Source organism: Schistocerca cancellata, chromosome 6 (assembly GCF_023864275.1).
Source record: "Schistocerca cancellata isolate TAMUIC-IGC-003103 chromosome 6, iqSchCanc2.1, whole genome shotgun sequence".
Taxonomy (NCBI): Eukaryota; Metazoa; Arthropoda; class Insecta; order Orthoptera; family Acrididae; genus Schistocerca; species Schistocerca cancellata.
In genome coordinates, this window is record NC_064631.1 from 86178254 (window position 1) to 86322432 (window position 144179).

Sequence of the window (144179 nt, forward strand, 5' to 3'; positions counted from 1 at the left end):
TTACTGTTTTAAAGGACAGTGTCACTACATGGTTGCCTTAGCGGAGGATTGTAGTTTTTCTGTCGTTATACTGTATACTAATCTACTGTAGTTAGTATAATGTATAACGATAAAAAATGCAACTATGATCAGACAAGTTACTTTTAAACGTGTACCGGGTGATCAAAAAGTCAGTATAAATTTGAAAACTTAATAAACCACGGAATAATGTAAATAGAGGTAAAAATTGACACACGTGCTTAGAATGACATGGGGTTTTATTAGAACAAAAAAAACGAAGTTCGCAAAGTTTCCGACGGATGGCGCTGGACAGCAAAACGCCAGTGACAGCGCATGACAATCGTGTATAAAAGAAGCTATAATGAGACAGAGAATCAGATGCGCCAGCAGTCGCAGCATGTTGACGGTACCTGAAAAGGCGCTTTTAGTGAAGCTGTATTATCAGAATGGGAAATGTGCCAGTTCAGCGTTACGATCCTACCGCCATAGGAAGGGGATTAGAACCGGTAAAGGTCCGCTGACAAATGCAGCTGTGGCGAGAATGATTTCGAAGCTCGAAGCCACTGGTTGTTTAGACGATAGACCCCGTAGTGGCCGACCGAGCACAAGGCGTAATGCTGCTGAGACAGTTTAGGAAGAAATGGAGACTGTAGTGGGTTCGTTGATGCACGGGAAGTCAGCGCTTGTGCAGTCGCATGTCGCACCAGCATTCCATACACTACTGTTTGGTTGGTACTGAGGCGTACCCTCCGATGCTATCCGTACAAAATCCATCGGCATCATGAAATGTTACCTGGCGATTTAGTGAAGCGGAGGACATTTGCAGCGTGGGCGCTTCAAAAGATGGCGGAAGATGATTGGTTGAGTAACGTGTTGTGGACCGACGAAGCTCATTTCACGCTCCGAGGGTCTGTCAACGCCAACAACTGCAGCATTTGGGCTACCGAAACTCCTAGAACTGTCGTGGAAACTCCATTGCATGACGAGAAAGTCATGGTATGGGTTGGATTTACCACATCTACCGTTATCGGGCCTTTTTTCTTCGAGGAAATGCGTGATTCTGGTTTTGTAACTGCTACCGTGAGGGGTGAGAGGTACGCCGATATGTTACAGAATCGCATCATCCCCAGCCTGGCTGATAAACACGTGCTGGAACGTACGATGTTTATGCAGGATGGCGCTCCACCCCATATTGCTAGACGCGTGAAAGATCTCTCCCGCGCGTCGATTGGTGATGATCGTGTGCTCAGCCGCCACTTTCGTCATGCTTGGCCTCCCAGGTCCCCAGACCTCAGTCCGTGTGGTTATTGGCTTTCGGGTTACCTGAAGTAGCAAGTGTATCGTGATCGACATCTCTAGGGATACTGAAAGACAACATCCGACGCCAATGCTTCACCATAACTCCGGACATGCTTTACAGTGCTCTTAACAACATTATTCCTCAATTAGAGCTACTGTTGAGGAATGATGGACATATTGAGCATTTCCTGTAAAGAACATCATCTTTGCTTTGTCTTACTTTGTTATGCTAAATATTGCTATCCTGATCAGATGAAGCACCATCTGCCGGACATTTTTTAAATTTTGTATTTATTTGGTTCTAATGAAACCCATGCCATTCCAAGCATGTGTGTCGATTTGTACCTCTCTATTTACATTATTTCCTGGAACCGCGAGACCGCTACGGTCGCAGGTTCGAATCCTGCCTCGGGCATGGATGTGTGTTATGTCCTTAGGTTAGGTAGGTTTAACTAGTTCTAAGTTCTAGGGGACTAATGACCTCAGAAGTTGAGTCCCATAGTGCTCAGAGCCATTTGAACCATTTTTGAACATTATTTCGTGATTTATTCAGTTTTCAAATTTATACTGACTTTTTGATCACCCGGTACTTTAATTCACAGCAGGCACAGGATAGCAACGGTAGGAAAAGCACTGTATTTAAAGTAAACTAAAAAAAATACAAGGAGTAGTACTGCGCGAGGTTCCAGATAGCTGACTCAGTGCCCACTGCCGCCCTACTGCCTTGCGTATGTACAGGGCTATTACAAATGATTGAAGCGATTTCATAAATTCACTGTAGCTCCATTCATTGACATATGGTCACGACACACTACAGATACATAGAAAAACTCATAAAGTTTTGTTCGGCTGAAGGCGCACTTCAGGTTTCTGCTGCCAGAGCGCTCGAGAGCGTAGTGAGACAAAACGGCGACAGGAGCCGAGAAAGCGTATGTCGTGCTTGAAATGCACTCACATCAGTCAGTCATAACAGTGCAACGACACTTCAGGACGAAGTTCAACAAAGATCCACCAACTGCTAACTCCATTCGACGATGATATGCACAGTTTAAAGCATCAACGATGCTTTCGAACTCATTGATGGGGACATGCTGCGCCGAGTGTGCGAGGAACTTGATTATTGGCTTGATGTCTGCCGAATCACTAAAGGGGTACATATCGAACATTTGTGAATGCCTAAAAAGACTTTTTGAGTTTTTGTATGTGTGTGCAAAGTATTGTGAAAATATCTCAAATAATAAAGTTATTGTAGAGCTGTGAAATCGCTTCAATCATTTGTAATAACCCTGTATATTGTTAACAGCGTCCAGCCTCAGGGAACCACCATCACCACACATCACCCACCAATGCCTGAAGCCATTATTTCCTCATTTTACACAACTTCGACACCAGCAAAAGGCAGCAGCATGTGACACAACTAGAAAGAGAGAAATGACTATATCTTTGTCACACATCTGTATGCTTATCCGATATGGATAATGTCCGTAACATCTGACGCATGTAAACTGAGAGAAAGCGAGTGAAAAGGAGAATGTTGCACAAGCCACAAACCCTCAATAATTCGCCCACAGTGGACAGCGACCTGCAGTAGCTCTCAGGGTCACACCAGTCACGAGGCAGCCAACACTGGAGAATATGATCCAGCATTGATAAGCTGCAAGTCTCCAGAATATATTTAGTGTTAACCACTGCCATATTTTATTACTGCATCAGTCTCTGAAGCCCTTCAATGTAGTCACTAATGGATGATTATTGAAATCATAATATCACATGGGCGAAACCGTCAGACAGATTCCACAACTACGAAATTGGTGGGTTCTTATTATGAGCGTTGCCCAGAAGGTAATGCACCAAATTTTTTTCTTCAACAGTTCTTTATTGAACATAATGAGAATCACACACACGAAAGAATGGTGTCTTATCTACAGACACTATTTCTTCACGTTATCTCCATCCTGTTCTACGACCTTCCTCCAGGGCAAAACAAGGGCGTGTATACCCTGTCTGTACCAATCCATGTCCCGGTGGTTGAGCCAGTGCTTCACTGTGTGAATCACCTCATCGTCCTCAAAATGTCTTCCATGAAAGGCATTCTTTAATATCCTCGCGAATGACATCAGATCGCTGCAACATGTCAGGTGTGACAGCCGTTGATGATCTCCCCGACCGTTGCAAATCGTGGAGCTCCGCCGAACCGCATTCTGAAGACCTCGCCCTCCGTGCCCAGCTACTAACTGTACTCCTGTCGACAGCAGATGCTCCGTAGACTTTGCAGAAGCGTTTACGTATACTCCCCATAGTTTCTTTCTCTGCAGTGAGAAACTGAATGACGACACGTTCCTTGTAACGAACAGTGCCTAAGACGCCATTTCGAAAATGTCCTGCAGCTACGGTAGTGACGGAAACTTGGCGTGCTCAATCTGGAGACTTCAAATAATACATACGTAACGTTTTGTATTCGTAGCATTGTTTTCGGCTGAGAAAAAAAATGCGATGCATTACTTTCTGGGCAACCCTCGTAATTCTGCATCAATTTGACAAAGGATGTAGCACATTATGCGTACTTAGGGGGAGAAGACTTCCTGTACTGTTCATGTACGGTATCGCAGGTGTCAGTCTGTGAGAAACGTAAATCATCCACGAAAGAAGTCAATTACAAAACTCCTACAGGACTTGACGTCTTTTTTCTAGTACTTTCTCATTATCCTGTGGCCCTTAACATACTGTATTCTTAAAATAGCTGGGGTTTTTGTAGTCAGATCAAGAGAATATTGTGGAGGCAGTCATCAACAACAATTACCTTCTATGGCAGATGCTGCGGGAGAGAATATGTTCTATTGGGTGCTGGATCCGCCAGAGATGGGTGCTGAGGAATAGGTGAGGCTTAGACAGAAAGCAGAAATGATCATAAGCACAAATAATCTGTGTGATACCGGTGTTTACTTGATACAGAAAGTCCAAGAGGATCCACTAAACAGTGGATGATCGTCATAAAGGATCACGATACAGAAACACTACTATAAACTCCTGAAACTTCGGACGACTGCGCTCATAAACTGCCGGTAGACCTAGCTCTCTTCGCTGCCGGCGCTTCTTACCATGGATCGAGTGGTGGGGCCATCGCATGATTTATTGCCAACGTCGGGACGTGTTCTGCCTGGTGTGGTAGCGATACTGTATGACACCACATTGTAGAAACAAAATCCAGGAGAGTTTGTTGCAGATGATGGGTTACTTTCTCTCGCACACTCTACAGAAATGACAGTAATGTGGAAATACATATCTTTACCAACAACTGTTCTGTTTGTGCAAATAGTTGGATGATTGTTACAGTATTCTCTATCATACACCTGGCATGCACTGTTACGAATCTGACTTTCTCGGTACGGTCACCCATATGGACCCTAGGATCATCTTGGAAAGATTTATTTCGAATGCTGCTTAAGATTCCAAAATGTTGATGATGATAGACAGCGTTCACAGTGCACAGTCAGGTGTATAAAGAAGGTGGTGATGTTGATGATGATGATGATGATGTTTGGTTTGTGGTGCGCTCAACTACGCTGTCATTAGCGCCTGCACAAAGTTCCAATTTTTACACAGTCCAATTTTTTTCGCAGACCAATATAGCCACTATCACGGATGATGATGATGATATGATGATGATGATGATATGATGATGATGATGATATGATGATGATGATGATATGATAATGATGATGATATGATGATGATGATGATATGATGACGATGATGATATGACGATGATGATATGACGATGATGATATGATGATGATGATATGACGATGATGATATGATGATTATGATGATGATGATATGATGATGATATGATGATGATGATATGATTATGATGGTGATATGATTATGATGATGATATGATTATGATGATGATATGATTATGATATGATGATTATGATATGATGATTATGATATGATGATGATGATATGATGATGATGATATGATGATGATGATATGATGATGATGATATGATGATGATGATGATATGATAACACATAACACATAAACCTAGTCCCTGATATATGAGGTGAGTTCACGTAACGCCTAGGTGTGTGGGCAGACGTGGCCAGGGGGTGGACTAGTCGAAATCTGATATCCACACTCCTGGAAATGGAAAAAAGAACACATTGACACCGGTGTGTCAGACCCACCATACTTGCTCCGGACACTGTGAGAGGGCTGTACAAGCAATGATCACACGCACGGCACAGCGGACACACCAGGAACCGCGGTGTTGGCCGTCGAATGGCGCTAGCTGCACAGCATTTGTGCACCGCCGCCGTCAGTGTCAGCCAGTTTGCCGTGGCATACGGAGCTCCATCGCAGTCTTTAACACTGGTAGCATGCCGCGACAGCGTGGACGTGAACCGTGTGTGCAGTTGACGGACTTTGAGTGAGGGCGTATAGTGGGCATGCGGGAGGCCGGGTGGACGTACCGCCGAATTGCTCAACACGTGGGGCGTGAGGTCTCCACAGTACATCGATGTTGTCGCCAGTGGTCGGCGGAAGGTGCACGTGCCCGTCGACCTGGGACCGGACCACAGCGACGCACCGATGCACGCCAAGACCGTAGGATCCTACGCAGTGCCGTAGGGGACTGCACCGCCACTTCCCAGCAAATTAGGGACACTGTTGCTCCTGGGGTATCGGCGAGGACCATTCGCAACCGTCTCCATGAAGCTGGGCTACGGTCCCGCACACCGTTAGGCCGTCTTCCGCTCACGCCCCAACATCGTGCAGCCCGCCTCCAGTGGTGTCGCGACAGGCGTGAATGGAGGGACGAATGGAGACGTGTCGTCTTCAGCGATGAGAGTCGCTTCTGCCTTGGTGCCAATGATGGTCGTATGCGTGTTTGGCGCCGTGCAGGTGAGCGCCACAATCAGGACTGCATACGACCGAGGCACACAGGGCCAACACTCGGCATCATGGTGTGGGGAGCGATCTCCTACACTGGCCGTACACCACTGGTGATCGTCGAGGGGACACTGAATAGTGCACGGTACATCCAAACCGTCATCGAACCCATCGTTCTACCATTCCTAGACCGGCAAGGGAACTTGCTGTTCCAACAGGACAATGCACGTCCGCATGTATCCCGTGCCACCAAACGTGCTCTAGAAGGTGTAAGTCAACTACCCTGGCCAGCAAGATCTCCGGATCTGTCCCCCATTGAGCATGTTTGGGACTGGATGAAGCGTCGTCTCACGCGGTCTGCACGTCCAGCACGAACGCTAGTCCAACTGAGGCGCCAGGTGGAAATGGCATGGCAAGCCGTTCCACAGGACTACATCCAGCATCTCTACGATCGTCTCCATGGGAGAATAGCAGCCTGCATTGCTGCGAAAGGTGGATATACACTGTACTAGTGCCGACATTGTGCATGCTCTGTTGCGTGTGTCTATGTGCCTGTGGTTCTGTCAGTGTGATCATGTGATGTATCTGACCCCAGGAATGTGTCAATAACGTTTCCCCTTCCTGGGACAATGAATTCCCGGTGTTCTTATTTCAATTTCCAGGAGTGTATTTACTGTAATAGGCACAGTACAATTTAGAAATAATAGAACCACCAGATTTTTCGGACCCCTAAGACTGCCACTGAGACTCTAGTGTCCCATCTAAAGTCGGTATGTTTACAGGTTGTTCTTAGCAATTTATAGTTAAGGGGATGAGTTTTTCTGGATCAGATAGTCACTCTAATGGTCGGTTATTCGTTTTTCATTCTAAACATTAAGTGAAGTCATGCTAGGCACTTAAGTTTGCCACCAGGACGAAGATATGGGAATCCATTCAACACATGTTGAGAAAGTTTATCGACAGGATTCCCGAATTTACACCCATATTTTTTGGGTTCTGAGACAATGAAACGAGCTGTGCGATATCTAATCTTATATTCAAACATTGCTCCTTGATATCTGTCTGTGGATCAGGAATGCTTTCACAGTTTGACTTTCTCCCGCACGCCTAAAATGAGAGCAGACTTGTCATTTGTTCATAACTCTGACTGTATCGACCTCAATTTAAGAAGCAACATGATTTCCCTGAAGCGTTTACTTGAAATGAGACTTGTAAAAATGTAGAGCCTGACACGCGGAATACTAGGTAATGCATAAGCCTCTTCTAATGGTAGTGTCCATTCCTCACCTTCCAACTCTCTACGCGCCTCAGTTTCATTGCAGTTTTGCATATGTTTGAGAACAAATTCGTCAGTAAACGAGCGCCAAACATTCGACGGAAAATGACACATGTCAAATCTTAATGCTTATGAAGTAGGATCAGAATTCTACTGATGAAAATACTGTGTTGCACGTCTTCTTGGACTCCCAATATTAGTAAGAACTTCTTCCCTCTTTGGTCCATCAGGAGCTACAATCTATGTACCGCAGTATAGTTAATATGGAAGTGTTCAAAAAATGGTTCAAATGGCTCTGAGCACTATGGGACTTAACATCTATGGTCATCAGTCCCCTAGAACTTAGAACTACTTAAACCTAACTAACCTAAGGACAGCACACAACACCCAGCCATCACGAGGCAGAGAAAATCCCTGACCCCGCCGGGAATCGAACCCGGGAACCCGGGCGTGGGAAGCGAGAACGCTACCGCACGACCACGAGATGCGGGCGGAAGTGTTCTATTCCCGAATTATGACGCCTTTTATCACGTGTATTGCTCAGTTTTGCATCATTTAGCTGTAGCTGCACTCTGTCTTGAAAAATGCCAACGGTAACAGCTGTGGCAAAACTCTTAAACGAGGAAAAAGTATATGGTCTCAGAAACGTTTCATTTTTTACCGTTTCCAATAATAATGTGTATATACACTAGCTTAGAGCCTGATGCTTCGCCTGTGTAGACTGTATCTGGTCAGCAGAAATTTTGTTTTCCTTTTTCTTAGTTGGAATCTTATGGTGTTCGTAAAGTGCAACATCATCTAAAATTTCCACGCTAGTTAAGGCCAAAGAACCGTGGTCCTTCGCGAATGTACTTCTGACCAAAAAAGCGACTACGGCAGCTGGAGTCAAAGGTCTTTTTAATCTCCATTTTCATTTCTTTTGGTAATATTTCCATACGAACTTTCAGACCCTAACAGATAATTCTTTAGAAGTGAATTAGCAGTTTGAGACAGGTAGTCCGCGACCGGCCCAGCCAACATGATACACCAGACTCGACTGACAAGCGCAGACAGGCGACTGCTCGCTAGCAACAACTTACTGCTACTGCTACACAGTTCGTACTGCAGTCAACACTGATCTTTGGTCTCAGATTCTCTTATAGCTTACATATCGCAGGCAGCACATACCTCTTACAACATTGTATATTGATTTAAAGATAGCCTTCGCTGAAGTCAGCCATCGACCTGTAGAATAACAGTAACAGTTTCACGGTGTATTTTTTTCTTGATCTATGGAGTAGCAAGATCCATGTTTAGATGGCTACAACCTAGTAGTGTTGCACCCCTGCTACAGAGTGACCTAAAGAAAGCTAAACGTATTGTCGCAGAAAATGCTGAGTAGCACAGTCACTGTGATGCACTGATTATGATACTAGACTGTTGCCTGGAGGGTCGTGAGTTCAAAACTCACCTGAATTATATGATTTTAATCTCTATATTCGGTTCACGTTCATTCTAGAAGTATCCAAAAAGTCAAGAATCATTCTACTGTAACTGTATATACACCGTATGTCTTCTGGCTGGAGGCAATTCGCTCTGCGCTCTTGTATGTGCAAGTCGCGAATAAACCTTCGTTAAGTGAAGTTAGTGTTCGACATTCATCTAATTACACTTTCTTCTTCGTTCCGTAAGTAACTGTGTATCGTAGCAGTCTTATGCATTTACATTTTACTCCATTCAACGCAAACATCTATTAAAAATGTATTGTCCATACGCCTCTGTAACTACCATAATCGTCTTTGTATGATGACTAGGGGAGATTTAATGTTTTCTAAAGGTGAGAATACAGGCGGGGGTAGGTTCTTGTATATTTCCACTGCAACTATGAAGGTATCATTGCTACTACACCTTTAATTGTACTCTGCTTAGTATGGTAACGACTTCACTTCAGATTTCGAGTACATTAGAGTATATCTAATCCCTTCCCCCTCTGCCATTATACTGCGTGAACTCATCCCCTTTGTTTACCTGATTCTGCACTGCATCATCTGTATATGTTTTTCTACGAATTTAAACAGCATTCAGAATTTAACCACTTTCTGAGAGAGCTTTCCCAGGGTCCGTACACAGACTGAGTCGAGAAAATCATATTCGTAACAAGCTACTTATAGAATGAGGTAGAGTGTACGATACGGTACATCCAGCTCTACTAGCATGGAAAGTACAGCAGTTGGTTAACATCCGTATTTTTCTGTTGTGTTCGTTTCGCTAGTGCGTATGCGAGAAATTAAAATATCGCCTGCAGTATACGTCGCTGGACTTTTTTCTCAACAGTTGATGTCTCCCATAACGCATAACGCCTCTCTCCTAGCAACTACCAGAGCATACCGCTGTGATTGTTGACTATTCCGATAATATTTTTGTGATCCGACGACTAAAAGCTCATATCTTTTACTAGTCCAACCTGGTGAGGTACTCACGCTGATGAGTAAATACAAAGTAAGATGGGTCTAATATGTGTTTTGTAGCTGACTTCTTTCGTGGATGATTACATTTCTCACCAGACTGACATCTACTTCCAATTTTTAGATGGGTTACTCCTAGCTATTTTATGGTAACTACTGTTTTGCAGCGATCATATAGAAAAAGACTACTGGATTTCTTGCTCTCCTTTGTGTGCATGGTACATTATACGCATTAGCAACTCAGTGCAAAAATCATAGGAACCCATCAATTTCTTGGCTGTGGAAGCAGTTTCTAGAAAAAGAATTTAGCAATAGCATACCAATACACGACTGCGCCCTTATGGCGTGATGATTTCAATGACGACTTGTTACTGACAACATTCTTGGGACTGTTGCAAAAAAAAGGAGTGATAAAATAGAATGGTTAATACAATGTGCATTTTGGGCAGTTGCAGCTTGCTGGCGCTGGGTCTCGTGTGGGCTGTGTCTCGTTATCAGTGTGGCTCTTCAGGCTGCCTCCTATTATCCGCTGTGTATCGTATGTGAGCGAATGATTGACGGTTGGTGACTTATGTGACAGAGACAGAGGACAGTCTATTTCTTACTCGCGCTCCCGCCAGTGTGTGCATTGGATACCGTGGGCGTTACTCATATAGGTGAGCCACGAGGAGTGTGTCAAAGATAGTCATTTTTTCCTGTCTTTCTCTCCAGATATTTGGGATACTGCTTTCTATTGCTGGTGGCCAAAGTGCGTGATAGCTGCAAGTTACAGTGTGCTGGCTTTGATTGTGGGCAGGCGGTGTGTGACAGCGCGTCACCAAGGGGGTAGACATACGACATGTTCAATAAAATTCTGGGTTTGAGGCTGCATTCATCATCATCATCATCATCTTGGACAGTTTCCAGCCACTGGCTGGGTCTGTCGGAACACAAGCCTCTCCATCGTGTTCTGTCTTTCCACCATTCCCCCTCTTCCACCTTCGTCTAGTTCTCTCCTCTTCTCGTCACACATTCCTTCACTCCCTTCACCCATCTATCTCTTGGTCTTCCTCTGGGCCTCTTCCCCTCCAGTTGCAGATCAAACATCCTCTTTGGAATTCTTCCCTCATCCATTCTCTTCATGTGTCCATACCACTGCAGTCTTGATTTTTCTATCCTGTCCTGTACTGGTTCCTCCTTTAGTCTTTCCCTAACATACACATTTTGCAATCTGTCTCGTCTTGTTACACCCAACCTGCTCCTCTGGAACTTCATTTCGCTAGCCTGTATTCTACTTTTGTCGCTTTTGTGCATTACCCATGTCTCACTTCCGTATGCCAATATGGGGACAAAGTAGGTTCGGTATATAATTCCCTTGGATTTCTGTGGCACCTCCTTGCTCCAAATAAGCCCCCTAATGCATTTGTAGAACTGCCCTGCTTTTCTGCACCTTTCATTTATTTCCATTGCGTTTCCCCCCTTACTTTCAATCACGCTTCCCAGGTACTTGAAGTTCTCTACCACTTGTAGTTTTTCCCCTCCACAAGTTATATCCACATTTGGCCTATTCGTCTTCCTTGTTGTGACAATTATTTCACTTTTCTTTGCAGAGAAATGCATTCCATATTGTGCTGCCGTTGCCTCCCATGCATCTAACTCCTCTTGCACCTCCTTCTCGCAATTTCCCCATAACATCAGGTCATCGGCAAAAAGCACTGCTTTCATTTTATGATCTCCAATTGCATCTGACACTTGCTGTAGGATTTCATCCATAACAATAATAAACAATAAAGGCGAAAGTGCACTTCCCTGTCGCAGCCCATTTTCCAGCTTGAACCATGCAGTACATTCCCTCCCCACTTTCACACAACTCTCACTTCCCTCATACATTTTTCTGACTTTTCGTGTTATCTCTTCATCTATCCCTTTTGCGTTCAGCACATCCCAGAGCTTGTCCCTACAGATACTGTCATACGCCTTCTCAATATCTAAAAAGGCCATGATTAAGTCCTTCCCGTACTCATAGTGCCTTTCCTGCAGTTGCCTTACCGCAAATATGAGGTCCGTTGTTGATCTTCCCGGTCTGAAACCATACTGCTCCTCTTGCAGTCTACTTTCAATACTGCTTCTTATTCTCTTCTCCAGGATCTTTTCATAGATTTTTCCACAGTGGCATAGCAGGGTGATTCCTCTGTAGTTCTCACATCTCCTTTTATCCCCTTTCTTGAAGATCGGGACTATAATTCCTTTCTTCCAATCCTCAGGAATTCTGTTCTCCTTCCACACCACCCTCAGCACTCTGTATAGCCACTGGGTTCCTACTTCTCCTGCTGCTCGTATCATATCCACTGTTACTTCGTCCCAACCTGGTGCCTTGCCCCCATAAGTCCAACCCCTCGTCCAAGTCGTGGGAGATGGGCAACGGCACAAAGTAGGGGACTGCCTATAGGGGCGATGTACAGCGGGGACTTCGTGTGCCCCAGGACCGCTACGGTAGCTGAGAAGGCTCTATGGGAACCCTGAAACGTGACGGCTAACGGGGCTCTGGTGAAGCTGCGATAGGCCTAGCAAGCCAGTAGTGGATAAATCAACTGCTTTTAAAAAGGGAGGCTGCATTGTCATCTGTAAAATTCCGACGTTTCGGCGACTGTTGCAAGTCGCCTTCGTCAGGTTGTTAGCAATACACTCTGTGGAACGCGCCTTGGAACAGTCGCTGAAACGTCGGAATTTTACAGATGACAATGCAGCGTCAAACCCAGAAGAATTTAGTGACTGTGACAACGGCCGCGGAAGCCTACGTTTACATACAACATGTTATCCGAGCCGTCATTGTAACGGGTCTGTAGGGCAACTTTTTCAGTGTGTTTGCGGCAACAAGCTAAAGGAGTGATGAGACGAAGTTTCATTAGCCTTATATGAAAACAGTTCCAAAAAATGGTTGAGATTACGCCCTCCTGCTCGAATGCATCCAGTACAACGACGCTGGAGTGACTGTCGCACTCTTTCAAACAATCCTGGAAAAGTGGAAATTGCATCGGAGGCTACTGTAAGGCGTGCTATAAGCTCTTCATCAATGTCAAGGCAGGAGATTTCAGGTGGTGCAGGCCATGCCACCGGCGTACCGCCCCTGGCCAATTCTTACCAAAGGTTTCATCTGAATGCATTCGCGCAGGATGTGTGTTCAGTCGCCGGGTAAAGTGTACGGACCTACCACATTATCGCCATGCGGGCCCAAATGTTGACAGCGAAGCGATCTTTGTGACCACGAACAAAGACGGTGCGCGGATTCTCCCGCGCCCACAAGTACCGATTGCTGCTGTTGAAGAATTCCCTCTCGTGCAAAGGACGCCTCATCCGTAAAAACTGCACTATTCGGAAAGTGCGGTTGACAGGCACACCTTTGCAAAAATCATTGGTAGAGGTCAATTCGACGTGGAAAATCGTATGGGTTAAGTGCGTGGATCTTCCGAAGGCGGTCTGGGTGCAAATGGTGCCACACACGTCAAATTGCGCGATGGCTTACACCCATTTGCCGTGCAACACGCCGCAAGCTTGTCGAAGTGCTAACTCCCCCTCTTCAAGACCTGGCGTACGCAATGTGCGTTGACGACCGCGTCCGTCAGGAATTCGCACCTGCAACACAAAATGAAATACACTGGGTTTCGTCCTGTCTCTCGTAGTAATCTGTGAATTGCAGTAAACGTGCGTGGATCTGCCACTCGACGTTTCGGCAACCGTCGAACGTTGGGCAGCGTGTGAATTTCCATCCTCCGCCCCGTAAGCACAGTGCATGTCTGCCCTTTCATTCAAAAAATGGGGCTCCATTTCCTATCCGCTCCACACAGTAACAAACAGAAAAGTTTCCCCGTTGAGATGAAAAACTGGCGCAGGCCGAACTAGACACGCCAGTGCGCACAAGTGCTGCCGTCTATGCAACACCTTTTAAACAGGCATTTGCGCAGATTAAAGCGACCCATTCACGTCCAAGTAAAAGGCGGAAGATCCCTAGTGTTGTCCCGGCTGGAGTATCCACAACTATGGCAAGTACTAACAAAGGTCATAAAACTTCAGTATGACGCCTCTTTTACGTTGTCATAAATTCATTGCAGTCAATGCCCTGCAGACCTGCTACTATGATGGCTCGGGTGCTTACCCTGTTGCTGGTGAATTGCCACTCACCTACCGCCGCGATATACTGCTTTGTCGGTATGCCTGTCGGCTACTGTCAATGCCCGACCACCAATTTTATCGTTACTTTTTTGACGACTCGCTCGACCGTCAATACGGGTTGTATGTCTCTGCCCTGCTACCCCCTGGAATTCGCTTTCGTCGCCTCCTTCAACACCTTAATTTTTCACTCCCTGCAATCTTTCGAGTGGGCGAGAGCCACACGCCACCTTGCCTCCAGGCTCCGGTTCGCGCTCACCTTGACCTCAGCTCGCTCCCAAAGGAGGTTACCCCCGGTTCGGTCTACCACTCCCGTTTTGTCGAACTTCGAACGAAGTTCATTAATATGACCTTCATTTATACAGATGGCTCTAAGACCAATGACGGGGTCGGGTGTTCTTTTATTGTCGGGGCACAAAGTTTCAAATACCGGCTCCATGGCCATTGTTCGGTCTTCACAGCTGAGCTCTTTGCCCTCTACCAGGCTGTTCTTTACATCTGCCGCCACCGACATTCTGCTTATGTCATCTGCTCCGATTCCCTGAGCGCCATCCAGAGCCTCAGTGATCCGTATCCGGTTCACCCTTTCGTGCACCGGATCCAACGCTCTCTTCAGCAGCTGGTGGACGTCGGTTCTCCGGTTAGCTTTATGTGGGTTCCTGGCCATGTCGGTATCTCTGGGAACGAAGCTGCAGATGCAGCGGCCAAGGCTGCGGTCCTCCAGCCTCGGACAGCTTCTTGTTGTGTCCCTTCGTCAGATTGTAGCAGGGTCATTTGTCGGCGCATTTTATCGCTGTGGCATGCCGATTGGGCTGCACTTACAGACAACAAGCTTCGGGCCTTGAAACCTCTTCCCGTGGCTTGGACGTCCTTCTCCCGCCCTTCTCGGCGGGAGAAGGTCGTTTTGGCCCGGTTACGAATTGGACACTGCCGCTTCAGCCATCACCATCTGCTGACGGCTGCGCCGGCGCCGTTCTGCCCATGTGGGCAATTGCTGACAGTCCGCCACATTTTAACGTCCTGCCCGGATTTTAACACACTGCGTCTTGATCTTGGCCTGCCCTGTAGTCTAGATGCCATTTTAGCGGATGACCCACGAGCAGCTGCTCGCGTTCTTCATTTTATCAACTTGACCAACCTCTCTAAGGACATTTGATTATGCTGTTCTTTTTAATCCTATGCCTGTCAGTCTGTCTTTTATCATGTTTTCCCTTTTAGTTGCTGTTTTAAACTTGTGCCTGGCGGTGCATTCCTAACGTAGTCTGGGCGCTAATGACCATTGAAGTTTTGCGCCCTAAAACCACAAAAAAAAAACGGTACACATTCTCCTTTAACGTACCCAACAGAAAGAAGTCCAGAGGTGTAAGATCAGGAGAGTGGGCTGGCCAATTTATGCGTTCTCCATGTCCTATGAACCCCCAGGGGGTCCACAACTCTTTTGTGGATACGTGCGTAGCGAGCACGGGACCCCGAGCTAATATAGCCTTCCTTCCTTTCCGGGCTGCATACGTCCCTTTCCGCATCCTTCCCCATCCCCCATCTTCGCCCCTCCTCCCCTCACCACTGGCTCTTTCCTTCCCTTTCTCCCCCTCTGGGAGTATGGTTTGTGCCTACGTCCGGAGACGGACGCTCTAAACTATTACAAATTCCTTGCTTTCTATACTTGCAAGTCTTCGTCCTTCCTCTGTCCTTCTCTTTTCCTTCCCGCTTCTCTCTGCACTTTTCTCCGCTGCGGCGTTTGAGACCCTTCTTCTTTCCTTTCCCTTTCTCTTTTTTCCTCCCTGTGCGTGTCTGAAGGCCGACCCACGCACTTCCATGCGTAGCCGGTGACGGGGTAACGCGTAATTCCCCGCCCCGGGTACACAGGACAGGTACGTACACCCTGGTAATGGCCAGGCCCAGGGAGGGGTGATTACCTGAGCTGATACCTTCCGAACGTGCCGATTGGTCCCTCCGTCCGTTTGTCGGGAGGTGTGACCTGAGGTGTGAACAATCACCTAAGGCGGGAGTGCCCTCGGTGAGGGCCCCCACAAGGGAGGAGCGCGCCATCGGAGACGCTGGTAATCATGGGGGATTCTTCTGCAATGGTTTCCTCACCTTCCACTATGTCTGCTCACAAGCGTAAGTATACTGAGTCTCAGCCACAGACAGTTCTTCCATCGTTGCCACAGTTCCTTGTTGTTTCTCGGTCTGACGAAGGTCACGACTTCTCCGCGGTCAACCCTTTCATAATTCAGAAAGGTGTCGACGCAATTGCAGGTCCTGTAAAGTCTTGTTCCAGATTACGGAATGGCACCCTGTTGTTAGAAACAGTCAGTGCCCTCCAGGCACAAAAATTGCTGCGTACTTCTCTGCTCCACACCTTCCCTGTCCGGGTGGAACCGCACCGTACCTTAAATGCCTCGCGTGGAGTCGTTTATACACGCTCCCTCGATGGTTTGTCTGACGAAGAAATTCAGCACTACCTGTCTGACCAGGGCGTAACGGCTGTTCATAGAGTTATGAAAAGGGTTGACACGAACATCATTCCAACCCGCACTGTCTTCTTGACATTTGACAAAGTTCAACTCCCATCGAAAATCAAAGCAGGCTATGAGATAATTTGCGTTCGCCCTTATGTCCCAAACCCTACGCGTTGTTATCGGTGTCAGCGGTTCAATCACACCAGTCAGTCCTGTTCCAATCCGGCCAAATGTGTTACGTGTGGCAAGGATGCCCATGAGGCTGCTTGTCCACCTCCATCCCCTCGCTGCATCAACTGTATGGGTGACCACGCTGCTTCCTCCCGAGATTGCCCCGTTTTTAAGGACGAAAAGCTCATCCAGGAAATAAGAGTGAAGGAAAAGGTGTCGACCTTTGCTGCTCGAAAATTATTCGCCAGTCGCAAGCCCACCGTGCCTCAGACAGCTATTCAGTCACTTCCCTTCACCGATCTACGGAGCGGTTTATGTCGCAAAGTTGCTCATTTATGGCATGCGCATTGGTCAACACTTCCCCGTAATAAATTGCGGGAAGTGAAAGCCCTTCCTTGCGCTTGGACATCTTCCTCCCGAACGCGTCGTCGGGAGGAGGTAATTTTAGCTAGACTCCGGATAGGGCACTGTCTTTTTAGCCATCGACATCTTTTAAGCGGTGATCCTCCCCCACTCTGTCCCCACTTCTCTCAGCTGTGGACGGTAAGACACCTTTTAATTGAATGCCCCTATTTTAATCCGTTACGCTACCGTCTACAGCTATCGCTTGATCTATCGTCGATTTTAGCAGATGACATGCGCTCAGCCGACCGCGTTCTCCAGTTTATTAGTGACAGTGCAATGACGTCAGTCATTTGAAGCTTTTTTTGGGGACAACCACCCCCTTTCTGTAGTGGCTTTTTAAGCACTCCTTCTACACTCCTGGAAATTGAAATAAGAACACCGTGAATTCATTGTCCCAGGAAGGGGAAACTTTATTGACACATTCCTGGGGTCAGATACATCACATGATCACACTGACAGAACCACAGGCACATAGACACAGGCAACAGAGCATGCACAATGTCGGCACTAGTACAGTGTATATCCACCTTTCGCAGCAATGCAGGCTGCTATTCTCCCATGGCGACGATCGTAGAGATGCTGGATGTAGTCCTGTGGAACGGCTTGCCATGCCATTTCCACCTGGCGCCTCAGTTGGACCAGCGTTCGTGCTGGACGTGCAGACTGCGTGAGACGACGCTTCATCCAGTCCCAAACATGCTCAATGGGGGACAGATCCGGAGATCTTGCTGGCCAGGGTAGTTGACTTACACCTTCTAGAGCACGTTGGGTGGCACGGGATACATGCGGACGTGCATTGTCCTGTTGGAACAGCAAGTTCCCTTGCCGGTCTAGGAATGGTAGAACGATGGGTTTGATGACGGTTTGGATGTACCGTGCACTATTCAGTGTCCCCTCGACGATCACCAGTGGTGTACGGCCAGTGTAGGAGATCGCTTCCCACACCATGATGCCGGGTGTTGGCCCTGTGTGCCTCGGTCGTATGCAGTCCTGATTGTGGCGCTCACCTGCACGGCGCCAAACACGCATACGACCATCATTGGCACCAAGGCAGAAGCGACTCTCATCGCTGAAGACGACACGTCTCCATTCGTCCCTCCATTCACGCCTGTCGCGACACCACTGGAGGCGGGCTGCACGATGTTGGGGCGTGAGCGGAAGACGGCCTAACGGTGTGCGGGACCGTAGCCCAGCTTCATGGAGACGGTTGCGAATGGTCCTCGCCGATACCCCAGGAGCAACAGTGTCCCTAATTTGCTGGGAAGTGGCGGTGCGGTCCCCTACGGCACTGCGTAGGATCCTACGGTCTTGGCGTGCACCCGTGCGTCGCTGCGGTCCGGTCCCAGGTCGACGGGCACGTGCGCCTTCCGCCGACCACTGGCGACAACATCGATGTACTGTGGAGACCTCACGCCCCACGTGTTGAGCAATTCGGCGGTACGTCCACCTGGCCTCCCGCATGCCCACTATACGCCCTCGCTCAAAGTCCGTCAACTGCACATACGGTTCACGTCCACGCTGTCGCGGCATGCTACCAGTGTTAAAGACTGCGATGGAGCTCCGTATGCCGCGGCAAACTGGCTGACACTGACGGCGGCGGTGCACAAATGCTGCGCAGCTAGCGCCATTCGACGGCCAACACCGCGGTTCCTGGTGTGTCCGCTGTGCCGTGCGTGTGATCATTGCTTGTACAGCCCTCTCGCAGTGTCCGGAGCAAGTATGGTGGGTCTGACACACCGGTGTCAATGTGTTCTTTTTTCCATTTCCAGGAGTGTACTTTTAGTTTCTCCAACTTTATGACTTTGTTCCCATTGCTGCTGGTTTTCAACTTCGGTTTTTTACTGTCTTAAGTCACGGGCTGGGCGCCCTAAAACCACAAAAAAAAAAAAAAAAAAAATCGGCCAGCACAGAGATCGCCCATTCAACCTCACCACTTTCGCCTGCCCACTCTATGGCTCACCCTTCATCGGGTTCTGCTAAATCTCGAGCCCCAAAGTCAGACACCAAGACTTCGAAAAAAGAGCATACTCGAGAAGATTTTTTACGTACCCCATCGGTTCCTCCTTCATCTAAACATCATGTTTCCAAGAAGGCTAGTAAGAAACCCAGTTCCTCTCCTTCTCCGCCAAGGCGTGTCCCATCTACAGCACCACCTGGCGGAAATCGCTCTCGGCCCTCTTCAGTGTCGCCGAGGCGCACTGCTGGCGGCCGATCAACTGGCCGATCGCTGGTGGCAGGAGCTGCTCCTGAACACCGTATGGATCAGGATCTTCTGCCTTCAGCTGAATGCCATTCCATGCTGTTGGTCGCAAGCTCTGAGCAGTCACTGAGTTGACAGCAAACTTGGTCACATTGCTCCATTTTCTGTGCATCCTATGTCCATTATCCACTGGAATATCCGCGGCTTTCAAGCCAATCGGGATGAATTGTCGATCCTATTACGATCCTACTCGCCGGTCAGCTTCTGTCTTCAGGAAACAAAGCTGTGTCCCCATGACCGCTTTGTTCTCCCCCATTTTCAGTCTGTCCGATTTGATCTCCCCTCTGTTAAAGGCACTCCAGCACATGGAGGACTCGTGATTCTTCTCCATGATACTCTCCATTATCACCCAATCCCCTTAAACACTTCCTTCCAATACCTGAGCTGCACCCTCCCCACGTCGGACAAGGAGTAGATGCCCGTCTCCTTGGGCATCAGGACTCCCAGCAACGGTCATCCTGCCAGGTGGCCCTTGCTGAGGCTGTGTGGCGCCTGTGGGGAGAGCCCGTGGCCCGAGTGGGTGGTATCGGGGCGGACGTTTTGCAGATGAAACGTCAACATGTATCAGGCCGCTCTGCGGCGGAGTCTTTTAAAAAGAAAGGTACTGTCTCTGGTTCTGGTTCTCCTGCCCTTTCCCCTTGGCCACTCCCTGGGAGGAAGGACAGGCCCACCGGCTTGGGGCGAAGTACTTCCCCCGCTATTTAGTCTGTTCTCGGACCAATGGGGGGACGTTCGCCACCTCCAAGCCCATGTTCTTTGTCCAGCACATCGAGGACATCTTCGGGGTAATCGAGGCTCTCAGTAAAATGCGTTCGGGCTCCGTTCTTATAAAGACCACCTCTGCCACACAGTTGGCGGCGCTCCAGGCGTGCGACCAACTAGGGGAAATCGCTGTGTCCATTGTCCCGCATCTGGCACTGAATAGGATGCAGGGGGTTATTTTTCATCGGGACCTCCTGCTGCAATCTGATGAGGAGCTCAGGGCCAACCTGGAGCGCCGAGGCGTGCATTTCGTCCGGCGAGTCTAGCGCGGCCCCAAAGACCGTCGCATCGACACCAGGGCCTTTATCCTCGCCTTCGAGGGGGACGTTCTCCCGGAGAAGGTAAAGGTGATGTGCTACCGGTGCGACGTGCGACCTTACGTCCCGCCTTCTATGCGCTGCTTTCGGTGTTTGCGCTTTGGGCACATGTCATCACGGTGTGAGGCTGAGCCCCTTTGTGGCGATTGTGGCCGTCCTCTTCGTGAGGAACATACATGCACACCACCCCCTTGGTGCGTCAATTGTCCTGGCATCCACTCGCCTAGATCTTTAGACTGCCCCGCGTATCAGATGGAGAAGAAGATTCAAGAACTAAAAACTTTGGATTGTCTCTCTTATTCTGATGCCAGGAAGAAGTATGACCGCCTCCATCCCGTGATGTTGACAACTTCGTTTGCCTCAGTCGTGTCCACTCCTTCCACAGTACCCTCACCCCTATCCTGTCCCCCCTCCACCTCCTCACCCCATCCGAGGTCTATGCCTCCGCCTCCCAAATCCCTCCCTTCCAAATCCTCCTCCCTCGCGACCCCTGTCCCCTCTGCCCCAGGGGCCACCCTTCCTCCTCCTCCCCCTCCACCACCTGAGAAGCGATCCTCTTCTCAGGCGTCCATCGGGGAAACGATCTGCACCCCAGCTTCCGAGGTCTGGCGTTCCAAAACGAACCCCGCGCGTGAGAGCCTTCTTCAGGTCCAGACCACCATCCCCGTTCCTCATCGGACTTCCAAGAAGAAGTCTTTATCCCCGTCTCCACCCCGGCGCGTTTCGTCTGATGCTCCATCCGCGAGTCGCTGCTCCTGGCCATCCTCAGTTTCGCCGGGACACTCTGCTGTCAGGCGCTCAGCTGGCCTCTCGTCGGCGAATGATGCTGCCCCTCCTACGCAACCCGGGAAAGTGGCCGCAGCTGGCGACGACTCGATGGAACAGGATTCGCCTTCCGCCGGTTGTAGCGTTGTTCCCTCGACATCTGGCCCTCCGTGGCCGTCGAGGTGACCAGCTCTTCACCCGTTTCGTCTACCCTTTTTTACGACTACCGATGGCTTTGTTACATTGGAACATAAGAGGTATTCGATCTAATCGGGAGGAATTACAACTGCTCCTCCGCCTGCACTGTCCGCTCGTCCTTGGTCTCCAGGAAACCAAGTTGCGCCCAACTGACTGTATTGATTTTACCCACTATACCTCGGAGCGGTCTGACCTCACCCCTGTGGACGGTATTCCAGCTCATGGTGGGGTCATGTTGCTCGTTCGGGACGATGTCTATTACCATCCGATCCCATTGACCACCCCACTTCAAGCAATAGCTGTCTGTATTACTCTTTCTGCCTTTACTTTTTCTCTTTGTACTGTCTACACTCCATCATCATCTGCAGTTAGTCGGGCTGACGTGATGCACCTGATTGTTCAGCTTCCTCCGCCGTTTTTATTGTTTGGCGACTTCAATGCCCATCATCCCCTTTGGAGCTCTCCAGCATCCTGTCAGAGAGGCTCCCTCTTGGCGGATGTCTTCAACCATCTCAATCTTGTCTGCCTCAATACTGGCGCCCCGACTTTCCTCTCGGACTCTACTCATACCTACTCCCACTTGGACCTCTCGATCTGTTCTACCACTCTTGCCCGTCGGTTCGAGTGGTATGTCCTTCCTGACACCTATTCGAGCGACCACTTCCCCTGTGTCGTTTGTCTCCTGCACCACACCCCACCCCTACGTCCTTCGAGCTGGAACATACCGAAAGCTGACTGGGGACTTTACTCCTCCCTGGCGACCTTTCCGGACCACGATTTTCTCAGTTGTGACAGTCAGGTCGAATACCTCACGGCTGTTATCATCAATGCTGCCGAACGTTCCACTCCTCGTACTACCTTTTCTTTACGTCGCGTTTCCGTCCCCTGGTGGAATGAGGCTTGTAGAGACGCTATCTCTAATTTTTTGAGTTTCGTTCCCATTGCTGCTGCTTTCCATTTTCGTTTTTTACCGTTTCCTAAGTCACGAGCCGGACGCTAATGATCATAGCAGTTTTGCGCCCTAAAACCAAAACAAAACAAAAACACCTTCAGAAAAGGTTTCCTAATACTTAAATCTATATTCAATGTTAACAAATTTATCTTCTACAGAAATGCTTCTCTTGCCACTGTCAGTCTACATTTCACACTTAAGTACCAAAGAAATTGGTATAGACATACGTATTCAAATACAGAGATATCTAAACCATCAGAAGTCGGCGCTGCCATCGGCAACGACTATATAAGGCAACAAGTGCCTGGCGCAGTTGTTAGATCGGTTACCGCTGTTTCAATGGTAAGTCATCAAGATTTAAGTGAGCCTGAACGTGGTGTTACAGTAGGCACACGAGCGAAGTGACACATCTCCGAGGTAGCGATGAAGTGGGGATTTTCCCATACGACCACTTCACGGGTGGACCGCGAATGTCAATAATACAGTAAAAAATCAAATCTCCCACATCGCTGAGTCCGGAAAAACGTCCTACAAGACCGTGAGCAACGACGACTAAAGAGGATCGTTCAACGTGACAGAAGTGCATCCCTTCCGTAAATTGCTGCAACTTCTAGTGCTGGGCCGTCAACAAGTGTCAGCATGAGAACTATTCAAAGGAACATCATCGATATGGGCTTTTGGAGCCGAAGGCCCATTCGTGTACCCTTGATAACTGCACCACACAAAGATTTACGCGTCGCCTGGGCCAGTCAAAACCGACATTGGACTGTTGATCACTGGAAATGTGTTGCCTGTACGGTCGAGTCTCGTTTCAGAATATATCTAGCTGACGGAAGTATACGGGTGTGGAGACTACCTCATGAATCCATGGACACTTCATGTCAGCGGGGGACTGTTGAAGCTGGTGGAGGCTGTGTAATGGAGTGGGGCATGTGCAGTTGGAATGAAATGGGACCCATTATACGTCTAGATACGACTCTGATAGCTGACACGTACGTGATCATCCTGTCCGATCACCTGCATTCGTTAATGTCCATTGTGCATTCCGACGGATTTGGGAAATTCTTGCAGGACAATTCGACACCCTACATCTCCAGGATTTCTAAAGAGTGGCTCCAGGAACACTCTTCTGAGTTTAAACACTTTCGCTGGCCACCAAACTCCCCAAGACATGAACGTTAATGAGCATATCTGGAACGCCTTGCAACATCTTGTTAAGAAGAGATCTCCACACCCCTCATACGCTTACGGATTTATCGATAGCCCTCAGGATTCATGGTATCAGTTCCCTCCTCTATTGCTTCATACATTAGTTGAGTCCATGACATATCATGTTGCAGCACTACTGCGTGCTCGCAGGGACCCTACACGTATTTGGCAGGTGTACTTGTTTCTTTGGCTCTTCAGTGTATATCCTTCCTACTTCGCCATCGTCAGTTATTTTGCTGTCCAAATAACGAAACTCACCTACTCCTTTTAGTGTATCGTTTCCTAATCTGATTCCCTTAGCATCACCTATTTTAATCTGGCTACATTCCATTATCCTTGTTTTCCTTTGGTGATAAGGCGGCTAGAGAAGTGGGGAGGAGGAGATGGGATGAAAGAGTAGGAAATGGATACAGATAGGGAGAGGAGGGCATGGACAGAGAGATTTGGATGTCGAGATTGACCAAGAGAGGGGAGAAGGAGATGGACAAAAAGAGAGGGAAGGAGGAAATGGATGCAGATTGGGAGAGGAAGACCTGGACAGTGTGAGGTGGATGTGGAGATAGATCAAGAGAGGAAAGAGGAACAGATGAAAAAACAGAAAAGTGAGCTAGTGATGGGCATAGAGGGGAAAGAGGAGATGGGCAGATGGGGGAGGAGCAGACATACAGTAACAGAGTGGAGAGCTGGTGGATGGAGAAAAGGTCAGCAGTGGATGAGCAGAGGGACAGACAGGAGGAGTTGGACAGTGAGTTGGGGTGAAGGACGTTCACAGGTAGAGATGGTGGGGAGTTGGATTGAAGAGGTGAGGAGCGTTTGGACTGAAAGAGGGGTGGAGGAAATGGACAGTGAAAGGAATGATGAGGATATGGACATAGAGAGGGGAGAGGAGGAGCTGAAAAGAAAAAGGAAAGAGAAGATTGACAGAGTGGAGGGAGGAGATGATAAACAACGAGAGGGGGGAGGAGATGAACAGTGCGAGAGGGAAGGACGGGATGGACAGGAAGAGGGGAGTGGAGGAGATGGAAAGAGAGGAGGTGAGTAGATGAGCAGAGCGTGGGGTGAAGAGGAGATGGATAGAGAGAGTGTGGGAGATATGAGGGAGAAGGAGCAAATGGACATATTGGGTAGGAGGAGATGAGCACAAAAAGGGGAAGGCTAAGATGGACAGGGAGAGGGGCAGGAAGAGATGGGCAGAAAGAAGGGCAGGTGGAGATGGACAGCGAATGCGGGCTGAAGGTGGTGGACAGAGAGAGGGGGTGGAGGAGTTCGACAAAGAGAGGGAAGAGCAGGAGATGGGCTAATAGCAGATTGGAAGAAATATGCACTCTGGCAATGCCGGGTTTCTTAGGTTTGAAATTCTGCTTATTATCCAATATCATGTAGCGAAGACGGGAATACCACGTAACTACATTTGCACATACATGTTGCATCACCTGAAAGATGCAATGGTCATTCCCTCTGGAGCTTTTATCTACTCGCATATTACATCATCTACGTTTAGGTTGATTCTTTCATTACTCCATTGCTTTCACATGGTAGTTTTAACGCGTATCCCGCAGGGGTAGAACCTTTACTACACGCATTTGTGTCATACATATTGTTTGTGGTTTTTAGTTATCATAACAACGTGCGAGAAGCGGCATTTTTCTGTAACAGCTCTCTTGGAACTTAGCTTTAGCACCTGATTCTGATTTTGTTGCACGTCCATTTCAAGATAATTTCTAGCCTTTACAGCCATGTTGTTACTTGTCCATGTATAGTGCTTTGTTTTCTTTGTGTGATTTAATGGCTTCAAATGGCTCTGAGCACTATGGGACTTAACTTCTGAGGTCATCAGTCCCCTAGAACATAGAACTACTTAAACCTAACTAACCTAAGGACATCACACACATCCATGCCCGAGGCAGGATTCGAACCTGCGACCGTAGCGTTCGCGTGGTTCCAGACTGTAGCGCCTAGAACCGCTCGGCTACACAGGCCGGCTGTGATTTAATAAAATTACTGATATTTTCATGTTGACCATTATTTCTGAGTATTCTGAGACCTAGGTTTCTGTCTGTAAAAAGAAAGAATAACGTTTAGAGTCATAATTTTTTTCTTTTGTTAATCTCTAATGTCCCAATGTTTACAGTGTTACCTTCACTTTTGCTATAACTACAACATTCTCTGAATTTCTAATTTTATTTCCTTTGTTTTCATAGTTTATTTCTGTGGCTAAACATGTTCTCAGCCTGAAGGTTGGTTTTAGTGTCACTCTTGTCTACTTGGCACGGTTTAGCAGGACATGGCATGCCATTGCCTCCATCCGACTTTTGAGCAGACCTACCAATCCTTTTCTAGGAGACTTCTGATTTAATGTGGATTCCAGAGCACAGTCAAGCTTCACAATGACACAAAAACGTACCGCACAGTTTGTGTTTCATGACATTAGAACCTTTCACTGAGCTGACCAACATCTTACCTTCATTTACTTTTGACTTTTACATTGAGTCATTGGCAGACATAACATTAGGATAACGACAGAGGTGTCAAATGTCACATTGCAATTATGCGCTCTACTAATCTATGTTGAGAGGATGATTTTACGATCAGTCATCATTCACATGATATTCTAGCGGTCACTTGACGAAATAGAAGTTTTTGTACAGTCTGAACCAGAATCCTGAGTTTACGCTAAATGAACAAACTGTGTAGTGAAATCTCCAATTCAACATTGTATGCCTTAGAAATTTCTAACTTAATGCATTTGTGCTCCACTGGTTGTTGAATGTTAATTCCCGAAAATAATGTATCAACATTTTTAAGATATTTGCTTTTCTATTCGTTTATCACTAAAATTTAGCATTATTTTTGTCTATGATTTGTTATTATGCTACTTTTATCTGAAATTTTACTGACTTAATAGATTTCTGCCTATAAGACCACAAAATTTAAACGCAAAATTATATTTGTGGAGGATTTGTAAATTCTCGGTGCTTTCTCATAACTAACGAATGTTGAATCATGTTTTTCGCACAGTTACTCAGTAACACTGTTTTGCTCACACAAAAGTAACTTTTAACAGCCTCCTGGTAGGAGAATAGTTGTCTGCAGAGACCAAAGGATTTTCTGAGCGCGTTTCCTGTTACGTGTGATAATTTTTGTTCAAGCATGTCGTAAACACTCTTTCCATTTTCACTGGGTTACTAAGTACACTCCTTTGTAGGTGATTGGGAGAAAATGTCAGAAATTATGATAAATAAGCGGTTACTTTGCGTTTTTCCAAACTTCAACAAATTTTAATGCAATAACATGGGAGTTTTCAACTATCCCCATCCACCCTAGGAATATTTTATCAAATTTTGGAACTGAGAACTGTCACCTGGAAACATCCTAGGAAGCTGAGAACTCAATAGTAAGTAACAAACTTTTGGCGTAACATTTAGGAAAGCTTTTTATGCTCTGTTGGGACTTTCCTGCAGCAAGCTTATTTTCAAGTTCTTTCCTTTTTTCAGTTGATGCTCTACATTCTCGGAATATGTTTGTGAGTTATACAGGGTATTTCACAATTCATGTTACAAAAAAAAATGGTTCAAACGGTTCTGAGCACTATGGGACTTAACTTATGAGGTCATCAGTCCCCTAGAACTTAGAACTACTTAAACCTAACTAACCTAAGAACATCACACACACCCATGGTCGAGGCAGGATTCGAACCTGCGACCGTAGCTGTCGCGCGGTTCCAGACTGTAGCGCCTAGAACCGCTCGGCCACCCCGGTCGGCATTCATGTCACAATCTTCTACAGATTCTAGAGGGCACGTAGTGGATCAAGTTATATATGGTAACCTTGCCGAAAACTTCATCCAACGATACTATAGAACGTCAAAGGTATAGGCGCCGGCGGCTGTAAATGTATGTATATACAGGGTGATTTCATGATGATGTTACAGACGTTCTAGGATGATGGAGAACGATAAATGTGTCAATTTGAGGCAAATTTGCCTCTACCTGAAATGAAAGAGCCTGAAGTTATCAACGAAAGCCATTGTGATATTTCCGACAATGGAATACATGCCTGGGTACAGTTGTTGCTAAGGCTGTAATGTAGGCAACTTGCATAGGTATTAGTAGGGACGAAGACAAAGAAAAATTGTATAGTAAAAAGGGGCGTCTGCGATACTGTGGAACACATCTCTTCACCGAAGAGTCAAGCAGTATATTGCTCCCTCCTACGTATATCTCGCGAAGAGACCATGAGGATAAAATCAGAGATTAGAGCCCAAATAGAGGCATACCGACAGTCCTTCTTCCCACGAACAATTGGAGTAGAAGGGAGAACCGATAGAGGTACTCAGGGTACCCTCCGCCACAGTGTATGGAGTAATATTGCTTGCGGAGTATGGATGTAGATGTAGATCTAGATATTGAACAAGTGCTCATAGCTCCTTATATATTTATTTTGGAGACCATGTTTACTGAACTTTTTTCTTTGTTTTCGTCCACACTATCACCTCTGAAAGCTGCCTACCCTGCAACTTCAGTAACAACGGTACCAGTACATCTTATCCATTGTCGGAGCTCTCAAAACGGTTTTCGCTTATAACAACCGCCTTGTTCAAGTACCGGGACTGTTACATCAGATTGATAAATTTATCCTTCCCTATCATCCTAGAAAGTCCGTAACATCTCGGAATCACCATGCATATAGGGTGATTTTTTTCCCACCGTGCACAAACTCTAGGGGTTGATCGATGACAGGATACGGAACAACAAAGATCTAATGAACTTATGTCTGGAAACGCAAGGTTTCCATACAACAGACCATTGTTCAGTCATAGTTTGTTACGGATACTGCGGTCTAATACGAGCTGTACCATGCAGCAACAGTTACTGTACGCAGAGGACGGTACTGATCCTCATACGTCACGCCAAAGCGCCCACTGTTGCAGGTAATTGGTAATGTTATGTCCGATTCATTTCTCTTGTTGACTCACCTTGTAGTGGATTTGATACAGCGTTGTACACAATGGTTCAGTATTCGAATCGAGAGCTTGCCACACAGTGTTTACTTACGGAAAGGCTCATGGCAACGTGCGGTGGGCAGCAAGGTTGTATCAGGAGACCTGTCCTCGCCGACAACAACCACAGCATTCAATGTTTGCAACAGTGTTTCGTTGTTTGTCTGAGACAGGGTCGTTTCAGGAAGCGGGAAATCACGAAGAACGTAACCGAGATATTCGGACACCAGACTTGGGGGAAAATCTGGTTAACACTGTGAAAGGAGACCTCCGTGTCAGTACCAGGCAGTTGGCCCACCAGTACAGGATAAGCCAGACGACTGTGTGGAACACTCTCCGTGACAATTGTTACTAACCTTCTCACTTACAGCGAGTGTAAGCCTACTAGCGATAGACTTTCCACATCGGGAGCAGGCTTGTCACTGGTTTCTTCACCAGGTATCACGATCCTGGGATTTGTGTCATCCATCCTATCCACAGATGAGGCGGCCTTTGCGCAGAGTATTATCATCAACTTTCGTTACAAATGGTTCAAATGGCTCTGAGCACTATGGGATTTAACATCTGAGGTCATCAGTCCCCTGGACTTAGTGCGACCGTAGCAGCAGCGCGGTTCCGAACTTTCGTTACAGTTACCTGTGGGACAGTGTGCAGAACCTCCGTTGTATGCTGACAGTGAATCATCAGCACCGGTGAAGCCGCAATGTGTGGGCCGGGATAACTGGCGCACGCATTTATCGACCAGTCTTCCTTCCACGTCGCGTAACAGGCCGCAACTACCAGAGCTTCTTGCTGGTGACTTTTCCTTCACTGCCGGAAGAAGTGCCATTGATAATTTGAAGGGTTCTGTGTCTGGTACATGATGGTGCTCCGGCCCGCTTCGCCGTTTACGTCCGGACTCATCTCAATCGTCTTCCCTGGTCGGTGGATTGGACTAGAGGGTCCAGTTGCATGGCCTGCCGTTCAACGGACCTCAACCCGTGTGATTTCTGGTTATGGAGCCATCTCAGAAGTATCGTGTATGCAGACCCCGTTGCAAGTGTGGAAACAATGGAGCAGCGTATTCATGCTTCCTTTTATACTGTTTGGGTGCAGCCTGACTGATGTGAACGTGTGTGACAGAACATGCTACGGCACTTACATACATGCGTTGGTACATGGATACCATTTTCAACACACACTGTGATAGTGGTTGCGTAGTATAGCACGTAATGGCTGCTGTCTCTGTAACTGTGGTGTCACCGCCAGACACCACACTTGCTAGGTGGTAGCCTTTAAATGGGCCGCGGTCCGTTAGTATACGTCGGACCCGCGTGTCGCCACTATCAGTGATTGCAGACCGAGCGCCGCCACACGGCACGTCTAGTCCAGAGAGACTCCCTAGCACTCGCCCCAGTTGTACAGCCGACTTTACTAGCGATGGTTCACTGTCTACATACGCTCTCATTTGCAGAGATGACAGTTTAGCATAGCCTTGAGCTACGTCATTTGCTACGACCTAGCAAGGCGCCATATTCAGTTACTATGTATCCTGAACAGATAATACTGTGAATCATGTACCGTCAAGAGCGACGTTCATCATTAATGGATTAAAGTTAAGTATCAAACTAATTACGTCCGCTTTCTGAATTCTAATTCCTTGTCATGTTCCAGACCTCACGTCAGTATAGTTCTTCCCTCCTCATGCCAGCCTGCGTGAGCTAAAACGCGTGCATTTCGGCCTCCAGTTGTAAGACGGTGTTGGCTCTTCTGCCAACACGACAGTAACAATGTGTGATTGGATAAAAACTGACTAGTATTGAAGCCATGGATTTCGAAACGTAAGTTCATTAGGCCTTTTTTGCTCTGTATCCTCTCATCGATCAGTTTCTAGAGTTCGTAGATGGTGGAAAAAGTCACCCTGGGCATGCACATTTACAGGTGCAGGCGCCTATAATTTTGACGCTTTGCGGCGTCGTTGGATGGCGTTTCCGGACATTGGTTCGTATGTAAAAATTGATCTACTAGAGCCACTCCACAACAAGTTTGTAACATGAATTGTGAAACACCCTGCAGATCTAAGACATGATTCAACTCTCGCATCTTTTGCTAGAACTTCAGCTCGATTTAGCAATACTCACTTGGTGAAACGGTTCGAAACCTTAAAGTTCTATTTGCTTCCACAGCTCTGCGGACACCTGTTCACGTGCACGCGCCAGCGAAAGTACACATGCACCGGACAATGGAAATGCACGTGCACAAGCCAGTGGGAACAGTGGTGGGCGTGCCCCAAGCAGTGCACGTGCACAAGCCAGTGGGAACAGTGGTGGGCGTGCCCCAAGCAGTGCACGTGCACAAGCCAGTGGGAACAGTGGTGCGCATGCCCCAAGCAGTGCACGTGCACAAGCCAGTGGAAACAGAGGTGCGCGTGCCCCAAGCAGTGCACTTGCACAAGGCAGTGGAAACAGTGGTGCGCGTGCCCCAAGCAGTGCACGTGCACAAGCCAGTGGAAACAGTGGTGCGCGTGCCCCAAGCAGTGCACGTGCACAAGCCAGTGGGAACAGTGGTGGGCGTGCCCCAAGCAGTGCACGTGCACAAGCCAGTGGGAACAGTGGTGGGCGTGCCCCGAGCAGTGCACGTGCACAAGCCAGTGGGATCAGTGGTGCGCGTACCCCAAGCAGTGCACGTGCATAGTGCCAGCAAGATGGTGCCCCACCAGCACTTGGTGCGAGTACGTCCGGTTGGGCACAGCCACAGCCACGGCCGCGTGGTGCCCGTGGTGGGGTAGGGTGCGTCGTCTGCACCTGTGCTGCCTCGTAACTCTCCGGCGGAGGAAGCCCGGCATAACGCCAGCAGCAGGACTGCACACCGTCTCAGCTGATATATTGTGGTTCAAAATTTCACGTGAAACTGTTGTCCAAATGTACAGATTACATTCCACAGTAAGGACGAAATAAATAGTCGGCATAAAAATAATTAATACAAAAACATATAACTGTGTTCAGTTCTTTATAACCCCATATCCTCCATATCCATCGCTGTTTCGTTTATGCTTATCTTCGTGTTGCTACAACAATGGACTACTAAGTTAACTGCACAAACTGTTAACTACCCCGCTAAAAGGTAACACTGTTTAATTTGTAGCACTGTAGACGTTGTGTAACTGCTAGCAGACATTGAATGACCCTACTGCACTAATGGAATTGTTTGTAGTATGGCTAGTGCGTTCGATATGGAATCAGTGCAATAACATAAGTTGACGCGGAGACCTGCCAGAATGTCAGAAAGACGCTACAGTATGAGATTTTCACTCTGCAGCGGAGTGTGCGCTGATATGAAACTTCCTGGCAGATTGGGTAGCTCACTTGGTTGAGCACTTGCCCGCGAAAGGCAAAGGTCCCGAGTTCGAGTCTCGGACCGGCATACAGTTTTAATCTGCCAGGAAGTTTCAGACGCTACAGTGTTTGACTGTAGAGAGCTATTGACTATGTCTACTTATATACGGGATGGTCTCATGAAACTTTCGCTAGTAGTTTTCGTTACACATGGGCTGCAGAAGCGCAGTACACGCCATAATATGACGGGTGATGCAGAAATTATTGCTATTGTCAAAAGTGATTTAGTATATTCCCGGATTGGTGTATTGAGATTTCGGCCTTCCCTACATGTAGTTTTCTTACGAGATTGTTATTAGTACAGAAGACCAGTTGAATATGCTTTTTCTCGAACAGAATGAATGTCCTTGTTCTTGTTTGAAATTTGTTCCAGGTAAATTGTAAGTACGTGACAATCGCAATAATTTCTATAACGGCCAAACACGACTTTATTTTACTATCAGATTAAAAAAATTGCACCACAAACAGCGACAGTAATAAATTTAGCTTCTCCTTACATCCAAAAAAATCAACAGAACACAGCTGAAAAAACGGAAATTACGTTAGATACCACACAGAATCCGAAAGGACTCACAATGAACATACTAGCAGAGATGGAGATAGATAAACATACAGATGTCTAACCGGACAAAACATCCAGACGAAATATTAAACTAACACACACTATTTAAACATAAATATTGTCGGTAAAACTTTATTGACATACTGGAAAATGAAAAGGGATAGTACATATGGACAAGAAAAGTTACTCAGACCGAAAATATAATGCACAGAAAAATTTAATGAGTGAAGTATAAAATGGCCTAGCAAATTATACTTTGTAAACTTATAGCGTCAGAGTGAAGGAACTATCAAATAAATGTCAAATCGTACTTAATGGCAAGGAAACGATCACATTAATGAAAAAACGCATACCATACATTTACAGTTACTGCATGTCACGTAAAAACTGTGAACTAGACTATGACAGTTTACTATAAATGCTATATGGACGCAAAATCAAACTACACATAAGTACCAAAATACTACTGCAGTGTACAATTATTCACATGGATAACCACCATGTCTGTAGATAGTTTCATCAGTGTTGTATTCGAAGGTTAAGGCCACTTGAGAATGGCAATAAAGCCGAACACCTGTCGTAATAAAGAATATTAAACTTATTGCAGCTAGTGGGGACACTTCCTAAAGAAGAAGAAAAAATAGAAAAAGATGGAGAAAGAAATAAACCACCTGAGAGAGGGCACCTTGGAATGAGTGGTTCCCCGATAATGAATCCCTGTAGAACATGTGTAAGGATATGGAGAAGGGAAAGAACAAGTTAACCACTGGAGGTGTGATATGACCACTATTATTCCCTATATACACAAATTATTTGGCGGACAGTGTGCGCATCAACCTGCATCGTTTCCTGATGATGCTTTGGTGTACGGTAACGTGTCGAAAGTGGGTGACTGTATGGGATATAGGATAACTTACACAAAATTTATAGTTGGTGAGATGAATGGGAGCTAGCTCGAAATATAAAAAATTTAAGTCAAACTGGATGAGTAGGAAAAACAAACCTGTAACTGCTTGACACAGTCACATCGTTTAAATATACGGGCGTAACATTGGAAAGCAATAAAAATGGAACGAATCTGTGAGGAGTGGTAGGGAAGGCGAATAATCGACTTCGGTTTATTGGAATAATTCTAGGAAAGTGTGGTTCATGTGTAAAGGAGACCGCACATAGGACGGCTGGTGCGACCTATGTTTGAGTACTGCTCGAGTGTTTGGGATCCGCACCAGGGCTGATTAAAGGAAAATCTCGAAGAAATTCAGAGGTGGATTGCTAGATTTCTTACTGGGAACAACACGCAGGCGTTACGAAGATGCTTCAGGAACTCAGATGGGAACCCCTAAAGCTAAGGCGACATTCTTTTCGAAGAACCCCATTGAGGAAATTTAGAGAACCAGAATTTGAAGCTGACTGCAGAACGATTCTGTTAACTCCAACATACATCGCGCATAACGACTACGGAGACAAGATAGGATAAATTAGGCGAATAGGGAGAGATACGGACAGTAGTTCTCACCCCGCTCTGTTTGCGAGTGGAACCGGACAGGAAATTACTGGTAGTGGTACGGGTTGCCCTCCGTCACGCAACGTACAGTAAATTGCGGAGTGTCCATGCAGGTACAGAAAAACACGTTTTGATTTCCACAAGAGAGGGTAACATAAATTCGTAAATTGTTAATTACTTGTCAAGTTTACGTTCCAGGTTACAAATGTTGCTCAGTGAGACTACCATTTGTATCCATGACAACCTGGAACCGCGCTAGTAATTGCCCTATTGCTGCCCGAAACGTATCAGGTGGGATGCTGGTTATCTCCATCGCTATACTGACCATTAACCTACAACGTGTGTTAGTGTCCTGTTGACAGTGGCTGTCCTTCAACCAACCCCACATCTATAAATCACTTGCGCTCAATTATTGTGACCTTGCTGGTCATGGAGTTTGGAAAGATTCGCCAACGATTCGGTTTTCTCCAAACATGTTACAGACAACTGAGTGACAGCAAAAGGTAAATAAGATGGAGCACAATCGTACATGAAAACCTTTTAATTTAAAGTACTCTCTCCTGCAGAGCAGAAATCACATGTTGGCGAAGGAGATCTTTGTAATACTTCCCCAGTCGCTCGTCTACTTAGATATCTGCGTGTAATGATTTTATACCTCTCTGCACTGCAGTTTCGAGATGTGCAAAGTAAGCATATCTTGCCCGCCCGGTTGGCCGTGCGGTCTAACGCACGGCTTTCCGGGCGGGAAGGAGCGCCTGGTCCCCGGCACGAATCCGCCCGGCGGATTTGTGGCGAGGTCCGGTGAACCGGCCGGTGTGTGGATGGTTTTTAGGCAGTTTTCCATATGCCTCGGCGAATGCGGACTGGTTTCCCTTATTCCGCCTCAGTTACACTACGTCGGCGATTGGGGCGCAAACAAATTCTCCACGTACGCGTACACCACCATTACTCTACCACGCAAACATAGGGGTTACACTCGTCTGGTGTGAGACGTTCCCTGGGGGCTTACACCGGGGGCCGAACCGCACAATAACGCTGGGTTCGGTGTGGGGCGCCGGAGGGGTGAAGTACACTGCGATATTCGTCGTGGGGTTTGCGGACCACTGTGGCTGCGGCGGGGACGGAGCCTCTCCGTCGTTTCTAGGTCCCCGGTTAAAATACAATACAATACAATACAATACAAGCATATCTTGCAGTGTATTTATTATGCAATGCAATTTTTAAAAGACTACCTTAAAAGGTATACCTGTCGCTTATACAGGGTGTTTCAAAAATGACCGGTATATTTGAAACGGCAATAAAAACTAAACGAGCAGCGATAGAAATACACTTTTTGTTGCAATATGCTTGGGACAACAGTACATTTTCAGGCGGACAAACTTTCGAAATTACAGTAGTTATAATTTTCAACAACAGATGGCGCTGCAAGTGATGTGAAAGATATAGAAGACAACGCAGTCTGTGGGTGCGCCATTCTGTACGTCGTCTTTCTGCTGTAAGTGTGTGCTGTTCACAACTTGCAAGTGTGCTATAGACAACATGGTTTATTCCTTACAACAGAGGATTTTTCTGGTGTTGGAATTCCACCGCCTAGAACACAGTGTTGTTGCAACAAGACGAAGTTTTCAACGGAGGTTTAATGTAACCCAAGGACCGAAAAGCTATACAATAAAGGATCTGTTTGAAAAATTTCAACGGACTGGGAACGTGACGGATGAACGTGCTGGAAACGTAGGGCGACCGCGTACGGCAACCACAGAGGGCAACGCGCAGCTAGTGCAGCAGGTGATCCAACAGCGGCCTCGGGTTTCCGTTCGCCGTGTTGCAGCTGTGGTCCAAATGACGCCAACGTCCACGTATCGTCTCATGCGCCAGAGTTTACACCTCTATCCATACAAAATTCAAACGCGGCAACCCCTCAGCGCCGCTACCATTGCTGCACAAGAGACATTCGCTAACGATATAGTGCACAAGATTGATGACGGCGATATGCATGTGGGCAGCATTTGGTTTACTGACGAAGCTTATTTTTACCTGGACGGCTTCGTCAATAAACAGAACTGGCGCATATGGGGAACCGGAAAGCCCCATGTTGCAGTCCCATCGTCCCTGCATCCTCAAAAAGTACTGGTCTGGGCCGCCATTTCTTCCAAAGGAATCATTGGCCCATTTTTCAGATCCGAAACGATTACTGCATCACGCTATCTGGACATACTTCGTGAATTTGTGGCGGTACAAACTGCCTTAGACGACACTGCGAACACCTCGTGGTTTATGCAAGATGGTGCCCGGCCACATCGCACGGTCGACGTCTTTAATTTACTGAATGAATATTTCGATGATCGTGTGATTGCTTTGGGCTATCTGAAACATACAGGAGGCGGCGTGGATCGGCCTCCCTATTCGTCAGACATGAACCCCTGTGACTTCTTTCTGTGGGGACACTTGAAAGACCAGGTGTACCGCCAGAATCCAGAAACAATTAAACAGCTGAAGCAGTACATCTCATCTGCATGTGAAGCCATTCCGCCTGACACGTTGTCAAAGGTTTCGGGTAATTTCATTCAGAGACTACGCCATATTATTGCTACGCATGGTGGATATGTGGAAAATATCGTACTATAGAGTTTCCCAGACCGCAGCGCCATCTGTTGTTCAAAATTGTAACTACTGTAATTTCGAAAGTTTGTCTGCCTGAAAATGTACTGTTGTCCCAAGCATATTGCAACAAACGGTGTATTTCTATCGCTGCTCGTTTAGTTTTTATTGCCGTTTCAAATATACCGATCATTTTTGAAACACCCTGTAAGAAGCCCCTCACTCCATCGAGGAGATATTTAGAGCACAAATTACGAAAAACAACAACTCTTGCCCATAAGAGCACCCTGCAAGAGAATTTATCCAGCGGACTGTCCAATCCTTGTGGCGTTAGTCTCTTGCCTTGCTGACACATACCAAATACTTCCTAAAATCGATGTCTAGTATATACACAACATATGAACAAATTGCGTGACGGAGGGTGAGCTATGCTTCCACTGAAATGATAAATTGTGGGACAAAACAATTTATTTGTGGTGAAACCCATCTGATGAACATAAACAATAAATAAGTTACCAAATATCCAGTGGACACACAAAACCATGAAGTGAAGTGACTGCCGTAAACTAATAATTCACTCTGTACAACCCAATTCTGCCCAACTGTGAAATAACGCTGTCTGTGATTCTCCACACGGAATGAGTGGTATCGCTTCCGGACTGAAACCCGGAAAGAATCTACTCCAGTCAATTTGAAATGAAATCTCAGAGGAGAAACTCTTACAAGTGATCCCAGCAGTTTAAACTATCTGCCCTGAACGCTGGAGCGTGCATCTCAGAAAGCATGCTGGAGTCGTACAGTGACAACTCTCGAAATACCGTCAGCTGCGAACAAGTTTGCAGCCCCGCGATGTTTATACTGCTGAAACCTTAATCCTCATACAGAAGCCTGCTATCGAGAAACTGCTGAGTCCAAGCTCTGTCAAAGTTGCTTCACTGCCAACAATCAGTGAAATGAACTTACAGCCAGAGAGGCAAATTTCAGAACTGCCTTAACCGTAAGTGAATAACAGAGAAAAAGCTCTCCAGAAAACTGTATGCCAGATGCAAGATGAGAACTCGAGAGACTGAAGGGCACTTCCACTTTTGATACAGTGCTGCTTAATGTTCTTAGGGAAGATGATCTTTATTGTTTGGTTGCTATATTTGATACAATCTGACTTCATTCATATGATGAAATGGTTGGCAGTAGTTAACGCTCTTGCTCGTGTGCTCTAGTGAAGGCATAGTGGTAGGCTTTACCTGCATTCAGAGGAAGAGGTTGCCGAGTTAATTGACTGCAGTAAAAGTATACGGATGCTGAGAGCCAAGGGAAGCGTTTGTCTGCGTAACCTGGGTGAAAACGTTTGCAGACAGTCAAGTCCCCCGATCTCATTTTGCAGACACTTTGGGTGGCACCGGTCGGTCGGCAGCCGTATCCAGATAGGTTGACTAGGGCCGATGGCTGGCAATAAAGCAGAGTTTGGGCCCTTGTTAAATAGAAAGCTGATGAGATGTCTGATAGTTTCTGCGAATTCCGTGGGATAGGGCAGTGGCGCCAAGGTGTCCAGACTCAGCAGCAAAACATATTTGTGAAGGCACGAGGCTTTTAGCGAGTTTATGGGCATTCACGTGTTCCACGTGGAACACGTGAGGCAATACTGACCTTACGACTTATCTTATAAGAAATATTAAGGAAAGGCAAACCTACGTTTCTAGTATTTGTAGAATTAGAGAAAGCTTTGGACAATGTTGACTGGAAAACTCTGTTTGAAATTCTGAAGGTGGCAGGGGTAAAATACAGGGAGCGAAAGGCTGTTTACAATTTGTGCAGAAACCAGATGGCAGTTATAAGAGTCGAGGGACATGAAAGGGAAGCAGTGGTTGGGAAGGGAGTGAGACAGGGTTGTGGCGTCTCCCCGATGTTATTCAATCTGTATATTGAGCGAGCAGTAAAGGAAACAAAAGAAAAATTCGGTGTAGGTATTAAAACCCACGGAGAAGAAATAAAAACTTTGAGGTTCGCCGATGACATTGTAATTCTGTGAGAGACAGCAAAGGACTTGGAAGAGCAGTTGAACGGAATGGATGGTGTCTTGAAAGGAGGATATAAGACGAACATCAACAAAAGCAAAACGAGGATAATGGAATGTAGTCGAATTAAGTCGGGTGCTGCTGAGGGAATTAGATTAGGAAATGAGACACTTAAAGTAGTAAAGGAGTTTTGCTATTTGGGGAGCAAAATAACTGATGATGGTCGAAGTAGAGGAGATATAAAATGTAGACTGGCAATGGCAAGGAAAGCGTTTCTGAACAGAAATTTGTTAACATCGAGTATAGATTTAAATGTCAGGAAGTCGTTTCTGAAAGTCTTTGTATGGAATGTAGCCATGTATGGAAGTGAAACGTGGACGATAAATTGTTTGGACGAGAAGAGAATAGAAGCTTTCGAAATGTGGTGCTACAGAAGAATGCTGAAGATTAGATGGGTAGATCACATAACTAATGAGGAGGTATTGAATAGAATTGGGGAGAAGAGGAGTTTATGGCACAGCTTGACAAGAAGAAGGGACCGGTTGGTAGGACATGTTCTGAGGCATCAAGGGATCACAAATTTATCATTGGAGGGCAGCGTGGAGGGTAATAATTGTAGAAGGAGACCAAGGGATGAATACACTAAGCAGATTCAGAAGGATGTAGGTTTCAGTAGGTACTGGGAGATGAAGAAGCTTGCACAGGATAGAGTAACATGGAGAGCTGCATCAAACCAGTCTCAGGACTGAAGACCACAACAACAACATGGGCATTCATTGGAAAGTTCGAAATGTATGCAACAGGGGACATAAAATCCTTTTATGGAGAGCTGTGGTTCCATCCAAGGCATGCTTTTAGCAAAGATACGACTTGAAGGTGTGGGAAAGAGTGCGCAAAGCTGAATCTTTTTTCCTTTTCTCCCAATTAATTTTTGAAGTCGCTGGTTGGCCAAATCTGTCTATGCAGAGTAGGGGGGCGGTCGCCCAGCTTCGAATGCGAAGCTCCACCTCTTAATTGGCTAGTGCTAATGTGGATGTAGCCAAAGCCTGTAAATCTGTTATACTACCGAGCTGTGGACGAAAGCTGTAGACAAAGAGAAGAACTTACTCTTGTACTGGTGCTTCGCTAGTAAAGAATGGCAGGTCTTTATCTAAATGGTGAGATTCGTGTCCTTTGCTAGCGAGCCACATAGGGCCTGTGCCAGTCACCATCTGAACCACCAGAGTTACTGCTTCTTGCATCACGCACACAAGAAGTTCTGCATGCGTGTAAGTATTTGTTTTGAGTCGGCCATCTAACGTTTGACACATTCTGTCACAGCTAGCCATGTGACGGGGTCAAATTGGTTTGGCAGGCCAGCAAATGAGTCTACCTGCACATTGGAATACACCAGGGTTCCAGAAGCTCATAGGGAAGTATCTGCATTTCAAATCACCCTAACGCGAGACAGCGTACTTGAATATTTCCGGGTGCGCGCCATTAATAACCGATTGTTGCTGTCCGCGATTGCAGTCGGCGTGCGTCGTGCTGTGACGCTCTGACCCGCAGAAGGTTGAAGTTATAGCTGCTGGGGCGTAGGGCTCCAACACATGCTTCTCAGCATCCTGTTCTCTGGAACCATATTGTTTCGTTATGGAAAAGTAGAGAACAGATGCTTGATAGTAGCATAGTTTTTGGGCCATATCACGTATTCACATTTATGTAGTCAGATGAAGCGATTAGTTCTAGTTACTGTAGTGTGTTGATCCTCAGCTGATCACTTTGTTAACCATAGACCGCATGTTATTGAAAGCGTTTCTTTAGCCATCGTTAAGCATGTGATGTTAAGAACGAATAGATCTATTGTTATTTAGACACAACTCCTGCCAGTGCTCTGGTTAACAATACCTTTGCCATGTTATTAAAGTCCTAATTGAAATTGAAAGAGTCGGAAGTTTGGAATTGGCGAACCGCTGCCAGGATCTACGTCCTTGACACTTCTGTGATGCTGCCATATAGCGTCCTTGACATACAGGTCCACATTATGATGAAATGAAAAAATAAAAATATGGTTCATTAGTTTGTTGTAGATACTTATTTCTCTGATTGTGTTGTTTATGTACTGATTTGTTTTACTTACAGTGCATTTGTGTCAGTGACCTTTGTGTCACTTGTTGACCATTCTACCGTGGTTGCCAACAGCGTTGGTGTATTATTTTTGTGGTGTTTGCTTTTGTATTTGTTTCGTATTTGGTTGTTTTTGATTCTGGATCTCGTGTACTGTTGTAGTAGTCTAAGACTGCAAACTACTTTGCTAATTTTTTTCGACGACATTGTAGTCTACTGCGTGTATCTTGTGAGTTAGGTAATACGGCTGTCCATGTGGTGTACGGATAATTAAAGTTTGCTGTTGATAGATAATTTGAATGAAAACGAGAAGTAGGGCACGGAGACAAGTGGACTAGAAGCGGGAAAATGAACCGTACGTCATGGAGGAAGAGTGCAATGAAACGGTGAAGGCACAGCTTGAAAGTAGGGAGGCGTTGCTGTTGAACGGTGTTCGTAACAACGATTTCATGCTGCAAGAAAAATCAGGGAGACGAAAGCGATATGGTCTATCTTGAGGGTCAGTGTCAGATCACGTGTGATAGAATATGTGAGCGTACTACAACATATCGGAGCAGAGGTGCTTATTAAAAATCCGGACAGAGATGAAAGGGAGGTATTAGAACCCAATGATGCGGAAACAACACGGCAGAAATCAAGTATGTGTTCTGTCGATCACTATACTTAAGGAAAGGAACAGGACTTTGATCTGGTGGCATTTTTAATGGGAATGAAGAAGAAAATTTTTGGACTAAAGGGAATGGAGGCGAGACTAAAAGGAAGGGAGTAGGAGATTAATATATTAAAAGGAATGGAGAAGAAAATTAATGAGTTAGTACGAGATAATAACGAGACAAGGACGGACATCAAAAATATCGCTCAGGGAGATCAGATGAGAAAGGAACACAAGTCGTTAGCAAATAAACTCCAGGAAAACGTACGTAAAACAAACACCAAAGCAATCAAAAGTTTAAAGATTACACATGCTGCTAAGAAGAAGGCATAGAGCACCAGGGTGGTAGCAACTTCCGCGAGGCTGAAGCACTGAAAACGAGCAAACGCACAGCACTGCAAGGACGAGAGGCAGTGATCGATTTGAACAAGAAGGTCGAAATCCTGGGAAAGCGGCAAAATTACCCGGAGAAGCGCATCGACACGAAAATACGTGAAGCCACGGGTCTTCATTCGACAACGACCATGGGCAAATTAGAATCCAAGCTGCGCAAACTAGAGACTGGTTCCGAAGTGTCAACTGCAACTCCAGTGAGCGAGACTGAAGATTTCTCGATTATTCTTTCGTTCAAGTCTCAAGACGAAGTTATTAACACACGTATGGAGAAGAAATTGGAGGTGGCGCTGAGGAAACAATTTCAAATACGGCCAAGAGTAAACGTAACAGGACAGGTAACAACTTCGGACGAGACGAATAACTGCATACCGTTAGCAGCGAGTAGAGAACATGGTGAGATGAACTTTGCATTTTCTCGAAGCCGTGGAGGCAGCACAAATGAGGGGAGGTCGAACAAGGACATCCAAAGCACTAGTATTTTCCGAAGGACGGAAGTTGCCGACGAAACGCCATTTAATTTTCAACACTTCTTACATGCCCGAAAACTCGAAATTTTCCGAGATCCGCGGAATTTCACTCACCCACGCACTTAGATATAGCAATTTGACCTCTCTTTACCTCCAAATTTGCCTTTAAAATACAAATTAGACTCCATTTGGCGATAATTACAAGGGTGAGTTGCGGAGAAATTGCGCGGAATATCAGCGACGTGTAGGAGTTACCATAAGTTTAAGGACAGCTTCCTAAATATCTACTGGTCCAAGGAGACGCAAGAGCGTATAAAGTACGATATAATTGTTGTCAAAGATTTCGAGACTTCAAGCTACAAAAGCCCAGTCAAGTTGCTAAGTTCCTTGATGCAACGATTGACAAGAACCATTATCTTGAAGTACCACACTCTACCGTCGAAATCATACGTCACTGTTACACCAAACGTCCGTCATCATATCAACAAGTATTAAGTGGCAGGGGTAAAGTCGAGCTCAGTACTTTCCGTAACACTCTTTATGAATTAGAAAATGCCGGACATGTGGGCGAGCGGTTCTACGCGCTTCAGTCCGGAATCACGCTGCTGCTACGGTCGCAGGTTCGAATCTTGCATCTTGCATCTGGCATGAATGTGTGTGTTGTCCTTGGGTTATTTAGGTCTAAGTAGTTCTAAGTATATGGGACTGATGACCTCAGATGTTAAGTAAGTTATAATAATGGGACCGGAAATGTACGAAATGGAACGCCTTACAGAAACCATTCACGGTCGGGAAATTTAGGGAGTAGTGAAGTGGAACAACGAAGAGACTGAAATGAAAACGGCAGTAGTTATTTACTATGGAACAGAGTCTGGAATGGAAGGAGGAATAAAGGCTACGGACCACAAAACAAACGGATGGCGAAACCATGGATCTGGTTTCAATGACATTAGAAGATATGCGCGAATGAACAACGGAGGAAACGGAAGTGGAGGTGAGGCCGAGGAAACTGAGATTTGGGTTCAAATGGTTCAAGTGGTATCTGAGCACTATAGGACTTGACATCTGAGGTCATCAGCCCCCTAGAACTTAGAACTACTTAAACCTAACTAACGTAGGGACATTACACACATCCATGCCCGAGGCAGGATTCGAACCTGCAACCGTAGCGGAAGCGCGGTTGGAGACTGAAGCGCCTAGAACCGCTCGGCCACCACGGACTGCCGGAGATTTGGCGACCGAACCCAGGACGAAGGGCGCTAGGAAATGACAACTGACGCCAGTAACTAGTTGAAAATGCAGAAAAGGCACAAAACGCATCTGCAACTGAGCTCGGACATGGCCTCATCAAAGTCATTAGATACGACCACCTTGAAGAAACGTTGCTGGAAGATTCCTATTCCGAACAAGCCACAGATAGTTTCATGGTAGGTGACAGCCGAACATAAACATAATAGAATAAGTTTTGTTTAGTTATAATAGTGTTAAAGACAACAATCATTTCTTTAGATTTGTAATTCACTTTGGTAATTAGCATAGTAACTTCTCCCATTACTGCTAGTAGTAAGAGTTAGGCGTTGTTAGAATTTCACTGTACAAGTATTTCTTCGTAACATGTATCAAGTTTATAGGCGTCCAGATGGTCATCCCAGAGCTGACTAATTACAATTGTTGAGAGTAGAAATGCGTCGATTTCACGAAGAAAACTTCGTTGTTTATTTGAGTCCTATTTCGTGGGAGTTAATATGTTCTCATAGCACTTTTGCAGTTTGCACGGAACGACAGAATAATGTGTCACAACAACGACGGAATTTTATGTCTTACAGTCCGAAAAAAGTGCATGAGTATTGGGGACGGAATTCTTCTTGCAACAACTTGGAGTTCAGCTACAATCAAATTTCTTCTGTTTATTGAGTATGCATCGCAGCAAACGCCCTTGTATGGTCCGTTATTCAATTCGTAGCATAGTGTGTGAGAAGGAGGTCGTTGAGGTTAATTTGCGAGACCCAAGGAGGTATTTTGCAGGATGGTCGTGTATTGTCCACTTGAGAGGCGTGTTGACTTTCTTGTGTGCTATCGCCATGGTTTGTGACTATTGGAGGGTGCAGTGTGTCGTCGCTGTGGGCTGGTTATTTTCATCGGCAGTGGTGCGATGCATTTATGGTGTGTTTTTCGTCAAGCGATGTCATCTTTAGTGCGATATTTCTACCGAATGGGACGTTTTATTCGAGTGTGGTTACACAGACGAGCTATCGCGTCTTATGCGAGTGTTGTTCACTGTGCTTATTCGCTTGTGGTTTTCGCATTTCCGCACTATCGTGCGATGATGTGGGGTCTTCCGCGAGTGGTTCGCGAGCGTCTGAGTGGTAGGTCTTGTGCGATAGTTTGTACTAAGTGGCGTGAGAACGGAATGTGCGAGTCACTTTGGTATATTTTTGTAGAGTGAGCGACGCACACCATCAATTTGTGTGATAGAGAAAACGGAAGAAATTCTAATATTTCTGGCTTAGTCAGCCATCATATTAGGCTCCAAGAAGCTGTTCCCAGAGCAGTGGGGATGCGAGAAGTATATAGGTGACGAAATGTGGTGTGAGGTACCTGTGACAGATGTTAGATTTCGTACCATTCCCGTGAGAAAGACCGCCTGCATAATGCTACTGCTCCGTGATTGGTTGCTGTGTTCGGAGCAAGGGCGCCAAAACGTTAAAGAATAGTTATTATTATTAGTTAAACTACTCATTGGAATGACTTCACTTTTTAATCCAAACAGCTGATTATCAATCAGTCATTTTAGAATTATTAAAAACAATTTAAATCAAAAACAAAAGACTGACGAAATTGCAGACGAATCACTTCGGAAGCGTTGGGGCACGCCTTTTCTGGTATGGCGCGCGAAGTGTTTCGGGCTGTTGGTCACTCTGGATTAGGCAGTCGAGAAGAACAGACATGTTGTATGTCGCAGTAAGTGTTTCCAATTTTTAATTAAGTTCCTGTTCGTCACTCTGGATTAGGTAGTCGAGATGTACAGACATGTTGTCTGTGGCAGGATGTGTTTGCCACTATTCAGTATTAAACGATTCACTCCGATAGTCATGAGGCACAGACACGTGCCACAAATAGTGTAAAGATAAATTTTCGTAAACATTGTGTTTGATCATTTACTTAGCTGTATCAGAAGGTTTTGCGTTAAGATCATGTAGTATTCTCGTGTGGCTATATTAAAATACGCGAGTGGCATCCCAAACAAGTGATACATTATTTCAGAACAGAACATCGCTAAAAGTCAGTTTCAGCCTCAAGATACAGAAACTACGACCTGCGTGTTGTTTTCTGCGCTGGGGACATCAACTTGAAGACAGGAGATCAGTGAACTATAGCAGAACCTTCGTATTCCACACAGTGGAGTGGAAACAACTAGGCGCCTCATGTGTACTGCATGCACAGAGAAAATGTGCTCTGTGACACGTCATCTGCAGTAATGCAGAGCAGGTAAAGGAGGATGATCGTTATTAAGACCAACAGTCAATTCATTCTTCCTTTCTTGCGTAAAATATAGCTTTGCAGTCAAATGTCGATAATACCTTGTGCTTTTTTATGTTTGTTTCAGCAGTTGGAGTGGAAAATTTGTACACCAATCTGAGAAATTTTGTGTCAGTTTCAGCAAAACGAGAATTTCACAGCCGAATTGTTTTGCCCACAAAGCACAGAGAACAGACTGGTGACGTTGGCACACATCGAGATTCACGCCATACACTAGCGTTAGTGCGACCATAACGACTTAGTAATGGCGAAATAGTCTCTAGTACCTACAGTAGTTCGTACACCTTTTATAATAGTTGCGTTGCATGAATAAGTAGTAGACATTGACAGTGTGGGGGTGACTGAAGTGAATGTGTAGTCTAAGCCAGCTTGGTACTTTGATTTTCATGAAAGGTTGTCAGAAATTAACACTATACTACCACACATTACAACATCATGACCTCACCACTACTAAAGATCATAAAGATTTAGACACAGAAAATTAATAATTTAAAATTATTGCTGAAATACAATCCAAGAATAATTGTAGAATAGAATCAGATTCTATTTTTTTGTCAATAGAGCTCTTTAAACCATTTTTTTATTTTTCTTGGAGTAATCATGTAAAACAATACTTTACAATTTCGTTATAATTTTTTCTGTATTTATGCCATAAACATATTTGTTGAAACACGGCGCTAAGCCCACAAGTAAGCATCGTGCAGACTTCGGTAATTGGATGGATTGTTACATATCAGGCAGTTGGAGAGATTGCTGACACTGGGGCGGCCATAGCAGCCGAGCAGACTGGAGCCAAGGACTGGGATAGTAGTTAAGGTAGTATGCGAGCCCTTTGAGATGCAGGGTGCACAGTTCCACATAGCAACAATAGGGCGCTGGTCGACATTAAGTCATTGGGCTAGGTGAATGGAGGCAGGTACGGACAAGCCTATACATTCCACGAGCTGTCAAAGGGCTGGTCCCCTGCTGGGAGGAGATTACTTTCGACGCCGCTTCCGGCTTCCCAGGTCCCGTGGGACGTACTGCTGAATGGGAGGGCGAGCACGTGCAACAGGGTCGAAGATTCAGATCGCTGAATGGAGGTACTTACGTCTCAGGGGACACGGGTGGACGCAGACGGCGATGGCAGCAGGGGGTGATTCACCCCAAACCAGTGTCCATATGCTGTCTGGCTCATCCCATGAACGTATTCAATGACGGCAATGCATTGCCGTCTACCACGTGATCCAAGATGGTCAGTAATTGAGATACCACTGATTGCTGTCCACAGACAAGAAGGAGGTCTCGCCACACCAAGGCTGCTGCCTGTACTGCACATGCCAAGGAAAAGGGGTAACCGATCTTGGCAAACTCATCCCGCATAGCTTCCACATCGTACTTGTTACATGATATGTGTAGTTCTGTGTTTATTCATGTGACAATTGTAAATTTAAAATATTGGACTCCCTAAACACCTTTGGGAAGGGAGCTGAAGGAGATATTTGATGTTCTTCATTGCTTTGCTTTACATGTGCCTTGATGTTTTCATTTTTACAATTACAAGTATTTTCTGTGTTTCCTTACCAAGTTTTATTTTTCGATGATTGTAGAGATTCACTTGTTTTATGTCACTTATATGTTGTTTGTTGTGTTGACACATCTTTGTACTGATATAGCCAGACTAAACTAAAATGAAGAAATACTAATAGGACATAAAACTAACAAATTAATAGAGAAACAGCTTAACAATAATCCGGAAAAGGAAGCTAAAGAAGAGAACCTGAGATACCCTGCTAAGCCCGCACGACAGGAGAGGTAGTTGAAGTTGTGGAAAGGAGCAAAATTAGCGGCCGTCAGCTACACTCGAACATACAACCTTATATTTGATCAAACATTAAGGAGCCAATAAAATTTAAAAGAAAAAGAAAACACAGCTTTAGTTTTGGAACTTAATTAGTGCCTGAATGCGCCGCATAATCTCATACCTTAAGGGCAAGACCACTTTTCTTTAAAAACGGCTGAAAGCCAATAACTTAAAACTCAACAAAAATGAAAAATTTAAAAGGCAAAACCTTATCTTAAAACAGTTCCTTAATTAGGCTGAAGGCCCAAAGAATCAAACACTTTAAGAGTAAAACTACTTACTTTCAAAATCGGCTGTAAGCTCAACACTTAAGACTCAATAACATTAATTTTAAAAATGCCAAAGTCTTCACGTAAGACAGTTCTTAAATTTGGCTGAAGGCCCAAACCATCAGACGCGTTAAGGGCAAAACAACATTAATCCAAAAATCGGCTACAACCCATACAAGCACATACTACAGGAACAAACAAGAAAAGCCAGTACACCCAATGGCGCTCAGAAGTTTGGTGGGTCGGCATGGAATTAAAACACGAATGCTTGCTTAGGTGAGATATGCAGTCGGCCCAACCACTGTCGATCCATCCGACAGACAGTAGAGAGTCAACGGACCCTTCAAGATAACATGACAAGATAACATGAAAACACACGTTGTTGGTCATGGGAATATCCCAACATCCGACAACGAACTTCAAACGACACAATGTGAACAGTCGTTACTTGTTGGTAGATTAAGTCAAAACCCAACCTTCATGTCCAGGATCGATGAGGCACGAACCTCGTAGCAATGCGAATAGCGCCACATACTGCGCCACCACATAGAGGCCTCCAGCGGACTGGCCAAACCACGCTCCGTGGGGAATTCCTCGCTGCTCCACACCGATCGACCTACTGTCCAGGCGTGGAAACAGTGGAAGGACCAAGAATACGTCGGCCGATGAGACGACCAACCGAACGACCAACCAACGGTCGTCAGACTCCAATCTCCCTCCGTCGGACAGTTCATGTACACTCCTGGAAATGGAAAAAAGAACACATTGACACCGGTGTGTCAGACCCACCATACTTGCTCCAGACACTGCGAGAGGGCTGTACAAGCAATGATCACACGCACGGCACAGCGGACACATCAGGAACCGCGGTGTTGGCCGTCGAATGGCGCTAGCTGCGCAGCATTTGTGCACCGCCGCCGTCAGTGTCAGCCAGTTTGCCGTGGCATACGGAGCTCCATCGCAGTCCTTAACACTGGTAGCATGCCGCGACAGCGTGGACGTGAACCGTATGTGCAGTTGACGGACTTTGAGCGAGGGCGTATAGTGGGCATGCGGGAGGCCGGGTGGACGTACCGCCGAATTGCTCAACACGTGGGGCGTGAGGTCTCCACAGTACATCGATGTTGTCGCCAGTGGTCGGCGGAAGGTGCACGTGCCCGTCGACCTGGGACCGGACCGCAGCGACGCACGGATGCACGCCAAGACCGTAGGATCCTACGCAGTGCCGTAGGGGACCGCACCGCCACTTCCCAGTAAATTAGGGACACTGTTGCTCCTGGGGTATCGGCGAGGACCATTCGCAACCGTCTCCATGAAGCTGGGCTACGGTCCCGCACACCGTTAGGCCGTCTTCCGCTCACGCCCCAACATCGTGCAGCCCGCCTCCAGTGGTGTCGCGACAGGCGTGAATGGAGGGACGAATGGAGGCGTGTCGTCTTCAGCGATGAGAGTCGCTTCTGCCTTGGTGCCAATGATGGTCGTATGCGTGTTTGGCGCCGTGCACGTGAGCGCCACAATCAGGGCTGCATACGACCGAGGCACACAGGGCCAACACCCGGCATCATGGTGTGGGGAGCGATCTCCTACACTGGCCGTACACCACTGGTGATCGTCGAGGGGACACTGAATAGTGCACGGTACATCCAAACCGTCATCGAACCCATCGTTCTACCATTCCTAGACCGGCAAGGGAACTTGCTGTTCCAACAGGACAATGCACGTCCGCATGTATCCCGTGCCACCCAATGTGCTCTAGAAGGTGTAAGTCAACTACCCTGGCCAGCAAGATCTCCGGATCTGTCCCCCATTGAGCATGTTTAGGACTGGATGAAGCGTCGTCTCACGCGGTCTGCACGTCAGGCACGAACGCTGGTCCAACTGAGGCGCCAGGTGGAAATGGCATCGCAAGCCGTTCCACAGGACTACATCCAGCATCTCTACGATCGTCTCCATGGGAGAATAGCAGCCTGCATTGCTGCGAAAGGTGGATATACACTGTACTAGTGCCGACTTTGTGCATGCTCTGTTGCCTGTGTCTATGTGCCTGTGGTTCTGTCAGTGTGATCATGTGATGTATCTGACCCCAGGAATGTGTCAATCAAGTTTCCCCTTCCTGGGACAATGAATTCACGGTGTTCTTATTTCAATTTCCAGGAGTGTATGTCGCCAGCGGTCGGAGAGCACTGGCTGTCGGCGCCTCACCGGCGCTCCGTCCCCCGACTTCACTGCTGCTGCTTCCCGATTGCACTCCTAGTGCGTCCCGGATTGACTGCCAGACACACGACGACCCAGAAATACTACCGGCCGCTCCAGAGATGATACGATAGTGCACTTATCGATACGCGCTGCTGCTGCCGCTCATGGGCAAGTAAGGCAGGAAGTTAGTGACGCCAATGAATGCAATAAGAAAACGAGGTGGCAGTACCGTAGTAGAAAATAACAATAAATGGGATGAACGCGAGCCATGCACGGCTCGAACGTGGTACTTAAAAACATCAACAAGAATTTTATTGAGGGCACTGCCCTAGTAGTAAAATCTGACAAAGGCAAATGCAGTAGTTATCATGGAAAAACATGATGTATAAATAAAACACTTGAGTTCTTTCAGAATAATCAAATGCAAGAAATCTCTCAAGACCCCACACAGAAATTCAACAGTAAACTAAAGAAACAGTTGAATAAAATACGCTTCTTCTTAAGAAGGGAAGAAACACAGCGATTCATAATTATGAACCCAACAGCCCCAAAGTTAAGAGCCCAGCCAAAGATCCATAAACCTAATATCCCTATTAGACCAATTCACAATTCTATAACTTATCCAAGCTACAAAGTTATGTATAAGCTGCATTCAATTTTACAAAAACAATACAGATTTAAAACTTCTTATTCAGTGAAAAAAACTACTAAGACATACGAAGTATTAAAGACCTTGATATCCCATCCAATGCAAAGCTCATCCCCCTTGACATAGTAAACTTCTATAGCTGCATCCTATCAAAGTGTCCATCGATATAACCAAATATAATTTGTTATAAGATCAGACTATATCCACACCTGAAGCAGTTGAATTAATAGAATTGGTAGAGCTTGTCCTTTCACACAGTTATTTGACATTTAATTGCAAAATGTACAAACAAGATGTAGGCCTATCAATGGGAGTTCCTCGAAGTAGAATCACTGCAGAAATTTTCATTAACCACTTGAAAATAAACTTCTCAACAAACAAAGACATAATAAGCCAGAAAATTGTACACTACTGCAGATATGTTAATGACACATTCATTGTATACAATGAAAAAGGTGAAGAAATAGAAGAAATTCAATAATTTACACAATAATATCCAGTTAATTATAGAACATGAGAAAGATAACAAAATTAATTTTCTAGACATGACAATAACAAACATAGACGAAACCCTAAACATCAATGTATACAGAGAACCAACGTACACAGAAAAAGTCGTTAATAAGTCTTCCACACATCAGAACTCACACAAACAAGCTGCATTCAGATCCTTCTTAAACAGAGCACAGAAATTCCCACTTAATGCTCCGACTATGAGACAGAAATGAACACTATCAGATACATTGCACATAATGACTATCACAACATGAAATAGACACACTTTCACAACGCACAACTAAAAATGACAACAAACAACGTGAAATAGCTTTTGTAGTGACATATAGCCTGATGATGAGTTATACCATGGATAAATAAATAATACATCTGTTAACAAATTTTGTGACTGGTAGCGGTAGTTAAAAACTACATATTTTTTGAGACACTCACAGTCTAAAAATAGTCAAAATTGCTTCAAAGTCCACGTATGTTGCTATCGAAATTTCCTACGTTCACGAACTCCTGCAGAAGTCCAACAGGTCCCTACAGTTGTCACCTGAAAAATTTAGGTTTAATCGTGACTGATACGTCGCGATTATTACTCTGGAGCAACCATCTGGCCTAGGACAATATTACCGCACCATTATGCAGCGTCGATCTCTTGTTGCCAAAACCGACAAAATTATACATCCTGTACACAACACCATTTATACTCCACATCTGAACACTTAACAGGATTTGAGCATATTGACTGTTTATTTTAAGATTATAGAAAGGCCAATTTTCAGTAAAATTAATGCAGTTTCTTCAATTGGTTGCACTTGAACGTTATGATGAATGAAAATTTGATTACATTTTTCGCTATTGTATGTGTTACACGTGAGTCAGGATTAGAATTTGACTATCTCTTCCCTGGTGGCATTACTTTTTGTAGCGGCGGTTAGTATCTCAGTTATCTGCATCTTAGCGAAATGGTAAAAATTAGCACTATATTATTTTAACCATTTTCAACTCAATGAGATTGTGATAGTAGGCTATTATCGAATATTACCGCTACACACGATGTTTCAAATTTATTCTGCACTTAAAAAAACTATTTAGACCTCGAGATCAACATTGCAGATAGTATTGCTTTGACAGAACTCCTGAACAGATTTTCGATAGTATTGAGACAGGTCTATCACTTGACACTCTGTCCGTTTCACTAACGGTGTGCGAAAGTAAAAAACATTTCAACACAATCTTCCAGTATCAATATATAAAGTTCTATACACTTACAGGGTAGATGTTTCGATGTGCTTCCTCATCCAATTTTTACTTTTTATGTGGTACCACTGCCTATTATATGTCTTTGCTAGTAAGGATTTTAGTTATACTCCAACTGTGAAATAATATGCGACTTTTCAGCGTTCGCCAAGCTACAATGCTTCAGTCACATTTTAGGCTATTGGTGAACCATCGACATACACCTACAGCTGAAGTAGGTAACTTTCCCGATAATCAGTTCGCTTCCTGTAGTATCAAATGAATCTAATTACAGGTGCTATGCAACAGGTAACTTAATTACTTTAATTTATTAATACGTGAAACTTCCATGGGTGAAGTAGCTATTGGGATGATAACCAAACTAATGAAGGAAGCAATGATGACTGGAAAACCGTATTTATTACAATTTAATGCAGACTTCATGTTAAACACATGGACACAGGGACACGAAATTACCACGTTCATTGGATATTAATAAAAGTTTACAATGTAATTAAAGTAAAAACGCCTTGGCGAAAACTCAGGCGATGAGATGAAGGTGAATACGAAACAGCAAACACAAAAGGAGGTGGGGATCATTTGGTTTGCAGAAATCACACAGTGATTGCCGAACGTTAATCAGAAAGCATAGAAATAGCCACATGGGGAATCATGCATCTTTATAGGTTTCGATATTACTACCGACTCTAGTGAATTAGAAATGAAATATCCCTAACTGCAGTTGTAGAAGTGCACATATGGTACAACCCATCTCCTTAGTCGCTTTGTTTGGAAACGCCGCAGCAGCTCAGCATACTTAGTGTTACCGATGCCTGAGAGAAAGCATTTGTGGTGGTTGAAAATCCCGAGTCATCTATTCTGCGCCGACGGCTGCTCTTCCTCTAAATCTAAGTCCCCATCTCAGCTGAAGAGTCATTTGGTGAGTATCGGAAGAAAGTATTCCCAAGGAGCGCTCCCAGCAAGGAGCAGACTTTATACAACCCATCTCCTTAGTCGCTTTGTTTGGAAACGCCACAGCGGCTCAGCATACTTAGTGTTACCGATGCCTGAGAGAAAGCATTTGTGGTGGTTGAAAATCCCGAGTCATCTATTCTGCGCCGACGGCTGCTCTTCCTCTAAATCTAAGTCCCCATCTCAGCTGAAGAGTCATTTGGTGAGTATCGGAAGAAAGTATTCCCAAGGAGCGCTCCCAGCAAGGAGCAGACTTTATACTTGTACATGATTTTGAGCGCCAATGACAGTGATTCTTCCAAGTGCCGACCAATCTCGTCATTTGTGATATTGCAATAATTTCCCTTCCATAGTCACTTTAAACGTAACTGACCATTGATACAAATTTTTGGTGTTGGAGTGAAGAAACAAAGCTCCTGACACCCGCAATCCGTCGTACCTCTTTTTTGTAGCCAACTGGGTATCTCATCCATGCAGACAGCAGTTCATTTTCTCCTACTCTATAATTAATTCGTATTATTGAATGGCAGCAATTCTTACTATTTTGCAACATTGTCAAAAAGAAAGCAATTAACTTGGCGCCAGCCACACAGCTGAGGGTCCCGCGTTTCTGGACACAAAAGTACCAGTTCATCTCAAGTCTCATTCCCCTTCAGACGTTTCTATCTTCGTATTGTTGTGAACTAGTTTTTCCCAGAATGCTGAATTCCTGGTAAAGGCAGAGCGCAGTAAGTCTTTGACCTGTCGTTGTCTGCTCGTGCCATGTCCCTTAAGGGCCAAACGCTACCCCACGTTAAAAACACAATACAATGGCTTCTGTTGTGAAGGCCACAACACAAATGCTGCCTCTTTGGCGCGGTTTAGGCCTAGCACAATATGCTGTTCCAACACTATACCTGCTCTTCTCATTGCCCTGGCTGCATTTGCCCTTCGAAAAAGCCAGCGGCCAATCTAATGCGCAGAAGCAGTGTTGTTTCCCCTTGCTGTGGTTGCGTTTGCCCCACCTGTACTAATAAGACTCCCAACTACATTTGAACACACCTCCAGGAGAAGAAATGAGTAAGGAAATCGTAATTTGATTTGGCAATCACCCACTTCAGCTTTTGTCATATTTATACTGTCGTTTGTAGCTTGGGTCTGATTTAGATTGCCTGGACTTGTTAATTAACTGAAACTCAATTGCTGTTTGGGACAGTTTTGGCAAAAACGATCGCGTGGCACATTAGCGGACTTGTGATGGCCACTTGCCCAAGGAAAGCCACTCGCAGTAACGCTTATGTCTGCTTACCGTCCGTGAATATCCGCCTTACTTCGTGGCCCGTGCGCTGTCCCAGTAGGAGAGAGTCAGGAGTTGTCTGCTGGTCAGACAAATGTCTCTACTTACTACGCCCCACCCGATCTATTCTACCATAGAGCAGAGAGAGTGCAGACGCGCCTGTCTGTCATCTCTGGACACTCCTGTGACCACACTGTGAATCAAATTGCTCGAGTTCTTGTTGCATCATTCCAACAACACGTTGTTAACAACGGTCGTGCAGAGGTCTTAGCCGACAGGGACAAAAGAAATTTGTCGCACCTTCTCACTTGAATTCTGTTTGAAAGGCGTTAGGAATCTTTGCAGCTAGTGAGACAGCCCCATCTCAACCAGTTTCCGAGCACACACTGTGAACTGCATCCAGTTGTAGACATTGAGTGTAGTGTATCTCGCAGACACTATCTCGTGGTGTGATTTAGCTACCTTTTTTTTTTTTTTTTTTTTTGTAGGTGTATTTTGTAACACGGTTCGATGCCACTTATTGAGGTTATCGAGATCATGGCCAGCCTATTAATGAACATAATGAGAATTACACACACCAAAAAGTGGTGTTTTATTTACACACCCTGTTTTTCCATGTAATCTCCATCCTGTTCTATGGCCTTCCTCCAATGCGAAACAGGGCGCTTATACCCTGCGGTACCAATCCTTGTCCTGATGGCGGAGCCAATGCTTCGCTGTATGAATCACCTCCTCATCGTCCTCAAAATGTCTTCCACGAATGCACCAGCCCTCGTGAATGACAAAATTAGCTCGCTGCAATATGTCAGGTGTGACAGCCGTGGATGGTCTCCCCGACCGCTGCGAATCGTGGAGCTCCGCTGAACCGCCCTCTGCTGACTTCACCCTCTTCGCCCAGTGATTAACTGTGCTTCTTTTTGAAGATTAAAAACAGTCTTGATCGCAACTTTTTATTTTTATTGGAGTGACCGGTTTCCCATTCTATTTAAGAACCATCTTCAGACTCTCAAACAACATATTACCAGACAGAGGGATCGTTATAATAGTAAGTATATATAACAAAATGTAGAACTAATAAATAAATATACCCAGAACGGTGGATGGACTCCGTAGAACCAGTCGCACCGACCCTCGACGCTAGAATAACTGCTAATCAAATGGTTCAAATGGCTCTGAGCACTATGGGACTCAACTGCTGTGGTCATAAGTCCCCTAGAACTTAGAACTACTTAAACCTAACTAACCTAAGGACATCACACACATCCATGCCCGAGGCAGGATTCGAACCTGCGACCGTAGCGGTCGTGCGGTTCCAGACTGTAGCGCCTTTAACCGCTCGGCCACTTTGGCCGGCAATAACTGCTAATCAGACAATTTTTTTTTCTTTATTGTTATTTCACTCCCCAAAATGGGGCAGGCTGGTAGCAGCACTATATGCCACACTTCAGCCAAGAGAGTAACAGAAACAACATAGTCAAATGAGAAAAGAACACATAACAGAGATGGCCGGCCGAAGTGGCCGTGCGGTTAAAGGCGCTGCAGTCTGGAACCGCAAGACCGCTACGGTCGCAGGTTCGAATCCTGCCTCGGGCATGGATGTTTGTGATGTCCTTAGGTTAGTAAGGTTTAACTAGTTCTAAGTTCTAGGGGACTAATGACCTCAGCAGTTGAGTCCCATAGTGCTCAGAGCCATTTGAACATAACAGAGAATGGTATAAAGTGGTGAAAAAAAAAACAAGAACAAAAATAGATGACTATAAACTGTACATTTAAAAACAACATAGACGAGAGCCATACACACATGCGAAGAATGAGCACTGTGAGTCAACACGAAAAACAAAGAAACACCAGTGTTAACTCAAATGAATGATGCTGGCGACAATGTTGGTACTGGTGGAATGTAGCACTGCACACAGCACTGGAGTAACACTGACACCACAATGAAACCGTTAAAAATCACTGCACCAAAGGGGACATACCACTGGGTGAAGGGTGGAGGGGTGATGAAAAGGGAGTGGGGAGATATGGTAGGGCAAAACCGGGAGGGAGGTAGGAGGGTGGCAGGGAGAAGGAAAGGAGATGGAAGCCTGGGGGGGGGGGGTGGAAAGGAGAAAGAAGGTGGTTGGCAGGGGAAAAGGAGGAAGAAAGGAAGGGGAGAGGGAGGGAGAGAAGGAGCCCTGAGGAGGGTGAGGGGGAAGGAGGACAGATTAGATCTGGTAGGAGGGGTACATGGAAGGCACGAGGACGTCATCCGGAAGAGGGAGTTGGCGGAAGCGACTTTGGGCAAGCGTATGGAGTGTATGGAGATGGAGACTAGACGAAACACTGTGGTACAGGCACAGCAGCGGGCTAGGGTGGGAGAGGATTGGGAAACCAAAGGATGGGAGCGGGCAACCAGTTTTCTGGAGATGTATAGGATCTGTATTCGTTCTGGGAAGAGGAGGAGATGGGACAAGGGAATCAGATCATAAAGGATACGCGTGGGAGTCGGGAGGCAGATGCAATAAGCGAGGCAAAGTGCATGGTGCTCAAGGATTTTGAGGGATTTGTAGTAGGTATGGGGAGGGGGGCAGAAGTCCAAGTGGGGTAGGAATAAGATAGGATGGGGGATATCAAGGACCTATGTAGGATAGAGGAAGTGTCTAATCCCCATGTTCGACCAAACATCAGTCAAGGAGGGAACGGTTATTAAATAGGCTTGGTCAAGTCCACCATCCTGAGTGCATTGCTAACCAATCAGAAAGACGTCTATGATTAGGAAGACAAGAAGTAGATTAAAAAGTGCGTTATAGTTCAATTACATCGTAACATAATTGTAAATGATTATTTGTCATAGAATAGAAACTATAAAGGTTACTTGGTTTAAGATCAGCGAAAAGTATGCTGCCCTCTAACGTCTATTCTGAGAAGATACACCAAAGGTTGCTAAATCGACAGTGAGACGCTACTCGCAAAGATACATCGAAGGTTGCCGTGGAAACGGCGTCCTATTCCGATGTGGCAGTCTACAGTGCTGTCAAAGATTACATTAGGCGAGGACCAACGGCCTCTCTCGATATAACATGTTGAAGATAACCAGAAAGTGAATCATAGTTATATTATATCATAACATCACGTAATTCTCATTGTTCGTCATGAGATATAAACTGTAAAGACTAAAGTTTTAAGATCAGCTAATGTCACTTCTGTAAAAGATGCATCAAAGGTTGCTATATCGCTAATGAGAAGGTTCCAGCGGAGGTACATCGAGAGTTGCCGTGGAAACGGCGTCCTATTCCCATGCGGCAGTCTACAGAACTGTCAAAGATCGCTATAGATAAAGACTACCGTCCTCTGTCGATATGACATGTTGGAAATAAGTATATTTGATTGTGGTTTTAACAGCCATTACAATCAGTGTGTGAGGAGGCAGTCTTCAGATTAGTACATAGTGAAAAACATAGATATTATAGAGTAGCATAAAGTTACTACATGCAGGTTCTATTTTACACTCCTGGAAACGGAAAAAAGAACACATTGACACCGGTGTGTCAGACCCCCATACTTGCTCCGGACACTGCGAGAGGGCTGTACAAGCAATGATCACACGCACGGCACAGCGGACACACCAGGAACCGCGGTGTTGGCCGTCGAATGGCGCTAGCTGCGCAGCATTTGTGCACCGCCGCCGTCAGTGTCAGCCAGTTTGCCGTGGCATACGGAGCTCCATCGCAGTCTTTAACACTGGTAGCATGCCGCGACAGCGTGGACGTGAACCGTATGTGCAGTTGACGGACTTTGAGCGAGGGCGTATAGTGGGCATGCGGGAGGCCGGGTGGACGTACCGCCGAATTGCTCAACACGTGGGGCGTGAGGTCTCCACAGTACATCGATGTTGTCGCCAGTGGTCGGCGAAAGGTGCACGTGCCCGTCGACCTGGGACCGGACCGCAGCGACGCACGGATGCACGCCAAGACCGTAGGATCCTACGCAGTGCCGTAGGGGACCGCACCGCCACTTCCCAGCAAATTAGGGACGCTGTTGCTCCTGGGGTATCGGCGATGACCATTCGCAACCGTCTCCACGAAGCTGGGCTACGATCCCGCACACCGTTAGGCCGTCTTCCGCTCACGCCCAACATCGTACAGCCCGCCTCCAGTGGTGTCGCGACAGGCGTGAATGGAGGGACGAATGGAGACGTGTCGTCTTCAGCAATGAGAGTTGCTTCTGCCTTGGTGCCAATGATGGTCTTATGCGTGTTTGGCGCCGTGCAGGTGAGCGCCTCAATCAGGACTGCATACGACCGAGGCACACAGGGCCAACACCCGGCATCATGGTGTGGGGAGCGATCTCCTACACTGGCCGTACACCACTGGTGATCGTCGAGGGGACACTGAATAGTGCACGGTACATCCAAACCGTCATCGAACCCATCGTTCTACCATTCCTAGACCGGCAAGGGAACTTGCTGTTCCAACAGGACAATGCACGTCCGCATGTATCCCGTGCCACCCAACGTGCTCTAGAAGGTGTAAGTCAACTACCCTGGCCAGCAAGATCTCCGGATCTGTCCCCCATTGAGCATGTTTGGGACTGGATGAAGCGTCGTCTCACGCGGTCTGCACGTCCAGCACGAATGCTGGTCCAACTGAGGCGCCAGGTGGAAATGGCATGGCAAGCCGTTCCACAGGACTACATCCAGCATCTCTACGATCGTCTCCATGGGAGAATAGCAGCCTGCATTGCTGTGAAAGGTGGATATACACTGTACTAGTGCCGACATTGTGCATGCTCTGTAGCCTGTGTCTATGTGCCTGTGGTTCTGTCAGTGTGATCATGTGATGTATCTGACCCCAGGAATGTGTCAATAAAGTTTCCCCTTCCTGGGACAATGAATTCACGGTGTTCTTATTTCAATTTCCTGGAGTGTAGTATTGATGACGAAAAAGTTAAAATGTAGAATCATGATACTATTAGGTAGAATGCTGGCAATATTCGTGTACACTAAGGTAAATAATCCCATAATGAGAGATAGCTGACACTAATATGTGACATAAACTTTACTTTTCATGTAGCATTTAGAGGACAGAACCTCTATAACCAGGAGACCCTTAGCAATGTAGGAAAAATGGGGTATTATTTGCTAGAATTGACATATAGTAAATCCAAGTTTTATCTTGAATGTAATGAGACAACAGCAATGGTTATATCAAGATATATACATTTACCACGCGGAGCCATCTGTTGGCGACTGTTTGCCGCAGAACCCGGATGGCGGCTCAGTGTTCTTAGTAGCTATTCGCATTGCTCTCCTGCACATCCATGTTGACTTACAAGGAGAGGTCAGAAGGGTGGAATCGACTTTTCGAAATCAAAAATACAGTGACGTATGCTAAAATCCCGGGTGTCCCATCCTGCTGCGATTCACCCCGATGGGTATACGTTTGCGAGCGATTGACGAAAAAGCAAAATTTGGAATTTTGTGTGATACTCAGTAGCGTTAAGAAAGTTGCAGTGTGCAGTGTGCTGGCGTGGTGTAATGGGCAGACTAATAGCTTCGCCTGCAAGAAGTTGTAGATTCGAATCTTTTCAGGACCAGTACCATTTTATTTTCTCGTTTTTAAATCTTTAAAGAAATTATTTCGATCATTATTTTTATTTGGTTAATTAGTTTAATCTTTTTAATATTTTAATCAACATATGAACTATAATCTAATTATGTTGACTGTGCAAGGGTGTGAAAGACGTATTTTTTGTTACAAGATGCGGTTTTTTTATTTTATTTATTTATTTATATATTTATTGCTGGATAATCGTCATACAGACGTTTAAAAACATAACCTTTAATACCTATTACCTTATGGACAAAATAACGCAGATGAAATTTTAAATGAAAGACGGTTTTATAAGTAAAACGGAATTCAAAGTCAATGAGAACTAGGTATAATGAACACAATAATGTGAACGAAAATGCGGGTGAAAAAACGAAAGAAAATGAATGGAAATTACTACTCAACATTAATTTCAAACCCATGAACAAAGACCTCAAGTGGAACAGAAATAATAGGAAGAAATATTAGAGCAAATGAAGAAGTTGATATTACGATTAAAATCACATGATAAAGGAGTGGAAACAAAAAATTGCGTTTAAATTAATGATCAAGGTCATTTTGATAAAGATTTAAAATAAAAATGCTGTACCTGCCGAGTTTTGAACCCACAAACTCCTGCACGTAAATCTGTTTTCCCATTCATGCTACCATGCAACGGTAGTAAATAACACCATTGCGTTAATGCTGTTGCCATAGACACAAAATCTTGATATTTTGTTTTTTGTCGATAACCTGCGAACGACGACGTACTAGGGGGAATGGCTGCAATGTGGGATACCTGGGCTCTTTATCTACACAATCGTATAGATGGTTTTAAAAAGTCCATACCACCTGGTTACTGATCTGGAATTGGAGCGTTGCAGCTCCGACTTCGGTACGTCCCAGACTCGTAAATGCTTTGTTCACCTTGTAAATTCAGTCTACTGTGGGCTTACAGGAACGTGTGTTCTTTCCTCTGTGGTTCGGTATATCCACCGAACCAAGCGATATGGTGAGTTTCTCACCACGCTACGCAGGATACAATACATCTTGTCCTGTTGCATGTGCGAATGGGCCAGAAAGAAATCTTCGTCCATTGTACAGTAAGAACTCGTTATTTAAAACTAGCTGGTACACAGCGCGTCGCTGCTGCATAAGAAATAATTGTGGAAATATCGTTTGCAATTTGAAACAGTTATCTTGTTCAATTAGCAACGGTACAAAGAATGATACTTATTTTGCTGTTGATAACGAATACATTTATTGAAATTGAGGGATATTTAAAGGAGAAGTATAAATGATATTCATTTTATTTCATTATTCTCTCCGTATGGGCCCAATAGGACCATGAGAAGTATAATCCATCAGTATCACTTTTCATCGTTAGCCTTGCTTTGTCTCCAAATTTGTTTAAACCTTTCAGATTGAAGTCTCTTCCTTTAATCAGACCACGGTGTTCCAGTCGTTTTTCTAACTTCCCTCTGACCAACGTTCCAAGCCTGAATGTTTTTCTATTTGTAACGTCTGACTGAGCTATATTGGCTACTTTTAGATCCTCCTTAATCGCAGCGATCCATTCAATTGGCTCAGTTTTGACCTTACTTCTCTTTTCGTAGAATTCTAGTATTTGTTTTGTCAACCTAGTGGGTGTCTTTGTGTTATTGTGCCCGTAAAATTTAAGTCTCCATTTCCTCACGTCACCATGTATGTCTATATATTCTTCTATTTCCTTATTACTTCTCAGCCTATAAGTTTCTCCATCAGTAATTTTGGGGCGTAATATTTTCCTAATTTTATTTCTTTCTTTTGCATTTCTGCAATATCGGTCTTTGTATTTAAAATTAAAGTTTTTCCTTCTCGAAGACATTCAGGTTTGATTACAGTGGTGTGATGCCTCAGTTTACTGAATTTATTAAGTGATTTTTATTAGAAATATTTTGTGTTAATCTGAATTCCGTTGGCATTTTTTGACACCGATCTTCGTTTGCAGCTTTTTCCAGACTGCTTTCTTCTATGATTTCCCCCAAGTATTTAAAATGAGAAACCCGTTTTATTTTTCCTTATTTTGTTTTTAATAACTTTGGTGCTTGTGGGTTGCATGTCATATATTCCGTTTTTTTTTCAAATGATATTTGTAGTCCTACTTTTCCCTCGTCTTCTTTAAGAATTTTAGTTCGTTTCTGAGCTGTGATAATATTCCCAGTTAAAATTGCCAGATCAGCTGCCAAGGCGAGGAAATCTTCTCTAATATTACTTCTGTCTAACTTAACTGATTTATTTATATTTTGACTCGACTTTTGCTCTTGCCATTCTGTAATCACCTTTTCCAAAATACAGTTTAACAACAATGGGGACAGTATATCTCCTGTATCGGCAAATATCAAATAAGAAATTGTTCAGAAATTTCTCTCATGAATTTAAATTTAGAGCCAGCGTCAGTTAACGTTTCCTTAATCAGTGTTAGGTGTTTTATTATCTATCCCGTACCCCTTTAAAATTTGGAAAAGTGGTTCACGATTCTCTGAGTTGTAGGCCTTTTTAAAATCCACAGATCTACATACGATATTGCTACCAGAAATGCTTTGGTGCCTAAGGATTAGTTTTAAATTAAGAATTTGTTCCGGACAAGATCTGTTTGGTCTAAAGCCTGCTTGGTATTCACTAATTTAAGGCTCTAATTTTCTTGGTCTCAATCAAGTAAGCAATGCGAGAGAATTTTGTATGCGACCGGGAGAAGAGAGATTCCTTTCTAATTATTAACATCGCTTCTATATCCTTTTTTATGAAATGGACGAATTGGGGCAGTTTTCCAATCCTCAGGTACTTTCTCAGTTTGCTAGATATTTCCTATAAGTTGAGGGATTTCTTTTATAGTGTTAGGGCCAGATGATTTTAGTAGTTGTGCAATTATACCGTCTTCTCCGGATGCTTTATTGTTTTTAAGTCTTTTAATTTGTTTAATTATTTCGATTTCATCAGATTCTTTAGAGTTAGGGTTGGTGTTATTAGTTTGCTGTGGTTGGAATTTATTCGTTGGTTCTGGACAGTTCAATAGTTTTTCAAAATAATTGACAAGTACCTTACAATTTTACTGGTTGTTAAAAGCTAAACAGCCATTTTCATTTTTGAAGCAAATACTTTGAGGTTGGTAACCAGTTAGATTTGTTTCTAATGTTTTATGAAAGTTTCTTGTACTGTTGTTTTGGAAGTCTGTCTCGATTACTAAAATTTGGGCATTTTCGTAGTTTATTTTAGTCTGTCGGATTAATTTAGATGTTTATTTTTTACAGTTAAAAAGGTGTTCCCTGTACTTTCAGTTTTGTTACTATTTCTATTTTTGAATGCCCCATGTCTAGACTTAACTGTTGTTTCACAATTCGCTTTTCACCAAAGGCGTTTTTGTTTCTTCCGAAGCGGAATTAAATTTTGTGGTGTTGTGATGAAATTTCCTTTTAGGCTTTGCCAGTTTGTGGATTGTTTTTTCGCTTATTAGAGTTGATTTTATTTTAGCAGCGTCAAATTTTGGTATGACATTTATTCTATTGAAGAGTTTTTGAGGTTGAAGTTTTACCTTTATTCGCATTAAATAATGGTCAGAATCTATATTAGGCCCTTTCCTAACCTGGACATTTAAAATTTCTTCGTAGTTAGGATATAAAATTGCTACATGATCGAATTGAAATTCCAAATAAATGCATTGGGTGTCCACCAAGTTTTTTCTTTAGAAGTGTTATTTTTAAAGTGTCTTGACATGATTTCAGCGTTAAAATTTTTGTACGTTTCATTAAGTCTTTGGCCATTTTGGTTTGTCCATTTATGCTCAGGAAAACCACTCACCGTTTTCTTATATGTTTTCTCTTTTCCTAATTGAACATTAAAATCGCCCATTAAAATTTTAACATCAGTTGAGGGAATGTTCGAGAGGATGTTCCCAAGCTCATTAACTTCTTCAGGTTTCTTACGGTTATCCTCATTGATTGGAATGTGGGCATTAATTAAAGTGTATGACTTATTTGTGCATTTAAGAGAAATTGTCATTAGTCTATTATTAATGGACTTTACCTATGTTACTGATTTTAAAATAGTTTTGGAGACGGCAAAAGCAAATCCCAGATGTGGTGTATTATTAAGTAACCTTTTATGTTTTACTTTTAAAAACACGATAATTACCGAAATACATGGTGTTATTGCCAGTCACTCGTGTTTCTTGAAGTGCCGAGATTTGAATCTTTTGTTCTTTTGATATATCACCCAATTTATGAAGCTTATCTAGTTGCAAACGTGTCTGTGTGTTGAGTGTTGCAAAAAATGTATTTTTTTTTTTTTTTTTGTTTTATGTTGGCCGGAGGATTCTGACTTCCTCTGTTGAATCACACTGCATTTTAACCTGGCCGCCCCAAACCCGGAAGGCCAGCTGCGTCAGTAATACTGGGGCAATATTGCGATTATCAAACTGCTCCATGATGATTGTACCCGGAATAAGGTGGTGTTAGGTAGACTCATTGAGTGAGCTTACAGTGTCAAAACAGGAAGGATTAGCTCCAGAATATAAATATCAGCCGCAAGACTGGTGAACACACTGACCATTTTCCCTCTTGCTACAAGACAGACGCAAAGTGGTTTTGGTTTTATTATGCCTTGGTCTGGGACTGCATATTCTGTATTCGCAGCTGTCCATCATACCTGGTGGAACGTTTACTATCCGCCACTTGTGACTCGTCCAATATCGTTGGCAAGATCGGCTTCTTAGACTTTTAGTTACTTATTCAAGTGCCTTAGAATAGACCATATTTGTTTTGTTTACCCATTTTCAGCAAACTGTTCAAATGTCTGTGAATTCTTATGGGACCAAACTGCTGGTTCATCGCTCCCTAGACTTGCACACTACTTGAAGTAACTTATGCTAAGAGCAACACACTCACACATGCCCGAGGGAGGACTCGAACCTCCGGTGGGAGGGGCCGCGCAATCATTGACATGGTGCCTCTAACAGCGCGGCCACTCCGCGCGGCTATCTTCAGCAAAACAAATAAATTTATTGGCTCCGCAGCTCGTGGTCTTGCGGTAGCGTTCTCGCTTCCCACTCGCGGGGTCTAGGGTCGATTCCCGCCGGGGTCAGGGATTTTTCTCCACCTCGTGATGATTGGGTGTTGTGTGTCTTTCATCATCATTAACTCGCAAGTCGCCGAAGTGGCGTAAACTAAAATAAAAGGAGTTGCAATACGGCGGCCGAACTTCCCCGCATGGGGCCTCCCGACAAACAATACCATACGATCATTTCAGATCAATTTCTTGGCTGTCCGACTCGTGAAATATGAAACATACAACTGGCCATGTGAAAAACATGGATTTTCTAGATTCAGTCAGCACATCTGAAGTGATAGACCTTGTGCCTTCTTTGCAGTTCTTTGAAATCAGATGGGATGTCGATGGTAATGATGGGATTTCTTTTCGAATTTCCATTAAAAACTGTTGCCTCGATGACATTCAGCACCAGTTTTTTCACAGCAATTGTTGTTCCAATACACAATCCGGGAGGATTAATGTCCCGCAAGAGAATAAATGGCACGTGAACTTTGAGTGACAATTTGTCTCTCCTCATTCATGACTCTGTCAGTCGATTTGTAGGCAACAAACAATGTTCAAATGTGTGTGAAATCTTATGGGATTTAACTGCTAAGGTCATCAGTCCCTAAGCTTACACATTACTTAACCTAAATTATCCTAAGGACAAACATACACACCCACGCCCGAGGGAGGACTCGAGCCTCCACCGGGACCAGCCGCACAGTCCATGACTGCAGCGCCCAGACCGCTCGGCTAATCCCGCGCGGCTGTTAGTAACAGAATTGGCTCTTGAACTGCTTGTTTCTTGCATTGACGTTTGTGTTTCTTGCTGCCCTAATAGCACGTTCGCAAAGCCGTTTATGATTCTTGTAAGTAGTGACACTTTGAGGAAAAACATTCTGAATGAGTTGTTCGAAGGATGGCACAATACGCAAAAGATCCGTGGAAATGAAACACATTTTCTGGTAGCAACAACTCATACTTTTCCTTCTTGCTTGTTCAAAGGCTGTCTTGAAAATGTGGCTACCGACGCATCGCGCAGCAAATGTATGCGCATATTTGTCTTTAATGTGAGTTTTCGCACAGGTCTCCTAACATTCCAGATTTTTAGGGAAGTTTTGAGCTCATTAACTGAAAGAATTTGCATGAAGTCGTCAGATAACAGAATGAGAGCGGCGTGGAACGATTGTGCATTTGACAGTAAAGCCTTAACAGTTCAATCAAGCGATTCAAACAATTTCTTATGAGCCATGGTGCAGTCGTCCTGGACAGTGACCTTGCAAAGTGTCACAATTTTAGTCATGCAAGATCATTTTCAAATGTTACATGTTGGAGCTCCCGAGAAATGCATATCCAGTGGCAATTTGAGCGCCGAATGTGCAGTTCGTCCAAACAACTACTCAAGTAGCCGCAACACCTGATGAAGCAAGAAGCGATGCAATATCATTTTGAGATCGAATGTGAACCAAGAGCAAATTGCTGAGGGACGTATTTCCACGGCCGCCAGGCGCATCAAGGAAGTTTACACTTCATGTAGCTCCTGATTCGGTCAGGCCGAGCCGCCGTTTCTCGGTTGTCGCAATTCTGGGTGTCCTCCCAACCCTCAAGCCGGCGTCGTCTTCTACAAGGCGTGGCCTTTACACCAGCAAAAGTAGAAAAAACTAAGGCGCGTATTAATGACCTGTTCCATACCACTAGGTGAGAAGTAGTTATGATAAATACACACGGGAGAAAAATGAAAGTCCGGTGTAAAATAGCATAGTGACTTTCTAAGGCCACAGTCAATATGGAAACGCCGAACTGCCAGAGGCTTAAAATGCAATGGGCAGAAACCAAAGCCCGGAACTTGAGGCAGTCGTATCGAACCAACACACCAGAGAGATGTTATGGAGACCCAAAACGACGTAAGAGGTAGTTGACAATTGCAACGGTTAAACGGAACAGTCGCCCAACTTAGGTCAAAATAGCATAGTGACTTTCTAAGGCCACAGTCAATATGGAAACGCCGAACTGCCAGAGGCTTAAAACGCAATGGGCAGAAACCAAAGCCCGGAACTTGAGGCAGTCGTATCGAACCAACACACCAGAGAGATGTTATGGAGACCCAGAACGACGTAAGAGGTAGTTGACAATTGCAACGGTTAAACGAAACAGTCGCCCAACTTAGGTCAACTTGGAGGAGACAGCAGCTTCTACAGCTCACATGTGGAGTTAATGATACACACTCATTACCCCAAAGGTGTTGGGAAGTATCCAGAACATAATCACCGGGATAAATATAACACAATCGCCAGTAAGGTGACATTATCCAGGCTTACTCTTTCAGGAAGTCGCGTAAGCAAACACCTAAGTCTCCTGTCTGTTCTGGCGGTCACTTCCTAACTCCTGTTGCCACTTACGTCCTCTCAGAGCCGCTCCACCCGACTGTCCTGCACCGATCGCTCCTTCCGCCGTACTGCCGATCGCTTCCTCACGCGGCCACCGTCGCTGAAATCGAGCTGCACCACGAGGCGAGTGCCTCCAGCGGAACAAGAACATATCGGAAGCCAACTGGCAAAGAACAGATGGACCCTATGAATTCGAAGGAAGCTGAGCCGCTCAGCTCAACTTCATCCTTCCCCTCCCCCGAAAACCAAAAAAACGCCCTCCCCTTTCTTATGTGTTGAGCGTTCAGGGAGGAGACTGATTCTCCTTGACCTAGGAGACTTGAACCCTGGATGGCTTACCCTATTCAAAATTGCGTACAAGAAAGCAGACTGGACTTGGACTGGACTTGGACGATCTCAAAGGGACCCAAGAACTGGTGTACGAACTGATTAGAATAGTCCTTCTCATCTTTCTGGTTAACACAAATCCTCGATCAGTATATCCCAACATAAGATAAGCAGGGGCAGTCTTCAGTGACTCATGCTGGGTAGTATTAAATGTGGTGTCACCGCCAGACACCACACTTGCTAGGTGGTAGCTTTAAATCGGCCGCGGTCCATTAGTACATGTCGGACCCGCGTGTCGCCACTGTCAGTAATTGCAGACCGAGCGCCACCACACGGCAGGTCTAGAGAGACTTCCTAGCACTCGCCCCAGTTGTACGGACGACTTTGCTACCGACTACACTGACGAAGCCTTTCTCTCATTTGCCGAGAGACAGTTAGAATAGCCTTCAGCTAAGTCCATGGCTACGACCTAGCAAGGCGCCATTAACCATTTCTAGAGAGAGTCTCACTTGTATCATCAAGAATGTTGTATACAAATGGTGGATTAAAGTTAAGTATTCCAGCAGCTAAGTACTTTTCTTTATAGCATTCATTGCGTATCCTGTTTCAGACCTAAGCAAGCCTGCGTTAGTTGACGCGTGCATTTCGGCCTCCTCCTCTAAAAACAGTGTCGGCACGTCTGCCGACACTTCATTAAAGGCAAAATTAAGCTATCACATGTAACGGTCCCATTTATTCTGCGAATTACTATGGAAGGCAATAAGAGCCTCTTCACGTTGCTTTTACTACGTTCTGTAAAAAAAGGTTGAAGAATATAGGCTGTAATTGTGACGTAGTGGATAGTCTGCTCAGAACAAAATGTCCTAACGCCCTTCGATTTAAAAGCCATGGCATTACCGCTGACCAAACACCTCGGCGGGCCAGAGATGGAAATCATTCCCGAGAGGTATCGAATCTTAATATGGTCCGTAACCCGGTGACTAAGGATTAACCAACAGAACTATGAGAAGGCGTCCACAACCACGAGCACATACCGATTAGCGCGCGAGTGGGTGGCAAAGGACCAATATAATCGATGAACCACTTATCCTGATCCATGGAATACATTTCCCTAATGAATTGCAGAAGGCCTTCACTGAGGCTGGAATTTTGCAGACTTAATACCCATTAACCATCCGCCGAACATTCTTATGTAAAGAAGGCCAAGACTCATGGCGCCTAATCTTAGCCATAGATTTGCGGACACCTAGCTGCCGTCCAACCACCACATGATGAAAGTATGGGAACACAGGCCGGACGAGCTGATTGAGCAAACAGATACGAAAACCATCTGACTCCGTCCCACAACAACAAACAAGGCCTTTATGGATGAGGTGACCGGACACCTGTTCCCAAATAAGTAGCTTGTTCTTTGCCTGAGGTCCTCGAAAAGTTCAGGGACTTCGGATAATACACCATCTACGCAGTCCTCCAGACCAGAATACTTCTCAGACTACTGAACCCCACATCAGACATACGATTCAAGGCGTCGGCCAACTGATTGTAGTGCCACGGGTATGCTTCACCATGAATCGGAAAGCCAAAACTCGGACAGCCCAGCGAGCTATAAAAACCTCCAACACCCAAATGAGGGCTTAATTAACAGATTCAAGGAAGAATTCGCGGTACTCAAAGTGAAAACCAAACTTATCTAAAGCGAAAACCACTGCTAGCGTCTTTCATTTGTAGACAGGATACTTTCACTCGGCCGGGGACAACTTTGTAGATGCATAGGCTACCGGTTTATGTTCCCCTTCCTGCTCTTGGGAGAGGACTGCTGCCTCCCCATAAATAGAGCAGTCAGTTTGGACCACAAAGGGTGATTCGAAATTTGGTGTAGCCAGGACGGGCGCGTAACTAAGAACCTGATTAATATCTTCGAAGGATGCCTGGGGAGTTTTATCCAAACGGAAATTAACTCTCCGATGTAATTCATTAAGAGGGGTGGCCAACTGAGCAAAGTTAAGCAAGTATATGTGGAAATAGTTCACCACTCCAGTGAATCTAGTAAGCACCTTTTCATTTACAAGAGGGGAAAACTTCTTGAGATCCTTTCTATGCTCCTGATCTATCCTGACTCCTTCGCCAGAGACTACCAGTAAATGGCCTAGAAAGGATATCTGCCGGCGCGGCAAGGCGAACTTAGATGGTTTCACGGTCAATCTTGCCTTCCTAAATCTCTCTATCACTGCAATGCCGCAAGCGTTCCTCTAAGGTGGTACTATAGACAATAACATCGTCCAAATAGTTGTATACCCACTTAAATTTTAAGTAGTCGAGCACCCGATCCTGTAACCTAGATAAAACAGCCGCTCCTCTCGACTGACCAAACGGAACTCTTTTAATTTCGGGGAGATTCCAATCAGTGAAGAAGGCGGTAATATGCTTGGAATCCTCTAGCAGCGGAATTTGGTAATAGGATTGGTTTAGATCCGAAACGGTGAAGTACTTTGCTTCAGATAAGCATGTCAAACAAATATCAGGTAAAGGCACTGACTCCAAGGTAATCTTTTCGTTCACCATCCAGTAATCAACACCGGTCGGACCTCTCCCTTACTACCCCTAGGAACGAAAAACATATGGTGACGCGCAGGGGGAAGTAGAAGCTTTAATGAGGAAGCAGCATACCGTCTTCAGGCCACGCTGGCTCTTCATCTTGGCGAGGAGGTGACGGTGGGGAGGGTGGATAACCTGTAGGTCGATTGACTAACCGGAACATTGTCAATCAACCTGATTTTCTGCTGGATTTTGTCACTCATGCCAATCTTATTGGTGGGGGCTTCCGGAAATTTACCGAGGTTTGGCGACGATTGATCCCTTTGTAGTGGCTCCAAATGGCACAGTTCATAACATCCAATAGTAGGCAAAACAGAACACACCAGAAACTGGATATTACACGAGTATTAATCAATTCGTTGCCCAGGACAAAATTTAAAATAAATCGTGCATTGTTGATCATCCAACATTAATCCCGCTCGGTGTATAAAATCACAGCCGAGAATCAAATTAACAGACAAATTCTTAACCACCAACAACCTAAACAGCCACGAAAACTTCACAATACTCAAACTAACAACAAACCCACCGACTAAAAGCAGTTGATTACCGCTAATAGATCGACACTTCCGAGAAGAAGTTCGTAATAGAGCAAACTTACATAAAGATCGTTACTCCAGGGACCAATGATAGCCCAGCAGCGTTACGAGCTCCCAGAATCAACAAGGGCGCAAACTGGCTCATGATTCAATTGAGCACACCCAAACGTTAAGAGATCACGCAGTACGCCCCCAATTTGACAACTTGTAGGAAAGGAAGGTATACACTTATTTCCGCCGGCCGCTGTGGCCGAGCGGTTCTAGGCGCTTCAGTCTGGAAGTGCGCTGCTGCTACGGTCGCAGGTTCGAATCCTTCCTCGGTCGTGGATGTGTGTGATGTCCTTATGTTGGTTTGGCTTAAGTAGTTCTAAGTCTAGGGACTGATGACCTCGATGTTAAGTCCCATAGTGCTTAGAACCATTTGAGCCACACTTATTTCCCGACTTCCGACTCCGTCAACTGCCTATCTCCCCCTCTCGCTGAACCAGACACTCACGAGCAAAATATCCTGCCTGCAGACAAAGAAAACAGAATTTAGATAGTTGTCGCGGGGCACTGTCGAATTTATGTTGTACCGAACAGCCACTATCTCCCAGAACCAAAAGATGATTGCACCCTATGATTATCAGCCTAATTAAGTCCCTGAATGCTGGAATCCAAAGCACTTAATTGATCGAAGGTGTAGGGTTAACCAGAAAATGTGGTGCGAGATCGATCCTCTGGTCTCATCCCTCCCAATGTGTTATCGACAATTTGACCCCCGGGAACTTGCAATTCTAAGGCGAAAACAGGGGTTTAGATCAGCTCATTATATTTACTCAAGGACTCATTACTTGATTGTACTGCTTACACTGCAACTAGTTGTTCAAACCGGGTGACAACATGAAACTGATCACCCATTGACGTAACTTCTTCAACCTCTTTCCCTCGCGCAAAATGTTGTGTTGGCAGAAGAGCGAACACCGTGTTACTAGCGGAGGCCGAAATGCACGCGTTGTAGCTCACGCAGGCTGGCGTGAGGAAGGAAGGGCTATACTGACGTGAGGTCTGGAACATGACAAGGAATTAGAATTCAGAAAGCGGACGTAATTAGTTTGATACTTAACTTTAATCCATTAATGATGAACGTCGCTCTTGACGGTACATAATGCACAATATTATCTGTTCAGAATACATTCTTGAGATATGACGTCTAGTAACTGAATTTGGTGCCTTGCTAGCTCGTAGCAAATCAGGTAGCTGAAGGCTATGCTAAACTGTCGTCTCGGCAAATGAGAGCGTATGTAGACAGTGAACCATCGCTAGCAAAGTCGGCTGTACCACTGGGGCGAGTGCTAGGGAGTCTCTCTCGACTAGACCTGCCGTGTGGCGGCGCTCGGTCTGCAATCACTGATATTGGCGACACGCGGGTCTGACGTATACTAACGGACCGCGGCCGATTTAAAGGCTACCACCTAGCAAGTGTGGTGTCTGGCGGTGACACCACACAAAATATCAGCAAATATTTGACTCAGAGTTCCACTTGTTAATGGGTACAAAATTGAAGAACCTGATCATGAGGCAAATTGAACACGTCTGTATGCCGCTCACATTTAACCTAAACCCATAAAACAACCTCTACATCGCTCACGGACTCAACGGACAGCTTATCAATTTTTCTCAATAAAATTCCTATAGGGTGTGGAAGCTTGCTAAAATTACTCGTAACAAAACACTGAGGCGCTATAACCACATGACCAGGGTTATTCAAACCAGGTTGGGAATCAACTCTAAAGCAAACTGATCTGCAACATCTCACAACGTGGCAACCTGAAACTACAATTGTTAAGTAATTTGCACTTAGAAAACTCTGTAAGTCTTAATTATTTGAAGAAAAGGAGAAAACAAAAACATTTGAGAGCCGCTTGCCAAAGTACACCCTCAAGGCAAGGTTCCAGATATGTATTATGCTTTCCGTAACTTTTGATTCGGTGAACCGTCTGCTAAGCACCCATCCCTGCAGGTCTGGCGTCGTCTTCTACAAGGCGTGAGCCTCACGCTGGCAAAACTAGAACATACTAAGGTGAGTGTTAACGGCCGGTTCTGTACCACTAGTCGAGAAGTGGTTTCAATACACACTGCAGAGAAATATAAGTCCGATGAGAAATAGCACAGTATCGTTGTAAAACCACAGTCAATATGGAAACGCCGAGCTACCACGGGCTCAAAAGGCACTAGGCAGCAAAACAAGGTCCCGAACTCGACACGACCGTTGTAACATTATGTGAGTACCCTACAATTTTAAATCATTCACTAACGAGCAGTCGCTGGGCAACAGCTACAGTTAACAAATAACGTTGCGAGAGTGTAAAAAAACGGAACGTCCTTTGACATGACGTGTGTATTGTGGGAGCGCCGTGAGAGATGCAGTGAGCTGCGTGAAAGGCGGACAAAAGAAGAGCACTTTTACACATTCTTTTGATGTACGAGATATTCTTGATGAACAGTTACTCTTCTGTCTCTTGTAATTTGTGTCGGACACTCATGACTTGCCACCGTATTATTATTGTTTAAAAATATTATTTTAGTGTAATGTGAAAGTTCCATACTGCATAGATTTATGCGAGAAGCTATATTGTGCGACGTGTATCTAGAAATGTCAAAGGATTTATTTTCATTGTGAGAAGAGAAGTGCCAGTCAAAACGGCATCCATGTTAAGTCCTTCAGCGCACTGTAACTTCGTTATCTATTGATTGCCATAAACTCAAAGTTAAATGGAAATTGTGTATGGACTATTTATTTAGTATAGAACCTATGTCTGACTACTTCATGACCATATGTATCTGATTTTCTTTTATGTTTCTGCAGTGTTTGATGGTTCACAGTCACGAACTGTTTCGTCGAAATCGGATGGAAGTTGCATACGGCGAAATATTTTCTCCACACCTTATTCTACTGGTAAATGCATGATAAACTTCGGTCCCTTAGGAAATTTATGGTGAGCTATCCAAAAACAACGATATTTTCAATAGTCATTTACTCTCCACTGCAAAGCAACTTCTCACTGACCAGGCGATTCAACAAGAAACACCCGCACACAGTCGGCATTTAATTCCTGAACAGTAATTGTATTCAAAACCACTACAATAACTAGTTTGGTCTATTGGTCTAAAATACAATATATACCATTATGTGCCTTTCTCTGCAAATATATTTCCACCGCCGATTATAGCTGTATGTTAATGCACAAAAGTAAACATATTGTTATAATTGGTGCCTCTGAACAGGGACACGAATTAAAAATCCCGTGTACTGCTAAAGGAATAAAAATTTTTTAGTAAGATACGCATTGTCGAAATTTTCGTGAAGAATTATAGCCAATCTTGTGCTTTTGATTTGTTACTTCCATCAAACACCATCCAATAAAATTTCCATCGAGCGAACAAACGAGATAAGTCAATCAGAGAAAATTATGGAAAAGGAATTTTTTGGAACAGAATTTGCGCGAAAATCTTGTTGCATTACCGATGGCAGCCATCAGCAATGTAAGTTAAAATTTTGTCAGCCGTATCCAAGCTTCCTTAGTTTCAGCCGTCATTAATCAATTTGTGACGATTTTTAGTAGTTGCAGTAGAAAATTTGCTTCAACTCCAGCAGTTTACATTTAGTAGATTGGCCATTTCTTTAAGTATTGCTTAAATTCTATTGTTGTGTATTGTATATCAGTTTTTTTAAATGTCCGCTGCCTGCTTACGGAACTGACCAGTATTAGTTTTCATTTATTTTGATCCGTGTGCAGCCATACTTTCTTTACGGTCCAGAATAGACACTTGTTCTCGTGACGTGCAACTCTCGACGTTCCGATCTTGTGACGTACTAGTGACAACCGACTCGCTTCCAATAAATAACATCTCTGTCGACAGCTGACGGCCGTAGCTGAAACGAACTTCATTGACTTACTGTTTGTAAACAAGTGAACTAAGGCAGACGATAAAATGTTATCTCTAGATTCAAATGAACAGAATGAAACGAGTGAAGTGTCGCGTCGCTTACTGTCCCGCAGTACAATTAGTAGGGCTAAGATACCAATCGAAACAACTGTAGAAAGTGAAGTGGGAAATATTATGAACTTTGGTGCCTCACACCATAATGTTACTGAGCTAGACAATGTCAGCACAGTTTCTGCCACTAGTACTCGTAACCATATACTGGTTATAAGGGAGGCAGGTGTATGTAATTCAGGGGTAGTGACAGACGTATTCAAACATCTACTGAATCAAATAAATCAGATGACGCAGGACGGAAATCACCAAATGAAAGAGGAAAATCGCCAAATGGTGAATTCTATTTAAATATGATTTAAAAGAAGAAAATCGCCAAATGGTGAATTCCATTAAAAAGATTTAAAAGAAGAAAATCGCCAAATGGTGAATTCCATTCAGAAGGATTTGAAAGACGAAAATCGTCAAATGAAAGAAGATTTGATGGAGGAAAATAGACAAATGTTAGGCTCGTTTGAAGATCCACAGTAAGCGAAGAAATAAATCTGTTAGAGAAGACGTAGCCATAGAAGTAGCAAATCGAGTTAAAGATGCAATTTTTCAAATGCAAAGTGGAATAATTTCCGAACTGAATGACACTTTAGCTACCATACAAAGGGAGACATGTGACATCCGAGACATAACCAAGAATCTTGGCTCCTCTGTAATCACAGTTAATCATAGATTAGAGAGAGTAACTATGCAGACAGAAAAATTAACGGAGGGACTGTCAAATTTGGCTCTGGAATCTGAAACAAAAGTAAAAGAGAGGCTACATGGTCATGAGAGAGAATTTTGAAAAAAGTATGAGAACTGGATTGCTGGAAAGGACAAATTTGTCGAAAATAAAATTAACAAAGACCCAGTAGAGACTGTGAAAGCAACCACTCTTAGTATCTTGGCAGCTCATGTAAGCTCCGGAGATACTGTAATGTCTGAACTCGGTAGCATTAGGCGTACCCTTCAGGTAGAAATACCAAATTGGAAACAAGAGGTAACGGAACAACTAAATAACTTGAAGGCACAAGTGAGTAGTAATTCCCGAATACAGAGACCGAATTATCCTACCTCTTTAGCCTCAGAGGAAGAAGATGAATTATTCCGGCAGTTCCAAATACCTGTTTATCTAATGAGCACACTTCACCACCACATATTTCAGTTAGTCACCGAAACATAAGAATCTGACTGAGTAGTACAAACGATAAAGGAACAAAGCATGATAAAACATCGTGTTTTTCAAACCTTTAACGCGGAAAAATGAAATATACACCCATTTTTTTTCGTGGGTTCTCTGGCATTTTTCCAAATTCGTGGACTGATAGACAGCGTATCCAGTTTGTTACCGGATATATAGGTGGCGAATCGGCAATATGGGGAACCGAAATGGTTGATAAGTGTTGAGCATATGAGGGGTTTGAACACTGTTTCCTCAGCAAATTTTGGAGCGAAAGTGTTCAGAAGCGCCTTCGTAAAGAAGTTTACAACACAGAACAATCTGACCACAGGAATAGTAGCCTGAGAAAGTACTTCGAAAAATATTTTGGCAAAATCCGGTATTGGGATACCCCTATTAATAGTAAAGATGTAATTATGATCCTCAAGTCTAAATTACCCATATCGACTCGTGAAAAGCTGATAGCCATACTAGATGATGATCCAGATACCTTTCTGTTGATTTTATATTGACTACACCTGATTTACGAGGACCTGAGAGCTAACAAACCGCGAAACATTCCACACAATTATTGGCCACAACATTACGAGGGTAATGGCAACGAAAAGCCAGGGAATGGTTACAAAAAGAGTAACGATCGGCAAAACGGAAATAAAGGTAATGGGTATCCGTACAAAAGGAATAGACATAATCAACACAACCGATTCAGTCCCGTGTAAAACACGACTGGTAACTAGTATGGCACTCAGTCGTATAAGTAGAAGTTGGTTTGAGTCTAAAGGGTTGGCAACGGCAGAGCGGATCGCAACAAGAAGCTCATAACGTCCACTCATACCAACACAACTCCGCGCCTATAGAGCCCGAATAGACCTTTATACCGGCATTTTCACACTGTTAGTACAGCAGACAGAAGTAGCCCTGGAGTTAGTGATAGGAAGAGTAAAAAAATTTGCAGTTGTAATAGCATTAGATAGGATAGGCAGAAGACCTCCTTGTCATAATCATTTCAATTTGTTCTATGATAACTGTGATACATTTAATGATACAATAACAGTCAGTGACTTAACCTCTCCACAGGAAATAACCAATACGAACTCAGAATCAGAGTTACCTGAACCTCAGCAACAGCAATTATTCAATTTGTTGACACAATATATCGACGTATTTTCCAAACGACCTGCTATTATATGGGACTATGAATATGAAAGTGGTGCCGCACCAAACTTTGTCGCACGGTATACCCCATACCACATGCAAGAAGGGAAGCAGTTCGCAATGAAATTAAGAAGATGCAGAGCTGGAAACTCATAGAGTATTCTAATTCGCCATATAGCAGTCCCTTGTTGACGATTTTTAAACAAGATAACACAGCACGACTCGTATTTGACGCGTGAAACATAAATAAAATTATTGTACCATTACGAACGAGACCTGTAGCGATTGAAGAACACTTGCAGAGATTTTATGGAGTTCAGTATTTTAGTAGCATAGATTTGACGAAGTCATATTGACAAGTGAGACTAAATCCCAACTCACGAAAGTATACAGCGTTTATCTTCGCCAGCAGATCTTATCAATTTCAGGTCATGCCTTTTGGATTGAATATTAGTTCTGGAGTATTCATCTCTGCCCTAGATAATTTTCTTGGTCCAGATCATCTTGATGAAGTCACTCTCTACGTCGATGATCTTTTAATTGCTACTAAAACCTGGAAAGGCCACGTTGAACTAATAAAGAAAATGTTTCAGCGATTCTGGGAATATGGAGTCACTGCCAAATTGCAAAAAGTCACACTTTGGGCGAGCCGAAATCAAATCCTTAGGACACGTCATTTCATCTGATGTAATCCGTCCTGGTCCGGCTAAGCTAAGTACAATTAAAAAGTTTCCTATCCCATCTTCAAAACGACAACTTAAAGGTTATCTCGGACTCACTTCTTTCATCAGAAGATTCTTACCAAAGCAAGTGATGAGGAACCCTGAATTATTGAAATTTTTAAAGAAAAATACTCAGTGGTTTTGGACTGACGTCTGTCGGCAGGCATACCTCGACATCCAAAAAGCATTGTTAAAGAGTAACATTCTTAATCATCCATATATGGAAAAGGAATTTTGTGTGTCATCTGACGCAAGTTTTCAGGGATTAGGCGCATGTGTTTTCTAGTTCCTTGAAGCCAATGGAAAACAAGAAATCAGAGTATGTATGTGCGTGAAATCTTATGGGACTTAACTGCTAAGGTCATCAGTCCCTAAGATTATATACTACTCAACCTAAATTATCCTAACGAAAAACACACACACCCATGCCAGAGGGAGGACTCGAACCTCCACCGGGACCAGCCGCACAGTCCATGACTGCAGTGCCTTAGATCGCTAGGCAATTCCTGCGCGGCATGAAATCAGAGTAATTAGTTTCGCTAGTAGGGTTCTTACAGAAAGTGAGCGATCCTACTCTGTTACTGAATTGGAAGTTCTTGCAGTAGTTTGGGCTTTCAAGAGATTCAGCTACTACATCTATGGCAAGAAAATTAAAGTTTGTTCTGATCATTAGGCTCTTAGTTTCCTTCTGGTGTGTAAATTCCTACATATTCACTTAACGAGGAGGCGTCTTTTCTTGCAGGAATATGATTTCTAAATAATCTATATGAAAGGGAAAGATAACATTATTGCAGATGCTGTATCTCGCCTGCCTGAATGCTCTTCTGACAGTACTGAACTTTTGAACAAATGTCAAATTACAGAATTCTTTTGATGAAGGATCCAATACATTGCAAATATTTTCTTGGTCTTTGTAACCAGGTAGTCCAATTGCAGGAAACTGATCCAAAATCGAGAGGTGTGAAACAGATCCTAGAAACTAATCCTACCCATCGCATGTGCAAATATTACAAACTGCATAATCAAGTTCTACTCCACTGAACATCATTGTCATCAGAAAATTGGCTGGTGTGCATCCCGCAGGAATATGTAGAACACTTACTTTGGTATATACATATTTCATGGGGACACTTTGGTCCAGAAAAGTGTAAGTGTAAAATAGCAAAGTACTGCTACATCCCTAACCTTCATAGCAGAATTCACAAGCTCTTGAAACACTGTATCATTTGTTAAAAGGCAGAACCTTTTAATCTTTCGAATATACTGCATTTGAATCCTATCATCACAGAGAAACCTAGACAAATACTAGGCATAGATTTGGTAGGACCACTCCCATGAGGTCTAGGAGGACTAAGGCATCTTGTATCTGTCATCGATCTATTTAACAAACATTTGAGATTGTACACAATGAGATCTGCAAAACTCAACCAATCACCAATCGTTTAGAACATGACTACTTTCTTAGATTCAGAAGACCTGAATCAATTCTCCCAGACAATGGGTCCAATTGTGTTTGCAAAAGATGAAGACTTTTCCTTGCTAGTCATCAAATTAGGCAAATCCTTATCTCAAAATTTAGGCCCAGGTCGAACCCGACTGCGCGAGTATTCAAGGAGTTTCATCGTTTCATTCATACGAACGTACCAAATCAGCAGACTCACTGGGTTGACTGTGTGTCACCTTTCCAAGAAATTGTGAATAATCTACCACACCTGTCTACTGGTGAGTTGATGTCTTCCGACCAAGAGAAAAATGAATAGGTCAGTTCAATTCCTAAGCTAATGTTGATGCCAGAATAAGACAAGCTCTAACATCATTGACCACCCAAGACAATTAACGCAAGAAGGCATATGGCAAACATATTAATAAGGTGTTAACTTATAAAGCAGGCGAAAAAACGCACCTTAAACTGTCATTGCTCTTACGCAAAATTCGAAAATGGCAAAGTCTTTTTGAGGGACCTTACGAGATCCTTCGTATACCGCACACAGGTTGTTATTTGATTTCAGATAACGCAAATGGAAAAATAAAACGATTATACCATCACTCTGATCTTAAAAAGTATCATGATACAAAATAAGTCAAGAGAAAGCTTTCTAATGGCAAGAGAAGTTTAGCCACTAGTATCTAAGTGAAAACTGATCAGATTTAGTTAAAAATGCTTAGAATAAACTACATGACAGCCAGTCTTGCTATACAGCAGAGAATTTAAAATATGTTATCTTGAGCCATAATTTATGTGCAGACAAGCTGATGAAATATTCTTGTTTAACAAAGAAAGTGATCAACTTCGAGACTGTAGTTTTAAGATTTATTTTTAAGTATATAATATTTGTGAGAGAAAAATGAAATATAAAGCGAAAGATGTGTCTAACAAGCCGGCTTCTGCGATATGAAATGGTAAATAAATGAAAATAAAACGTAGTATGTAAAAATTCTTTTTAAGTTCAAGGAGCAATGATCGAAAAAGGAAATTTATTTTCGTCAAGGACAAGGGTCGCTTGAACATTAATGGTTCATGATGCCACTAAAAAGGAAAATAAGTAATTGGTTTCTAAACCAGCGATGTCTAGATTAAGTTCTAATGTATATAGAAATCTGGAACAAGTTCATCTCTGCATTAAAATAACGTGATGCTTAAGAAACATGTGAGTTACTTGTAAGTACCAACATGACTACGAAAGCGCTATCCTTCAGCTAGGTAAACAGAGTAGCATTAATTGTAATTGCAATATATAGGTCAGATAAATTAAAAGCATTAAGTGAAATAAAATACCAAGCATATGAGCGTAAGTGACAAGGAGGAAGCAATGATGACTTAAGGTCGTATATAGAGGTCAATGCAGCGCAACGCAAGCTGGCGTCAAAGCGTGAATAAAATGACAATGAAACCGCCAGTAAAACAAAGCAGGTAGTTCTTAATTACAGCGCGTAAGCAGACGTACGACGAAAAGAAAAATTAATTGCTAAGTCATAAGGAACAAGGAGTGATTTGCTATATTTCTTCTTCTATGTACTATTACATCTATGTGTTTCTTCTGAATTAGTGTAAATACCCTAACCCGTCTAAACATGTCCCATAAACTTGACGTCCCAGATTGAGAAATGCGGTTGGCTTGGAAGGCTGGTTTGGCAAACGATTTTCAAAAGGAAATGAAACCGGGAAAAGCTCATTTTGAAATGTCTTTACTTTTTCTTTTAAAGCCAATCCGTAACGCGAACCGTGATCGCGATTAGAATTTGAATTTTTTGTGGGAGGGCGATCAAATGTGACTGACTGATCCTCGCACCTAGTAAAAAGAAATTTTTTGTAGAAATGATGGTGATAACTTAAATGAATCTAATGAATAGTAAGAACGATTCAAATGAATCCAAAAGAAAAATTGCTAACAAATCGGAGAAACTAATGCATCGTGACTATGAATTTAAAGCGTAGTTAGTCTTAGAAAAAGATGATGAAATGTTAAGATGGTTACCAACAAAGCAATAGAAATAGAAATGGACATGGTAATCGAAGCTCTCAATTAGCAAGCTTCAAAGTGGGACAAACTATCTGGTTGTAAACTGTAATTAAAATAATGTGTACATAGTAGTGTATAAGTGAAGGCATAAAATGTTGTGGAAGTCTGCCATAGACGTGAAGCAATACTTCGTTGTTAGAAATGAGTGATAATTTTATTCGCGATTGAAAACAATAAGTGTTGAACGTGCAGATATGCCAACGGACAGTGATACTCCGATTGTGTAACCGAAGACGGTGATGTGATTAAGTGCAGTGCATCAGAAACTAAGTGTAAGTGTTAGCTTTTCTGCAAAGTGTGAGCTCTAGCCTACCTTAATACCTTCAAAACCGGCTGGAAAATGTGGAGGCAGGGATGGTTTCAATTGAGTCTCTGTCCCTGGAAATTGTCGACCCTCCGCACCAGCTCAACAAACCACAAAATATCACAACACCATCGACGCAACTTCACAGAACCGTACGCAGGAAGGCTGAAACACCGCGTGTCGGCTAGTGAGCGCCTGGAGTTGCGATTCAGCACTAACAATCAGCCTGTGCCAGCGACCATAGGCGCAACAAACGCGTTAAATTTAAAGTGATATACCAGCACAGCACTCCCGCTGTAGTTTAACGAAACGGATTTTCCTTGAAAGCAGCTCCCAAAATAAAAGACTCTTATATGGGTTCACAACATATCACATACTGAAATGCGAACAGCCAAACCACACTCGAATAGTGACAAAGTCAGATTCCTATGAATCACAAGTCCTAAAATTAGATTTAAGCTTAGTTCTTGTGTGTGTGTGTGTGTGTGTGTGTGTGTGTGTGTAACGTGAGTACCTAACGTGCGAGCGAGACTCGCCCACCAGCGACGATGAAAACTTTTTTCTCGGAGAACGCAAAGTACAAAGTAGCGATTCAGCTTCTCAAGGGATAAGCTTCATTGGGAGAAGAGTCAATTTTAACTTTCCTCTCAAATACACAAATAATGAAAGCGTGAAAATCATGCCAAGTAGTGAGCAGTGGATGATGGACACGTGTGAAGCCGGCCGCTGTGACCGAGTGGTTCTAGGCGCTTCAGTCCGGAACCGCGCAGCTGCTACGGTCGCAGGTTCGAATCCTGCCTCCGGCATGAATGTGTGTGATGTCCTTAGGTTAGTTATTTTTAAGTAGTTCTAAGTTTAAGGGACTGATGACCTCAGAAGTTAAGCCGCATAGTGCTTGGAGCCATTTGAACACGTCTAAGAAATTCCATATGTGAAAATTATGGATGTATAAAAAGATGAATGTCTATGTGTTTTCTTTCAGGAGCAAAGAGCCTATGAGCTTTGAACAATAACTAGTGGCCACAAGGACGGTCCTTATGAACTCTGTAAAAGGAATATAATGAGCATAATGTATAATGTCCATTGTAAACTTTGTAGATTTACTGTTTTAGTTTTTAAATTTTTTTCTTTATCTTTACCTTAACAATTGTCTTTTGCCTCATAATGAGGGATCACCATATTTGTGTAATCCTAATAGTCAGGCTGGCCGTAGTGGCCATGCGTTTCTAGGCGCTACAGTCTGGAACCGAGCGCCGCTACGGTCGCAGGCTCGAATCCTGCCTCGGGCATGGATGTGTGTGATGTCCTTAGGTTAGTTAGGTTTAATTAGTTCTAAATCCTAGGCGACTGATGACCTCATAAGTTAAGTCGCATAGTGCTCAGAGCCATTTGAACGATTTGAACTTAATAGTCAAATGACAGAAATACTACGTCTGATCCATGTAAGTCCATAAAGTACTCAATCCCATAATGTTATCGGCGACATGTGAATCTTGGTAACCTCCTTCATTTCCAATATTCCCATGAAAGTCAATGTAATATTATGTGATTGCCCTACCATTTTAAATCATTCATTAACCGAGCAGTCGCTCGGCAACAGCTACAGTTAACAAGTAACGTTGCGAGAATGTAAAAAACGAACGTCCTTTGACGTGACGTGTTTATTGTGGAAGCGCCATCAGAGATGCAGTAAGCTATTAACTTTGAAAGCCGCTGTGCGAAAGGCGGACAAAAGAAGAACATTTCTGCACATTCTTCTGATGTACGAGATATTCTCCATAAACAGTCACTCACTCTTCTGTCTCTTATAATTTGTGTCGGTTACATTGTAACTTCGTTATCTATTGATAGCCATAAATTCAAAGTTAAATGGAACTTGTGTTTGGACTATTTATTTAGTATAGAACCTATGTCTGACTACTTCATGACCATATATGTATCTGATTTTCTTTTATGTTTCCGCAATGTTTGATGGTTCACAGTCACGAACTGTTTCGTCGAAATCGGACGGAAGTTGCATGCGGCGAAATATTTTCTCCACAGCTTATTCTACTGGTAAATGCATGATAAACTTCGGTACCTTAGGAAAATTATGTTCAGCTATCCAAAAACAATTATATTTTCAATAGTTATTTACCCGCCACTGCAAATCAACTTCTGACAGATCAGACGATTCAACAAGAAACGGCCGCACACAGTTGGCATGAAGTTCCTGACCAGTAAAGATAATCAAAACCACTACTGTAACTAGTTATGTCTATTAGCCTAAAATACGATAAATATCATTATGTGCCTTTCTCTCCAAATGTATTTCCACCGCCGATTATAGCTGTATGTTAATGCACAAAAGTACATCAGAACGATGGTCCGGAGACCCAGAACGGCTCAAGAGGTGGCCGCAGATGCTAAGGTGAAACCTAACGGTCGTCGAACTTTGGTCAGCTCGAAGGTGGCAGCATGTTATACAGTTCACGGGTGGAATTAATGATACACGACCATTACCCTGAAGATGTCGGGAAGCATGGAGAATAGAACAGCTGGTGGGCCTCAGATTAATTGCGTAAATACACTGAAGAGCCAAGGAAACTTATACACCTGCCTAATATGGTGTAGGATCCCCGAAAGCACGCAGAAGTGCCACAACACGACGCGGCATGGACTCAACTTACGTCTGACGTAGCGCTGGAGGAAACTGACACTATGAATCCTGCAGGGCTGACAATAAATCCGTAAGAGTACGAGGGGATGGAGATCTCTTGTGAACAGCACGCTGCAAGGCATCCCAGATGTGCTCAATAATTTTCCTATCTGGGGAGTTTGGTGGTCAGCGGAAGTGTTTAAACTCAGAAGATGTGTCCTGGAACCACTCTGTAACAATTCTGGAAGTGTGGGGTGTCGCATTGTCCTGCTGTAATTGCGAAAGTCCGTCGGAATCCACAATGGACATGGATGAGTGGAAATGATCAGACAGGATGCTTACGTGCTTGTCACGTGTCAGAGTCGTATCTAGACGTATCAGGGGTCCCATATCACTCAATCTGCACACGCCCCACACCATTACAGAGCCTCTACCAGCTTGAAGAGTCTCCTGCTGATACACAGGGCTTATGGATTCATGAGGTTGTCTCTATACACATACACATCCATCCGTCCAATAAAATTTTAAATGAAACTCGTCCGACCAGACAGCATGTTTCCAGTCATCAACATTTCAATGTCGGTGTTGACAGGCCCAGGCGAGTCGTAAAGCTTTCTGTCGTGCGGTCATCAAGGGATAAGATTGGGCCTTCGGCCCCGAAAGCCCATGTTGATGATGTTTCGTTGAATGGTGTACACGCTGATACTTGTTGATGGCCTACCACTGATATCTGCAGCAATTTGCCGAAGGTTTGAACTTCTCTCACGTTGAAGGATTCTCTTTATTCGTCGTTCGCCCCGTTCTTGCTGGATCTTTTTCAGGCCGCAGCGATGTCGGACATTTGATGTTTTACCGGATTCCTGTTATTCACGGTACACTTTCGGGATGAGCCGGCCGATGTGGCCAAGCGGTTAAAGGCGCTACAGTCTGGAACCGCGTGACCGCTACGGTCGCAGGTTCGAATCCTGCCTCGGGCATGGATGTGTGTGATGTCCTTAGGTTAGTTAGGTTTAAGTAGTTCTAAGTTCTAGGGGACTGATGACCTAAGAAGTTACGTCCCGTAGTGCTCAGAGCCATTTGAACACTTGCAGGATGGGCGTACCTGAAAATCCCAACATCATCGCTCCCTCGGAGATGCTTTGTCCCATCGCTCGTGCGCCACCTGTAATACCACGTTCAAACTCACTTAATCTTGATAACCTGCCACTGTAGCAGTAGTAACCGATCTGACAACTGCGCTAAACACTTGTTTTATGTAGGCGTTGCCGTCCGCATCGCCGCACTCTGCCTGTTTACGATGCATATATCAGTTTCTTTATCACTTTAGTGCATAACACAACCGTCAGCAAGGTAACACTACCCAGGATCATTTTTTCAGGAATTCACGTAAACAGACAGCCAAGCCATAAGTCAGATTTTATAACTAGGATCAAAATTAGTGTCCCGTATAACAGCACTACATCCACGCCAGCAGATAACGTCTTCTGTCTGCTCTCGGGGTCGTGTCCCAACTTCCGTCCGCCCAGAGCCGCTCCATCCGACTGCGGTGCATCGATTGCTGCATTCGTCGTGCTGCCGTTCGCGCCATCTCGCGGTTGCCATCCTCGATGAAATCTAGTTGCCGCTGCGAGGTCAACACCTCTACCAGAAGAAGAATATCTCAGAAGCGAACAAACATAGGACAGAAAGACTCCGGGAATTCGCAGGAAGCTGAGCCGCACAGCTCAAGGGATACCCATAGAGAGTTCAGGCTAACCTGTGGGTGCTAAAGTGTGGCTGCAGCCTTTTCAGTGGTTCCAAAGGCAAGACTCTAGGTAAAGGACACACTGGATGTTGCAAAATTAGGCAACATGACCTTGATACGTTTCTATTGCGAACTGCTGACAGCAAAGGGGAACTGCAGCCACTATTCCTGACGTGCGTATGAAGTGCGTAAATGATGATGGCATTGCTTGGGTAATATAGTCTGTAGGTATAACAGTTCCCCACTCTGTCCTCCAGACCGAGTGTAATCTAAATGATATCTGTGGTGTCACCGCCAGACACCACACTTGCTAGGTGGTAGATTTAAATCGGCCGCGGTCCATTAGTACATGTCGGACCCGCGTGTCGCCACCGTCAGTAATTGCAGACCGAGCGCCACCACACGGCAGGTCTAGAGAGACGTACGAGCACTCGCCCCAGTTGTACGACGACTTTGCTAGCGACTACACTGACGAAGCCTTTCTCTCATTTGCCGAGAGACAGTTAGAATATCCTTCAGCTAAGTCTATGGCTACGACCTAGCAAGGCGCCATTAGCCTTACAGTGCTTGTATTTAAAGAGTCTCATTTGTATCGTCAAGAGCGATGTACCACAATGATGGATTAAAGTTAAGTATTACAGCAGCTACGTACTTTTCTTTATAGCATTCATTACGTATCCTGTTTCAGACCTCACGCCAGCCGGCGTGTGTAACGCGTGCATTTCAGCTACTTCCGAGTGGCGTGGCTGTCTTGATACGCCACAACAATATCGTCATCAGGAAAACAAATCTTGTGGTCTACGTGTCCGAGCTTGGTATGCTAGATCACTTAATAGGGGAGGTAGCTACAGAATGTAGAAGGAGAAATTGACTAGTTGAAGTTAGAAATACTGGGAATTAGCGAAGTGCGTTGGAAGGAAGGCAGGGACTTAAGGTGAGGGCTATGCATGCAAAGGGGCTTAAGGTGAGCGTTATACATACAAAGCCAAAGAGGAGTCGTGTGGGAGTGTTTCGGACAATGAAAAAGAAATTACGAATTCACGTAAGCTACTTCGGAAAGCATAATGAACTCATTATCGTATCCAAGATAGACTTGACGCCAATACCCATAACGAATGTACAACTTTCAATGCCAACAAGTTTCGCAGATAATGAAACAATACATGAAGAAATTTTTAGATAGCAGAGACGAAGATTTAATTGTGTTTGGTGACAGGAATTCGATAGTAGGAATAGAAGGGAACAAAAAGCAGTAGGAGAACATGAACTGTTGGAAAGGATGAACAATGATGCCAACAGGTGGAGTTTTGTATAAAGAATTACATAATTATCGCCATTGCTTGGTTTAAACTAATGAAAATATGTTTTATTCGAGGATTACCCCTGAAGACACAGCATCATAGGAAAGAGGTTACATAACGTTAAGACATAACATCGGAAACAAGGTTTTAAACTGCAAAACAGTTGCAAGGGTAAAAGTTAATTGTGACAATAATTTGTTGGTTATGAAGTGCAGATTAAAGACACTGAACAAGGATAGGAAGTTAAGGAAATGGAATATAGATAAAATGAAGGAACTAAAGGTTGCTGAGACTTTCAAAGGAAGCATTTGGCAACGATTGTCTGAAACGGAAGTGAGGAACACAAAAGAAGAAGAATAAGTAGCTATGAGAGTTGAAATAGTGACAGCAGCAGAGGATCAAGTAAGAAAGAAGAGAAAGTCCAAACGAAATCCTTGGATAACGAGCGACATACTGAATAAGATTGACAAAAGGAGCAGATATAAGAATGTAGTAAATAATTAAGTCAAAGGGGAATACTGGCGTCTAAAAATGAGATTTACCGAAAGTACAAAATAGCAAAGCAGGAATGACTAGAAGTGGAATGCAAGTGTGTGAAAGAATCGATAGGTCGAGAAATATAGATACCACCCGTAAAAAAATTAGAGGCATTTCGAGATACGACTAGTAGATATATGACTATCAAGAGCTTAGAAGGAAAGCCATATCTGAAAAAAGAAGGGAAAGCTGAAAGGTGGAACGAATACACTGCAGCGCCAAAGAAACTGCTATAGGCATGCGTTTTCAATACAGATATCTGTAAACAGTCAGAATACGCCAGTGCGGTCAGCAACGCCAATATAAGACAACAAGCGTCTGGCACATTTGTTTCTGCTGCTACAGTGGCAGGTTATCAAGATTTAAGTGAGTCTGAACGTGGTGTTATAGTCGACGCACGAGCGATGAGACACAGCATCTCCGTGGTAGCGACGATGTGGGGATTTTCAGGTGCGCCCATTTCACGAGTGTACCGTGAGTATCAGGTATTCGGTAAAAAATCAGATCTCCGACATCACCGCGGCCGGAAAAAGGTCCTGCAAGAACGAGACCAAAGACGACTGAAGAGAATCCTTCAACGTGACAGAAGTGCAGCACTTCCCGCAAATTGCTACAGATTTCAATGCTGGGCCATCAGCAAGTATCGGCGTGCAAAAGACTCTACTAAACATCATCGATATGGTCTATCGGTGCCGAAGGCCCACTCGTGTATCATTGATGATTGCACAACACAAGGCTTTACGCCTCGCCTGTACCCCTCAACACCAATATTGCATTGTTGATGGCTGGAAACATGCTGCCTGGTTGGACGAGTCTCGTTTCAAATCGTAACGTTTACGGGTATGGAGACAACCTCATGAATCCTTGGACTCTACATGTCAGCATGGGACTGTTCAAGATGGTGGGGGCTCTATAATAGTGTGAGGCGTGTGCAGTTGGAGCTATATGGCACCCTTGATACATCCAGATACGAGACTGACAGGTGAAACGTAGGTAAGCATCCTGTCTGATCACTTGCATCAATTCATGTCCATTGAGCATTCCGACGGACTTGGGCAATTCCAGCAGGACAATGCGACACCCTATAAGTCGATAATTGCTACAGAGTGGCTCCAGGAAACTTTTCTCATTCGCTGGCCAATAAACTCCCCAGACATGAACATTATTGAGCATATATGGGATGCCTTGCAAGTGCTTTTCTGAAGAGATCTCCAACCCGTCGTACTCTTACGGATTTATGGACAACCCTGCAGGATTCATGGCGTCAGTTCCCTCCAGCAGTACTTCAGTCACTAGTGGAGTCCACGCCATGTCATACTGCGGCACTTCTGCGTGCTCTCGGGGGCCCTACACGATATTAGGCAGGTATTCCGCTATCTTTGGCTCTTCAGTGTACATAAAAGGGATGTATTAAGGAGAATAACTTGAAGGTAATATTTTAAAATGTAAAAGAGGAAGTACAAGGGCCTACTAAAAACTAATGCTCTGAATTTTTAAAGTGAAAATTCTGTATGTATTATAAGGAAAACCATGTTTAGTAAGCTTTTACATATTTATCCTGCACTTATATATATTTATTTCTCAACACAGTCACCCTGGAAACAAACATATCAATTTTTTCCCAACGAGACACCAGTTTGTTGATATCGTCACTGTGGAATGTTTGACTTTGTTGATGGAACCACGCTTCATCACTGTCAAAATTGGCAGTCCCCATTGGTGTTCTTTAAGGTCCGCAATCGGATGAAAATCAAATGGGACATGTCGCGACTGTATGGAGGATGAGTGAAGACAGGAATCTAAGACGTCGGATTGTTGCAGATGTCGCAGTGCTTTTGTGTAGTCAAGCATTCTCATGCTGAAGGAGAAGGTGCTTCATGTATGAAAGAACTCTTCGAAATTGAAATTCGATTACAGCACACTGTTTCTTACACATCGAGATGTTAGCGTTACAAATCACCTTGTTACACTCTACAGTTCGTAACCACTAGTGGCAGAAGTCTGTAGATATATAGACATGATGAATGAAGTTGTAGAATGTTAACTGAAATAGTTTTATTTAAAAAACTTTCCGAGTTAACACAAAATAACCTTAGGCTCTACTTTTCAGCACATCTTCGTGTGCTGAAACAGAAGAAATGAAACTCCATATGATACTACCAGGAGAATTTGATATATCATAGAAAGCCCCTAGTGTAGTGAACATTCCCTAAAAATTATTGAGACGCTGGGAAGGGGTAGCCATCACAGAACTACTACACCTGATGTATGTGACATATGAGACAGGCGAAATAACCTCAGAAGAATGTAATAATTCCAATCCAAAGACGACAGGTGCTTACACGTTTGAGTATTACCGAACTATCACCTTAATAAGTTATTATTTCCAAAAAGTAAAGCGGTTTGCTTAGGAATGACTGGAAAAACTTGTAGACGCCGATCTGGAAGAAGATCGGATTGAGTTCCAGAGAAATGTAAAAAATAAGCGTGACAATAAAGACATTACGACCTATCTTAAAGGATACGAGAAAGGAAGGCATACGTGCGTACACAGCATTCATGCATTTAGAGAAAGTTTTTGTCAATATTCAGTAGAAGGCGTTATTTGAAATTCTAAAGATAAGTAAGGTAAAATATACCGAGCGTAGGGTTATTTACAACTTGCATGGAAACCGAACTGTGACATGAGAGTCGAAGAACATAAAAGGGTGCGGTGGTTGGGAAGAGAGTGAGACAGTATTGTAGCCTAACCCCGATGTTATTCAATATGTACTTCGGACAAGCAGTAAATAAAACCAAGGAGAAACTGGGAGCGGGAATTAAAGTTGAACGAGAAGGGTAAAAACTTAGAGGTCTGACGATGACATTGTAACGCAGAGCCGTTAAATGGAAACAGAAATCTTTGAAAAAGGCCTTAAAGACGAACATCGACAAAGGTAAAAAAAAGGTAATGGAATGTAGTTGCATTAAATCACATATGCTGAAGCAATTAGTTAAGTATATGAAAAACTAAAAGTGCTAGAAGAGGTTTGCTCTTTGGACAGCGATATAACTAATTATAGAAAAAGAGGAGCGGATGTAAAATAAAGACTGGCTGAAGCACCTAAATCATTTCTGAAAAAGAGTAAAATGTTAACATCTAATATAAAATTAGGTAGTGTTTTCTGAAGGTATTTGTATAAAGTGCAACTGTGTACGGAAATGAATTGTGGACGATAAGCTATTCAGCAAAGAAGAGAACATAATCTTTCGAAATGTGGTGATACAGTAAATGCTGAAACTTAGTGGGTAGATAGACTTAACAGTGAGAAGATACTGAACCGATTCGAGGAAAAAAGATTTTTATCCCACAGTTTGGGTCAGTTGACAGGGCACGTGCTGATGTACCAAGGAGTCGTCATCAGTTTGATACTGGAGGGGGGGGGGGGTGCAGTGCGGACTGTGATGAGCAGGATACGTCTTGAGGAATCAGGATACAATTAGTTCTGTAATGGAATGAAGTGTGATGATAAAAATTATAGAGTGAAGTAGGTTAAAATAGATGTAGATTTCAGTAGTTATTCGGAGATGAAGAGGATAGAGCAGCGTGGAGAAATACCTGGTTGATTCGCAACGCCACATCTCAGTTCGACCCTGCATCTTGTCACATTGGTCCTATCCTACTGACTAGCAGCATCCTACAACTACTGACGTCACCTGTCGCTACAGGTATGTCCATTTTCACCGAGTGCTGAAAATTTGTTAACCATACTATTTTATGTCTTTGGCATCAGTTACACAAACAAAATGATCGATGTAAAAAATAATGAAATTTATGAATGATGAACGAAAACTGCACCAGTATAAGGATGTTCGTGTAATATTTAATGTACACGGAAAGAAACTACTTATTGATATTATGAACGGTTACAGCAATAGTCAATGGAAAGTAATGAACTCCCCTTCGAAGGTGAAGTTGGGATGTAATCGGGTAGCTAAGGAGAAAGCTAGATAACAACGACAATTTATTTCAGTGAAAAGTAAACAAGGATGAACAACATATATGGACTATGAGGACTTACTTTCAGTGGTTTAAATTACATTTAATGTATCTTAGCACTGTGCAATGTGCGGTTATACCCCATGCGTTGAGATACAAGCAGGTACTGTATGGTGCACAAAAGTGCATTGTTATACTTTCCGGGTGAGGCTCACCGATACTCGTGCAATTCATCTTCAGTCCACCCTGTGCAATCTTCAAGGGCCAACTCCTCACATTTTAAATACTTTATCTAATCATGTAATCTTCTTGTTGGTGAATAAGTGTCTTTGCAAAGAAGACAAGCCGTTTTATGCTCATGTTCCATTACACGCCTTCATTCTCTTCTGATTATTCTTTGCGGTCTAGACACGGAGTCCTCCAACAATTCCTATTTACCTGGAAGATGCTTTTGTTGCAATGAAACTCAGTCTGCCCTTTTCTCACGTGCCGTACTGCGAACTATAGGCGATTGGCAGCAGGTAAATTCCATATTTATACCCGGAAAGCGTTCAACACGGGACCCATTTCAGGCTGCTAAATAAGGTTCGAGTACATGGAATAGGTTCACAGAAATGTGAGAGCGTCGAAGACTTCTTAAGTTATGGAACCCAACATGTTGTCCTAGACGGCGAGTGTCCATCAAACATAAGGGTATCGTCAATAGTGTCCCAGGGAAGTGTGACAGGACCGCTGCTATTCTCCATATTGTGAGCGTGTGGGTGCTAATCTGTCATTCTGCGCAACGGATTAATCTGAGATGTACCCTCTATAGATTGCAAAACATTTTCTGCATTTATTTTGAATCTTATGTGAAAGGTAATGAGTTTTTACGAATACCATTTGGCCCAATGTGAAGCGCTTCTTTGTGGCAGATTTACCTTGAGTGATCTTACGTCTCATTGCTGATGAGCGAATGTTTTGTAGGGCAGAAGCGACGATTTGTCTATATTGCTTTCGGGGATTAACTGGAAATTTAATGATTTCTTTTATTTTTTTCTGGTGGATCTATATTCTTTAATACTGTAATTGGTGGATAAGTCGTAGTACTATGTGGTGTCTCATTAATTACTTCTTGGAAGTCTCGTAGATATAGGTCCCAAGTACAATGGTTCTTCCTACAAAATATCCTACAAAGTGTTCCCAAATCTTTCATAGTACGTCAGCCGGATTTCCACTTGGTTTATATTTGGAAATAAAGTTGGGTTTGATTTTTAATTTGTATAATGTGTTTTTTCAATGCACTGATCTGTATTGGGGCCCATTATCTGAGATGATTCTTTTCACTCTTCCAACTTGTTGTATAAAGTTCTTTTGAAATGCTTTACTAATTGTAAATCCAGTGGCTTTCATTAACGGTGTAAGTGTAGTGCATTTTGATGCTAGTTCAATTACAACAAATGAGTAGGTGAAACCTTTCCTTGTTCGTGGGATTGGACCATAAATATCGGTTGCAGCAATCTGTCTTAACTTATCGGGGATAATTGGAAACATTGGGTGTCTGGTCTGATATGTAACATAATTTGACTGTATGCATTTTTTACAGTTTTTAAGAACGTGTCGAATACATCGCTCCATATTTGGAAAGCGTACTGTTTGTTTCATTTTTAGATAGCATTTCTTGGGTCCAAAATGTCCACTGCTAAAGTGGGTATACCAAATGTATTTATGAATAAGTTCGTTAGGGACGCATGCTAACCATTGTGCTGTATCATTATTACGTTTGAAAAATAGGATATTATCTTTTATAATGTAATTTTTTCTAATTTCTGTGTTGGTTTTATCAGTAAGTTGGTGTTTAATCTTGAGGAGGGTCTGTTCTTTGTTTTGTTCGTCAGATAAATTTTTTAAAACGTTTGCGATAAAATTTTCGAATGGTACGTTTTTTAGATAATGGATAGCCCGTTCTTCATCTTCAATGTTGATTTTCTGGTCCTCTGCCATTCTCTGTGGTGAACGAGTCAATGCATCGGCCAGAATATTTTCAGGTCCTAGTATGTATGTGATTTAAAAGTCATACTCCCGCAGTACTTGCATCCATCTTGCAAAACGTCCGTTAGTTAATTTGGAGGAGATTAAAGACATCAGTACTTTATGGTTTGTGTATACTCGTGTTTTTCTGCCAAACAGAAAAGTCGAAATTTTTGAAATGCCCATACTACGGCTAGAGCTTCTAATTCTGTTATAGAATAATTCCTTTCTGCTTTCGATAGTACTCTACTAGCAAAGGCTATTGTTTTATGTATTTTCTTACTGTTTTCCTCAATTTGTTGAAACAGTACCGCCCCTAGCCCGGTCTTTGCACTGTCAGTTATTAGACAGAACTCCTGACTTAAATCTGGGTGTGATAAAATTGGGGCATTACCCAATGCCTCCTACAACTTATGAAATTCTTCATCTGCTTGTTTATCCCATATCCAGGGTGTGTTTTTTCCTGTCAGTGCACACAGTCTAGGTGCTGCAAGTGTGTCTATCCATATAAATTTTTTGAAAACATTTATCAACCCCAAGAATCCCCTTAAACTTTTCTTGTTGTAGGAAGTAGGAATATTACGAATAGCGTCTGTCGTCTTCTCGTCTGGCGTTATAACTTTTGCAGATATGTTATGTCCTAAAAATTTAATTTCTGATTTTCCAAAATGCGATTTACTAATATTGACGGTGACCCCATGTTTTTTCACAATTTGTAGGAAATTATCCAGTACATAATTATGTTCTGCCCAAGTTGCCTCCGCCACAAGAACGTCGTCCACATAGCAAGTAATTTTCTGAAGTATGTCGAGATTCAGTATAGAATTCAGACAGCGAATAAAGGCAGCTGACGAAATTTTGAGGCCAAATTGTAAACGTTTGAATTGGTAGCAACGACCAAAGACAATAAAGGCTGTTTATTTTCGAGATGAAGGCTCCAATTCTATTTGCCAGAATCTTGAACGCAAATCGATGGATGAAAAAATTTGTACTCCATGAAACTTCTGAATCAACTCTTCCAATTTCTCTGGCCTATCTGTTTCTCAAATTGTAATTGCATTTATTTGTCTTGAATCGAGTACCAAACGTATGCTCCCATCCTTTTTACTTTCAACGTGTAAGGGTGAATTATGTGGTGACTTGGCGGGTTCAATTATGTCACCACTTAACATTTTTTCTGATTTCAAGAAATACTTGCTCTCGATAACTATATGGTATGGAATAAGGTGGAAAACGATAGGGTTTATGATCTTTGACCTCAAATTTGTATTGAAAATCTTTAATGCTACGTGTGTTTGGTGCAAATACCTCCGCATGTGATCTCAATATGCCTTCGAAATTTTTTTTATCGTGGAGCGAAATATCATCTATTTCCTCTATCTTCTTACTAGTTTCTTGATGAATTTCTTCTGTTATTTCTGGTGGGAGTGGCTCAAGGTTTTCCTCAAACTTATATCTAGGGTGTCTCTCCTCCTCTATTTCATTCTCTTCTTGACTTAAATGCAATTGCTTTACTTTTCCATGTTCATTTTCGTCCTTCAAAGTTTGAATAAAATATAGTATTACATCATCTATTGTTACGAAGCCTTGTGGTATGCAGACTTTAACCTTAAGCTCATTAATGACATCTACATCGATTATCATACCAGCCGTAAGTTTTGGTACGATTATAAAATTGTTTTCAAATTCGCAACTTTGGCAATTGAATGAAAGACGTGTTTCGTGTTTCACCTCTGTTGCATTTTTTCCTAAGGCTCCAAAAACTCTTATCCTTTTTGTCTTTAAAGTCGGTAATTATTTCTCTCTATTGCACGTTTCAAATAGGCTTTCTTATATAGCCGTCACTTTACTCCCACTATCTATGATTGCTTGTGTCGTTATTTCACCAATTTTTATCTTTAATATGAGTTGTATAATTGTGGATGTTACGATTTCCTTTTCTTGCATCAAATCCTCTGCTATAGATTCGTAGCTTAACCTGTGGATAATTGTACCTCCCTTTGTGTTTGTGATTGCTTTGGAGTTAATTCCGTGAGCAAAACCGTTTGCGACCTATCTACCTCTTTACGTCTATTTTCGAGCTCCTCTCTCTCCTTCTCCTTTATTTCCAAACATTCCCGAATATACTCTCTCTCTCTATCTCCTCATAGTCACCCATGTAGTATACATTATACGTCTTTTGTGTTCGTGGAGTCTGTGTTTTGCTTTTATCTAGGATACTCTGCTCTGTTTTGTCGCGTTCATTTACTTGGTTCTCGTCAAATATATTGCTAAGTCCGGTTAACAATTCTTCGTCGCTTAGTTCTTTAATACACGGAAGTGGTGGCAGTTCATCTTCGATTTCAGAATTTTCCCATTCTATGCTGCTTTTCCAGGCTATGTAGCGTGATTCAAGTGTCTCTGGTGCTGACTCTTTATCGGAAATTTTCGTAAGTCCCTGTTTGTCTGAATTTTGGCAATTTTCAGTTTTTTCTAATTTTGATCTAGCCACTTCCAAAACATGAATGTCCTTTTTTGATTGTTTTAATGAATGGACGTCAGTTTGCCTAACCTCTTCCGGATTTTCCCGTCAATCTTTACGTTTTTCAGGATTTGGTGACCCAATTTCTACTTCTGGTTTCCCTTTGCTGTGTTGTTCTTGTCTCTGTGGACAATAATTTCCTCGGTAATTATTCGCGCCCTGGTCTCGCCAGTTGCTGTTTCTAACATCGTGACCTCTTTCAAAGTACCCTTGAACGTTGGCATTTTGATTCCTAAACCCACGTCCGCCACTGTATGAGTGTCCTTTACCGTTCCTATTTCGGCACCAATTATTCTGGTTGTCGTTTCTATGCCAATTGTCTCCACTGTGCCACTGTCCTTGTCTATTAAATTGCCTGAAATTATTGGTGTTAGGATTACGATTATTATTATTGGAATATTCGTTCCTACTCCTCTCCTTTTGCTGTTCCCTTTCCTTTCTTTTTTCTTTCACCTCGTCTTCTTTAAACATAAATTCAAGTTCCCTTAAAACCTCTTTGCTGTATGTGTTCCGTTTTTCTAAATATTGTGCTTGGTCCTGTGGCATGTCATGTATTACTTTAGTCGGGGTTCTCAGTTTCGATTTCAGCGCGAGTGTTACGTCTAACCTTGGTTCTACTTTAATTTTCTTAGATGGCGCGTGTTCGTGTACAGAATGTATGCTTGACGTGTCAGTTGTTGCGCTACAGGTGTAATCGGTCTCGATCTTTTCTTCGATAGTTTGTATCAACTCTGTTCGAAGCTTTTCAAACGGATCTTTGTTTTTAAGTTCTATTTTATTGATTCGTTGATCATATTTTTTCAGTGCAACCTTTGCGATCTTGCTTTGAATTGCTTGTTCTTCCAAAATATGTACTGCTGTTCGAGTGGCTTTTTTAGTAAAACGTTCCACCCTTTTGTCAACGTTTACGATGTCCAATTGGACGTTGTCCACGTCAGTGCGTAATTGCTGCTGACTTGTGTTAGCATCTGAATTCTTTCTCTAGATTCTTTCGCGACTTTGTTTATCTGAGTGATCTGACTATCAATTCTGGCGATCCCTTCTTCCATCTGGATTTTAACCTGTTGGATCTGTGTCTTAATCTCTTGTCTCAAGTTATGATTGTCCTGTTGGATCTGTGTCTTAATAGCCTGATTATCCTATTTCAATTCCTGATACTGTTTTGTCATCTGTGTATTCTGTTTCGTTATCTGTGTATTAATATCCTGAATCTGTGTATAAATACCCTGATTCTGTTTCGTCATACTAGCGTTCATTTTTTGTAACATCTCCATGATCACGTCATGTCCTGTAACACTACCTTCTGCTGAACTATGTATTCTCGATCTATGGTTTTGTACTCGGTCAGTTACATCGTTTACTGGGCTATGCTGTGGCGTTTCTAAATTTGATAACTGCAATAACCCGTGCTGTCTGTGTTGAGGACTAGTTGCATTTGTCATTGAACCATTACTTGGCGCAAACACCTCCGCATTCTGCCCTCTCTGTTGTGTACGTCTTGTGTTTGCAGGTACAGTTGCGTCTGTCACGGAACCTTTTCGTGACGCTCGTAACTCCGCAAAATTCTGTGTCTGTTGTTGGGGCATATTTAGAATGTGTACAATAGGTTCGACGTATTCTAAATGTTCCCCCTTTTCCTCACTGTCTACTTGTCTTTGAACGTTAGCTAACTGGCGGTTCATTGACTGTATTGACGCGTATTCTGTCCCTGAATATGCGGCGTTTCCTGTGCTCGTTTCGCTTCTAATCTTTGCCATTTCCTACGTGGGCTGTCTATTTCTGGCTCAGAATGTGCCCTACCTGAAATTTCATATTCTGAAAATTCGATGTTTTCGTCCCTTCGATTCCCATCTGTCTGATCTGTCTCAGTTTCATCCCAGTCTAACTGACCCTGCTGATTCTACAGCTCCCCGACTGTCCTATTCTCTGATTCACCGTCTGCCCTATTCTCAGGTTCACCTTCTGTCCTATACTCAATAAATTCGTTTACTTGCTGTCTATCTGGTTGATTCTCCCCCATCTTATCTACTTGCTGTCTCTCACATAACCTTTTGACTTGTGCTGTCGTTAACATGGAAATTCTTTCAACACACCACAACCCTATCTACAAAACTGTACGACCACTTACCAGTTGATTGAACCAACAACAACGTCGTGACTTATCGGCTAATGTTCTGTCTGCTCTGCTACAGTCTCCAATCTCCACCTGTGTGCTTGCAAAGGGAGAAAAATTTTATTTCTTAATTCTAACTTATATGATGCTGCCTATCACCTGAAAATCCTATGCCCTAACAGCTACACAAAAATCGTAAAAAAATGCAAAATTTTCCAACACAATAAAACACCCCTTTTTCCTACAATTCTGCTTTCTTCACTACCTGTGTCTATTCGGATCCAAATCTTTGCAAATAGCTATTTAATACATGGAAGAAAGTTCTTCAAAGTGCTACTGCTGCGACCTGCCATACCTAACTATCCTGACACTTTCCTATCCTGGTAACTTACCTATTTTACCTATCCTGGCAGGGTCACCATTTTCTGTGAGCGTGTGGGTGCATTTCTGTCATTCTGTGCAACGGATTAATCTGAGATGTACCCTTTACCCTGTGGCTCCTGCAAGGTGCAATTTCCACCCCCACACTACTACAGAAGTCAAACAGATGCTCTTAATATTCTAAGGAGAAATGCCTGAAAAACTTTCAGCAATAAATATCTTCTGGAGACGTCCGCTGTAAGGAAATGACGCAAAAATTCACAAAAGTTCTTACATAATTAGTGGGATACTTGGGTACTAGAGTAGTGATAGTTAGTGTAAGAAAAATATGAACCTCAGGAAAATTATTATTTATTTTTGTGAAAGTTCTGAGAAATCACAATGGCACTTTTAGTTATGAACTTAACAGGTTAATTCCGGGTTCTTTTCTGAATGTGAAGTTACCTCTTAAGGATAGGACTCGCTAATGAAATTTCTATACAAAGCTTAAGATTGTTATTGACTTCACAGAATGGCTGAGAGCAGCGCCTACTCAACTTGAATTGTTATTGACTTCACAGAATGGCTGAGAGCAGTCAGATAGCCAGTCCATCGTGATGCCACTCAAAAATTCGTTCGCAGGCGTTTAAGTATAGCTCTGTCCGCTCACACCACACAATAAGTGTGGTGGCCAACACAGTGAACAACGCTTAATCGCAAGGACTCAATATAGAGTCGCACTTCGATTCGCTCTCGACAGAGGTGCTCTCCCAGTGAAGTACCGAGGAGAGACTTGTTCCTTGCTCTTTGAGTACACGTACGAGCGAGCACGTTCTCGTTACTTGTTCTCTCTCCAAGAGCGACAACGGAACGGTCCCTCTCCACGCCAGACGTGAAGGGGTATATCTTTCGGTCTCTTCCATTACTCCTTCAGCTCAAGGCGTCAGAAATACCGTCTGCCAATCAGCATTGCTCTTATAAAACGGGAGAATGAAGTTTCGTTTAAGGCGACCAATCCGGAAATCTGTAGCATCGGCGTTTGGCGTTTGCTGTCTCCCTGTGAAAATCTCTGAAACTGCGTGCTATATTTGTGAAGAATGTGTAGGTTGGACGCTCCCACACAATGTAGCGGAATTTGCTTTTAAGCTGAATACGGGGCCGTTCCTCCTTCCCTCGCGCAAACGCTGTCCGCTACACGGGCGGCCACTGGCTGACGTAGATAGCTCCCTGTGAAAACCTCTGAAGGGACCGGCCTAATGGCGTGTGGTGTTTGCCACTCCCAAACTAAAAGCTTCTGTGACCGTCGTGTCTTGAATGTGTGTGTGTACACGAGCCTCGAGTATTTAGACCACGGTGTGCACTTGTGATTTATTAGTTATTTGCATAGCATTTACATGAATTCATACAACATTGACTTTATCTTATCGAGTTTGGGTTCGAATGAAGCGCCTTGATGTGCGGAATATGATTGTGAGGGCGGAATATGTAAGCAATGAAGGTCAGGATACCACGACATCTTACAATATGTAGAAAATATTGGGCGGAGAGGGTGGGCAACAATCTGCGATTGTTTTCTGATGATAATGTAGTGTACGATAGGTGTCGTCATTGAGTGACTGTAGGAAAATACGTGATGGCTTGTACAAAACTTCAAATTGGTGTGATGAATAGCAACTAGCTCTAAAGGTAGAAAAATGTAAGTTAATGCGGTTGAATATGTAAAACAATTCGGTAATGTTCCGTTACAGCATTAGTAGTGTCTCGCATACACGTTGGTGGAATTACCTATTCTTGAGTACTGCTCAACTGTTTAGGACCCAACCAGGTCGGATCAAAGAAAGACATCGAAGAAATTCAGAAGCATATTGCTAGATTTGCTGGTAGGTTCGAACAACATGTAAGTGTTACAGAGATGTGAGACGTGTTTACTTAGGGAAAAGGCAGATTTCGGTGTGGACGGGGCAAGTTACTGTTGGTTGCTCAGTTTTTCTTCTATTTTAATAATAAAATGATTCAAATGGCTCTAAGCACTATGGGACTTAACATCTGAGCTCATCAGTCCCCTAGACTTAGAACTAGTTAAACCTAACTAACCTAAGGACATCACACGCATCGATGCCCGAGGCAAGATTCGAACCTGCGACTATAGCAGCAGCGCGGTTCCGGACTGAAGCGCCTAGAACCTCTCGGCCACACCGGCCAGCTTTTTTTAGTCACGTACACTTTATTTGAAACTAATTGCATATAAGGTTGACAATAAGGAACAATTATCAAATTTGGCTGTTAGACAATATCTAATTAAAAATTCTTTAGACAAACTGCATTCACAGCTGAAGGCCTTATTGACCAGAAATTCAAATTATTGTCGGCTGAAGGCCCCAATAGTAATTTGACGCCTGACGGCGTAGGTAGCAAATTCTTACTAAAATGTTATAATAAAGGGCAATCCTATGAAGAGACAATATCTAATTAAAAATTCTTGAGACAAATTGCATTCAGGCTGAAGGCCTTACTGACGATCATCACAATCTGATCAAATCAAGAGAGAAGTGGGCCTCAGGCAGTGCTCCAAGGATCGACCTGGGAAAGTCGCTCAATTTCGTAAACGATGAGACAGGCAGTCAAGAGTTGTATTCACTTAACAGGATGGCATCTCAAACAAGTGACAGTTTAAACGCCGACCAACACTCTTGCAACATCTACCTAACGTCTGATAGCCAACACAACGATGGAATAACCCAGGCAAGTCGGAACCGGTGGACAGCACTGCGTCTTCTGAATCCAGTGTTAGAACATCCAGAAGCAGAAGGACTCACAATGACCAAGGTAGCCCAAAAGAAACAAATATCCGAACCACAATCAAGGAGGCTGTCGAACACGTCTTGCCGAACAGCAGCGGCAAGGTGAGGAAACGTACACTGCCACGAAAATACGCTAACCTCCAGGGCAGGTAAATGGGGCGTTAGCGGCCACTAGGCAGAAAAATACCACTGGTTGAACTCCATCAAAAAACACAAGGAATTCAATGATTAATAACAAAAGGTGGAGGACGGCTAATTAATTTCGCCAACTCCAAACACTCCACTCATTGCTCCTCGTCTCAGTGACCCTGCGAGCAGTAACGCGCGAACAAACAGCGTGATCTCGAAATAGGGGAGGTTTCACTACTGGGTTAATGTTCGCTCAAAGTCCTGGGTCCAGTCGCCCTCGCAACTACAGCCCCTCGATCCGGCAGTGCCTGCGTTCCACCAGCGGTCCTGGTAAGTCCTCGCACTCTCGGACCTCACTGCTGCTCCGTCCCAACCGACTGCCCGACACACTCCGACCTGGAAAACGCTTGACATCCCTCCAATGATAGTACCACGGCACTAGGTATCGATAACCGCTGCTGCTGTCACTCGTGGACAGACAACGCTAACAAACGTAGTGGCGCCAGTAAACACATGAATGCAACGAGACGCCCCTATCCCTATTACGTGATGCCAACCTACCAACGGCACCAATGCAAGTCGCAACACAGCTCAACATGCTTCAGGAACTCAGATGGGAATCTCTGGAGGGAAGGTGACTTTCATTCTGAGGAACGCTATTGAGGAAATTTAGAGTAGCGGCATGTGATCTGAAAAATCTGCCTGCAGTTTCTGCCTGCAATAGATACAGTTTCCTTGAAATTACAATTTTTTAAACAAATTAGTTCATAACTTTCTGGAATTTCCTCTTTTATTTTAATTTTGCGATGAGAGAATTCAGACAGGGACGGAATATCAACACCAAGCTCTCATTTATTTAGGACACCACTACGCATTTTGTTGATAGTTTTCCTTCGAGAGATGTTTAGTCAGGCCCTTTAAAACTGACGACTCACAGAAGAAAAATTTTACAGTCGGAGTTAAGTTTTATTCCGAGGAATAGCGGTTAGAATCAACCTAACCTATGCCTTGGATACAGACTTATGGAACTGTCATGTGCATTGCGGAAGACCTTAGGGGCGGAGTGTACTAGTTATGCAAAAGAGATCGAAGAGAATCCAATCGTCTTGGAGTGGGTAAATACAGGTTGTGCACGATTTTCTACGCGATCTTATATCATTCTGTCTACAGGTTAATGGCAACATCAGTTAAGGATGGAAATGGATAACTATCACCCATACTTCTCTCCAGAGCAGACCACAAAAGCTAAATAATATTCAGATCAGGTGACTGTGGTGGCCAAGCAGAGATGCTACAATTCATTCTCGTCCTCACGAAACCAGTGCTGCGCAATGCGAACTGTGTGAACAGGAGCGGTGTCGTCTTAGAACATAGCATCTCTATTTGGGAACCAACACTGTACCATAGGCTGGCCCTCATCAGCAAAATGGTCATGTCATTCTTGTTAGTAAAGCGACCTTGCGGGGTAAGGGTGGGGCACTTGGAATACGATAGTATGACTGCTCAAATCGTCAACGACCTCCCGCCCTGTTCCACTCTTGGGACATCACATCGGCCAGCAGTTGAACACATTGTGAAACAAGACTTCCTTCGATTGCTCCGTAGCCCACGGTTTATAACTTTGGCACCATGTTTTCCTGTTAAGGATGTTTGAATCGGTGATGGATGGTTTTGGAATTGAAGTGCTCTTCCAATTTCCTCCTTATGGGTATACCTTCTTCTTGTTTTCATGCTGACAGGGTACACAAGTGCGACAATCACACCTGTCGTCCTTTTTCATCACAAACCTCTTTAATGACCATCTTCCACGATCACTCAACACATATTTACGGCAGCGTTGTGACTTGGCAAATTATGTTTTTCCGATTTCTCTGTATGCGTTACAGATCTTGGATGTGGTGTCTCTTCAAACACAAAGCAAATCGGCTACCTTGGTTACGGAAGCGCGCATCTTACGGGCACCAGCAATTTGCTCTCGTTCAAATTCACTTAGCTCCGACATAATGCACTCACAACCACACAGATCACTTTTCTAACCACGACTGATGCCGACAACGACACTGTACAGGTGTCGTTCACAACCAAATACGAAAGCACATTCTACAGGCTTGGCTGGAATTTGTATATATGTTCCAACCTGTAATTCTAGCTGTTTATCCATACTTTTGTCCAAGGCCTGCATACACAGAGAAGGGCTTAGCTCAAAATAATACGAGGCGGAAAACCGATGTAAACCAGTGGATAAGGCTCTGCCTTAAAGAAAAGTTATAACTATGACAACATATATAATAAAATCCGAAAAATCTATTGGAGAAGCATACTAGGAAAAACGTACTTGTTTTGTGGACGGATGGTAGTTTGTACCGTTTCGTTTGTTGTGGAAGCTCCATCAGAGAAGGAGCGAGACAAACATGTAGCCGCCCTCCGTCGATCTGTGGTCGTCGACTTCTCTTATGTAAAATGTTGATGTTGTTATCTACAATATATGCCCGACCTTTAGTTATATCTATACATCAGATGCAGCAGCCTCAAACATCTTCACTGTAACGGCCACTAAATTTCGAGTTTTCATAACAATTAATGTTAACTTTTTGCCAAGTCGATCATCTTTTATTTGGTGTTGCGTTACCGAAGACAAGATAGTTAATAACGTCTTTGGATGTCAGTTATTATTTTCTAATACAGACGTTATTATGGAAATCACTTTACTTTTTTATTAACTATATTCAATAATAAATAAATGATCATGAATGATTGCGTTTTGTATAAAGGGAAAAGGAGAGTTGATCACACAATTACTCCAGCAATTACGGCAACTGAAATATCGGTTACTTTTATAGTTCATCTCTCAAAGATATTATAGCAACGACTATTGTCCATTACTGTACATCGATACAGTCATTCAGACTGTATGCATTTACTTTCACAAAGCGAAGTGTCCAGTTCTGTTCTTATATTCAGTTTAACGTCCCTTCGTATAGTTCACAGATCCTATTATCAGTTATTCGGCATATAATAGAATTTATTAGTGATCTCTACTTTTTCCCGCGCGCAAAATTCCTCCGACATTGTTAGTCCGTGACCTTAAGGCTACAGTCTTTCCCGTAAAAATTAACTGTAGTCAATTTTCTTGCAGTTTATCAGAAGTGTCCTGATCCCTTCCGTAGCCTATCACACGGAAATGCCCGCCACATCGCACAAGTCAGCTACGTAGACATATTCAGAGAGAAGAAAACAAGAGAACTAACAATACCCGCGCATGGTTTATCCAGGGTGGTCCATTGATCGTGACCGGGCCAAATATCTCACGAAATAAGCATCAAACGAAAAAACTACAAAGAACGAAACTTGTCTAGCTTGAAGGGGAAAACCAGATGATGCTATGGCTGGCCCGCTAGATGGTGCTGCCATAGGTCAAACGGATATCAACTGCGTTTTTTTAAAAATAGGAACCCCATTTTTATTACATATTCCTGTAGTACGCAAAGAAATATGAATGTTTTAGTTGGACCACTTTGTGATAGATGGCGCTATAATAGTCACAAACATATGGCTCACAATTTTAGACAAACAGATGGTAACAGGTAGATTTTTTAAATTAAAATACAGAACATAGGTACGTTTGTACATTTCATTTCGGTTGTTCCAATGCGATACATGTACCCTTGTGAACGTGTCATTTCTGAGAACGCATGCTGTTACAGCGTGATTACCTGTGAATACCACATTAATGCAATAAATGCTCAAAATGATGTCCGTCAACGTCAAGGCATTTGGCAATACTTGTAACGACATTCCTCCCAACAGGGAATAGTTCGCCTTCCGTAATGTTGGCACATGCATTGACAATGCACTGACGCATGTTGTCAGGCGTTCCTGGTGGATCACGATAACAAATATTCTTTAACATTCACCACAGAATGGAAGCCGGGGACGTCAGATCCGGTGAATGTGCGGGCCCTGGGTGCAATACATGTTGGTGTAGCATTCTCAACACCGACGTTTTTGAGATTCCCGATTCTCGCGCAATTTGTCTGCTACTGATGTGCGGATTAGTCGCGACAGCAGCAGCTAAATCACCTCCTTGGCGCTACGACCGATCCACCTGACATGAAATATGCTACTCAATACCGCTTCAACCGCACGCGAGCTATGTGCCGGACATCCATCACGTTGGAAGTACATCGCCATTCTGTCATGTAGTGAAACATCTTGTAGTAACATCGGTAGAACATTACGTAGGAAATCTGCATACATTGCACCATTTAGATTGCCGTCGATAAAATGGGGGCCAATTATCCTTCCTCCCAAAATGCCGCACCACACATTAACCCGCCAAGGTCGCTGATGTTCCATTTGTCGCAGCCATCGTGGATTTTCCGTTGCCCAGTAGTGCATATTATGCCGGTTTACGTTACGGCTGTTGATGAATGACGCTTCGTCACTGAATAGAACGTGTGCAAAAAATCTGTCATCGTCCCGTAATTTCTCTTGTGCCAGTGGCAGAACTGTACACGACGTTCAAAGTCGTGGCCATGCAATTCCTGGTGCACAGAAATATCGTACGGTGCAATCGATGTTGGTGTAGCATTCTCAACACCGGCGTTTTTGAGATTCCCGATTCTCGCGCAATTTGTCTGCTACTGATGTGCGGATTAGTCGCTGCGACAGCAGCAGCTAAAACACCTCCTTGGGCATCATCATTTGTTGCAGGTCGTGGTTGACGTTTCACATGTGGCTGAACACTTCCTGTTTCCTTAAATAACGTAACTATTCGGACACTTGGATGATGTCGTACAGGATACTGAGCAGCATACATAGCACACGCCCGTTGGGCATTTTGATCACAATAGCCATACATCAACACGATATCGACCTTTTCCGCAGTTGGTAAACGGTCCATTTTAATACGGGTAATGTATCACGAAGCAGATACCGTCCGCAGTGGCGGAACGTTACGTGATACCACGTACTTATACGTTTGCGACTATTACAGCGCCATCTATCACAAGGCGAAAAATGTGGTCCAACTAAAACATTCATATTTCTTTACGTACTACACAAATATGTAATAAAAAATGGGGGTCCCTATTTTAAAAAAAAACGCAGTTTATATCCGTTTGACCTATGGCAGCGCCATCTAGCGGGCCAACCATAGCGCCATCTGGTTTCCCCCTTCAAGCTAGATGAGTTTCGTTCTTTGTAGTTTTTTCGTTTGATGCTTATTTCGTGAGATATTTGGCCCGGTCACTATAAATGGACCACCCTGTATAGTTGGATTTAGATCACGCCTCCCCTATACGAAAAAAGGCCTGGTAATATTGTTCTTGATTAAAAGGGCTGTTATAAGCACCATCGAAATGAGCGACGAGGTGAGTTCCATTGTTTGCTACGTACCTGCCGCACGATTTCGACGTCACTCGTGCCTCGTGCGAGTGACGCAGCGATGGTGTCGATGGCGTGTTCCCGCCACCACAATCAATCAGCGCTGGCCTTGTTACCTGCCATTTGCTATTCGTGTCACACGGTCAAAGGACCCACGGCAGGCATTAGCATTGCCGCGCTAACAAACTCTGGATGGGTGGCGTCCGCCAAAGCGTATGCCGCCATTTGCCGTAACCACGCGCTGCCTGCAAAGTTCTGGTATTCTGTAGAGCTTTAAGTACATTTCACCTACAGCTACATCCATTCTTCTGCTCAGTACACAAATGAAACACACCAATTACATACCTTAAGTAGTGCAAGGTGGTCATCTCATTTTGATTTTTGCATGTCATCGATGTGCTCGTCATCGTGAGAGAGAGAGAGAGAGCAAGTTACATTACTGTTAATCAATTTTTGGTCCTGGCGTGGCAGTCTTTGCTTCTGTTCAGTCTGATGAGTTGAAGTGTGGTAGTTGATGGACGTATTTAGTAGTGCTGTGTGTACTTGTGATTGTGTGTGTTAGATGAAGAAAAGACAACAGGGATGAATATGATTTAGACAAGAAAAGCTGAAAGGAATATAAATTTTGAATAATGTTTTTCAAGAGAAGAAGTTTGAGGTAAGTCTGCAGCACTGCGCACCTAATTTGTCTGGATGATTTTTGTCACCTAATTAACTTTCTCGGAGCTGAGAGAAAGGCCACCCCACTTCCGTGAACCATATTAATTGATTACGCTGTTTGATTCTTATCCAAATTCTGCGTTAACATTGTACCCTCTCTAAATCACTGTTCACATTGTTAACCGTAGTAGTATTCAGACCAATGTTATGCGTGAAAGTACTTGCAAGTCTTACTCTGTCTTTTTGAATATGTATTTGATTACAAAACCGTTGCCTTGGAATATCATTCACAGGAATGATTCCCCACCCCATTGTTTATCATTTCGCTTTACCACATGCAGCAGCTTGAATATGTACTCAGAAACGGCAATCTAGCTTATACACTGCCTGCTTGCTGACTGCTGTTGTGCTTTCGAGAAATATGTAACAATGCTATCAAGACGCGATGTACGTGGAAATTTTGATTTGGACCAGATAATTGTTTTACTTCCACTGCGCATTTAGTGCAAAGTCAAGCTGCGTTAAGATCAGTTACAGTTCTATTCAAATTAGATTCTGTTTAGTCAAAAGTTAGCATACAAGTGTAAGTTGGATAATAGTTGAGAAGACATTGTTTTGGTAATAGGTAGATTTTTGTAGAATGGGACCTAAAGTTAAGCAAAATGCCAGACAGAGACAAATATAGTGGGGAGGTTACAGTAGTAGCAAAAAATTCTCAAGCTTCATTATTTTCAAATAAAGACTATTCTTTATAATGAGTGAAATGGGTTTTGAGTTAATTGCGCCATTAATTTTTCTTAGAAAGTATTTACCAATTCCAATTAATTCATAAATCTTGAACCTAAGATTAATGTACTACGTTTCCTCTTTCCAGATACGCTGAATAAGAGTGTTTATAAGTTAAATTGCGATAAATGTGAGCAGATATACATAGGACACAAAGGGAAAAATTTTTCACTTAACTCATGCCTCTTTTTTTTTTTAAAAAAAAGGTAATACGTAGTCTGTGACAAAACAAAATCAGTAAAATCTGTCTTGCTAAATATTTAATAGAAATATTAAAATTTTCAAACATACGACGGAACACATTTGAATGAACAGACTGTCCTAAAAAAATCGTCGAAATTAAACAATTGTTTTTAAACTTCAGTGTTAAAATACATTTAAAATACATTCCTGTGTTGATGTTCTCAGCGCATATAACACAAAGCAGAGATGAAATTTAATGATCTGTGTTACAAGTAAACCAATCATATTTGGACGTAAAGCACTTCACCACTGGGAATTAAATAGTGATTTAATTTTTATGCTGATTACTCATATGATTCCATGAATATAGTACGATATTTAGTAAGAATTTGGGAAAGTGCCACGTAGTCACTGCGATGTTCTTCTATAAAGTGAAGCAATTCTATAACATTGAAAGAATAACAGAATGAGATTTTCACTCTGCAGCGGAGTGTGCGCTGATATGAAACTTCCTGGCAGATTAAAACTGTGTGCCCGACCGAGACTCGAACTCGGGACCTTTGCCTTTCGCGGGAGAACTTCTGTAAAGTTTGGAAGGTAGGAGACGAGGTACTGGCAGAAGTAAAGCTGTGAGTACCGGGCGTGAGTCGTGCTTCGGTAGCTCAGATGGTAGAGCGCTTGCCCGCGAAAGGCAAAGGTCCCGAGTTCGAGTCTCGGTCGGGCACACAGTTTTAATCTGCCAGGAAGTTTCATTGAAAGAATAAATTTGTATGTATAATTTTGAGCAGAAAATTCAAACTTACGCAAGGAGATTTGCAGGCCAAATTTTTGCGCACTTTCTTTTAGTGTTTCTGTTTATTTGGTTGGTTTCCACCATCCTTGGGAACTTTCGATGTTGTGATAGTTACTGTCTGTTTGATTAGTCGTAGTGTTTTTGCGGCAAGTCCCTGTAGTTCTAATAAATTAGGGAAGGATTGTCTGTCGAAAGAACCCTATCCTTTCGTGAAATTATGAAAACGCAAATTATCCTAATAGCCTGCTTGGAACTGATGTCAGATCCAAGATTTGTTCAGTGCATTAACGACCGGGGGCGGAAACCTGCCTGGTATTCACCTGTTTTGTTTTATGATTGTCTGGAGGAACCACGCTGAGAAAATTTTGTAGGTGACTTATAACACAGAGATATTCGTATGTAGCTGTTCACACTCGTCCTATCTCCTTTCTTGTGCAGTGTATGGATAAATGAGCATATCCAGAGGCCAGGAAGTTTTTCAGGTTACTAGATGGTTGTTATTATTTGAGTTACACAGAATCTTAGTTCCTGTAAAGGCTTTGCTCCGAGGTTCTTTTGTAGCTCTGTAAAGATGCCGATTGTCCTATTGTCTTAAGATCTAATTATAAGTTTGTGGATCTCATCACATGTTGGCGGGAGTGACTCTGGGCGAGTGGAGGTGCAGTCCTGTGTTAGGAATCTTTTTTCAGTATCAGGACAGTTAAGGAGAGCAGAGAAATAATATGCCTGTTTCCGACTGTTCTCTTGATTAGTTAATGATGGATTTCCCTCTTGTGTTCTGAAGCATAAGTTTTGAGATGTGTCCCGGTGGACCCTCTTTGAGAAAGTCTGCTAGAATTCTCTCGTGTTGTGGTTGCAGAAGTTTTCTTCTATTGCGTCCGGTTGCTCCTTCATGTACTTTCTCTTGGTTTACCTAATGAGTTTTGCAGACTGTTTTCTGGACACGCCAAGACGGTGTAGGGTTTCCGAAGATTTTTTACTACTGTGTTCCTGGAAGTCCTGTTTGGGCCTTTCTAGTGCATCTTCGCATTTTGAAACCCACCATAGGTGTTTAGAGTTCTTTTTTCGTGGCCTCAGTTCTTTCGCTTTTTTGTGATCTTCCTACGGCACTGTTTCGATGTGTTTGCTTGTTGTCTTTCCCATTCCAAATTTATACTGGATTCTATGATCTTTTTCGTGCTGGACTGCTCTATATATGTTCTTTCCAGATGGATTTCCTTCGGTGTAATTTCGGTTTTGATTTGAGATAGGCAGTGCTCTGAATCAACACTAGCGCCTCTGCACACTTGAATGTCACGGATCTTTTTATGGACTGAGTTGGAAATAGCTACATGGCCTATTTGAAGTTCTTCCATCTGATTTATTGGTCACCTTCATGTTTTCTGTTTTCGTAGGTGTTTCACACAGAATATTGACTTAGTCTTGAGTCTGGCATAGCTCGATGCGTCTCATGTCATTTTAGCCTTGTATACGTATGCTCGGGGAACTTTCCTTCAGTTCACTGGTGACATTTTTCTCTGCCGATTTGTGTGTTGAAATTACGAAGCAAAATTTTTATGCCGTCTTTGGGGATGAAGGTCACCATTGTCTCTAATGTTGCCTGGAACTTCTCTTCTGATTTGGGATAATTTTTGCTATCTTGTGGGAGCGTGTGCATTGATCATGAGATAGTTCTTGTTTGTGCACTGTAACTGCATTTTCATTAGCCTGTTGTTTATGGACGTAACATCTCTGATTGAATTGATTATCTTTTTTTGTTCCATGAAGACCTTGACAAGAAGTGGAGCGACCCAAGAGACTCGTTTTTCTGTTTTGCACTTGAACATACGGTAGTTTCCATAATTCATTGTGCCTTCGCCTCTTATGTGTGTTTCCTGTAGGGCAAATATCAGTATCTTTTTACCTTTTCTTAATCGAGCTCTGATGTAGGGCCGTGCAGTTGTCCTCGTTGGATCAGTGTGTTTGTACCGAAGGTTCCAGGTTATGTAAAAGTTTTGTGTGGAAGTTTAGAAGAGAACTCCGACTTTGCCTGTGATCCTGTAAGTGCATTTTCCTCAAAATCCGAGTTCTTGATTGCCGTCTGTTGACGTGTGTATTGGATATTACGTGGTGCACTGTTATTATTCCTCTCACGAGCATTGCGTGCTTGTAACCCTATTGGTCCAGTGTTTCCACTGGGAATTTAGAACCAAGAATAATTGTTCCTGGACCATTCATTCGCATCTGCAATCTCTGGGTGGGCAGCCGCCGACAAGGAAGTCTTTCTCTCTGGATACCGTCACGACTGAATTGGATGTGCTGTTTTTGGCCCGCCCTGAGTATTCTGTTTCCTCGGTAGCCATAGCATCTGATGAGCGTTCTCCTACCATCCACCAGGGAGGTGCCGAGAAATATCTCAAAAACTACACGTAGGATCTAAAAATTAATAATTCCAACCTGTTTGTCTCGGAGTGGACATCCAGTGATGCCATTATTGACTCCCCCCTCCCCTCACCCACACCATGGGTGAGTGGAGGGGGCAAGTTTGAAATATTCAGTGGGAATCCCCGTTTTTGATTGCAGATGAGAGTTCTATGGCAAAATCTACACACGGTTTGTCCGACGTATGTTCTTCGTTTCGTCACAGATGGCGCTGTACTAGTAGGAATAGAAACGGGTACACATTAGTAATTTACAAGACGCTACTCAATGGCCCTTGAATATCCGACGGCACGTGGGACCCCACTTCAAGCTGCAAGGATAGGACAGGTGAGTATTGCATAACTTCTGATTGGAAACCACGTTTGCAACATTGTATTCCTCCTACGTATCGAACAGGGCCACTCGACGCGCCACTGTGTATGTGGATTGAGAGAAGCTTTTCCCATTAGAGTAAGGGTTGATACGTAATACCGCCAACTTCAATGAAGTTTGTGATCCGCTTTTCAAATGACCGTACACAGGGCAGAAGCATATCTGCGGGAATGTCAACACAGGCGTTTCTGATGCGGTTGACCATGTCTACGCGGCCCGTTGGAACTTACTGGTACACCTTATCTTTTAAATAATCCCCACGGAAAGAAATCTGGCGACGTCAATTCCGCAAACCTAGCCGCCCAGTTAACAGGCCTACCTCTACCGAACCACTGACCAGTGTAAACACGGTGTAATACCTCTGAGGCTTCAGTTGGGTAGTGCGCTGGGCGACCGTCATGCTGAAATCACATACGTCGTCAAACGTAACCGGTAGTTATTGTTTCAAAATCGACAGCTGTTTGCGTCCATTCAGCGATCCCTCGATAAAATACAGGCCAATGACTGTGTTCCGCGTAATGCTACACCATATGACAACTGACCAATGACGTAGGTGGTCAACTTGCAGTAAACAGTGTGGATTTTCTACACTCCAGTAATGAATGGTACGCCAGTTAACGCTACCATGGTTTACGAATGTAGACTCACTGGAAAATAGCATCTCGACAAAGAATGTGGGGGTCGTTTGCATTTGTTGATGTGCCCATTCACTACCCGGTTATGGAAATCGGCGCCATGAAGTTCTTGATGCAGTGACACGTGGTATGAGTGATACATACGACGATCCAATATTGTGACAGCACTACCTATGGGCATACTGCAATCGCTGTCTAATTGTTGCGCGTTTATCTGTTGGTTGCAGTGCACAGCCGCTAGTCAGTATAAGAGATGTAGTGAGTATAACAGATACAGTGCGAGATGTAGTTTTACTTATGATCGAAACAGGCTTATGTCTGTTGAAGTTATTCTATTTTATTGATCTTGACGCTGCTGCTGGGCGAAGATGTTTTTCATTTTTAAAAGCTTATGACTTAGGAAGAAGGCTATATTATTATAACAGAAACCATAGTCAGGGTTTAGAATAAACATAATTAGTGCAACTGTGAGCTGTTTTTCATTCGAGACATGCAATACTTTTATTGATTGGCTAGCAATAATTATTTCATACAGATTTCCAAACACACTTAATGAAGCATCAAAGTCATTAAATGATACGATTTTTCTACGTCTTTTCCGACAACATCAACTTTTTGAGGGTAAATGATGTGTTTTTTGTTCGTCACCAGTCATGAAAGTAAACTGGATTATTTGCTTATCATATGCCTTCCTTTCCAGTGCACTACATCTCTCTAAATCATAATTGAGAAATGTATTGGCGTTATATATCTTTTTGTGATTATCTTCTATGGCACTATAATAAACTGGATTTCCATTACTGAATTGTGCTGGAATATTTTCTTACTCAGGTTTTGTAACAAGAGCATTTCGTTGCAGACTAAGTTGCTACCTAGAGTCAGTTTGTATAGCTGATGCAAAATCATTTCCTAAATATTGTTTGGCAGCTGCATCATAAACATTAACAGGATCTTTTATATCTAACAGCCTTCTACTGCTAAAATCAAGATAACTTTAAAATACATTAAAATGTAACTTTATTTGTTTTGAAATTGCTTAATTAAACTCTCTATTTTTCCATATTCTAACAGTTTTAATTATGCACACATATTATACACTTCACTTAGATTATTACTGAAGTGTTTAATTAAATTTTATGCTCATAAATTTATTTCCTTTTAATGTTTGACTGAAAATCTTAGGGTTTAGATTACATTTCTTCTATGCTTTTTCCTAAATTTATTTGCTCACTGATGTTGCATCGTCCAAAGATGTCCATTTATTACATGCAAAACAGCATTAAGATTATAACTATCTCACAACAATTTTAAAATTAATGTACACTATGGACACAAATTACTTCTTTAAAATTTTGTATTTGTTGTCTATTATAGTAAAACTCACTTGAGCTAAGATGTTTAACCACTTCTTTAGGAATATTCCCTGCAGATGTATCAAAGGAATATTTTGCCTTTATTCTTATAATAATAGATCCATTGTGAAGCAGTATGATCAGATGTATCGAAATTAACTTTTCCAAATTTATATTCTTCAGGATGAATAGGTAGTTCATCAATCATAAAAACAATGCGAAAGTATTTGATTTTTAATTGTTTGGAGAGTATTTCTATACCAAAGTTACTTTTGCATTTTTTATTCCAGTGCCAGCTTTCTTCACCATTGCTAAATTATATCTTTTTCTTCTTCTGATTCTTCATCACCTTTTTCTTTTCCATTAGTGCTCTTACAATAACAGCATCTCCGCCTTCTAGTGAACCAAGAATTGCTAGATACAGTAATACTGCCAGCAATGCAGCAAGGAATTCTCTATGTTTCGTTAGTCCTGAACCTTAATTCTCTTTTTTCTAGTTATTCGATAATTTTTTTCACAACATCTGCACCTAATGTTATGGGTAAATAACAAACAGTTTCCTATCTTTTTTTCTCTTATGTGACTCAGTTAAAAAATTATCAGTACTATGGAACTGATCATTAGCAACTTTAATTGTAGCTGATTTTGGTTTAGTTTTGCCACTTGGTAATAAAGCACAATCAATGCTGGAGTTATTCATATATAAAGACAAATATTTTTAAAAGGAATAGCATTTTTATAGTCGCCAAACATTATCATCAAGATCATACTTCGTACTCAGTCCTTCACGGTGATTCAAGTCCATGCCTTATTTTCTCTTTCCATACACTGTTCCTTTAACTGCTGCAGCAGCTAATTTTTCTCCAATCGATGAATCAGAAGCATACATTCTTCCTTTTGCAGCTAACTGAATTTCCTTATCTTCCTTGTGTCTTTTCCCTAAATCTTTACTTTGTCTATATGCAATATCAAGTTTTATGCAAGTTAAATCTAGTGAATTTATTCCTTGATCGGCTCTAGGTAATGTTTCATCTATTTTGGTCCCTAGACCACAACATCTATAGCCATGTACACACATTTTACAAGGTAACCAATTAATTAATGTGTTAGCTAAGCCCTTTACATAATTTTCAATTTGCCTAAACTGTAATCAGATATGGAATTCCTTTTGGACTGTTGACAATAAAATCACTAAATTTAACATTTGTGTTTTTCCCATTTTTTCGTTATGATAATTTTTATTTTCACTCATGCTTCTCCATGAATAACTGCTAATTAATTGATTACATCTCTAAAATCATTCATCCACATATATTCACTTGGTTTTTCACTGTTTCTGCACCTGAAAAACCTGAACTTAAAAGTGGTTGTCTTGATTTTCGAAAATAAACTTCGGCAATTTCTTTTATCAAACTTTTATATTTTTTCCTTCACTTGATCCTATTTTACTCACATTATTACCAGAATATAACGCTCTTGAATTGAATAATATATCTATATAATTTGACAAATCAAAAGGATCAAATTTTTCTCACATATCATCTACAGCAATGTGTTAGTTAATATATTAATTAATCCATCTGTGTCTTCATATTCTTTCCCACCGATACTTATTTTATCTCCCTCAAATTTCACTGGTAAATTGTCAATGTATTTAAACACACCAACAGGATTCAATCCAAACACTTTATCTTCACTATAATTAATATACTTTAAAATTCTTTCACTTATATTTATTTTTCTACTTTCACCCTCAGTTTGAGCTACCCTTTTTCTGGCTTTAATCTCTTCTTCCTTTTTACGCAATATATTTTCTATATCTGATTCACTTAAAGAGTAGTTGTACTTATTAGGATGATCATCAGGCCACTCACACTTTGGACTTCGTATGTGTTCATCTCCAAATTCTTCTAAATGTACAAAATTGTTAAGGCTTTCATGGCCACTTATTGACAAACTACCTGTTGGCTTCTCTCTTGGGTTCTTCTGCTGATGTTTATTTTTTTATTTTTCTGACGTCTCGCCAGCATGAGTGGCTGGCATTGTCAAAGCTTCACTCTTTATTGCTAGTGGTGGACTGGAGTCGACCTCACGACCGCATGTTATATATAGCTGAGGCGCCATCGTCCAAGGGCTTCTCTGCGGATATTTCGAGTGGGGCTCTCTTCTTCCCTCCTGCAATGGTATTTTGCTGCAGCGTGCAGATCCAGAATCCCTTATCCTGACGCTTTCTCCTTTCTTGTTGGAGTTATTCTCATGTTTGTGTACTCCTACAGCTTATTTGAACAAGCAGATAGAACAACTCTTCTTCACAGCGAGAACTTCTGTGTCGGCGAATTTTACTATTTGGTCGGTTTCTCTCAGTGAGTGCTCTGCCACGTCCGATTTTTCCACCTGTGCCAGTCCAAAATGCCGCTTATGTTCTGCCATCTTAGTGTTAACTGATCGTCCAGTCATTCCAAAATAAACTTTTGCATGTTGTGGAGTATATTCCCAACATGGCAGGTGGGTCAATTTTTTCCTTTGCCGATCTGAGACATTCATTGATCTTCTTTGGCGACTTATAAAGAGTCTTTGGGCAATATACGAGCGATTGTGTCACTCACTGTGGGAATGTATGGCAAAAAGGCCGTACCCGATATTTCTTTTCCAGATGTGTCACTTTGCGTAGTGTTTGACTATCTTACACTTCTTATATAACTGGTGTAGTACCCGTTACTCCTCAGAACGCTTTCCAGGTGTTGTATCTCGTGCGTGAGGTACTGCAGCTCACATATTCGTCTTCTTCGCGTTATGAGAGTATTAATCATGCCTCTTCTCTGGCTCAGGTAGTGATTTGACATATTTCATCACGATTTATAGTATTCAAATATTAGTTATTGAAGCTAGACTGCTGGAATTGCTGCAGTCTCGTCCGAGATTTTCTGCTGCAAATCTTGAAGACTTTGAACGTTTCTGCGATGCTGTACAGGCTTGAGGCCCCCTACACAAAGTAATCGCCCACTTACAAATCAGGTACCTTAGGTGGCCAACTAGGGCCGTGACCAGACTGACCTCTCGTAACAACTATCTCTGGCTTCAACATTGTGCAATGGTGCTCCAAGGTTCGGCCGGTTGTTTGGGCAGTTATTCCATCCTGTTCGAAGTAACTATACGTTTTCTTCCTTCCCGATTAATGCTGCCACCAACGGCTTGGAAATGTTGGCAATGTAACGTGCCGACGTCATCGTCTGATGAAAGAAGATGGGACCAATAATGCAACGTGCAGATACTGCACACCAAACTCCAACCTTCCGATAACGCAGTGGTGTCTCGTGGAAGTTATGTGGATTCTCCGCTGCCCAGAACCCGTGATTCTGTGAGATGACAATACCACTCAGATGAAACCAGCCTTAAACAGACATAAAGAGCAGAGCCATGCCCAAACCATCATTGTTGCCTGAGTGAACAACCACTCACAAAACTGGAGACGCTGAGAAACACCTGCTTGTTTTGATGCACAAACAACGGACGCTCGGTAGGGATACATGTGCAGGTCCAGCTGATGCATTCGCTCGCATGATTGACGTGATATGCGGTCTCTTGCGACAGGCGTTGGGCTGATTTGGTAGGACTCAAGGATTTTCTGGTGAAAGGCAGCAACAGTTTCTAGTGTCCGGCGCGTTTCGGAATGTTTTTTGACTTGCTCAAAACACCGTCTGACGCCACTTTCGGACCAGGTGTTGCATGGCACTCTTTGCTGGCACTTCTACATCATTAAATTTCTCAGCAAAAACCTGACCACACCGTTTCCATGATTTTTTTGTCACGTAATGTTAGACAACGAACACCTACGGCTCCACTGTAAAATACCACCATCCCCTCCACTCACAATGACGTAGCGCACACTATGCTCTGAACCAGTGCCGACCACGTCACCGGCACACACGTGATGTGTGCGTCACAAGACTTCATTGTATCTATACATTTACGTTCAATCGTATCCACTCGAACGGGCCGATCTTATTTGCCCCATCCTGTACAAAAGCTCATTGTAAGCAATGTAAATGGCCAAGTTTCTAGCTGCCATTGTTTTAGTAGCAACAGACGTCTTAAATTCAAGGAATGCCAGGCTGCGAATAGCCGCGCTTTGGCGTCGGTCTGCATATGTCGTGCGCCTTTGGGGTAGGGTAGAAGTTGCGGCTCGCAGTCGGATCGCGTGGCAGGCCCCTACCGTTCTGTCGCTCCACTCCTGCCACCTCCGCCGTCAGGTGCTCCGCTCTGGGATCAAAGCTCGGCTGCTGCCGCTTCCAGCCGAGCCGACCCCGTTCCAGCTGCGCTGGCCGTGACTCAGTGTGTCGCAGATTTCGCGGTTATCGCACCGGCTCGCCGTTCCGCCACCCAGCCGATGACAAACACTTGCAGCGATTCTGACAAGAACGTCCGGCCACGGTGTCATCTTGTCGTAGATCGCTAGTTGCGCTACCGGAGGGAAATCTATAACACCAGACTCTACACACCTGTGAAGTCAGATCACAAATATTATACGAATGTCTATATGCCAATCCGCCCCCCCCCCCCTTACAAAAAAAAAAAAAAAAAAACAGAAACACACAGAAACGTACATGTGCACATACAGACACTTTGCTGTACCTAGTAGCACTCTTCTTTTCGTTATCTCCATGTTGATCAAGTGGGATAAGGAAATACCATCAATTTATGTTGTGTATTTATTATTTGCCATTTCTTACATTACTCTTTCATCTTCTCCACAGGCTGTCTTTTACTTTCTTGTGTCAACGTATTTGCCTCATCTTCAACTGGTCCACCTCCAACAGCACTCTACATTTAGCAATCCATGAGCTATTCACTGATCAGCCAGAAGATTATGACCACATACCTAATAGCTGGTACGTCCACCATTGGCATGGATAACAACCACGTTGCATGATGGAAATTTTGTAAATACACTCCTGGAAATTGAAATAAGAACACTGTGAATTCATTGTCCCAGGAAGGGGAAACTTTATTGACACATTCCTGGGGTCAGATACATCACATGATCACACTGACAGAACCACAGGCACATAGACACAGGCAACAGAGCATGCACAATGTCGGCACTAGTACAGTGTATATCCACCTTTCGCAGCAATGCAGGCTTCTATTCTCCCATGGAGACGATCGTAGAGATGCTGGATGTAGTCCTGTGGAACGGCTTGCCATGCCATTTCCACCTGGCGCCTCAGTTGGACCAGCGTTCGTGCTGGACGTGCAGACCGCGTGAGACGACGCTTCATCCAGTCCCAAACATGCTCAATGGGGGACAGATCCGGAGATCTTGCTGGCCAGGGTAGTTGACTTACACCTTCTGGAGCACGTTGGGTGGCACGGGATACATGCGGACGTGCATTGTCCTGTTGGAACAGCAAGTTCCCTTGCCGGTCTAGGAATGGTAGAACGATGGGTTCGATGACGGTTTGGATGTACCGTGCACTATTCAGTGTCCCCTCGACGATCAGCATTGGTGTACGGCCAGTGTAGGAGATCGCTCCCCACACCATGATGCCGGGTGTTGGCCCTGTGTGCCTCGGTCGTATGCAGTCCTGATTGTGGCGCTCACCTGCACGGCGCCATACACGCATACGACCATCATTGGCACCAAGGCAGAAGCGACTCTCATCGCTGAAGACGACACATCTCCACTCGTCCCTCCATTCACGCCTGTCGCGACACCACTGGAGGCGGGCTGCACGATGTTGGGGCGTGAGCGGAAGATGGCCTAACGGTGTGCGGGACCGTAGCCCAGCTTCATGGAGACGGTTGCGAATGGTCCTCGCCGATACCCCAGGAGCAACAGTGTCCCTAATTTGCTGGGAAGTGGCGGTGCGGTCCCCTACGGCACTGCGTAGGATCCTACGGTCTTGGCGTGCATCCGTGCGTCGCTGCGGTCCGGTCCCAGGTCGACGGGCACGTGCACCTTCCGCCGACCACTGGCGACAACATCGATGTACTGTGGAGACCTCACGCCCCACGTGTTGAGCAATTCGGCGGTACGTCCACCCGGCCTCCCGCATGCCCACTATACGCCCTCGCTCAAAGTCCGTCAACTGCACATACGGTTCACGTCCACGCTGTCGCGGCATGCTACCAGTGTTAAAGACTGCGATGGAGCTCCGTATGGCACGGCAAACTGGCTGACACTGACGGCGGCGGTGCACAAATGCTGCGCAGCTAGCGCCATTCGACGGCCAACACCGCGGTTCCTGGTGTGTCCGCTGTGCCGTGCGTGTGATCATGGCTTGTACAGCCCTCTCGCAGTGTCCGGAGCAAGTATGGTGGGTCTGACACACCGGTGTCAATGTGTTCTTTTTTCCATTTCCAGGAGTGTATATGGTAAGATCTTATAGGATGAAACTGGTCCCTAAGCTTACACACTACTTAATCTAACTTAAACTTTCTTTCGCTAAGTACAATACACACACCCATGCCTGAGGGAGGACTCGAACTTCCGACAGAGGCAACCATGTGGCTGTGAGAAGGCACCCACAGATCGCAGTTACCCCACGCAGCTTGCATCATGGCATGGAAGTAATGACGTCCTGGTAGATCACTGTAGGGAGTTGCACCACACCTACTTCTACAATCATCCACTTCCCATGAACTCCGGGTAAAGGACAATGAGCTCTGATGCCACAGTCAGTAACATCCCAGACATGTTCGATGGGGTTCAGATCTGGCGAATTGTGGGGCCAGCACATCAACTGGAAATCGCTATTGTGCTGCTCAAACCACTCCACCACACTCCTGGCCTTTCTGAAAAATGCCACAGCCGTCAGGAAGAATGATCGTCATGAAGGGGCCTACGTGATCTGTAAACACAGTATGAGGCACGTTGGCCGTCATGGTTCTTTGCTATAGCTCCTCTGGTCCCATGAATTCCCACATGAATGTTTCCCAGAGCATATTTGAACCACCACCAGCTTGTCTCCATTCTGCAGTACAGGTGTCACAGAGTTGTTTACCTGGAAAACGACGGATTCGACCCCTCTGATAGGCATGATGAAGGAGGCATCCGGATTCATCAGACCATGCAACACTCTGCTACTACGCCAACATTAGTTGTCAATGGTCACATGCCCATTTCAGCTGTAATTGCTGATGTCATGGTGTTAACATTGGCACATGCATGATTCGTTCAGTGTTGAGGCCCATCATTAAGAGTGTTTGGTGCACTGTGTATTCAAGAGACACTTGTACTCCGCCCAACATGTAAGTCTGATGTTAGTTCCACCACAGTTCACCACCTGTCCTGTCTCACCAGTGTGTCCAACCTATGATGTCCAACATCTGTAATGAGGCCGCCCAACAGCATTATGGCTGAATGTCATTGCACCTTGGTTTCAAAATAGGTTCAAGACACTCACCACAGCACTCCTCCACAATGCTCATGCCAAGCCTCCAGGCCATCACGACTGGCCTTGGTCAAAGATATATCTCGTGGCTTCCCCATTCTACACACAGACAGTACACTCATTGATACTATGTGAACCGTGCCTTTGTCTGACTAGAAGTCATGTCTCGCCAGGCGACGCAGCTACCGCCGGCATGGGTTTATATCGATAACAGATCGGTGGTCGTGATGTTCTGCAGGATCAGCGTTAAAGTTCCTTTATGCTATTTTAGAGTTCTTGTCCCTATTTCTTCTCTTATTTCTGTAACCAATGCCATTATTATTTTTTCTGAAATACAGAATTGTTTGTTTCGTTATCCACTTAGTAGAGACGACAAATAAGGTTTAGCCTTCATTTTGCCGTTGTTGCGATTATTTCTGCATATTTTGGTAGATCTCTACATTACCTCCCGTATTCCCACCAATAGTAGTTCAAATCGAACTCCTTATTTCCTCTGGTTGTTCATATGTCTCTATTATTTCCAGCTTATAAAATGTCAAGTCACATGAATATGACCATTTGTCAGAACTCTGTGTGTGCATGTTCTTAGAGATGGTTGCGGGGCTCGGCTGTTCGATAGAGGATGTCAAATTAGATACCTTCAGCCTTAAATTTTCAACCTTATTTATTTAGCAACCAATTTTAGAGATGTACTACGCCATTTTCAGGTCCCTGGCCGAAGTATAGGATGAACCTACCTCGCCTGTGATCAAAACTGGGGCCAGCAATACTGGTATTAGAGTTGCTACAGTGATCACTTCAACCATCACCTGAGTCGGTATCACTGTAACCACAGAGGCTCGTGAACAGTTTACAAACATATCTGTTTCAGAAATGCTTCCATCTTGGCCAGAAGCCCATTGCTCATACGCTTTTGGACGTTAGGGACGTCACTACTTACGTGTGTTACATTTTTAGCAGATATCTTGTCTGTGATATCTAAAGTAATCCTTCTATATGTGGAATTTAGCGCCTAACAGCTGCTTCGAACTGCGTTATTAAATAAGTTTGTTTTAGTAATCTCGCTAATCCCCTTGGAAAATTTGTTGTATTGTGTCTTACCTTTTTAGGTGAAACTGTTTTGAGTTTAATGTTTATGCTTTCTTGCTGGATGTAAGTTTCATGGTCATGAACTAAGCTGTTTATGCAGTAATTATAAATGTTAATTTTGATATGTACAACTGGTTGTCAGATTTACTCATATAGCGTGGATAAAATTATCAGTGTTTTGAAAAAATCTTTACAATGATCTCGATTACGATTTTTAGTCATTAATCTTGTGGCACTTTTCTGTAGTGTTCATATTTTGTACATGTTTTCCGCAGAAGAGAATTCCATAACTAATAGCAGGCTGTTCCTGTGAATAGGATGTAAGTAGATGATAATGGCTATTAAAAACTGGTGATTAGACTGTAAGGGCATAACATATTGATGTCATTCTGCAAGTATCTTTGTGTGTTCATACCCTTTCAACTGAAAATCAATACTCATTTTTGGATTTTTAGTGTTTGTTATCCAAATGCGCCACCAGTTTTTCCTTTTCAAACTGAAATAAATGGAATTTTGTTTTCTTTATAATAAATGGCACTTTATTGCATATTGACTGTATGTAAACTCCCTTGAGGGTTTCAGTAGATTTCTTTGCAAGGAATTCTCTTATTATGTCAACGACTATGACACTGCCTCCTTTGTTTCTCCATGACTAAAACTAATGGGAAAGTCACTGACGTACATCAGGAACAGTACTGGCACTAATATGCTACTTCAAGGAACTTCAACAATAATTGATATTTTATTGTGATAAGTGTTTTATTAAAGGTTCTGTCATTTTTTATGTGTGTGATACCTCCACTCTTTGTACTTATGTGGTAGCTATGACTGGAACCAATCATTAGCGATTCCTTGTATTCCTAATTGTTCTTGCTTATTTAGTACAATCTTATGGTCAACAGTATCAGAATTGTTGAATCTAAAAATATGCTTGTGACACACTCATATTTCTCAAGAACATTACTTACCCCTATTTTGAATTTTGATATTCCTGATTCTGACTTGCACCACTTTGGAAACCAATCTGTGATTCCCTTAAAAGGTTGTATTCTTCAGGTAAATCATGAATCTGTCTTTCATAAATGCTATTATTATTTCTGAAAATGTTGAATAGAGGGAATGAGCTGGTAGTTTTCTTTGTGTTTTACATTATCTTTCTTCAGCAGAGATATAACTCTTTCCTATTTTTAAAATAGTCTGGAAATTTCTTAGATGTGGATGTTTGTTAGGGTCGCTTGTATAACTTGTATGCATTGTCTTGGGACACTCATTGGTATTTCATTAGAGCCTATAGACTTACTATTTCTTAAGCTTTGTTCAGTTTTACTGACTTTGTGCTCTATGGTTGGTAGTAGCATCATTGTACTTCATGCATAATATTTTACAGGTGATATTTTGTTTTTTGAGAACTTTTGCTGCAGTTTCTACGCAATACTTGTCAGTGCTCATTCATGGAATTTGATAGGTGGTGTGGATCAGTTATTACTTCATACTTCTTTGTCAGTGTGTTCTTATGACTTTGTTTTTGACTTCCTCTTAATTTTTTGATAACTTCCCACACTTCATTGCTTTTGTTCCCTGCATTGCATTTTATTCTCACATTAAAAGAAGTTTTTACAGCAGTCAGCACCTTCCTATAAATTTTATAGTACCTATGATATACATTTAAGATCTATGATTCATTATTACTGTTTTTCATGAACTGAAGAACTTAAGGAACTGGGAAAACCTCATGAAACCTGCTGTCATCCATTTGCTTTTGTAAGACACTGTTATTGATGTGGGAACTTTTGGAAACATTTTTTAAAGTTTAAAACTGTTGAGCTTTTAGAGAATTTCACATTGATATTTCTTTCTCTATACACTTCGTGCCAACTTTAGATTACTAGTTCTCTTGAAAAGTCTTGTGTTTTTATTTCTGTGCAGCTGTATCTAGCCACACTTTGCTGCAGCTTAAACAGAAAAGAAAGAAAAGAGAAAACACACATTTCTAATATGGGTGGGAATTGGATGTATGTCCTAATGTTCTCTCTGCTGTCTTTCTCAATCTGTCTCTACCCCTTTCTTTGTCCATCTACTCTCTCTCTCTCTCTCTCTCTCTCTCTCTCTCTCTCTCTCTCTCCATCTCCTACTGCCCCCTCCGTTTCCCACTTTCTCAATCCATCACCTCCTACCCCCTTTCTCTGTTCATCTCCTCCTCGGTTCCTATGTCCATTTCCTACCACATATCTGTCCATATCCTCTTCCCCCCTCTCTCTGCACTTGAGAATTGTTTTTTGTTGTTACAAATTCAGATTTTTATATATATATATATATATATATATATATGTATGTATGTATGTATGTATGTATGTATATATGTATATATTTGTGTGTGTGTTTGTATATTAATATTATACAATCTGTATGTATCTAAATATTTATTACAATAACATATAAAAAATTTGAAATCATCCATTTTGATATATTTGGTAATGGTATCTCATATAGATTAAAGAATTAATTGCTTCAAAAAGTGCCTGTACTAGAATTACACAATTCATAATTTCAAAGCAATCGGTCAAATACTTTCGGAAATTAACGATTTTGAAGAAACCAACATTTACATTTTTATAATATTTCCATTTTTATTACATACATATTATATATGCACCAAAAGCCCTTTCAGTACATATATAAAATACATGAGTATGCGATTTCATGGCTGCATCAAACTCTCAAAGCGATCCAGGGAGAACTTTCAGAGATTTGAGATTCTGAAGAAATGGAGATCTACATTTATATTGATATAGAAAATGTAGATGTTCATAATCACATATCTCTGAAAGTTTTTAACCGATTGCTTTGAAATTTTGACAATGTTCCACTGCTGTACATTCATGTCTTATTTGCCTATTTTTAAATATATGTAATAAATAAGTTTAAATACATTTTATAATTGGGAAACGTAGTTACAAAAAATCGCAGAAAGTGACATTTACATATATTACACATCATATATTAAAGAATTGGGTACCTAAAAGCATGTCAGTATTATAATTCAACGTTTAGTTGTAACTTCAAAGCTAACGGTCAAGAACTTTTGGTGGCTAAAAGTTTTAAACAAACATGTTTATAACGTTTTCTCTTTTATTATGTGTCAAAATTTCAAAGCAATCTGTCAAGAACCCTTGGAGATACAAACAAATATTTACACTTTTATTTACATGGATTAATGGGTTTTGTTGGCATGAAATTTATAGATTTTTTAGCCTATTTTATTATTATTATTTGACAGTAATGGCCTTATAGTTCAATTTCTTTTGGAGCTACAACACATATTTGTGGCCACATTGTCGATTACCGATCTACTTACTGTAGTAACCCTCATTTCACTATTAACCAATGAGGACATAATAAATCTTTGAAGAATATTTATAAGTGTGCTACTATTTTCGCTTAAGTTACTTGTGCCTGTTTGTGTATTCACACAAAATTATGTTGGCATTTGTACCTGGTGCTTCATCTAGAACTTAGTTTACTGAAAAACATGTTCACACTACCACTGGGTGATCGATGCACAGAAAAAGAAAGATTCATTTATCGGTGATGGAATATCTGTTAATGCAACAGCTAGTATTTCAACATATTTGCTTTCACATACTGTACAAAGGCGTCCATTAATTTAATCTGTGTTCCTTTCATAATACAGATGCATGATCCACCAGACTTTGAATCAGTTCTACAGCGAGCGTCTGTCATTTCCTAGAGCGATAATATTGCATATTAGATACCCATGTCTCTACACGAGTGCTCAGTGACACAAACTTCTATCCAGTTTAAATTTTGGATCTTGGCTTCAGCTTGATGTATTTTATTTTTTATTAATTTCACGTTTTGATGAATATTTGTTAAGTCTGTTAAATGTGCCATCTTACTTTCTACAACTGTTTCTTTTTCCATGTGGCACGTAGTATGTGTATCATTTTGTGTGTCAGGATTTGTATAGCGTTTTATTATTTCAGAGTTTTTTTGACTGCAGGGGATACTTCTTAGACAGAGAAACCAGTTCCCTGAATGTAACCTAAAAATGATCTACTTCTCCTACCCATGACAATAGGTAGTTCATCACGCATGTTCCACCCCCTGTACATTTATGTATCAGCTGTACCAATCTTACTTTTGCAGGCCTCTTTAGGTGTAGGCTGTGCATAGTGGAAACTCATCTATTGACAGTCCAAACTGATATCAGACCAACATTGTGCAAAGTTGGCTGTAATCATAGCCATCTCTAACCCCTCATTAAATCACTTCACATCTCCGTTCACAACATGGACGATCATGATACCAGAACAAATCCACAAAGTTTACATCCATGACGTGAGTCAGGGGTGCTATTTTGTCCAAGTCACCACATATGTCACATTCCCCAGCCCAGTCCAAACCATTTGTTCGCCCCACCCATTATCACTACCTGGTCCGCTTTCCAAAATACTTACGCAGAGACACAACTTTGCGTGAAAGACAGGGATTTTCTACTTCTACTCCTCAATCAAACTTTTTCTGCAGCATACTCTGCACTTCCAGGAGAGAGTCCCTTCTGTTCAGCTAGTGGTCTCCCCACTACATTAACCCCCCACCCCCGTGCCCCAACGTAATGAAAGTATTTCCTATGACATTGCCAACATATCTCCCCTACTCACTGTCTTATAACAGCTCCAAAATTTCTCAGTAGTGGTCAGTTTCGAAAGAAGAATTAAGTTTAACTTTAAGGAATGTATTAAGCTTCTCAAATACATGAGTTTGGCTGTAAGTAAGAAAAAACAACATCACTGAGTGTTGGCCTGTTGTTACTATTCTTTTGCTATTGTTTTAGAGATATAATGACAGAAAAATTAATTAGTAGATGTTTGGAAGGTTTTCAAACGTTTATAATTCGGAAAATGAAGGCCTCGATCGTGGCTATCCGGTAAGTAGATAAAACGAAATGAGTTCTTCAGTACGATTTTGAAACTATGAATTACACTTTTATGGCGGTAATAGGGACTACTAAATCTAGTAGCTGACTTGTTGCAAAGAAATTTGCACTATGAATGAAACTTTAGTAGAATTTTCGATATTTATATCAAGCAAAGCCTCAGTCTACGTCGCGGCAATCGAGATTTGATATAACGAGTTAAAAAAGAGCACACAATAGTAATGATAAATATTTAGTTGGTTAATAAGAGCAGACACTGCAGCAAGTATGCAAAACAAAACAAATTTAAATTAAATGCTATTTATTCACAGATAACTACTTTATATGAAAGAACTGTAACTTTCTTTCTCTCTCAGCGGCGATCTTTGACTAGTGCAAAAATATAAGAAGGGTTCATAGACCAAGGGAGGACTGTCGATGAAAATGATGGTTTACGCATCTAAAACTAATCTGGTGTCGATTTCAAAGTTTGTGAATGTCACACTTTAACTATAAGACTCTATGTGCTGTAACACAACAGAAAACAACGCCCTCCTTTGAGAGCTCGATACTCATATAACGACATGTCAGGCACATATTTCGTGAGAAACACTAGAAGTAGTGATCGAAAGCGCCCAATCTAGGAGGAAAAAGAAGGGACACAGACTGAAGTTTACCTTGTCGTCGACGTTGAAGTCATTAGAGTGGAACAGTAAAATGAAAATATAACACAAGAAGATGGAAATGATGCTGCTGATTGTTGTGGATTGGCAAGACAGCCAACCCACTAGGAGGAAGCCGAAAGGCACGCGTTTAAGCTCACGCTGGCTGGCGTGAGGTCTGGAACAGGACAAGGAAGTGAGACTAGCAAAAAAGGTACGTAGCTTCTGGCATACTTAACTTTAATCCATAATTGGTGAACATCGCTCTTGACGCTACATGTTTTACAGCATCAATAGTAACTGGCAATGGCGCCTTGCTAGGTCGTAGCAAATGACGTAGCTGAAGGCTATGCTAACTATCGTCTCGGCAAATGAGAGCGTAATTTGTCAGTGAACCATCGCTAGCAAAGTCGCTTGTACCACTGGGGCAAGTGCTAGGAAGTCTCTCTACACCTGCTGTGTGGCGGCGCTCGGTCTGCAATCACTGATAGTGGCGACACGCGGGTCCGACGTATACTAACGGACCGCAGCCGATTTAAAGGCTACCACCTAGCAAGTGTGGTGTCTGGCGGTGACACCACACTGATGACACATTGTTGAAAGAAAACCCTTTCGACTCTACCAAATGTATTATTGTTTTGTAATTGTGCCGGTTTTGCTAGGCTACTAACGCACGAAAGTGTTGGCGTCTTTAAAGAGGTAGAAAAAGTAAGTTATCAAATATCGAAAGTTGAACATTTGTCCACCCACAGTGTAGAAGAGTCATTTATTTATGTAAAGTGCTACTTTACTAAATTAAATTGTTTTCATGTTTATTGACAGTTGAATATCCATTACAAATAGAAATCAAGAAAATGTTAAAATTCATACCTACTATAATAACAAAACGTGTATAGGAAAACGTAATTTTAATATCTCAGTAGCAATGTTTATGATAACTAAACAAAGACCTCATCATAACAGTACGACCTGCATATCTGAAAGGAAAAATGTAACATTCCTGCACGTTTAGACTAATTCTGTCACCTCTCCGAATAAGGCTAACTCTCTTCAGTGGACGAAATCACTTCCTGGTTCGGGTTTTATTACCGGCGCAGGACACCGACACTGTGGTACCTCGAATTGGACTAAACCGCCGACCATAGAGGAGGAGGTTAATCGTGTCTGTGTTTGCAGGGTCCATTAGGTGGGATTTACATCGCAATGACGTAGGCGGCTCACTCAACGGTCGCCTATCTCACCAACATGAACCTCGGTCTGTCGTCCGAGTTTATGCTGCCCAACGAACTATCGAGTTTATATCCAACGCACATTATGCGAGAGGATTCAGACCGACAGAAAGAGACAGGGATGGAGGGCGAAACAGTCTAGTAGACTGAAGTTGAGACAGCATGGCGTGCACGTCACTGAAATTCTGATGCCAAAGTACTGGTGGAATTGCATATGCCGACTTGTCAACTAACAACTATAATATAGAGTGTTGTGCGATTAAAAGTGTAAATATTTTCACTGTGGTATTGACCTCACATTTTCTCACATCGTAGATAAATCAAGAGAAATAAAAAAATCTGTGAGAAATAGAAAGTGGGAATAATTTACACTGAATTGTGAGAGTCATAAGTACCAATAAAGCCTTGATAGTGAACCAAACTCTACAGGGTTGAAAGCGAGACTCTACGTACGAAGACATGCTGCGCAGCAGAAAAACTGTTTAAACAGAATCTCAAAGTTTCCAACACAGCGTGTTTTGACTGATACACAGCAACACGAGTGGATCTCTTCTCCTGTTGACAGAAAGCGCTAAAAACGTTAACGGAACAAGTACTTGAAATGTAATGCTTTACTTCCAAGGGTGCTGCAGGGCTGTCTAGCTACAGTTAATGTTTCTGATCAAAACTTCAACCTTGATTTACCTGACCTGGTACAAATTTACAAAATAAATAAACTTTGTTTAATTATAATTACAAATATGCTGCTACATTTGATCGCTTTTGTTTCACAATAGGCCTGCTTCGGCTGAACTGACGTCATCAGGCTACCTGTAAGTAAAAAGTACATAATATTGGTACATTGTTTCTAATTTTGAAGGTAATTAGTTAATGTATTCCATTATTATACATTTTTACATATGTGTGATGGTTTCGACATGCATACGATATAGATGGTTCCGTAACTGTTTGCTTGCTTGTTCCTCACTTTCCGTTGGTATTATTGGAGCAATAATGTTTGGTCACCACATTACCTGACTTATTACTGTATGTAGTTACCAGACTGTAGTCCTTACATCGAAATTTTCGTGACAATTTGTTTAACAAATAATGCAGCGGTACAGTTTGGTTGCAGCCAATACTTTTTGTCATCACTGTCATGTAGGTATTAGTCGTTGCATGTCCGTACGACATTGTTTGATGCTGCTGCCTGTAACCATGTAATATGGCTACGTTATTTGTCAAACAAACTGGCAGTAGAGCATCGATATAATGAATACAATATGAAAACTACATTATATAATAAGGCAGATAAGTGGTAACCCACCATTATTACTACAGTAACACCAACGTAACGTAACTAACAATCAAATAGGCAGCGAACAATCACCGACATCGTATGGATGTCAAAATTACTAGATGTATGTAAAACGTATAACAAGAGAAATCCATTTAACTATGATCTTCGAAAATAGAAGTTATATATCAGAATTATGTACTGTTTCCCTACAGGTAACTTGATGGTGGAAATTCAGCTGAAATAGGTCTACTGTAAAAAAGAAATGAAGATTATGAACGTATTTCTAATTATACAACGTCAAAATTCGTCTAGTATGTCGCGGGTGCAGAAGAAAAGAAGTTTCCTTCGTTCCATAACTTGGCCATACTGCAGGACACTCTCTGTGAGAAGATAATTGGCAGAACAGATCGTTTGTGGACATACGGCAGAAATATGCTTCGAAGGTGATGGTGCACCCAACTAAACACTGAGATAAATGTTCTTTAAATTGCGTGTTCTTCGAAGCTACCGGTAAAAAACCTAGGAACTGGCCTCCGAATTGTTTCGGTGTCTTCCTTTAATTCGATCCGCTGCGGATCCCAATCTCTCAAACAGTATTTAATAATAGCTTTCACTAACTTCCTCATGTGGTATCCTTTACAGATGAAGAACACATTCCCAAAATTCTCCCAAGCGCTTGAGGGCCACACGCATCAGCTGTTTACTACACACACAAACACACACACACACACACACACACACACACACACACAGACACTACAGGAAACTACCCTTGAGGTTAAGGAGCACAGTAGATCATAGGTACATACGTCTGCAAAAGCATTCCAAGGCAGTTAGATCCACTGCTACACTTACATCTGCATCTATATCTACATACGAGTACACCCTCTGCCAGCCACCGTACAGTGGCGAAGGGTACCCTGTACTGCAACTAGTTATTTCCTTTTCTGATCACGCAAATAGAGCCAGAGGAAAACGACTGTGTACGTGCCTCTGATGCATTCTCGTATCTCATCATCATAGTCCTCAAGCGATATGGACTTTGACAGCTTCACAGTCGTTTTGCAGTCATCTTCAAATGCTAGTTCTCTAAATTTTTTCAATAGTGGTCCTCAAAAAGGAGGTCGCATTCATTCCAGGTATTGCCACATGAGTTCGTGAAACATCTCTGTAATAACTGTGTGTTGTTCGAAACCTCCGGTAGTAAACCTTCGGAATTGGTTCTGTATCTTCTTTAAATACGACCTGGTACGGATTCCAAACAAAACAACAGTACTCGAAAATAGCTCCCACTAGCTTCCTCAAGTTGTCTCCTTTACAGATGAAGAACACATTTCCAAAATTCTCCCAATCAACCGAGGTCGATCATTCACCTTCCCTGTCGCAATTTTAACATGCTCAGTTAATTTCATATCGCTTTGCCACATCTCTACCAAACGCAAGGTCCCTACAATTAAATTGCGTCGCAACTTTAGTTCTTTTCTCCTTCCTAGCGCGTTTCTGCCAATCGGAGGTTTTGTGCAGATTCCAGTTGCCTAAATGCGTACATTGACTGTCTCACATGTGTACTGCTTGCTGGACACATGACCGAAAATGTGTCTCTGGTCTTGTTTTATATCCATTTGGAATTCCTAATTCTACAAGCTTTCTATTCGTCCCTCAGATGGGCCGTTATACTCGCTCTCCCCATCTGAGTCACCTGGTCAGTCATTGACTTTCCCCCTGGGACACCCCTTTAAGTGGTTTCCATGGTACCCCATGTAGTGTGGCCTTGCCTCTGCCCTTATCCCTCTGAATTCCAAACTAAAACGCCTCTCACTGCTTGTTTCACCTTCGGCTCAAACATGCATTATAGGAGTAGTGTGTTAATTGTGGTGTCACCGCGAGACACCACATTTGCTAGGTGGTAGCCTTTAAATCGGCCGCGGTCCGTTAGTATACGTCGGACCCGCGTGTCGCCCCTATCAGTGATTGCAGACCGAGCGCCGCCACATGGAAAGTCTAGATAGACTTCCTAGCACTCGCCCCAGTTGTACAACCGACTTTGCTAGCGACGGTTCACTGACAAACTACGCTCTCATTTGCCGAGACGATAGTTAGCATAGCCTTCAGCTACATCATTTGCTACGACCTAGCAAGGCGCCATTACCAGTTACTATTGATGCTGTAAAACATGTACCGTCAAGAGCGATGTTCACCAATCATGGATTAAAGTTAAGTATTCCAGAAGCTACGTACCTTTTTTGCTAGTCTCACTTCCTTGTCCTGTTCCAGAACTCACGCCAGCCTGCGTGAGCTAAAACGCGTGCCTTTCGGCTTCCTCTAGTACCCGATGTTGGCTCTCCTGCCAACTCACAACATTGGCGACGAGCAACACCGCGTTCGTAACTATACTGCTCTGATTTACTTGTGTAATGGCTTCGCCACCATCTCCAGATGTACTGGCCGAATTTTATCGCTTACAGAATCAGCAGACGCAGGCCTTACTGGATGTCCTTGGACAGCTCATCCAGGGTCAACGTGCAATGCAAAATGATGTGGCAGCCGCTGCTCCACCGCTAACGCTGCCACAACACGCGGTTACACCAACTTTTCGTCCTTTTCATGCTGCACTGGAAAGCTGGACAGAGTGATCACGCCAATTTGGATTCCATCTCGCCGCCTACACAATTCAAGGTAATGAGCGGCAGCCTTTTTTATTATCTTCCGTCGGGGTGACCACTTACCATGTGATAGTCAAATTATTTCCCCGACGCGACGTAGCAACTCTGTCCTACGACGAAATTTTGTCTGCATTAGATGCATATTTCAAAGAATCAGTCAATGTAGTTGCCAAACGGTATACCTTCTTTTGTACAAAACGTACGGCAGGCCAGACTAATCGGGAGTTGGTTGCAACCTTGCAAGGCCTTACTAGGGATTGTGCTTTTGAGTGTCAATGTGGACTCCCTTATTCAGATACTATGGTACGTGATGCAATTGCACAGAATGTTTCTGATGTTCGTATACGGGAACAGATTTTGAAACTAGTCAATCCCTCCCTTCAACAAGTGATGGACATATTGGATTGGCAGGACACACTTGACTTTGCTCAGGAATCATTTGAAGCTTCGCCAGCCATGTGTCAGGCTTTCCGGCCCGCCGGGCGAGCTGCACGGAACAGTAAACAGCCCTCGCACCCGGCCGCGCCGCTGCCATCAGGCTCTCAGCCACGTGCACCGCGCCGGCAAGCAAATGCAGTGCTAAAATCATGCCTGCGGTGTGCTATTAGACATTCGCATGAGAATTGCCCGTCATGTCAAGCTATTTGCTTTTACTGTAACAAAAAAGGACATGTTCAGAGTGTTTGCCAGAAAAAGCTCAGAACGGAAGCTCAAAACCATTCCAGGCCCTTTGCTTCACGCTGGAATCGGAATCGAACCAAGGATACTCAGGCTCGCGAAATTTCGCCCATGGAAATTCATATAATTCATGCCACTCCGCCCAGTGCCACTGTCTCTAACAGTGACTGTGTTCATCCCACAAATAGTGTGTGTCAACGTCGCCGGCACTCCCATCGAGTCGCACGTGATTTTGTATCAGTGTCAGTACACGTTGCATTAGACAGTCACTCATGTCCTCAGCAGGACAATAAACTTTTTGTGGACTTGGACATTAACGGCTAAGTGATACCATTCCAGCTCGATACAGGGGCTGCAGTTTCATTGATCAATCAGGACACTTACAAACTGCTGGGCACACTTCCGTTGCATGCCGCAACTGTTAAGTTAACTAGCTATGCAGGTCCAGAGATCCCTGTGTAAGGACAGTGCAGCCTGCTTGCAACATACAAGGGACAAACAAAACTTGTGTCATTTTACGTCCTTCGTTCTTCTGCTGCAGTGAACTTGTTTGGTTTAGATTTATTTCAGTTGTTTAACTTGTCTATAGTAAATCAGGTCCTATCAGTGAACCAGACTGTGCCTTCAGACAGTGTTTCTCGTCTCTGAAAAGAATTTGCAGACATCTTTGCACCGGGCCTCGGTTGTGCTAAGAACTATAAAGCACATTTGGAACTGAAAGTAAATGCGCAACCGAAATTTTTCAGAGCGTGCAATGTTCCCCATGCATTGCGTGATGAGGTCGCACAAACATAACACGATTTGGAATCACAAGTTGTAATTGAACGTGTGCAGGCTTCTCTCTGGGCATCACTCTTAGTAATTTTGCCAAAACCTTCAAGAAAATTGAGACTTTGTGTGGACTTCAAGGCAACAGTGAATCCACAACTAGTGGCTGCAACTTTTCCTTTACCCCGCCCGGAAGATCTTTTTGACAAACTGTGCCCGGGTAAATATTTTTCGAAGTTGGACCTAGCAGATGCGTACTTGCAAATACCGGTGGACGAAGAATCCCAGCGCGTTTTGGTGGTTAACACGCATCTTGGTTTGTATCGATTCAAACGACTGCCATTCGGGTGTGCATCCGCCCCTGCATTGTTTCAGCAATATTTACAAACTGTTTGTGTGTCGGTCCCTACTGCAGCAGACTATCTGGACGATGTTGTGATCTCTGGAAATACGGAAGAAGAACGTTTAGCCAATCTCAGAACATTATTTCGGGTCTTGCGACAAAATGGTCTTCGCTTGCGAAAGGACAAATGTGTGTTTTTTGCTCGTGACTTACCCTATCTGGGACATGTACTCAATGCCCAAGGCATACGTCCCAGTCCAGAGCACCTCCGTGCCATACCAGACTTGCCTTCGCCGCAGAATTTGAAGCAGCTACAGAGTGTGCTGGGAAAAATAAATTACTATAACAGATATGTTCCACAGGCCTCTTCCATTTCAGCTCCGCTTCATCGCTTACGCTGTAAAGGTGTTCCGTTCATCTGAACGACGGAATGCGAACGCGCCTTTCGCCAGTTGAAATCGGCGTTGCTTTCCAATACCTGGCTTACGCCATTCGATCCCCGGAAGCCCCTTTTGTTGATGGTGGATGTATCGGATTTCGGGATCGGTGCAGTGCTTGCGCACAAAGATGGATCGCGCGATCGCCCTATTGCCTTTGCGTCCAAATTGCTCTCGTCTGCGCAAAGAAATTATTCACAGATCGAGAAAGAAGCATTGGCTCTAGTATTTGGTGTTACAAAGTTTCATGATTTCTTGTATGGTCCTCACTTTACCATCCTCACAGACCACAAATCTTTGACATCGCTTTTTCATCCGACCAAGCCTGTACCTCCACGTACAGCGCAGAAATTCATTCGCTGGTCTATTTTCCTCTCGCAGTACCGCTACGATATCTTGCATCGGTCCACTGCTAAGCACGGAAACGCCGATGTGTTGTCCCGTTTGCCTGTTGCTGAGGATAGAGCATTCGATTCCTCCGCACTTGCTTGCATGTTCATTGATTCGGAAACTGATGACGTGGTCGAATCGTTTCCGATTGATTTTCGTCATGTAGCTACAGCCACAGCTGCCGACCCTGTCCTTGCTACCGTTCTGCGTTTTGTTGCTACTCAATGGCCCTTGTCAAAGTCACGGATCGGGGATCCGTTGATTCGCCGATTTTTTGCTCACCAGGAGAGACTTTTTGTACGATGTGGTGTTTTGCTGTTGCGTTCTGATAATGACCAGTCCAGGGTCGTGGTCCCACGTTCTTTACAGTCTTCTGTCGTACAGCTTCTCCACCAAAGACATTGGGGTATAGTGAGAACGAAACAACTTGCTCGTCAGCACTGTATTTGGTACGGAATCGATGCCGCGATTACGAATGTGTGCTCTTCTTGCTTGGTGTGTGCCGAACAACAATCAGCACCACCGCGGAAATTCTTTGCATGGCCAAAAGCCACTTCCCCTTGGCAACGGTTACACATCGATTTTGCTGGTCCATTCTGGAATGCTCGATTGTTGGTTGTGGTAGATTCATTCAGTAATTTTCCTTTTGTTGTTCGGATGTCTTCCACGACATCATCTGCCACCATCCAAGCGTTATCCGCTATCTTTAGCATTGAAGGTCTTCCACAGACTATTGTTTCCTACAATGGCCCACAATTCGTGTCCACAGAATTTCAGTCATTCTGCAAGGCCAATGGTATTCAACATCTGACGTCCGCGCTGTTTTCGCCACAGTCAAACGGTGCCGCTGAACGATTGGCCAGGACTTTCACGTCACAGATGTTGAATTTGAAAGAGTCGCATTCTCGGGAGGACGCGTTATTACTCTTTTTGTCTTCGTATCGCTCTCAGCCCCAAGATGGTAGCTCGCCGGCTGAGTTGCTTCACGGTCGCCCTCATCGCACCTTGATGTCTTTATTACATCCGCCACATCAGGTTCCTGCGCAGCGGCAGACACCTGCTTTTGCTCCAGGCGACGTTGACTACTATCGTCACTATCGAGGTTCATGGCGTTCGCTCGAAGGGCGAATTCTTCGCTGCCTCGGCCGCGCTATGTATCTGGTTTTGGGGGCCTCTGGTGAGGTGCGTCGGCATCTCAATCAGCTACGCCTCTGTCGTCCCACGGGATCTGCCACTCCCCGTCTGCCTTCAGCGACGGTGCCGTCCGGTCAGCGCCCTGGGGACCTATCTACTGGCTCGCCTCAGCCCCAGGTGTTACCGACGCTGGCTTCCATTTTGCCCCATGGCGACGCGCCGTCGCCGCCGCCGCCGCCGCCGCCGCCTGTTCTCCCTCCGGCGATGCCCGCAGTGGACGCGTCGCTGCAACCGCCGGGCGCCTCACTGGGTTACGCGCTGCCGATCGCTTCCCGTGACCACTTGTCCTCCGACATGGAACTCTTGCCCGCTCTGGACCATATGTCGTCTTCGCCCGTCGGGTGCCCCGGTCCGATGGAAGTCGACCCTTCGGCCCCTCCTGTCTCTCTGCGGGCGCATACACCGCATGTTGGCGTGCAACCTGGAGCAGGTTTTCAGGCGTTTCCTAGCTCCCCGCGGTCCGAATGGCAGGGTGCGGGTGGCACAGCCTCGCCTGTTGTTAGGCTCCCTACCTCGTCGCATACGTCAACATGGGGTCCTCCCCACGGAGGGCGGAAGCCTTATGCCACAACCGTGCGCCGATTTGTGGGGGAGGAATGTGGTGTCACCGCGAGACACCACACTTTAAATTGGCCGCGGTCCGTTAGTATATGTCGGACCCGCGTGTCTCCACTATCAGTGATTGCAGATCGAGCGCCGCCACACGGCAGGTCTAGAGAGACTATCTAGCACTCGCCCCAGTTGTACAACCGACTTTGCTAGCGATGGTTCACTGACAAACTACGCTCTCATTTGCCGAGACGTTAGTTAGCGTAGCCTTCAGCTACATCATTTGCTACGACCTAGCAAGGCGCCATTACCAGTTACTATTGATACTGAATCATGTACAGACAAGAGCGACGCTCAACATTTATGGATTAAAGTTAAGTATTCTACCAGCTACGTCCGTTTGTCTAAAGTCTAATTTCTTTGTCCTGTTCCAGACCTCACGCCAGCCTGCGTGAGGTAAAACGCGTGCCTTTCGGCTTCCTCTAGTACCCGGTGTCGGCCCTCCTGCAAACCCACAACATTAATTACTGTCAGTTGAGTGTCATCCCTTTATGCATTAGATACTGATATGCAAATTTACTCATTACCGCCGAATTAAGTTAGGTGTCATATTCATCCTCCCATTGTGATGTGTATAGCTCTCATGTTAAGTGCGAATCCGACCTTTATTTATTCTGCCACCTTTTATATTCTCCTCCTTCCATGTTCAGTTTTGTGCTGGGTCAATCAATGATTGAGAAATTGATTGAAGTCAGTGCAAAATTGCTTGCAACTGATGATTATAGCAATTGACATATTTACCTACCAACTTCCTATTTTAATATTTTGTATAACTTAAACAGTGGTTCGATTCAGCCTCATTATTTCTTATTATACTTGATTTCATGACTTTCGATTAAATGTCTGAAGTAATTTTCTTTTTTTTTTCTTTTAGAATTTAACATTAACTCTAATTTTCTGTTTTGTTTTTAAACAATTCTATCTAACTAATTTAAGGAAATTTTTTCTTTCAAAATAGTTGACTACATTTTTAATTTTAATTATAATTCATATATAGTTGTATCATCTCAAAAATTTCCTCTTTGGAGACTGATTAGGTTTTTTTTGTTTACCTAATTTATGATACATGATGATGGATATGTACTGAAGTTGAGGAAACCATTTAATACTATCCTCCCCTTTTATAATAAATGTTACTCTTCTCTACCTTTCAAATCAATCCTAGCTGAAGACATGTTCATTTCTTACAATTAAGCTTTATGATCTATAACTCAACCATATCCATGACTTTACAGGTATACATTAACATGGCTATATTCGCCAAAAGTCTTAACTCTATGCATTAAGTATGACTTTACAAAAATTTTCAAATTTGACTTTTACAAAAATATTTAATTTCTAATCCTACTAATTACTTTACAAAATTTAAACTGACATCATGGTATAGCTAAACCCCTTCATATTTATCTATCCTATGTTTTTAATGAACACATTAAACTAGAATCTTAACGCTCCAAAAATGTTAATATTAGGTTTCTTAACTTAAACATGTTTTAAAAAATATGCAATATAAGAAAATATTATTGACAACTCAAGATAAAATAAAAAATTACATCGTTAATAAAGATCTATTGCCAACACCTAAAAATCTTCAGATTCACATATTTTTAAACACAACTAAAAGTTCCCTTTTATCGGATAGTAGTCTATCACAGGCAGTTCTTTCTCCTACATCTTTTACATTTGTAATTTTTTTTCTTCGAGTGTTTCGACGTGTCTCCTTCAAACATGGAATGACGGTCGGTCGTGTGCCTTGCCGTGTCTCTGTTGAGTATGGAACGACGCTTGGTATGCATCTCGCCGTGTTTCCGATCAGTATGGAATGGCGGTAGGCAGAGAGAAAGGTTGCTGAAGATCTGAGCGTGCCGTGAGTGCGTAGTTTCCTTTGTTTCATGTTGCATATGCCCATGGTGACGTTGTATTGGAGATCCCTTTCTGGCAACATAAACTTTTCTTCGTCTTTCGTCGAGTCTGGTTCATCGTTGGTCACTTCGTCTCTAGGTTTCCATACGAGTTGTTATCGCCCATTCTTCGGTATGACATCTGAAGGTCTTGGAATTTGCCATAAAGAATATCGTATGTTTATACTGTTAGAACAGTCAAACTGGATTCTCGTTGGTAGTTAAATGCGATAATGGTCTTTCATGGGAAGGGATTTGAAAAGATTTCTTGATCTCTTCTGGTCCAGGCTCTTCTTTCATCCAAATCTTCTACGTCGAGTCTTCTGTTCTTGGTGCATCTTGCTGTCTTCTCACGTCTTCGCGCTTCTCTGGACCGGTAATTAGGATTGAATACCTGTTTAACATCTTTCTCGTTTAATCCGATCTTATGGTGTCTTCTTTGCAATTGTAAGGTAAGATACACTGAGCGAGAAAGTTACAAAAAAAATTGCTGTTCCGTGGTGGCCCCATAAAGAGGTCGCGACGTAACCATTGCGAGGATACGGCTATGTCTAGAAATCATAAGTCTTTTCATGTCTATACCGTTGTTGTCCCTTCTGTAGAAATATTTTCTGGGTCACACTCTAGCTGAATTTCTTTGCATTTGCAGATTAAGTATCAGACACAACAAACAACTCTCACTGTCAGAGTAAATTAAAAAGATGACGAAACTGATGAATATTGTATGATGCAGCGATGAGACAGTAACAGTAACTATATGTTCAAAGAATGAAATTTTCCTTTCGAAGTGGAGTGTGTGCCGACATGAATCATCCTGGCGGATTACAAGCGTGTGCTCGACCATGACTCCCGTGCAAGTCCTTTACCGACTGAGCGATCCAAGCACGACTCACATACCGCCCTCAGAGCTTTATTTCCGCCACTACCACACCTCCTACCTTCCGAACTTCACAGGAGCTCTCCTGCGAAGCTTGCATAACTAGCACATCGGGAAGAATGGATACTGCGGAGACATGGCTTAGCTACAGCACATGGTGTTAGTCCTGCAAGTTTCTCGGGTGGACTCTTGTGAAGTTCGCAAGATAGGAGATGAGGTGTTGGCGGAAGTAAATCTGTGAGGGCCAGTCATGCTTGGGTGGCTCAAAAGGTAAAGAACGTGCCCGCGAAAAGCCAAAAGTCACTATTTCGATTCTCGGTCCGACATGAAGTTCCAGTAGTAATGTTACATTGTACTGGCTGTATGTATACCCTAAGTCGTTTAGCTTCCTCTCGAAGCGAACATAAAAAAAACTTTCATCACTTTTGTTGCCCCTTGTATTTTGCAGCTCATCTCAACAGTTAAGAAGAATAACTATTGTAGGTAACTTCGTGTCTAGGCAGTGCCTCATTTATGTAGCTGTTAACAACAGCACTGACATCCTAGTTTAGTGGAGCTGTAACGGAACATTTGCGTACACCTGCATAATCAAAAATGGTTCAAATGGCTCTGAGCACTATTGGACTTAACATCTGAGGTCATCAGTCCCCTATAACTTAGAACTATTTAAACCTAACTAACCTAAAGACACCACACACATCCATGCCCGAGGCAGAATTTGAACCTGCGACAGTAGCAGTCGCGCGGTTCCGGACTGAAGCGCCTAGAACCGCTCGGCCACAAAGGCCCGCTGCATAATCAATATATGTGCTGTAAGGATAGAAGTACAAATATTATTTACGTGATACGTTAATAATCACACAGATCAGTGTGTTTCTTGTTTTTGCTCTGTGCCAAATAGTATTACCGCAAACAAGTCGTGTAACTTGTTGACTGATGTCTTCCATACGATCTTATCTGCATCGCTAAGTGCACTACCTCTGGCAGTATAGTAATTTTGGGTCCACCCAAACACACTACCTGCTGCCTAAGGAAAAAATTTGCGTTAATAGCTTGTGTTCTTGCCATATGTTTGGGAAGGTACTGCCAACGTAAAAACATGCGACTTGTAATAGCTACAATTATTAGCCTTGAAAATTATGTAAATATTGAGGTGATATTGTTCAGTGAACCGTCCACAGTCACCAAAAGTTCGCAATATCTGTACCCATACCGTTACGGTGTGTATAGCAACACATGTGGCCATATAACGTCCGACATGACAATAGCCACCTGAAGGTATCTTGTGGCTGTCTAGTGGACGGTGACCTGTTTTAGCCTGAGCACAGCACCAGGGTTTTAGTGAAATATCAGAGGAGTTCAGAATTCTGCGAACAATGCTGCCTCTTCACCGTGTTCCAATATCATATCAGAGAACAGTGAAGAACTTGGATGAACACCTCAGGCAGGCAGAAAGTACTGTAGGCACATACATTCAGACTTGCCCCCATACCTTCAGAGGGTTTTAAGCACGTTTCCGCAGGAATTGGAACCTGAACTTTTGCGACCACTTTTTGCACCGAACCGCTCTAGTGCGATTTAGTCTAACACATCACGAGTTGTGGAAACACGAAATGGTCACTGAATGGTCTAGTGCGTTATGCCTGTAACATTCGTCTGTATAACCACGTCAGTATTTCATGTAATGAGTTATGTTGCTTGTGGGCAGTCAAGCTACAAAATCGGTTGCTCACTGCGCCTGCACCCCAGTACCTCGCTTCTGAGTTCAGATATATACCATCTCATTATAACTGGAACACAAGTTCTAACTTATTTGATATCCTACGTACATGCGCCAATTCTTAAAACAAAAGCATTCACAAATTCGTTCCCTGTCGCCTTACGCCACTGTCCTGCACCCTGTGCAAAATTCAATGCTCTCTTTCTTTCAGGAAGAAGCTAAAGCAGTTCATACTGCCATTCTCATAGGCTTTCACACAAATCATAACATGCGGCCGGTTTCCCTCTGTCAAGCAGAGAAACCACCGCTCCCCAACTTCTCGCAGTTGTGCTCTTTCCCCCTCCACTCTTCTGTAAAAAACCGACTTTCGTTTCCCTTACCTTCATTCATCTACGTCTTTATCTACATGAATACTCTACAAATCACAGTTAAGAATCTGGTAGAGGGTTCATCGAATCACCTTCACAATAATTCTCTGTTATTCCACTCTCGAATAGCACGCGGAAAATGCGAACACCTATATCTTTCCGTGCGAGCTCTGATTTCCCTTACTTTTTATTATGATCGCTTCTCCCTATGTAGGTCAGAGTTCGGAGGAGAGAATATTGGTGACTGAAATTTTGTGAGAGAGTCCCATCGCAACGAGAAAAGCCTTTGTTTTAATGATGTCCAGCGCAAATCCTGTATCATGTCCGTGTCACTCTCTCCCCCATTTCTCGGTAGTACTTAAAGCACTGCACTTCTTTGAATTTTCTCGATGTATTCCGTTAATCCTATCTGGCAAGGATCCCACACCACGCAGCACTACTCCAAAAGAGAAAGGACAAGCTTAATGTAGGCAGTCTCTTTAGTAGATCTGTTGTATCTTCTAAGTGCAGTCTTCGGTTCGCCTTCTATACAACTTTTCTGCGTGATCTTTTCGATTTAAGTTGTTTGTATTTGTAAATCCTAGGTATTTAGTTCAATTTCCGTTCTCTAGTTTGATTGATTTATCGTATAGATTAACGGATTCCTTTCAGCACTCATATGGATGGCCTCACACTTTCAGTTTTCGCATCTTACAGATGTTTTCTAAATCTTCTTGCTATTTCTTTCGATCTTCTGATGACTTTAATAGACGGTAAATGACATCATCATCTGCAAACAATCTTACAGGGCTGCTCAGGTTGTCTCCTAAATCGTTGCTACAAA

The 144179-nt window shown here is 43.3% G+C and overlaps 1 protein-coding gene across 1 annotated transcript; it reads left to right on the forward strand.

The window, feature by feature from the left end:
- Positions 1 to 30780: 30780 nt before the first annotated feature.
- On the forward strand, positions 30781 to 31326 carry LOC126088163 (valine-rich protein-like). Its single transcript, XM_049906286.1, has one exon. It carries the CDS (start codon positions 30781 to 30783, stop codon positions 31324 to 31326), a length of 546 nt encoding a protein of 181 aa, XP_049762243.1.
- Positions 31327 to 144179: the final 112853 nt, after the last annotated feature.

Excerpts from the sequence above, each read along its gene's own strand:
- LOC126088163 (XM_049906286.1), top strand. The coding sequence starts at position 30,781 with ATGGAAATGCACGTGCACAAGCCAGTGGGAACAGTGGTGGGCGTGCCC.